This window comes from Amphiprion ocellaris, chromosome 5 (assembly GCF_022539595.1).
Source record: "Amphiprion ocellaris isolate individual 3 ecotype Okinawa chromosome 5, ASM2253959v1, whole genome shotgun sequence".
NCBI lineage: Eukaryota > Metazoa > Chordata > Actinopteri > Pomacentridae > Amphiprion > Amphiprion ocellaris.
The window spans coordinates 16,736,528-16,876,611 of NC_072770.1; the positions used below are offsets into that span (position 1 = coordinate 16,736,528).

At 40.3% G+C, this 140,084-nt stretch overlaps 1 protein-coding gene across 4 annotated transcripts; it reads left to right on the forward strand.

Annotated features, from left to right (window-relative positions):
- Window positions 1–57,763: 57,763 nt before the first annotated feature.
- On the forward strand, window positions 57,764–121,676 carry sema3fb (sema domain, immunoglobulin domain (Ig), short basic domain, secreted, (semaphorin) 3Fb). 4 transcript variants are annotated; one of them, XM_055010450.1, is made up of 19 exons: window positions 57,764–58,204; window positions 59,982–60,146; window positions 96,603–96,763; window positions 97,126–97,188; window positions 97,704–97,823; window positions 99,141–99,230; window positions 101,131–101,224; window positions 104,393–104,512; window positions 104,761–104,900; window positions 106,005–106,119; window positions 111,952–112,021; window positions 112,124–112,268; window positions 112,492–112,714; window positions 113,796–113,884; window positions 114,032–114,073; window positions 115,112–115,269; window positions 115,630–115,697; window positions 115,926–116,059; window positions 118,889–121,676. In XM_055010450.1, the coding sequence occupies exons 2-19, from the start codon at window positions 60,035–60,037 to the stop codon at window positions 119,339–119,341; spliced, it is 2,397 nt and encodes a 798-aa protein (XP_054866425.1). In that variant the 5' UTR covers window positions 57,764–58,204; window positions 59,982–60,034; the 3' UTR covers window positions 119,342–121,676. The 4 variants fall into 4 exon arrangements, with proteins under 4 accessions (XP_054866425.1, XP_023127694.2, XP_054866426.1 ...); XM_055010449.1 differs by having other exon boundaries at window positions 57,765–58,204; window positions 115,112–115,268; window positions 115,614–115,697; XM_023271926.3 differs by lacking the exon at window positions 99,141–99,230.
- Window positions 121,677–140,084: the final 18,408 nt, after the last annotated feature.

A 140,084-nucleotide genomic window follows, 5' to 3' on the forward strand; every position in this document is an offset into this window, starting at 1 on the left:
CCTAATATCAACAAAGGATGGGTTTAAGACTTGATTCAGCTCTTTGATTTGGTCTTTTGTGATAGTAGATTTTTGTTTGCCTTTCAAAGCTGCTTGAAGAATGTTTGTGGGGACGAGAAATTAAATTTCCAGAAATTTAAACCAACCCTTCCCCTCCCAGCCCCCTGCTGGTCAGCTAATAGGCTCGGAGTGATTGACAGGACGGAGTCACGCCTTCTGCCCTCCAAACTTCTCCTTGTTAGGATACATGGCTTTCTGCACACTTCAGTTTTAAATAAGGAGAGCAGTGGAATGTGGCTAGCTCTTTTTCCAGGACATATAATCCTGTTTATCTTTGGTGACCAACCTCTGGATCTTATTCTGAGATTAGCCATGAAAAGATCCATTCTTGAGATCCACCCAAAGTGTTAAACATCAGATTTTTCCCCGTCTTTCTACCACTACCCTTCCTGTTTAGCATGTTTTCTATCCCGTATTTCCTTTTGTTTCATTGCCCACTGCAGTCCGTCCTCCAGATGTCGGTCCCAGAAGGTTTCGGGGCTCCACACTCTGTTACCTGCTGACACTAATCTACCCTGAAAGTCTCCAGCTGCTCCGAGACCCAACAGCTAGCTGCAAAAAGCTTTTCAGGTCCCTCTGTACGTTCATTTCCGTTCGAATGAGTGGATTCACGCTGGACTAAGTGTTATATTCCTCCTGTAATGTAGCTTACATGTTTGCAAATATGTCCTTGACACTCTTGGAGATTCTCACTGTGTGCATGATTGAGTTGGAAACTTTTCCTTTTAGTTTCAGGTTCTTAGAGCACATGGGAGTCATTAGAAAAGCATTAGAAGCGCCTTTATTCAAACTGCATGTAAATTTGTTCCTACGAAGCAGTAAAATTGGAGGTCAGCCTTTGTAAGCGAACACAGTCCAACTGGAGTCAATATCAGCCGCCAACATGACACAAACTCTGTTGCATAACCGCTGAGCAGAATTCAACACGGGTCAAAGAGCGAAAGCTTGATTTGTGTTTCCTCTTGGGACAGCTGACAGCCAGCTATAAAGAGACTCCACCTTGTCCCAAAAAATCCTTCACTTTCAAACTTCCAAGATCAATTCAAACAACTTTTACCACAACAGCTGTAAATATGTCAGTGCACACAAGCATCAGGGAAGATCCGGCGCTCACTGAAGAGGAGAGAGCGCTGTTGTGAAAGAGGAGAGCTTGTGCATCAAACTGATGTTATGTCATTGATGTTTGGACTGACTTTCAAACTGTGTTTACAAAAACTGCCTCACAATTATCTGCATTTTGTAAAAGTTGGCTAGAAATCTGCCTTTCTGTCATCACTAAGTGAAACATCAGGTCAACAATGGAGATAAACGATGAGGAATATAGTCACACTGTATTTATCATTATTAAGTTGCAGCATGACCAAAAGTTCACCGAACATCTTTTTATTTGTTGTTGTACATGGCGAAATAAGGCTGATGTGATGTCAGTATGCAAACAATCCAGAGAAGAGAGGAGCTTAACCCTACATTGGCAATCATCAACAGTTTAAGCCATGGGAATTACAGAAATATTGCAAAGAGGACCATTGGATCCCTTGTTGGGTCAGTGTTAAGCTCTGAAATGATACTTCAGCAACACGGTTTAGCCATAATCTTTACATTGCAACTCATTTTCAACACACCATTTGCTTTATGGCACCATATTCAAGCTGTATACTCTGTAGTTGCTATTTTGCTGCCTCACTGCTCACATGAGAGCTCTGCTGCTACTTCTGCCACCATTGCTGTCCATTTAGTAGGCTATTTTAGAAAAAAATTCAACACCTAATTCCAAACTCCCACCTGTAGGAGTCTACATTCTCCATGGGGGAAGGTTATTACAGTCACTCCTAAGTCTCTACTGTGCTGAGGTTGGTGTTTCTATTTGGAGAGAGATGAGGATGGAGCCAAAATAGCGAACACCAGTGATGTACATAGGTAAAATTCAGGGCAGGTGGCTGATTGAATTAGAGTTTTTAGTTAAAATTAATGATCCAAATGCACCCAATTCTTGACATATAAAGGTGCTGATCAAGATAAAGAAGTAAAAGTATCTGAAATAAATAAAACAATAAATAAATAAACACCTCAATTTCTGATCAAACTCTACTGTTTGACCACGTCTCATGGAAAACTGTTATTTGAATTGCTGAAAATTTTACTCAAACACCACTATTTGTTGGGCTGTAATCGGAAGAAATGCAGTCCTGGTAAAAGATAAATAAATCTGACTCATATTGATTGTGTGAAAGTGGAATTTGGGCGACTAAACACCACCAAGTAAGAGATTATGTGGGGAAGTGGCTCACCATATGTTGGCAGATTGCTCTGATTTTAGTGATCCCTGCTTGAAATTAAGTTCAGATCAGCACTGAGACATGAGGATTTATTGAGATTTATTAAAGTAAAATGTATATATCATGGAGCAGGGGCTTGGAGCAGTTTCCTGTTGGAGCTGCTGATAACATCACAGAACCTAAAAGACATCTGACATCTGATATCACCATATGTATTTAGTAGAAAAGATTACATTTTTTAGATTATAGTCTTTATTTGGATGCCAAATAATACATAAAGGGTTACTAGTGAGGCGCCACTGCTGTAATGGAGGCGGTACTTAGAATCTAGATGTCTATGCTGAACTTTATCAGCCCATTTTTCTGCTTGTTGCTCTAAAAACCACAGAGCAGTAAACTCATTGCTTCACTATGATCTGTTCCCCATTAATTTGAGAATAAAACATTGAAACATCACTTTACTGATGAATGGCACAGCTTTAATCCAAAACACTGTCAAATTCACATGACCCTTTTTACGACATTCATTACCGCAGTATGTCTCCTGAGATTGGATTACTGTTTTTCTCTCCTATACATCAGATTCCAGAGCATTTCTACAGCACATATATGCCCCATGAGTCAAACAAATATATCGTAGAGCAAAATAGATTTACTATAATGATTTACCTGGTTTGAGCAAGTTGCACGCCTCCGCAAGTTGATTTCCTCGGTGTAATCAAATAACAAAAAGAGTCTGCTTTGAAGAGCAAAAAACACATTAAGCGGTTTGAAACTATATTTTATGATTTAGAAAATAAATGCAAATGTAAACAATTTATGATCTATTATTGAAACAAGCAGGAACAAGCCGCGATACAGGGGCTTTCCAATAGAACTTATGTTCTTCTCTGTTCCCAGTACAAATCGTAATCACTAAACCCATTTGGAAAATTTGTATTAAACGCATTATTTGTCCTTTGCAAAACAAGGTGTTTGGATTTCTGCAAATGTGTTGGCTGTTCGGAAATTGGCTGCATACTGTGGCTGCAATTAGAGCCTGATTTATTGAAGCAGAGCTCAATCAAGTCATGGCAGAGGTAATGTAATGTACCCCCTGCTACCAACTAAATTCTCCACCTCTCTGTTCCGCCAGAATGACTTCATTATGATGAGGAAAATGTGGGGAAGGAACTCACATCAATAGGCAGTCCCGGTAATTAAAAAAGATCGACAGGCAGCCAGGTTAATCCAGCACGGCCAGCTTTGCATAAAATGTCCCCCGTAGCTGTTTTGGGTCCTGGCTCCGGTCCACCCGGGTCCTGAACACATGTGGCTTCCAGATGTGGCTCCTGGGATGGATGCGATCGGGCACGTGGATGAAACATAAACCACACTGCCTTTAGGGACGCACTCATCCCTCATGTGTCTAATATTAATGCCAAGACAGAGCGTTTAAGAGGAGCAGCAGCTGTGATTAATGTTTTTATGAAGAAAAGATCAGCTAAATCTGCATCCCCTTGATTTTATGGAGTCTTATCGTGAGTTTAAGCTCTTTGTTAAGCTGGTCATCTGCGACTGGTGAACTGTTTTGGCTCGTTTTCACCACTGAACTCTACCTGTTCAGCACCAAGCAGCAATTAGTGACAAGCTATTGAGCAAATTTGAGCATCTAGCAGCTAAACAGGCAGACTTTTCCCTTAGAAGCTGAAAAAGACCAAAACGTATGACACCCATTTCAGATTTAAAGTTCCCATTTCAGTTTCCTCTTTAGAAAATATCCTTAATGTCACGAAATCCAGGATTGAAGGAATCTCTTGTGTTTAATTCAATTCAATTCAATTCAATTCAATTCAATTTAATTTTATTTATATAGTTAAAATTATATGTCAGATTGTCTCAAGACACTTGACAGAACCCATATGCCTGAACACTTACACTGTAACCATCAGTTTTAATAGTTTTATGTTAATTTAATGCTAAATCATATTCAGTCCATCATTTTGGCTCTTCTAACAAATTTAAATACTCCAACATGAATGACCGTTGACTGCTGTTGTCCCAGCAGTTGTTAATCAAACTTTGCACCATAATTATTGTACTCAACTGAAGCTGAAACAGAATTTAAAAGGCATAGGTCAAAGCTCCCATGACAGATGGTTAGTGATTGGATGTTTCTTGAGTAATGTGTCTTGGAAGTTGTAGTTAATTTTAAACTTAAAGTTTCATGTCCAACATCTTGTGTTTTGGATTTTTTTTTATATTAGAGAATCTGATATTTCATTCGGTTGCTGTGTAACCGGGAGAGTTTTAATACTGAGTGATCCAACTGTGAGTCATCAAATATTTTCCATGAGAAAAATGAATGGAATTTTTACTTCCGGAACTTGGACTTCCATTTTTTGTGTGTGAGTAAGGTTTTATGTTGGCTATTTTAGAGGTTAGTGGCCAATCATCATCAGCATCCAAGTTCCTCACATTTTTATGGGGAAACAAAATAAGATGATTCAGGAGCCAAAACCTCTGAATTGGAAAAGTATAGGATACACTCAGGATATTTACCTGTGGTCTGCCACAAGAAATTCTCTGCCACCATGAGGGTTTGTGGATTGAGGGTGACAGAATATACTACGGTTAAATCTTGCCAGACAGAGTGGTTAGAAGGAAGCAGAGAAGATTCCTTTTAGCCCAAGATGAAGGACGCTTGAGGCACAGAAAACTTGGCTGGCCTTTATTTTTAGGATGAGAGCATAAAAAGCTAAAACTCTTTTCCTCACAGTCAGACTTTTGAATTTGGACAACTGGACAGCCCTCTCTCGAGTCAAAGTTTGCAGCTCTGTTTGATCATTTCATGCAGTTTTTGCTAACCCCAGCAAGACTCAGAGACATCCTCACCACGTGGCTGCATCTTGGTTTCAGAGAAAGGAGCGCACATATCTCTGATCTCGAGTGAAATCCCCAGAGAACCAGGTTTTCATCTCTATTCCTGATAAATCTCTGAACAAAAACAAGAGATTCGGATATTCTTCAAAGGAGACTGAGAAAATCTATAACCCGTCTGGGCGGAGCCTTTCATCAATATCACATGAGGATCTCACAGCGTTCTCATGTGAAGCTGGCGAGGGGGTTTTGTTTTTCCACTGAAGCTCTGACCGCAGAAGGCTGAGTTTTTTGTGCGGAGCTGTGGGAATGTGGCAGCAGAAGACATGGTGTGGACACTGAAAACAAAGTAGGTCTTGACAGGTTGAAGGTCCTGCACAACGAAAGGATTGTAAAGGGTTGCCCTCAGCTCTGGCTGTTTTAATTGGCTGGAAGCTGGATGGCAGGAGAAGGCCTCCCGTTAGATTGTCACAAGTTCTCCCTCAGAGAGACAGATCAAAGTTTTTAACATACCTGCCGGATGGATGGATGGATGGATGGATGGATGGATGAGTCTCCTCCTCCAGATCTCTCAGGGTCATTTTGAACATTTCTGCCCAACACTTTGATCAGCATCAGTCTTGTACACACATATAGTTAAAAAAGTTGCTGTTCAGTGAACTGAAATTTCAAAATGAACTAAGCCTGATCAATTTGATTCTTTTGATATTTTAACTTTTCTTTTTACTAATATTATTACTGATGCTGTAGCAGGAAGAATTTTGTCGAATCTGTAGTCGACCAGCCTCTGCAGTGTGTTAACAATGGAAAGCAGAAGAAACCAAATAATCATTAAATAGAACAGAAATTTAATCAAAGTAAGTTAAATGTGTTGGAACTGTTGAAGTTCATGATTGGGAACAGAGAATTACTCCTTTCTCAGTTTGACTAAGGTGGTTTGATGCTGTTTTTTTAAAAATCTAAATTAATAGACTTTGTTGGCCACCTTGAGGAAGTGAAACAAGTTATGAACTCAACACTAACATTATCACATTATAAGATTGGTTATATCCTCTGCACACAGTCATTTTTCACATCCAAGAATATTTTTCTGGCCACCTGTTGAAGCTCAGTTTTGCTTTCCATCAACTCTTTAGCTTTTTGTTTTTGCAACATTCTCCATTATTTTTTGCCATCAGTCTGTCTGCTGTCCAGTGCTGTGCAGGTAACTTATTATGGGGTTTTAGAGCTGCGTGTTGTGTCTGAAATCGAGGTTGATAACAACGATTAGAGTGAATGAGTGTGAGGTTGCAGGCTGTGAAGCAAAACATTGAGCTGGACAGTTGAACTGATGCAAACTACCAGTTTGGTTGATATCAGCTAATGAATAAATATCTTTCTGTGCAATATGCAGCCTAAATGTAGGTTTTAAGTAAGCGCCTTCTTTTTCACATCAAGTAATCCTTTACATACACCCTTTAAAGCAGGATTCTTGTCTACTCATACAACTGTTCCACTAGATTTAAAACTTGCCATTTCACTGTAAATATCCTGTGATTGTTATTCTGTAAACATTACATTGTCTTGCTGTAATATGGAAATAACTGATAGATGCAGGTTTATTTGTTTTTTTGTTTGGAAAAGAGTACATTTTCAGTAAGTTATGTGTACCTGTAGGCTACTCGAGTAGATGTTTACATAAGGGGCCAGATGCATAGATCTACAGACAGGTGACAAATTAAAGGAAAAAGTTGAACTCTTGACCCTACAGTAAAGGGATCTGGTGACTCTTAAACGCTGTGAGAGGCATTTTGCTGTCAGGGTTTGGATCCATTTAGTCCATTAGAGGGAAGGTTCACTGCAAATCAGTGTTGACCTGAGTGGCCAGCTTTATGCTGTGATGAACCATCCTGGAGGAAGCGGTCTTTTCCAGGATGACAACGCTCCCATCCTCAGGGCACGAGGGGTCACTTAATGGTTTGATGAATATGATGTGAATCATATTGAAGCCACACTTTATTAGAGCAGTTAATGGCGGTTTTTTCTTAAATTTGTCACCTGTCTCTATTTGTAGCCTGGTTCTCTCTGAAAAATCTCAATGACTGGAATCATTGTAATTGGGCTTCATTTCCACTCCCACTCCTGTAGAAATCTAAAAATTGAAAAGTAAACACCTTTAAATGTCCATCTGCAATCATGGCATGTGCCTGCTCCATCTATTATCCCATCTTTTGTGGAGAAAAAAGGTCAAAATATGCAGTTCTGCAGGTTGTGTCCTCCAACAACAGTCAACAACTGTCTTTATCATGTTACATGTGCCTCTTTATAGCACCTGAACCACTAATTTATCACACAAAGATCATCAGCAGGGACATTTATGATATCTCAGTTATTCTTAAATGTCATGAAGATGATCAACTATTAAGAACATTATTCTTTTACAAACAACGCTAATGGAAATTGTTTTTGCATGGCTTTTGTGTGTACTCATGCTTAATATATCCCTTCAAAGTTGTTACTGCAGGCTGTAAAACTGTGAAAAACAAATGTTTCACAAGTACATATAATATTTTAGAACATTTATTCTATAATTTGCCTGCATGCACACAAAAGTACACATCACAAACTGCAGAATTTATCTGACTGTCTCTTCCTTTACTTTCTTCCTCCTCCCAGTTAGCCCTGTGGAGGTCAAATATTATCTCTCTTTTCAGACTTGGCAGCACTGCTCATCAACAGCGGCCACACCTGTGTATCTGTCAGTGTTCTGACCTCTCCACAGCCCTTCACATTACACACAAAGACATGCAGTGTATGACCCGGCACTCACAGAACAAACAACTTTATTCATCTACACTCACTCTCCGCCGTTTTGTTCTCCTTGTGCTCCTTCAACGCGGCTTGCAAGACACCAAAAAAAGGTCATTATGTGGTGGAGGGCCAAATGAACCATTGCTGACAATAACAAAAATCACATCAAATCTGCCATTACAGGAAGCAACAGTCCAGTGGACCAGTTTGGCGCCCACAGTCAGGACATTCTGGTTGGTTGACCTGGAACTGATACTGTTCAGGGGACAACATGGAAGGAAATCCTTAAGTCTTCCAGAAACAAAGTGAGGGAGAGAAGCGTAAAGACCTCTTCTGTCAGATTTGCACCATTTATGTTGCAGGAGATCCTTAAGTCTTCCTGCTTCAGAACACTTCCTGGCATAATCTTTACGCTCCGGCACGCACATTGTCGTCTTGTAGATTAAGCCTGGAAAGAAAAACACTACCTGCCCACACATTGCGTACTGTATCACTTTCTTGTTTCCATTATTGCTTCCTCACTGGTGTGTCACAGCAGAGAGGGGACCGAGTGCATTGGTCCTGTTGTGGGTGCACTGAGTTTGGTATGTGCAGAATTCTTCTACAGAGGTTTCTATGTCTGCGCTGTGGCTTGACCTCTCTCTGGGTCTCATCAGGGGTCTCTCGGCCTGAGACGAGGAGGCAGGAGGGAACTCGCGCTTCACCCCAGAGGAAATGAAAGAGGCAAAGGTAGCCGGTCCCCGCTGACCTCCACCCTTTTACGTTGTCACTCAGAGTGACCTCAGAGAACCTGACTACAACTTATATGTCTGTCAAAGGGGCCCCCTCTGCATGTTTGAAATACTTAACAGTCGCTCATTTAAAAATGCATACTGTGGCGCTTTCAGATGAATTGGATGCTGGGAACGAGCCTGCTGTCTCTCAAAATAAACATTTCCTCTCTTGATTTGACACATGACAAAGTAACACCTGTGTGACACAAAGCAGACCTCACAACCTTTTCAATTCATCAAACATTTAAGTTGTTTGGGTTTGCAAGTCATGGACAAAAGCACCTCCTGTGGCACATGTGCACACATCATGACATTTAAACTGGCCTTTCTAATCTAGCACAGAGCATAATGCAGGTTAATACAACAGAGGCAGATTTACTTCTCTGAACTTATGGTAATTAAAGAAAGAATGACTCCCTGGTTTCAGATATGAGAGGACAAAAGTGGGCTTCTGAGGTTACAAGTATGGCTGCCAGATCTGATCAACTGTGCCTAGCTAACTAATTAACACAAACTGAATGAGAATCATCTGTTTGATTTCAAGTCAAAAACCATTTAATTTCTGCATAATATGATGGCTAACACTACAAGCTGTAGGCAAAAAGGCATCATCCTCACCACTTGATTCCTCTGTGTAGCAGACCAGGACGTATAGTCAAAGTATCACTGCCATCTTTAATGCTGCAAAAGTTTTCCATAGATTTCATTTCAGGATTTTTAAAAGTGACAAGTCCTTCTAATGTCTCTGGTAAAGCTGAATAGTTAGACATAGCAAAGATATAGAGAGCCAAAGTAAAACCAGTACCACTCAGATATCCACTGACATTCGTACGGCTGTAATAATCAAAATACAGCAGTCTTTTTCAACGTGGCTCACTTGCTATATTAGCTAAAAACAGCTTTAGTGGTTTACCCTTTCCCAAACCCCCTGTGTGTTCTCATCTTGAGTGAGTACAGGTAACAAATGGAAAGATTTCCGTGTTTACAACTTTGCGAGCATTCACATCATATTTTACAACTCAAGCTGACAGCTGTGTCTTCTTGCGCTTCTGCTTCGCACTTATTCCTTATTGCTAGAGATTCCAACTATCTGAATCAATAAACACTAACAAAACAGAAAGACACACACAACATCAGTTCTTCAAGGGAATTTTATACTACTGCACAGGCAAAAAACATTATTATTCACTGCTCACGAGCATAATTTGAGCAGTTTGTCTTCTTGTAGTTCTAAGGGTTAAAATGTCATATCTGATCAACATAGAACAGCATCCATACAATGTATGTGTTTAACACATAATATTACAATCGACTTTGAATTCTGTCTGTGTTTTCTGGCTTTTGATGGCACTTTTGTCCCTTTTAGCACCAAGTCAGATCTGAGATTTTAGAAAATATTAACTTTCCCAGTAGTCACAGCGATTTAGATATTGAATAGTACAGCATTTGTAGCCTTTCATGGTAGCTGTAGTTCTTTTTCTGCTCCCCAAGTAATCATTGTTTGGGTTGGCTGAAATCACAAAGGGCTCATTTTCTTATAGCAATAGCTGTGGTGAATATCAGTGTGTCCTATGTGGACCTATGGAATAACTGTATGGTAAACCAACTCAAGGAACACACTTTTTTTTCTTCTGAAAGCTAGGTTAATCAAATGTCATATTGCTCGAGTAACAAGTTTAGCTGGGGTTTCAGAACTGTGAGCATCCTCAAATCAGATAGTTGCAGCTCCTACATAAACTAATCATGAAATAAATAAAGGAATACTTCTACAACATTCTTCCAACATCATTCCTCATTTTGTTCATGTGTTTTTGTTTTGGAAAGGTTATAAAAAAACCTTTTTTTCTCGACAGGCTACATTTAGACGAAGTTTTCGACAGATGGTCAGTTATTGTTTAGAGGTACAATGCTGACCAAAGACTACAAAATGAATTATTGAGGGTCTTGACTGTGATGGAAGAGCAGTTATCAGCACATTGCATGAGCAACATAGTGAGTCAGGTTAAGTAAATATGCTATAAATGGTTCCTGCTAGATGCCATAGGGTTTGGGTGGGGCAAAGAGGGTATGAGTGCCGCCAATAGTATTGGTGTGTGTGTCCCTGAGTAAACATGCAGTCATTAGCCACTTCCTCCTGTGACTCCTCTGCACAGCCACGGCCACTTGACCCTCATAAAAGTGATGAACTGTGTGTCTAGAGATGCTTACTTGTGTTAACACTCAAAAAGCTGGAGAGGTTAGACTTTCACCCTATAGGGCACCTATTACTGTGGGCTCACCTCAGATTGACAAAGACATACAATAACTTCTCCAACTCACATGACCTTGTCTCCCTGTGCCTCATCAAATCAGCGTTTAAAAGTTCTCCCACTGTCTTCCCGTCATGAAGCAGTTTTAAGACGTTTCGGGACAGAACAGCCCATCGCTCAGCAAACATATGACATTGGTTAATGCGCAGCCAGCGTGGTTTCATGGGGTTCACTGTAACGCTACACCACAAGTTGGAGGGCATTCACTCTGCTTGTGTGACTTTAATGGAAACGAGGGAGAGCGGAGCCTCCACGTCGAGCCTCGAGTCGTCCAGTGTGTTGGCTAACAAGTCTGTTCAAACATTTTCCTTCCTTCGTCACTGAAGACATATACATTTCCCCTTGGTGTCTGCTAACAATGACTTTTATAGATTATAGTTGTCAGGCAGCTCACTGGTTTATATATCGTGCTGCCTCATTTTTCATGCTTTAAAGCCAGTCGTGTATTAAGGAGGGATGTGGTTAATGTATACCATATAGCCATGCATAGATATATAAGCAATACTATATGGCCATACTGTATGATGTATATTTAAAAAGAGTTTGAGTCACTCTCACTTCGACCCAACACCTTATTTTTCTGTGCACATTTTGCACACTTGGTGTTTCACTGTTATTTTAGAAAAACAACAGCACAAGTCACCTTTTAAACAGTTTATTATGACCCACAGTTAAATGTTATTGTGACAGAGGCCTCTCTTGGCCACAATAATTTTGACTAGAACAAAGGAGGGAGTGAGAAAATATAGTTATATAGCCCAGTAGGCCTTTTTTGGAAGGGAAGAGGCTTGGGTCAGTGAACGGGTCAATAAAACACTGGGCTTTAACTTGGAAGACCACTGTTTGTTTTCCATTTTAAACTGATAGTCAAAACTTCTTTTAGCTATGGCTACTTCCATAATTTCAACTTCTTGTTTATTATTTTAACAGTGACAGAGTACCTCTATTGCAATCCAAACTCTCTCTCTCTTTCCTGAACCTGACCAAGTTGTTTTTGTGCATAAACCAACTCAAACAGATGGAAAACAAATGCATCAGTGCTTATAATAGACTCCTGTATGTTGCATTCAGTGATCAGGGACAAACAGTCTATATGACATCTCAATTTGCTGCCTACACACATGGCAACATGCTAAAAGACTGATGCTAAAGCTACGTGCTAACGCTAGTGTCATGGTGCAGTATCATTAACACAAAATATACCCAAAATCTCTATTGATTTTATATTAGATGCACCGTATAATAAATTAAGTGTTAGTTGTCCCAACCGAAGTCCCAGGAAGAGTCAACATCCATAGATGTGGAAGACATGCTAATTGAGAAGAAGCACTATTGAGGCTAGAAGTTGATGATCCATGTCCAGTTGTTGGTGCATGGTAGGTCCACTGATGTTTCTAAATTGGCTGTAGATGGTAGTGTGAGAGTGCATTGTTGTCTGTCTGTGTGCGTCTGACTGGTGATCTGTAAATGGTGCACCCAGCCTTTCACGTGAAATCAACCAAAACAATTAAATCTTTTGGTTCTGCTTCTTCACTGATTGATTTACTGAAAAAATGGACAATATACAGCAGTGGAAAGTGCAGTGTAGTGCTCCTGGACTGCTGCATGAGCCACATACGGACTTGATTTTACACCTTTTTGCAGCCAAAGTTCAACTAAATTGAACTTTGAACCAAAATAGTCTGACCTCCACCAACACTGACAAGTTAGGATGGTGCTAAATTCAAGCCAGACATAAAATATTAGAGACGGTGGGGAGACAAGAGGACTGTACCATGAAGCAAGTTTGACATAGCTGGGCTTTCTTTGCATAAGCTGGCTTGACAAAAAAAAAAAACAACCCCAGTCAGAGTTAAAGGGTATCATGAAGGTGGTTATCAATTTTCTTTGTTAACGCAGGTTTTCTCCTTCAAACTCGATGCGCGTTCACACAAAGCGGGCATTTATCGCATCATGCGACTCTTCTTCTGCACAAAATGAAACATTTGTGTGCAGCTGGTTCAGTCCACAGGTTGTCAACAAGAATATAAAAATGTATGACGGTAAAAAAGCTGCTACTGCAAATGATGCAAGACAGGAACCTTGGTAGAAATGTATGTTCATATATTTGTTTTACTGATCAATGGAGCTCAATATTTCTGACAACTGCACAATAAAGGTATTAAACTTTAGACTTCATGTGTTTAAACATGATATTGTATTGAAGTACATTTAGGTCTGAGACTGTCCCATAATGCAGGATATCATTTTAATTTGTTGCCAAATCACAGTGAAATCAATGATACTGATTGAATATTCTCTGTAATAAAACCAGTAGTAGTAAAACCAGTTTTCTAATCTGTGTTTTATCGGCTGCAGTACCAGCAGTGAAACGGACTTGGCAGCAAATCAGGATCAAATTTAACATATTTATATGATTTCTGCATCACCAACTAAGTACATGTCGGGTTCCAATGGCATCCTGATGCATACAGTGTGTGATACTGTAACTGCTTCATTCAGTGGTTTTACTAATATACAGCTCAAGGTGCAGATGAAACATTTTCCCTCAGCTGATAATCTGTGTCGCTTATGAATAATCAACAGGAAATGCTTTGTTTGAAAGGAGACCCTTCTTCCAGTCAATTTAAAGCAGAAACTCTGAACACAACCTGCTCGCAACCAAGTTAGTACCACAGCACATGTAAACATGGAGATCTAACCAGGTTAAAAGAGAACCACCTTCGTGATACTGAAAACTCTGACTTTCGGCTCAGCATACCTCGCTAACCCCACTAATCTCACTTTGTAGTACAGCTCTCAGATCAGAGAAATAATATTATGATTGCTTACATGTCTTAAATAGCATTCAAATCTGCTCAGTATGTCAGAGAATGGGGTAATGGAGAGGTAAAATGTTCACCTTTCACTTTTCCAGTGCTCTACTCTTTTCAGCTTTTGCTAAATTTGTTGTTATTATCCGGCAATCCAGTCGTCATCCTGCCTTGTACATCGAAACAATTTTCCGTCTGACACTTAAAGTTTGATCAGCGGAGAGCCAGCACAGTTGTCGACAGCCTGCACCATCCACACCTTAATTGCCATCTTTCACTTTAATGGCAGAGTAACTCGACACTAAGCAGCATACCCAATAAAGACAAAGTATTCCCACCCTTACCTGATCCAACAAGCCAGCAGTGGTAGGAGGGCTCATTACAGCTCACACGGGGCACAATGTCATACCACGACTCATAAAAAAACATGGCCACGGCAGCTGTGGGGGCAACACAGCTCACTTACACAGGCATTATTTATGCTGGGGGTGTGCAGGGGAAGTGGTAGGAGCAGTTTGATGCCCTGTCTGTCACGCTGCTTGAGGGGTCCAACCTGGGCTTCATTTTATAAGCCCTCGGTGCCAGGGGCCCCGGCTCACCCTGGCGTGGGAAAGAAGCCCAACCATAAGGTTATGTGGAGGATTTTACAGTGTATTGTCCAAAGGAGGTGAAGGCGGGAGCACCAGGGAGCACAACCTTTATAACCCCTGTAGACACATAAAAAATATGCCCACATCCACATAATGCTCATGACCACAAACTCAAATAGTCCTCCTCTTCATAGTGGTGGTAACATAAGCAGAGATGGAATTTATGTGCATGACGGATCTCTTGATAGGAAGCTTTTGTTGCTCATCTCTCTCCTGTATTGCATGTATTCAGTCAGGATGAATGTGTGTTTGTAATGTGAGCAATGCATCGACTTGGCAAATCCACATCTTAGAGCTTCAGTTTAATTTGCTGCAGTCCAACGCTGAATCATCTGCTCTTGGTGAATGAATCAGCTGTGACCAGAACTGAGGCATGAGTATTAATGTCACATCCACATTTTCACTGAAGGAGTCATTAGATATCATTAGCAAGAGGTCTGTTCTTGCTCTTTTTTTATATAAATTTGGACAATGTTCCTTTCTGCAGATTACGACTGCAATTAATTTACAGCTTTAACAGTCTGGCCCTTCCCACATTGGAAAATACGGAATAGTTATAAAAAAATGATGATACAAAGGTAGAACAAGTTTAAACAAATGAGAAACTTCTTAGATTACCTACAGACTGTATCTATTTGAAGTAATATTTCAACAGAATTTCACCATCACTCCATTTGACAAAGGTTCATTGAAGAACATTAACATGTTTAGATCTTCAGATCACAAAAGTGACTTTTTTAGGGCAAGAAGGAATTATTTTTCTGGAAAAAAAAGATGTAAACATGTAGTTTTTATACACAGAGGCAATTTTTTGGAGGTTTAATCAGTGATTAGAGAGATACTTTAATATTGATGTCCATATGAATGTTCACCCAATGATTGGCACATTTTCCTGTTTTTTGATAAAAACTTATTATGCTTATTATGCTATAGTGCTTCATTGTTCCCGTAGACACAATGGTAGTGTTGCATTATAATAGTTTGTAGACAATGTTCATCATGCTTGCTAGAATGATAGCAAGTTAATCAATGTTAATTATAGTAAAACAAACATAATATACAGTTCAAGCTGATTGTAATGTTACAACCAAAATATTAGACATAGTTAATCCTGTCAAAATTTGAGCTAATCTGGCTTGTAAGATGTAGACTACAATCCAGTAGTGGCAGTGAAAGAAAATCAAAGGGATAGCCAAAGTAATTGCAATCCATCCAGTAGCTGTTCAGACATTATAATAAATAACAGAGGTCAAACTTATTGCAGAAAACTCAGAGGATCATCAAAGTCACTGGGATTCATCCTCTTGGGGTCATGCATGTACACATTTGGAAATATGTGCCAATCCATTCAGTTGTTGCCAATTTCATGTTTAAATCTGGACCAAAGTGGTGGATTAACCAACAGAGAGACCAGACCGACACTCATCAGCGGCAATAATGTTCTCAGATGGACACACATTGATTTATACACAATGTAAACATTATATCAAAGTAGGGCTTTTTGTAAGTGACAAAGAAGAAGTAGAAAGAAGTATGCTCTGTTTATCAATCACATCTGGGATGTTTTAGAGCTGTGGACTCCCCACCACCACCCCATCCTACCCCACCCAGCACCCCAAAAGAGCCATTTTTCTGCTTACTCTCTTAATCCCTACTCTTAGTCTTCTTCCTGTTGCAGTGACTCAGAATGTCATGCTTCATGCCATGTCATGGAAGGTTTTACATAAATGGAAATGAAAAGAAAGATCCAAAGACATTCAGTCATGTACATATCAAAACAATCTGTTTTACATTGGAGTTCAAAAACAAGTTAGAGAAGCCGGCACCGAAACAACAAAATGCAACTACAACCACATTTATTCTATTAGTAGAGGCATCTGTTACTATTTTGCATATTTAAGTTTGTTGGGAATGTATAATGTGATTTAAGCATTGCAGAACCTTGATGTGTAAATCAATACCTCATATTTACTCATGAATGTACATAACACTTAAGCCGTGCCCTATTTTTAAGGAATGATTTATTGGAGGAAACAAGAATTTTTACCGGCTTCGCTTGTGTCGTAGCAGGTGTCTCTTCTTCCTTATGTCCCATATGTCCGATACTCCATCAGTGGTTAACATTTGACTGACATCCCTGTGCTCATGGCAGCACATACAGTGAGATTCCCAGGGTAGGGCATGATAAAGCCTTTGGCGGGGTGTGTTCATGCACCTGTCGGGGGTTTGCTGGACTGTTTGTGTTCGTCCTGTCAAGTGTGTGTATGTGTCCACTGATAGAGTTCGCTAAATGTGCAGACTGAAGACAGGTTGAAGACTGATGTTGGGAGACATTTGTTGCAGGATTTGTATGTTTTTGCACCTGCTTTAAACACTACCAGTGTCACAACAATTTGCATTAGAAAGCAGATTTTTAGATATACTGGAGTTATATTTTTTTCATAAATTCTAAGTATCCACGCAATCCTCTTGCTTCAGTTATGAAAAACACATTTACATTCCTTTCCAAGAGGGCTTTTACTTCGACAGTTTAACATCTTGGGTAATATTTATTGTGTGGCATACTCTTTGTTATTTAGCCAAACGGGTTTATGTTTTGTTTTTTTTTTTAAATGTTGACTTGTTCTCTTAGAATTCTTTTTTTTTTTTTTTTATAATATGATGTTTTTCAGACGGGCTGCACAGTGGCGTAGTGGTTAGCACTTTCGCCTTGCAGCAAGAAGATCCCTGGTTCGCGTCCCGGCTTTCCCGGGATCTTTCTGCATGGAGTTTGCATGTTCTCCCTGTGCATGCGTGGGTTCTCTCCGGGTACTCCGGCTTCCTCCCACAGTCCAAAAATATGCTGAGGTTAATTGATTATTCTAAAGTGCCCGTAGGTGTGAATGTGAGAGTGCTTGTTTGTCTTTGTATGTAGCCCTGCGACAGACTGGCGACCTGTCCAGGGTGTCCCCTGCCTTCGCCCGAGTCAGCTGGGATAGGCTCCAGCCCCCCCCGCGACCCTAGTGAGGATTAAGCGGTGTATAGATAATGGATGGATGGATGGATGTTTTTCAGACTTTGTTTTGCTCATTTTTTTTATGAAGTTGCCACACATAGGGAGATGCCTTTGTTTCCACAGATGTTTCACAAAGTCCCATTTGCTGATCTATATTACACTGTGATAATCCTGCCAACTGCCGTTTATCTATTCTTTATGCTAAACAATCAAAGATATCCCCTGAGCTTTTAACTCATCTGCGTTGCATCATGGCATACATCTGGGACCAGTTGTTTGTGGCATTTGAAGCCTCCCGATGAGCGGATGGAACCTGAAACCGCGTACGTTCCCATGAGTTCACGGCGAGCTTCATCTCCCCCATGTTCCACCGTCAAGCCTGAGCCCAAACCACAGCAGATGTTACTGAGCGCACATTTGTAAATATTTACCCTGCTGAGGAGCCTACGAAACCCAGGGAGGTGCACATTCGACGGCGATGCTGACAGAGCTGCAGTCATTGGCCTCAGAATTAGCCCCGTGTTTTCAATCTGAGAGGTTGTGTTGAAAAGATGCTGCAGTTGTACAGCACATTCCAATTTCACAGAAAAGGCTTGGAGGAAGTTTAAACCCAAACTATGGGCGGCGGCCATTAGGCTTGGTTTCCGAACTGGCAGTAATATGCTCTGAACTGCAGCCCGTAGCCAGAGGGGCTTAAATGGAAGTAGTAATAACCATCAGATAAGTACTTTCATAGTGCCCCCCCCCCCCCCCCCCCCCCCCCCCCCCCCCCGCAATGATTTCACATTACAAAGCTCCCCGCTGACCTTTGAGTGGCTGAAATATACCGATAGACACTTCATAGTATAAATCTTGCAGCTGATTAGGCTGATTTGAACAGCTAATATTGTGTTTACAACTTTCTGCTAAATGAATGGAAGGAAAACCTTTGAGAAGTTAAGGGGAAAATCTTTATTTAACTTCTCCCGAGAGAGTTTCCAAGAAGCATGTGCTCTAAGAACAAGAAAAGGAAAAAGGAAGGAAAAAAGACAGAATTACTTTTAGTCTGATAGGAAGTCTGACCTGCTGCCAAGTGATATCCCAGGAGAGAGGGGTAAAAATGTGCCTCGCTACTCTTAGCCTCCTTCTTTCTAATGAAGATAAAACAGGCAGGCTGCACCGCACTCTGCCTGGATGCAAGCCATTACCGCAGCTAATTGGTAATTACTAGATTAATCAGCAAAAGAGGTACCTTTCAAGGAGTCACTCAAAGGCAGGGTTTCCAACTTGTGGAAGTTTAGTATTGAATGCTTACTGTGTCTCAACTCCCATTACCTGCTGCTGGCAAGCACAATATCATGCAAATTTAAGTATAAAACAAGAAAAATATGCTTTTTAGTCCATGTAGAATCTTTCTTGAAAGCATTTGTGTACGCAAACATGGGCTTACATGTATGTAGTTTCTGAGAAGGGTGTTCTGCATGCCTGAAGAATGTTCAGAGCATTTCTGAAGTGCCTACATGGTGTCAGACATGATCTTGCATGTTGCGTCCATGTAGCTGGCAGAGATTCCTTTGCTTGCCAACATGAAGCTCCGGAAGGGAATAAAAACATTAATTATGTATTATTTGAATGATTATACAAGCATACGAGATTAGGAAGCGCAGTGATCTTCCATGTTGCAATAACAGCCTGTCTATGTTGGTACAGCGCGTCTCATTAGCACCATTCCCACCGCTGGATGTGGGCTAACAAGATAGCCGGCATTCACTCTCTAATTAGCTCCTCTGGTACTCCACATTCCCCTCTCAGAGCACAGCACCGGGCTTCGCTATCGGAGCTTTGCTTTGCTTTGCCGTGCAGGGGGTGAAAGATATTGATTGCTTCTTTAATGATAAATTCCCTTTGTGCTATGGAAGCCAGTTAGTGAGGTCTGTAGGACTGGGCAGGCCTCTTCTCTGTGAAATGGTTTTGGTAAAGCATAAGAAAAATATCCTTGGTGCTCTGAATCAGGAGCGTCTGAGGCTCGTCTCTATGTGTTGTCTGGAGCTGGCCTTGAGTCTTGAAGCAGAGCAGCTCTGAAGGGAGGAGGGTCAATAGTTTACTCATGCACAGCAGGCAGAAAATTTGCAGTAAATTCTCTAAAAGTATTGGATTTTAACGGTTGGTGTATTTTTTCAACAAATCTGAGAACTCTGCATTGCTGAACTGCATCCTTTTTAACAAGCAACCGAGCTGCACCAGTTAGTAAAGCGATTGTTGGTGGGTCAGACATGACAGGAGCAGTAGTGGGCAGGAGAGGAGTGATAGATCGCAAAGAGGACAGGGAATGAAGGGGTTAAGAGGGCACAGGGAGAGTTAGAAATTGGGTGCTGTGAACAAGTCTGGGTGAGCAACCCTTTCAGCCAGGGTGTAGGGTGTCTCCACACAACATGCCAGCGTTTATTTAGCACCAGGCAACAAGTTGTAGGGAAACCCAATCTCCTTGCCGGCAGCCGGCCGCTCCTCCTTCAGAAACGGCCGCCCTGATCTTCATGGCGTCTCCTCGCTCTCTTGTCTGTCTTTCCCTGCATGAAGTCCCCCGTTGGATGACGTTTGAAGCCTCTTATAGCCCACCACTCAGGCTTTTCTACTGCGGCCAAGTCGCCACCTCTCGTGTTACACTGGATGGTGGGCACCCTGTCAATGATGGCCCAAGGGCAGATGCAAAGCTCTGCCTGAAGTTGGGGAGGGTTCATCAGTTACTTTCCAAGTATGGCAGTTTGAAAATACTCCAAAAGAAAGCAGAGCTGCTGGTGAACCCTCCTGTTCTATGTACTTTCTGGACCAGTTTCAACAAATGCAACCAGATCACGTACATGCGACCACAAAATCAACACTTATAAGAGTAATAGTCTGGCTCACCAAACACGCTAATCGTAGAGATGTAATATAATTTCCAAATGATCTCTGTGTCCTATTTTAGAGGCTGGTAGCTGACCTTTAACTGTATATTCAATATGAAAGCTGTTAACATAGCTAACATTGATGTGGCATGACATAACCGATTTAAAAAACAAAGCAACTCATCATAAAAGAGAAAAGTGAAGAGAAGAAGCATGCAAATTTTCCATCACACAGCATGAATCATAAGTGGTAACAGAAAATGTGTTAGGCAGCCGTCACCCAGAACGTGGACAGGAATGACCTTTTGGCTTCCCTTTTTATCTCATTAGCATGCTAACATTGATTAGAAATTATCTGTGTAGTATTTGAAGGCTTAACTGTAGCATGGTGTTGTTTGGGGCGGCATGTCAGGCACACGCATAGTCATGCCTGGCCTGATTGATTAATGATGGGAAAGGTCAGCCAAACAAGCTCCCCGGCTCTCCATTTCCAGACAACAACCAGAGGTGTAGGGTTCACTGTTTTCAATCAGTGGTGGATTTATCAGGACCATGTTATCACCGCCGCCTGTTGCAAGTCTCAGACGCAATGATGTTTCTACACATGGTACCCCTAAATGGATTTTTTTATGTGAAAGTTGATGACTAGAATGAAACTTGGATGACCTATTTTCAGACAATCAGGTCTAGATAGTATGTGATGTGTTGTTCTTGAATAACACATAAGTTATTATTTAGTGTTGGTCAAATAATGACGTGAGAGCAGAGTTACTATCTGCCTTTGAAGTTATGTAAACAATGACTATGATTTTGAAATGTGCGGTGTGGTGGTAACAGTGAAACAGTCAAAATGGATCTATTGAAGTCAGGAAAACAAATAAAATCAGGGAAAATCCTTTCCAGACATATTAAGGATGTGGCTAGTAAAATGTCAGTTTTATTTGGTGCAGTAGTTTGGTTCAGACTAAACTGTTACAGACAAAAGTTTTGCTCAGATATTCAAATGTTATTCCCCTGACATTTTCTCAAAGACATACTGTGACAACATTTTGGGGTGTGTGTGAAATGTATTGTCTCAGCACTTGTTGGAGAGATTGTGGCATGCAATAAACTTACAAAACGGTTATAGTACCAACTGTGTACAAGAAAAAAAAAGAAGGCAATGCTAAAGTGCTAAAAACTGCAGTTCCTTGAATGTCCACTTGAAGCTGATTCCAAAAGTGAGTCAATCTCCATAGACCCCCATGCTGAAATGTACAACTTTCTAATAGAAATGAACATTTTTTGAGTTTAATACAAAAAATTATATTGATGTCTATGCCTAATGTCTCTGTTCATGATAACTGTATCGGGCATGATTTTAAATTTTTTTTTTTTAAAGAACTAACCTGTTTAAATTGTGTTAAGGCTTAAAGTTGTGCATACTTAAAGGTGTGGCTGTTTTGAGTGCCGTCACTTGACAGCTCATGGTCAAGAGATGCGCCCCCAGCTTCACTAATCCTCCACCTCTTTGCTTATTTTTGAATTAGCTGGGAATTAGGTGGCATTAGGCACTGCCAAATTGGGACATTCAGTCTCAAAACCTTGGAGGTGCAGATCAGCATTTGAGGGTAATTGCTTCCCCAAGTGAAGGAGTTCAAGTATCTCGTAATCTTGTTCACGAGTGATGGGAAAATGGACAGGCGGATTGGTGTGGTGGCACCAGTAATGTGGGCATTGTATCAAACCGTTGTGAGTGGACTGGTACCAATTTACCAGTACATCTACGTTCCAACCCTCACCTATGGTCATGAGCTCTGGGTAGTGACCGAAAGAACACGATCGCTGATACAAGTGGCTGAAATGAGCTTCCTCTGCAGGATGGCTGGGCTCAGCCTTAGAGATAGGATGAGGAGCTCGGAGTAGAGTCGCTGCTCCTTCGCGTCCAAAGGAGCCAGTTGAAGTGGTTTGCCTATCTGATTCGGATGCCTCCGGGGAGACTTCCTTTGGAGGGTTTCTGAACATGTCCACCTAAGAGGAGACCCCGGGGTAGACCCAGGAAGAGCTGGAAAGTATTGCTGGGGGGAGGGACATCTGGAGTGACCTGCTTTGTCTGCTGCCTCCACGACCCGGCCTTGGATAAGCGGAAGACAATGGATGGATGGACGTTCAAAACCGCACTTCAGAAAACCTATGGATGATGCTACATACGATTTATCCATCTCGATAAGCAGTCCAGGGTTATTTAATATAATAAGCAACACCATAAATCTAAGCTCATTGGCTATATTTTGATTAAAATATTGTTAATTTTACAAACAAAAAAATATACACATAATTAATGCTATGTTGTAAATGAGGTGATGAGTGTAACTCTACTTCCCAGTGCTGGGTTGCAGAACAATAAGCTTATCAACATGTGTATGTGTATGTATTAACAACAAATAAGAAGCAGATATCTTACTTCCTCTCAGCTTTACGTGCTGCACTGGAGGTATTCAGGAGTGCCATTTTCCAGATTTTTTTTTTCTTGCTTAGAAGCAATACCTCATCAGCAGTTTGCAATGAACTGCACATTTTCAATCACGAACCCCATATGAATTCTATTTTCACCTGATAATCTGTTAAGCGACGAGCCATTTGCGGATTTTGAGTGGAGACCTGATACTGTGAAAGTCTGTGAAAAATCATGCGCAAACACTTATCTGATGAAAGGCAGATGTGCAGAAACAAAACAAAAAGTAAGCTGTAAAGATGATGTACTATGTGGCAAAACCCTCGTGGTCAGATGACCCATCTGACTGACACACTGTTAGCTTCTGAGGCGGATAACCGAGAGGCTGTGAGGTTACCGCACTCCTGAAACCTGTGCGTGAGTGCTTGGGTCAGACAGGCTCCATGTGCAAGTGATAAAAGCGTAAAATCATCCAAACAAAAGGCATATGAGATGACATCTATATCTGGGAGAACCTCAACATTCTCATAATAATGATAAGACCTGGTCCCCTGTGTGTGTGCATCAGTCTAACAAACTGGGTTCAGCTCTAGTACATAAGCACAGTTACTCACCGCAGAATACACAAACACACAATATGCATTTTTAATAAAAAAGGGCGCATTAACAAGAGTGAAGATTAGTAAATATCACCATGTTCTCATGTTATACTGTATGTTTTGCAGAGAAATTATTAATGCACATGCTGAAAGCAATGGTGGTGCGTGCATTCCACCGAAGAAAGCAATTGAGAAGTGCAGCAAATGGTGTGTAGCCACAGCCTACAAGCAATCACAGAGATCTAAGTCAAATACCCCTATTCCCCGTCATGGCACAACAAAGGTTTTCCCAGCAGCCACTTGGTATTCCGTGCGGAGAACTTGCGTGAAGAAGCCTCGACCCACAGCAGGGGTGAAGCCTCCCCTCTTTTATATCAGGCATTGTTTTACATATGTCTGTCTTTTGTTTTGAAGTCCAGAGATTAAGGCTCGCTGTGAACAAGGCCGGTAATCCTCAAAGCAATACAGGCAATTAAGGCGATTAGGTGATAAGATCAATTTATGAAATATGGTTGTTTAATGCCAGTTATCACGTGGGACAAAAACCGAAGGCCCCGCAGACATGCAGGTAATTAACAGGGCATGATGGGTGTAAACAGCAGGCGGTCACACGGGAGACACGCTCGGATGGAGACGTATTTTGTTCATTCACACACGCGAGCTCAGTGTTTTGACATTGTGCAGACCTTAGACATACAGTAGATTGCTTATTTGCTTTAACCAGACGTTGTACAAACATTCACATTTGGTGGTGCTTAACTGCCAGGAGGGACTGCTCTTGGTAAAGTCTGTTTTCAGTCTCCTGAAGCAGGGAAGCAGCGGCAGTAAATGCACCACAAGTTAGATTCTTTGCAGTCTGGCATGTGAGAGAATGACATCTATATCAGGCAAATTTATACGTCACAATTAATATCTAATGGCATTATTCATTTACACCCTGTGCAGTGAGTACTACGAGGTGAAAACTTATCATCGACCCCTTTCTCCTCTTCTTTTTTTTTGCTAAATCTTGGAAAAAAACTTGTTCATTACACTCTTCAAGTGAATATAATGTGCACTACATTCAACAAGTATGTGCCTACAGATGACAGGAAAGGTAATAAATCAAGATTTTGTTGTGTGTACACCTGTATTACAAAGTAAAGCACTGTTGTTACTGGTGTGGGTATTATCAGATAATCAATAATTACTTTTTTATTTAAATAAACATATATATATATATATATATATATATATATAGTTTTTTCAGTTTAAGGTGTCAGATTAAAAAACTGATGTGATTTTTTTTTAGTCTGGAAACCAAAAATGTGATAATTTGTGGTTTAGTTTTTAACCAAAAACGCAGAATAAACTCAAATGGTCCATCTGTTTTACTGTGTCTACACACAAAATACAAAAAACTTAAACTCAGAATTGCTAAGGAATGTTAAGGAGTTAAATTACTGTATAGGATACTGTATATAGTAGGTTACACAAAAAAGTCCCGTTCACAGCTAGCACATCTACTATGTCATATTTTCCCTGTTAAGTTCAGACTGGATCCAGATATAGTCAGAGTAATTAAATTTAGTTTAGAACGTTTGCAGCTATTGCAATTTTGGATTTGGCAAAGTTTACACTCAATGCCTCCAACCTATGTTAGCTGATTTTACTTTTAATAAAAGGTTTAAAAACACACACACAAAAAAAATACGTACGGTGAGCAGTCAGACAGGGTCAACTCAGAGTCTGACCGTATGTTTTTCTAATCTAATTTCAAGAATAATCTTACTACTGAATGAAGGAATCTCTGTCAGTGTGTCTGTCTGTTCTATGCATATCTCAAAAACCATTCTGCTGCTCTACTTTAAACTTGCCGGTTGTTACGCCAAGGACAAAAGGAAGTGCAGTATATTTACAATTTCCAGTGGTAAATCTACTGTCATTATCAGTCTAAACTGCATATTCATGTGAAAGAATAGAAAGTTTGACATGCGTAGCAACATTACTTTTGCATTTTTTATTAGCTGTAACACTAATCTGTCACTACCTTTAATGTGGTATTTTAGTTGCCTACCCGACCTGTAACCACATTTAATTGGCCAAAACCACAAACTTTCCCAAACTGTATAGTTCACAGCCACATGTCTGCTTAAAAAAGTCTTCATAATGGTGTAATGCCAGTTTGAGCCAATTATAGACAGAATTAGACACGGTTAACCTGATTTAAGTTACAGTTCTGGTAATATGGTGGTGCTCCCAGTAATAAAACCTGCAGGGTCTGTTGACCTTTTCAAACACTGTACTGAGAGCAGAAATCAATGTTCTAGGTCATGAGCCTATTAGGAGTTCCTGCATCACAAGAACACCAACTGGTTTTAATAAAGTTCAAGATGAAGCCAGATTCATTCAGTGTGAGCTGAAAAAAGTTCAAGATCCCAGATTGCACGTCTCCCCCACTGTTAGCGATTAGCATTTTTAAAGTGAAGCTTTGGAAAACAATCCGAGTTTGTTCATGGTACACAATCTCTCATGTTTTCTGGTGAAAATATGTGGATATGGAAGCAGACGATACAAAACAGATGTATCAAGGTATTGCTTTTGCATAACATATGCATAATGTTGCAGTGCAGATGCTGTATATATGGTCTCCTGCTGTCTCATTGATAATGAATGCATGAATTAAACCGGCTGTAACGATGAAGCGTAAATGTACACTGATGTCTTTTCTTCTGGTGATCTAGCCAGTCAGCCTTCTACTCTTTCATTTTATTTTTAATCTCTTTTAAGGATCTTGGTGAGAGAACTTTCTGTCCCTCTAGAGGCCACACACACTGACATGATTTTAAACAGTCATCATAAAGAAATCACAAGCAATATAAAAGCTACATTAAATTTAGTCAGTGTTTCTCTGGAACCTTTAACACATGTCGGAATGACGGAGTCAGCGAGTCTGCACATCGAACCTCAGTCGGTTATTTGTAATCTTTCCAAACTCTAATAGAATTACCTATTTGTCAGCATCAACTGATATTTTAATGCTACATTGTTTAATAAAAATACCCAGGCCTGATGCCAGAGTCTGTATAAATATGAACCAGTGGAGGTAAGTGAACTTTGCATGCCGAGCATCATAAATAGACTAGCGTGCCTCGGATTCAGTCTTGAGTTGTTTTGCCTTCAGAGCACGCCTGACTGATAAGAATGGTGAGATGACAGCTGTGATAGGTGACGTCTTTTACTCCCAGTTTAGAGTTTGGCAGCTTCACCTGAGTCATGGAGGCTTATCTGGGCAGACTGGGAGCATTCACTGACTTTATAGCCTGTTGGAATTCTCATCATTCATCAGTGAATAAAGAGGCTACAGGATTACTTTAAAAAGCTTTTAATTATAAATTTAAGGGATCTTGACCATAATTAACCACAATCTCAGTGTTATAGTAGCACTGAGCTGATGCCAAATGCTTTAGCTACTGTACATTCTGAAATACTTTAAGATGGACTGTTTTCCACTGCAGGAACTTGAGGACTGTTGTAGGGTGACCCAGCATATTCCGACAGCAGGGATTGTCCCTGTAGAGCTTCTTTCAGGGCCGTTTTTGGGAAAAAGTAGTTGCTGAGGCCCTGACAAACTACTGGGTGGAACTTTATGCTGATTGGTTAAACTCACCAGGGAGAAAAAAATGCATTTTTTTTTTTTACTGCCCTCTTGATATCTTTGTCGAATAGCAGTCCTCTCCTCTGCAAAATCAACATGCAGAATGTAAAATTAACCATATAGGCTAAGATGACAAACACTCCATAGCTCTACTCCTTTGCTCATAGAACTGGTCATCCACTAACTACTTTTTGCTGCTGTTTTGGTGCCTTCTGAGTTAATAAATTCTGAGATTTATGTTATCCAGTAGTATTGTTTATATTTTTGAGGGCATTTCTTCAATTTGCAGGTTAATTAACAGAATACTTGCAAATCTGGGCTCAAATTGTGAATGTAGACAACTTTAAGTATTTCTTTTCAGGTTTATTTTTTGGCAATATCAGTGTTATTCTTTGTATTACCATTGACTCTCATGTTCGATATAGTAAGAAAATAATGTTTTTTCTTGTCTCTTTTTTTTCTCTTTTGGCATTTCATACCTCCAAAGGGTATGTGCAGTTTGTTCATTGGTGGTACAGTCAGAGCCACTCCTTATTTAAGATGGCTTCTGTCTTTGCACCAAACTATTTGTCTGATTAAGGTCATTAGACAGTGTGTGGGAGTCCGTTTCACCTTGTTAGATGCATTCTGAGTTAATGTTGTAGTTGCAGCTATCAGATCCAACACTGCAATGGAAACTGTACATTTACACAGCCTTCTGCCAGCTCAGAGTTCCTCCATTATTATTACAAAATAAAGAAATGATGGGCAAACCAATAAACATAAGACCCAAAGTGAGATAAACAGAAATAACCCTTTAAAGTTTTGTTGAAGTTTGAGCAAGAATCCAATAAGGCACCAACTTCACATGATTGTGGACAAACTCTCAGCTCAAATTTGTTCTGTGAATATCATTACTTCATCCATGATTGAAACATGCATTATTTAGTAGAACAGCTCACATGTAATCCTTGGCAAATACTCCTACGGTTGTATAGAAGACTTGGAGATTTGTTTAGCTCCACAAAGACGGTAAATGATTTCCACGGAGAGAATGAAAAGGTCTTTGTGTGTTTTCTGTGTGTATTGGTGTGATTGGGTGAGGGTGCATTAACCAGACCCTCAGGTCTGACAAGCCTCCAGAAGGACGAGAGAACGGGACCGAGGCCTGTCACAGTGCATTCAGCTGCCACCAGCTTACACTAAAATCAGCTCTGCTCTGCTCTACATCCACTGAGTTTAACCGAACAGGCTACAGCCAAAGGTCAGCATCTAAAAGACAGATATCCGCCTCACTGTAATATGATGAACCTAAGAGAATGCAGCCACCTTTTCTGTGAACATAAAACATCAGAGAACTGCTCTGGCTCCTCTTTCCAGTCACACCGTGAGGAATTCATGTTCACTCCTTAATGAAAGTAGGATATAGAGGCTAGCTCATCTAAATGCTGGGTCAGGCCTTCACCGTCAGGGTTGTTTTTCCACCCGTCCCCTCATTATGACCTGGCTCTTTCTCAGAGTTCACCTCTTTAAAAAGCCCCATTGAGCCTCTGCTGGCGTGGAACCGTTGGACCTCTGCTGCAGATCGCACAGTGTTGCCTGTCCTTCATCGTTTATTTCATTCATCAGTGACTCTGAATGCAAAGTGTCCATTTATAGGTTTCTGCAACTCCTTATCTTGCCATTCATCCCTTATTTTCCTCATCACACTAAACTGTTAAGCCAACGATAATGTTTCCCTACATCTGTTTCTAATTCCTTGGGGGGAAGTAGAATAATAAATGCATCTCTATCAGTAAAGATTTAGAGGGAAAGGGTAATTGGGATATGGGGATTTGGGTATCATATTTCTCCTGTAAAAGCATTTATTTCAAGAAAGAATAATGGCTCACTTCAACTCATTTACTCCTAATTTTGATGTATGTATGATGTTTAAATTATTTAGTTTCAGTTGCTTGTCACAACAGTTTACACACTCTAGAAATGCTGTTTAAACAGTAATTTCTCCCATTTCATTTTCTACATTTTATAGTGCAGCATGTTGAGAAATCACAAATAAATATCATATTGATCAGCAACATTAGTCCTTTTTGCATTTGCAGAGTAAATTAAAAGTCCTATATTAACTGTACCTCTATCCCTGTTTTGGTTTTCTCCAGCACATATGACAGGCTATATAACTGATTACTAAATTTTTCATTATTTTCACCAGCTAGTTGTGGGGTTCTGCAGGATTTTTTTTGCTTTGCTTTGCTTGTAAGACTGAACCAAAACAAATATAATGCTCCTTAGAATTAAGTGGCAATGCAGAGTTGTATGTAAATTCACTTTGAATCTGTTTCTCTTTTTACAAAACACTGGGCTTTATATTATTTCTTTTATGTGAAGCTGTAAAAATGTAAAATAACAACTTATATGATAATGAAACATAAATTGATCAAGCTTGGTATATTAGTAGTTAAATATTTCATCAATGGATGCAGCTAACAATACTCCAAACTAATGGACTAATCCATTTCTCAGTATTTACCATCTTCCCTGCACCTTCATATCATCCAACTCTAAGTCCATTGCTTCTTGCTTAAGACATAAATCTATAAAAATGCACCACAAATAGATGCTGCCATATGTTTAAAAAGCTCAATAATTTCCTAAAACAGCTACACATTGCAGTTTTTAACAAACATAGCAAAAAAGCAGCTTACATATGTACTGTAAAGACTTTTTTTGTTGTGCTACAGCAGCAGAACAGTGCATGTGGGACTTAAAATTAAAAAACAGCTTCCGTGTTCACTGTAATGAAAGGATGTGACACTACAGTGTGTGTCACTGCTGTGTTTCAATGAGTTTCTGGACAACTATCTGATTTATCATTCTACACAGACATTATTTGTTTCTCTTCAAGACACTTGAAAAATCAAAGTTTTCATAAATCTACATTATCACCAAATTGTATCCTTTAACATTTACCCCAATAAAACACGAATTATCACATCACATTTTTTCAAAACACTAGCTTTGATAATATCCCAACTTTATTTGCTTCCTCGGTTATGTTAAGTACCGCTCCCAGTGAGATGAAGTCCTCTACACGCTTCTCCTTTTCAAATGACTCACTAATGTGGGTGGGCAGAGCTGATGGAGGTCAAGGTTGCTGTATTACGCTCGTCGGGAGGGTGACGGGGGATACAGTGAGTTCTTCCTGCAGGACTCACCGTGCGTCAGCGATGGTGAAAAGTTGCCACACACTGAAAACAAGGCACTTCCCTTCACCGCTCTTGTTTGATTCCATTCATCTCCTCTCCAGTCACTGACCTTTAACTTGACAAGAACTCCGACCTTATTCCTATTTATTAATTCATTTTGGTGCCATTGTTGATAGTGTGGTAATTTTTGTCGACCCGCAAAGCGTGCACATCTGTATTTGATGATGCTTTCAAGCTGAGTTCAAAGTAAGGTCACTACAAATTACAGGAAAGGTCAGCACAGTGTTTCTTACAGAGTGACACCTGGTATTTTAACAGGAGACACTGACTTACAGCCACAGAGGGAAGGATAGCATTCCTGTACTGAGATACTGCCTTTGATTGGGCATTAAATACTTTACCCTGCAACCAAACACAAACTACTCTGCCCGCATTATTTCAGCAGAGGATGGGAAGTATTACTGCACAGGGACTGCAGCCAGTCACCACAGCATCCTGTGCGACTTCCCTTGTGGAAGAAGTGTAGTTCTTAATTGCACACAGGAATATGGGCGAACGAGGGGATTCAATGGAGCAGTGTTAGTCGGCGCCCTTCGCCAAACAAGCAAATTTAAATGATGTCAGTTTGCTCCTTTGAATTAATTATCCTCCAATCCTCTCTGCTTTAAGCAAGGCTCATACTAAGCCTGGCGGTAATGGGCTGTCATAAGTGGACATAGACAAGGTTTGGGCTTGTGCGGATAATCAACAAGCAGACGAAGACTGGAAAAATGGAAAGGAGGAAGAGGGTGGGTTCATCTTCTTGTCAGCTCCCACAGCGTCCTGCACAGTCAGCAGTTCTGAGCTTCTTCATTGAGCAAAAGTCCTGTCGAAATCAGTTGTTTAATCCTATATGAATCATAATGGTGGTATTAAATTATATTTAAAAAATGAAAAAGTAAAAATGCCACAATACCAGCATTGTGCAGTTTATCAGTAGATAGCAGTCTGTATATGTGTTAGTGGTATTGTGTATGCATGAGTGACGTATTTATGCTTTGTCAGATATATTTTACTATAGAGATAGATGTATTTTATGCGTCTAAGACAAATTTCCCTCAGCATAATAAAGTTTATCTTATCTTTTATGTTCTGTCAACAACAAAAAGTGGTTTGGATGGGAAATAAGTAAAGAATTTCTCCTAATTACTTTTTTATTTGATCCAATACGATTTTAAGTACCAACACAAGATTAATTTGACTTGTTAAATGCTCTTAAAGACATAATCCTTCAAATTTCTATCTTCTGCATTGAGAACACGCTTTGAGCAGCTTCTCTGTCTGAAATACTGAACTGAGATGAGTTTACATTGCACTTCAACAGACCCCCATATATATAATTAAGACTAAAGTAAACAGTCAGCAGAGCCCAACAATATGTACATTGCAAATTGCTATACTTGTCTTTTGAATTTCGTCCAGAAACTTGCACGCATCGTTTCCTGTGAATCCCTTGTGCATATGAACACAATCTGAATCCAGTGTGGGAACAACTCCACCACTGACAATGTAAACTACTACTTAGAGAGACCACTAATGAGTGTAAATACAATTAATGGATACAGCAAAATAAATAACAGGATTTAATACAGTAATTAAGAACTCAAAGATCATAAAAGTTATCAACAACAGAAGGCCAGTTTGAGGTCTTCATAATTTAATGTCAGCTTGGTAATTACCTGCATTTTAGGCTTTAAATTGAGTCATAACAGCCACATAAACAGCAGAATTGTAGTAACTGAATCAGATATTATCTCTAAGGACACGCTCACATTCAGGCTGATGAAAAATACTTTCTTTTGCATAAAGCTATCTTTTAGTATGTAAATTATCCATTATTTTTTTAAACATGCACACGGTTTTAATAGGTTTAACCACTGAGGCTTGTTCAAATACTTATTATAATATATACTAGAACAAATGTGCATAATGAGCTACACTGCATTAGAAATGAGGTAATAAATGCAAAACACATTTAAAACGTGTTGCTCCCATGCAGCTGTGCATATAGAAAATAAAATAGGAACACTGCTGCACACTGTTAAGAGTCTGGCAGCTTTAATAGGTAATGGAAGAATTGGCTTTAATGCAGCATGTTGTGACCTGCTTCTGTGGCTGATGTATAGTTTTACACTGCCAAGACGTTTGTACATTCTGCAGCAGGTACTATGGTTGAGAATGTAAAAGCTCTCAGGAATAAGCTGCAGGTTAATAAACTCTGGTATCTCCATGTTTGTTATCATTTCAGTTCAGGATTGAGTGTTCTGTTTTCCAAAAGATTTAAGATTTTTTACACGAGTCAGTCTTTTCATCAGCTGTGCTCCTCTGCACACTGTGTCTTTAACCTGAGACATGAATAATGACCAAAAAAATTAAATACTGAACAGACAGAAAAAGCACAAAGTCCAGTAGAAAGTAGGAATTTGACCTTTTGGAAGTGTTCACCTCAGATGATATCGTAACAGCTGTATTCATGTTTTGAGTGGACGTGTTTCTGATGCTCTCTTTTGAAGTGTGAAGGGTAGAGCCAGTCAGCCTCGGCAGGTCAAAGTAATTACAGAGCGGCTTTAAGAGAAAAGGCCACAGAGGTCAGTGAGAAGTACCTGGTCTGGCCTCAGATTACTACCTGCTACACCCTGACCGCCCTCCAAAGGTTACTGTTAATACTGGAAGCAGCTCAAAGCCTGTTGGAAAACAATATGACTTACAAGACATTCGGCGTTTGTGAGAAATCCTCTCTCCTGTGAACCGAGCCAGGATCACCTCAAGTGTCAGCTGCCAGTGTAACTTACTCATGACTTTGAGTGCCTCTATTAAAACAAAGCTCACACCGTAACCTTGCAGAGCTGCTCTCGTACGCTGACTCAGTCTGCTTTTGTAGTAGATTGTCTACAGACCTGGTCTGCTGACTCTGTGAGGCTGATTAAAATGAACATTGTTCCACAGCAGCACAATCTGTTTCAGAGAGCAGATGGAGAATTCTGCCTTTTGATTAAGTTGGACTGAGCCCAAAACTCACCAGTGTTACAAAATATTAAAGTTTTATTTGCGACCAATTTCATATTTTACTGTTGCACATCAAAGTTTGGTTCTTATTCTTATCTTCTCTGATGACCTGAAGTGGGGTTTCACAGCAGAAACCAGGCAGATTTATTCTTCTGTTGTGGATTTTGAAGACTTTTATATCTTGAAAACCTCTCTCTCAGACATCCCTGCTGCTTTTTATTTTTGACTAGCATCACCAAAAACATTGTGAAGCTTTAGCTGATGATCGCACAACTACAAGTGAATAGCTCTTTGCTGGTCATAACTAACTGTAAGCCACTTAACTTTTTTTTCCCAAAAGAGGTTCAAAGCCACAATCGATCAGAGGTAATGTATAGCTTTTTTTCTAATAGGATTCTTGATTTACAATACAAAATAGAATAAAACAGACATCCAAGCGCATAAATAACAGTATTATTATTAGTAGTAATTAATTAAAGCAGATACATTTTCATTTAGATCCATTCATTCATACAATTGTTGTACAGTTTCCTTGTTTTTATATAGATGTATAACCAGACTGTTATTTGCACTCAAGGAGAGAAATCATGTGCAATTTCATTATGCGTTATACAATGACAATAAAAGAGATTCTGATTAATGGAGGTCACTGTTCACTGGGAGGACTGCATTAAGGAATCCAACCACAGGAGGAGGGAAGATGATTCTAAAAAACAAAAATCAGAAAGCAGATTTTAAAGAAAGATTTTTAGATTTTCAGTGTTCAACAGAAGAAAAAAATCTACCTTGTATTTCTGATTCTTCATTCTGCTGTGAAACTCCACTTCATATCATTAAAAAAGACAATACGAAGAACCAAAATCTGATGTGCAGTAAAATGTGAACCTGGCACACAGAGCTAATGTAAGAATGCCAAAGCAAAGGGTGGTAAGTGAGGTGTGAGCCCATTGAAGGCAGATTCAGAGGTTTCACAGACAAATATCCTGACTAAGCTGCTTGGGTGACTGACCCAAAAGACCTAAAACACCAGATGACCCCAGGAATCATCACTGATAATGTGTCCATGGGCTAAGTGATAAGTGTTAGAGTGAAATACATGTAATATAGCTGATGACTGCTGGGTTATGTGTCCAGTTTTTTTATTATCTAGTCAGGTATAGTTCAAAGATACTTCATCCAAAAAACATTTATAAATATCCAAGGGGATTTGATATATATGTAGTCCAGTATATATCCTATACAAACAATAAATTCAAAATGTTTCAATCATGCTTGAAAAGAACACATTTTATGCCATTTTTATAACTAAATTTAATAAGTTCATGTGTTCTTCTGAGGTATGAACACTTAAACAAATGTGATTGTGTGGCCGTACTTGTCAGTTGTCCATGTCAGCGTCCCGCTGAGCGTGACGGAGCTGCTGCTGGTCCACAGCTGTCTTCAGGCTCGAAGACATTATGATAAAACACTGTAACATGCAACATGTGTGCCAACCGCCAGGTCAGTGTGTGGGAAAGCATGTCAGCCTGTGTGCGAATGTGCGCGATGGGTCGCGACCCCGACAAGAAAAATTTTAGCACAGCAATAAATCACTGTAAGATCAATGTTTTCTGATGCATGTACAGAGTTTCTCAGTCAAAGTGTTACATGATGAAAACATTCTGTGCATACCTCTCATGCTTACACAAATGGTGATTGTAAAAGAAAGCAGCTTTTACTAAACTACATTGTTGGACGTTTGTCACCAATGATTCTCAGTCTTTTTTTCTGTGTGTGTGTGAGGCTGAGAGCCATGAAAGAAAGAGCCTGAGATAAAAGGAGATGTCATTCAGCATCTGCACCAAGGCTGCCCACCTGCTCCAAATACCACACAGCTAATGAGATACCTGGCTGGATTAGCAGAGGGATGCTGGAATACAGTATTTCATTATGGGTCATTGCCGGTTGGCTGCTTCCAGTGCAGCTCTGGTATTGAGCTGTGGCAGGACATGGCTGCAGGACAATGAGGTGATTATCTGTCACTTGATAACGCTGCCAAATACCAGCAATGCCATGTTGATTGAGCTGCTATCAAATGCCAGGATCTGAGGCTCTGGGGAACAGGTGGGAAATGCTTCTGCGAGCCTCCGGAGACCTCCCCCCACCTCCAGTCCCCTCCGCAGCTTTACATTAACATTGCAATAGAGCAGCGGGTTTAGAAACAGGTCTGCAGGGTCTTTTCAGTTCTCAGGTAATTCATGTTCAAAGATAATACTTCACTAAATGACTCCGAGCTTCAGCTAACGGTTTTAATGGCCGTGAAATAAAAATTCAACTCCCATGCTGTGTCTTGGATCCAACTATGTTCTTTTAAACTACATCACCTTCAGTAATTCTTGCAGCTTGTTCAAAGTTAATTAATGTATAATTCATGCATAATTTCTTTGACATATATGCTGGAAACAGTTTCCAAATCATGCAATGAGAAGTTGGTGAGTCCTATAGCATGTTGTAATGTCATTTAGTGACATTTTTACCAGATTCAAGTTTACGCCGGCTGTTTAATTAGCGTGAAAGAGCACAAACAATGTTGTAATTATGCCTCAACTGAAGAAAATGTGTCTAAATCCAACTCTGAGGAACTTATTTTGCAGTTAGCTTGCAGATGTTATGAAATCATGTCGTAATTAGTTTAGTGATTTAAAGCAACATTCTGCTCTTATTTCTTTCAGCATGAGGGCGCTTACTGCTGTGAATATTGATTTAATTTCAAGGAAAAAAAAAAGAGTTTCACCCCTTGGAAGCTAAATAGGTGACAACACACTGCTGACACAGCAACGACTTGAGTTGACAAGAGATGAGTGGCGGAGCCTGCAGGCTTGAACAGGTGCTACGTGCTGCTCAGACTTGGACATGGCCCTTTAACCTGCCGTCTCATCCACCCCCGGAGGGAGTCGTAACTTACAGTTTGTTTCATGGGATAAGGAGCAGTTGTCTTCTGTCAGTTTTCCTGGAACCACAACAGTCGTGTTCATTTGGACTGAAAAATTAAGCAACTGGAACCAAACAGACCGTGTTTTATTGTGCGAGTGTTGTTGCCAAGATGATGTTGTTTTAAACTCTATGACCCATTGCTGCCCTGGGAGACAAAAAAAAAAAAAAAAAAATCTATATTAATTCCCTACTTATGAAGAAGAAGAAGAAGAGGAAGAAAAAGAAAAAGAAGAAGGCTAAAATTAAAACAATAGTAGTAATAGTAAAAAAAAATGAAAAAAAACGTAAATAAGCAAATAAAGGGTAAAAGAGAATAAAATGAACAATAAAATAAACAAAGATCAAAAAATCAATTAGATAAAATAATAATAATAATAATAATAATAATAATAATAATAATAATAATAATAATAATAATGGATAAAAAATAGAATAGTTTGTATTGAATCAGTTAAAATGCCCATAGGTGCAAAATATATTTAGATACTTTAATAAAAATAGACATTTTTTAAATGTGTGTGCTTACCTCAAATTTAAATGCTGGCTCAAATCAGTTAGTTTGTAAAATATCTAAGGAGACTTTGTACGTGGTGACATGGATAAAAGTTCAGTACAGAAGTATTTTATGTGTACTTTGTTGTAGCAGTTGTTTCCTTTTGGTTCTTAACTTTTAAAAAATATAGCTGCTACACAAATATATCATATTTCAGCACCTTATACTGTGCCCACAAATAAAGCGAAATCTCTTTATCTCAGTGACAAACACTCTGAAGTGCCCCTGGACGTGTTGGCTCACGGTCAGGACATGACAGTGGTTGAATAATAGCTGTTTATGAGGAGACAAATCAGCTCTACAAGACACAAGCTGTAAATTCTTATTGTTATTAGGAGGCTATAAAGTGTTCATGATCTCAAGCCAGCTGAAGAGTCAAAAGCACAACCTTTCCTCAGTTAGGTAAAGAACTTTAAGCCTACACATGATTTACTGAGCAGGTCAAATCAAGCATCTTCATGAGGACATTTATAAATACCCATAAACCCTCTGTGATCGCCCTTCATGCCAACACAGAGGCACAACTTATTTATGGGAGCGGTTCCTTGTTACGACTGAAAGTTTGATTTCTCTTTTAAAGGTGGAATTTTTTTGAATCTGTCTTCACAGGATTAACACGTTTCAGTTTGTTATTAATAATTCAGATCCAGCAAAAAAAGGGCCAAAATTCCTTGAATCACTGCAGAAAATGGAGAAGCCATTCAAAATGAATGCATTACTTAAAAATCACACACTGCAGCTTCTCACTCACAAACATAAATAATTTAAAATAAGACCTTAGACTCACACTGGTTGTCAGATAAACAGTTTTAAATTATTCACTTCCGATTTCTAAATTTGGTTCTGAAAACCGTGCTTTTAAAAGAAAGTTTAAAAAAGGGTGCAGGTTTAGCGGCCTGCTGATTTTGGCATCGCTGTCGCCAAACAAATAAAAAGCCAACTGTGTTATTCACAATCACCGGTTGCTATGGGCACATCACAATCAAACGGAGGATGAGCTGAGTGCTGCTAATGCTGCTGAAAGTAGCATTAGCATGGCTCTGATGTAGCACATGAAAGCGAGACACGCCAGACTTGCACGGTCTAGACACACAATGCTGGCAGAAAATCCCTCCCTTTAACTATGGGGTGGTCACCATGGATACCACATACTCAGTTTCTATTACTCTCCACATGGCACTGTGTGAAGGCCACGCCAGCTCAGAAATCCAACTCAAAGCATCAGAAATGAAAGCTTTGACTCCTCTTGCCTGGTGAACTATCACAGGATGGAGGTCACCATCAAACCGGCTGTTATTACCTTCATCTGGTCATGCATGAGCAGCACGTACGGCTTCCAATGTGGTGAAAAATTGAAGGTATAACTGGGTTGTGAGGGAATTGGATTTGACTTAATCAGACATATTGTTAACTCAGACTCCATGTGTTACTACACATGCTCGCATACGCATTCATTCATGAGGTCTGTGTGCATAATCTACTGTATGCACACTACAACCTCAGGATACCTCAATAATTCAGAACCAAAAGTTTCTCTGCCTGTTTCTCCTCTCTGTTTTTATCAGATATTCCTTTTGCTTGGTTGCTCTCCTGGGAGTAAGAGTGCAAGGCTGGAGAATTTCAGTCTGGCTTATGCATTTTCCTCCCCTTCCATCTCCACGTCAGGCTGGATCAAACAGTGGCATCTCGTCAGCTACAACCCACCTAACATGATATAAACCATTTTTTTGGGGCTCGATCGTTTTCAAAAGTGTCAGATATGGCAATTCTCCAAACTTTTTTGTGTTGTTTTGGTCATGAACAAGTGTCACTCCTAACTATATCTGCAATTCACTACCTCCCTGTGAGCTTTAATTGTTGCTCGAGATCCTCTGGTTTTGTCAGTGAACGTTTCTGGCCGTTTGATTCTTTGGCTTCTGGGCTGTGGGACTTTCTGCCCTGAGATTTCAGGGGTAGATAAACTTAATATTCCATCTTAAATTTTTTTAACTGATGTTAATTGTGATTATTTCAGTTATCTATAGTTGCAGTGCCTTTTTTGGCTGACTGTAGAGCCAGTCAGGTATTTCTTTCTCTTGATTCCCAGAGGAAAAAAACAGCCATCCATTCAGAATTCCAGTTAGGAAAATTGGGATATCATGCTTGGAAGATGGGGATGCTAATCCAAACACTGTGGGGTAGGAATGGATCAGCTTACAATTTGGAAAAGGACATGACTTGTGGGGCGCAATTGGATATATTCTGTATATATTATTATATCTTTTAATTGGAAAGCACTTTCTTAACTTTGTCTTTGAGAAGCGCCATATAGATAAAGGTTATTTTTATTATCATCATTAATATACAAGTTTCACACACATTGGTCAACATTGTGGTGGTGCAAGAGGGTCACAAGCTATGTTTCTATCTAATTGTCAAGTAAATTTGAAGAAAACCTTTGAATTGTTGAAATAGAAAATAATAATAATGTGAATTAGGCCCATGTTCATTAATTGCTTGGAGGCGAATAAACTATGTCTTCAGAAGGTGGCGCTATACGCTACATCGCATGTGGTTTTAATTAACAGACTAGAAGAAGCCAGAAACTAAACTAACCTGCATTGTAAATTGGACAGTTTTTCATTGTCATTTCAGTAGGTATTTTACTTGCCATTACAAAATATGTACCATTGCATGCAGTATGCATACAATTCAGACATCATACTTTGTCATAATATCAGTCCCAGCTGTATGTGGCGGATCTTTTGTGTTGGATTTTGGGCTTGCATATATTTTAAATACAACCAGATGTAATCGGACGTGCTGGTATTTCAGGCATACTGCATTTGGTATACCATGTTTGGGGACATTCTAAATCTTCTTCTGGCAAACTATGTAATATGGTAGTATGGTTAGTGGACCTAACTTGTTTGCAAGGAACCAAAAAGCCTTAAAGATGAAGATACAAACTATTCTTTCATGTTTCATGCTTCCTAAAGGTAATAGCAATGAAGGAAATGGAATAAGGTGGTCATGTGAGTTAGAAGTTCACTGTGTCAGAACCTATTTGAAAAGCTGCTTGTATCATTTTTTATTTGCAGAAAGTCTTTTTCAAAAAAGTCAAAAACCACTTTGAGCAAGAATAAACATTTATTGCAAAATGGAAGATTTTTCAAATTTGGCCATAACCATGATTTTTTTCTGATGCAATGCATCAGAGTGGGTATAAAAATATGTTATGAATACATGGTTACAAAAACATTCAGATCCGTTGTCTGGGAACCATACATTTCTGCACCAAATTTGTGCCCATCTATTATGTTTTTTGTATATTTTACTGGTTATTTGAAACCCTTGACATGCTGGGGAGGCTGGATAAAAAGTCAGAGAATCAGCACAGTCAGTGAGCTCTACCATCTGGAGACCATGAACATCTGTGCAAAATACACAACAAAATACATCAATCAAAACAACAAAGCCATCCCTAAAGCCTATAAATAGAAAATGAGCGTCTTATAATGAGAATTTGTGCTAAACGCGTGTCAGACCGTGACATCATCATGTAACATCATATGTTTGTCTTTGGTTTGGTCATTTGCTCCGTCAATACAGTGAAGTCTGCAGTGTGGGAAGACTGGAAATCCACAGAAAGGATTGCTGCTGACTTTAAGAACTCCGGATTTCACCAGCTCTTTGCTCACAGTCTTCATGGATGGATCCTCTGTGACTGCAGGACATTTGGATTCAGGCTGTGGTGTATGGCTGCTCAAACAGAACATTAGATGACATCTCACCAGTTATGTGTCCAAGCTAAAGGTCAGAGTCAGAAGCTGATAAGAAGAACATCCACTCATGGGTTTAACATAACTGTCTGGCCTTTCAAATGAAACCCACCAAGCAGCTGCAGGAAAAAAACAATAACAACAAAGAACGCGATTTTGGCACAAATTGGCAGGAGGAAGTCACCAGCATCTGTACAGGTAAATATATATAAAAAAAAAAAAGAAGTCCCTCATGCCTCAGTTAGCATTCGCTCCTGGAAAGACTCTTTAAGTGTTCTCTGTGTGTTGCTGTAAATAATACACTATTTCCTAGTGACAGGCGCATTTCCCTGTCAATGGATCACTCGTGTCCTGCAGCTTGTGATGTAAATACCACAGCGGGAAACCCCACAGGGCGGGTTGCAGGTACAAGAGTGTGGATGCATGTTTGTATGCAGTGGAGGGGCTCTGGGGTTGTGAGTGTGCGTTGTTTGCATAAATGTGCATAAGAAAGAGAGCAGAAGAAACAAAGAGAGAGACAGAACAAGGTTCTGTGAGGCAGGCTGGGTCAGAGTTCACTGAGCAGCTCGCTTACTACAACCTCTGAGGATGTTTCAAAGTGTTTGTTTGCTCAGGCTGAAAATGGACGGATGAGTTTGTTTCTGTAAAGCGAAGGCAATTTTCCTTCGCTGACTGGCAGCAGTAAATGTTTTACGTGTAACAGACCTTAAGTAAATGATCATTCAGCTCATAATATGCATGTTTGAAATGTTTTCAGTTTGATTTGTGACATTTTATGTAATTTGCCACAAATACTTTTAAATTTATATAAATAGGCAGCATTTTTAGAGAGAAATTTGGTGGAATCAAGTAATCATCGACTCACAAGATAATTTTAAAAATTATTTTCAAGTAATTCACTTTAGAAAATTGTGGTTGTCAGTTTCAGACAGCTTCAGAACCTATAAATATGAATTGTACTGAACTGAAGTCGTGTGACTTGAAAGAGCAAGTTTACACTGAACTCAGCTCATTAAGTGTCTAAAAAACATAACTACTATAATAGCATCAAGGCCTTACAACTCTGACAAGTAAACATATCATTTATATATTTTAGAATTGTATTTATTTCAGTTTTTTGTTTAGAAATGTACAATACAAAACATCTGTTGTCTCTCTTTTGTCGTAACACATTGTGTTCAATCCACTCTCCGCCTATCTCTCCTCTCGCATCGCTGATCTGTGTGTCACAATCCAGACCTCCATCAGAGAGCTGCCTGCTAATACTTGAGTGTGCTGTCGGGTTGCCTGCTGAGATACGGGGATTATCTGATCACCTGCTCCATGCTGCACTCCCTCACCGTCTATCTACAGGTTTTAGTCGCAGGTGGTGTTTTCCCTCCTCGGCCCTCCCTTTTCTTACATTTTCTCCTCCACACCTTTTCTCACCTGCTTGAGAAAACGATCCTCCAGTTGCTCACCATTGAGGGTAGCTATTGACACCATAAATTTCAATGCATCCCTGCAGGTATTTCTCACGAGAAACTTCCAGCGTGAAGTGAAGAAGTCACTCCATGGCCGGTTACCTTAGAGGCCAACAAAAGATCCTTTCATCCCTTTCTTATTCAAGAGGAAAATAGTCCATGTGCCCTGGAGATATTTGCTAACATGTTGGGTCATTTCTCTCTGTAGTATTTCCAAAAAAGACCATCTAGTGGTATAAACATTTAAGCCAAATGGCAGGCTGTTAGATTGGAGCCAGAACGATAGCGACGTCTTTAAGTCATATATCTCAAACTTCGGTACATTGCTGTCCAAGCTGGGACTGATCTCTTGAAGTCACACCCCTAGACATGCAAACGCTGATCGCCTTCCTTCAATGAGAACCAGGCCGGCATGCTCAGCCACTGGCTCCAGTCTGTGCCGTTTGTGAGCTGCTCATCCATCACATAATGATTTAAATATGGAATCAGAACAGCCTCTTTACACAGTGGATTTATTTTTTTCCCCTTTGTTTTGCTTCTTACTAAGCATTTATGAAGCTTGCTTACCCTGTCATCAATAACGCCTGGAGAAAACCAACAGCAGCGGATCCACCCTCTGGAAATAAATAGTGTTTTTGAGGCCTGTTTTAATGACCTGGCACCAGTGCAACTGGGTGGCATGCATATATTGTCCTCCCTTCACACTGCATAGCATAATTAGATAGAAAATCCTGAGGCTGTTGCACAAATATGTTTTTATTTTTTTTAATGCAAAACCACAGAGACAGCTTTGAAGTTACTCACTATTTTCTAACTGTGGGTGAAAGGCTGCTTCTTGTTTCAAGTGTGAGTCATGCTAACGTGCCAAAAGTGAGTTTCGTGCTAATGTTTGATGCCAGGGAGCAGATCTGTGCTGGAAAATCCTCTGGAGGTGACACTGCCAATAGGTCGTATAAGGAGAGCACAAAGGCTTTCAGGGAAGGACAGAAATCCAGCCAGGCCTAGCAACCAAAACAGTTTGTGGTTCAAAAGGTTCATGCAGAGGACTGTTTGATGAAGTCTCCTGCTCGTATTTGAAAGGAAGGAAAGCCAGCAGCATTTCCAACAGCGGGTTACTGACAGGATTGCTCTGCTAATGCTAAATTGAAAACTATTAAAGGACATGACAGATGGTATTTAGGAGAGAATGGGGGGGGGGCTTTTTAGCACAGGCCTTCATGTAACCTGCTCATACATCATCTCGGTAGAGTGCAATCCACTGCTGCTCTCAACGCTATCAATAATTAGAAGTGCATAAAACCTAATGACTTTGTCACCTGGAGCCCTGCGTAAAAACATCTGTAACGTATGAGCATGAGATGACATCTGAGCATGATGTCTTCCACAGCTGTCCGGTGGATCCTACACTCACATCTGAACAAACTTCCAGTGGCTCTTTGTTATTGTTACTGGTGGAAAAGAACGATTTCTGATGGGAAAAGTCTGGTTGTACTCGGCTGGTTCACTCATTTTCAGTTTTCATCTCTGAGATTTCTACTGTCACCCCAATACAATAGATGTGAATTGAATTTTGCTTGTGGGGACTTGAAAAATGTAAAATAAATTAAATAAAAACAACAGCATATCTTTACAGAGTCAGCAGTTATCCAAATCATTAAGTAGTTATTAATGGTGAGATAAAAATCTTTGGACTAATTGGTTTTAAACAGATGTCATTTACAGGAGAGCATTAGAACAGTTATACATCATACAGAAGCTTTGACAGTTTGGAGTTGATCAACTGGTTTTTTCAACTGCATTTTTTTGGTCTTAATTGCTGGTGAGGCGCTTTGTTGTTTAATGTCTCTCCTTAATTTTAGCGTCTTTTCAGTTGTGGTCGAATTTGTCAGACAGTGGCCACAGACAAAAAGAGAATTATTGAAAGGGTGATAAATGAAACTAGATAAACCACAGCAGCTGTAGTTTATCTTGAAAAGAATTCTGAATCATAAAGGGACAAAGGAAAACTAAAAAAAAACAACGTCAAACTATCGTGACATACGAGTACAATTACAGAGAATGCAAAACTAAGTCTATTATGTATGGAAGTGATACATTAAATCAACCTGTCGGTCCAGAATTACAGCCCTATATAACTAAACTGCATTCACGTTTTGAAAGAAACATTTTTTCTCACTGAAAAGTAAGATTGTGACAGAAATGTTTATAGAACCCAATAAGCCAACAAGTCAGTGACAAGACTGTAACCATGGAGACCAGGGTTCGCGTCCCATTTGGGGTAAATATTGTCAGACTTAGTTCTGATTCTGATTCATGTTTGGTTTGGGCGACACCAAAACTACATGGTTAAGTTTATAATTAGCACAGTTCAGGTTAAAAATATGGCGTTTTCACAATATGTTTGAAGCTTTTTTTTTCTTGGTGATGAGAAATGCAAACAATGAAGCAGATCACAGAAACATGTTGATTTGAAACATTTGTGATTTTTCACAAGCTTACATATCCAGTAGATGATGTTTCCCTCAAAACATAATTGAAAATGCATGTTTAACAGCACAAAAATCAGACTTTTGTAAGATTAATGTAGGCATAAGTGCACACTCTTAATAGATTACAAAATGATTGTCACAGTGATAAGTCTATAAAATTTAAAAGTCTTGTCCAAAAAACCCTTCAGGTTGTTTAAACCATACTCCCTTGATTGAGCAAGGCACGTCTAAGCCTGGCAGCTATGTTACCCACAATGCAATTCATTAACCAACAGTTCAGCTGGAGATTCAGCTGCTATCAGTGGCTAAAACAAGCAGACATGAGGAGCCACACATTCAGAGTTTTATTCTTTTTTTTTCCCACACGTGTGGCCTTCAGTCCCAACCAGTAGTTTAACTATCCTTTAAGAAAATGTATCATATTCCATGCAGGTCCTTCTCGAGCTTGTTCACAGCTTTGAGAAATAGACTTTAAAGAGTAACATCTCTGGAGGTTCCCTTTAAATCTATTTCATTTAACTAATCATTATGGATTGTATTTCTACATAAATTTGTATTTTGATAGAAATATCCTATTAATATAATGAATATTATTCACACTTCCAAGTTTAAATGTGAGAGCTCCTTATTTACAGCTTGTAGACCTGTATAGTAGAACATGCAGCTCCACTGCTGTTTTGTTCTGCTACAGCGTTTAATTTGGTCATCGCCATGATGATACACTTCTGTGGTATACTTTGGTTTTACTATGGAATCATTTTATTGTAGTAGTGATGTTTTAACTTGTAGATCTGTGACTTAAACTGGACTTCCTGCAGCTCCCTGATTTACTTTAAACTCAGTCTGAGCGCCTGATAACTCTTTGACAGCTGCCACATCACTACATGTTTGTAGAAAAGTTGAGGAAGTGTTACTGAGGGCATCCAGGGGTACACAGTGTTCAGCCCAGCAGCCACTCCCATGACATCATACAGTCCCACTGGGTGTAGTTCACACCCAAACACAGTGGAGGATTAATGTATAAAAAAAAAAAAATAATGGTCCTGTGTTTGTGTAAAGTTTGCTAAAGTCTGTTTCACTGATTAAGGCTAAATCCAAACTTTAACCTTTTAATGCACGTGTGTCATTTAGTGATGTTGACAGTGTTGCTCAGTTCCCAAAGAAATTAATTCAATCCAGGCTTTGGCCCTCAGTGCTGCTGGCGCTGTGTAGTCTACAAAGTGAGGAGCTGAGCAGCCCAGACATGCAGGGCCCACAGCCCCTCCAGCACTATGGCAGACAACACAAGCACCTCACATAGAGAGCGGCAGTTTTAACAGTACTTAAAACATAATGTTACTGAGTCTCCTGTCAGCCTCAGAACTCCCGTGCGGGCAGCTATCTAAGCTTTCTTATACACTTTAGGCAATGAGGGGTTATTGTGATTGAGATGAAGGACATCAAAGTGTCCGCGAACGCTACAGCTGCAGATGGTTTCCAGATAATTTCGAGCGTGGCTGTGTACATCCGTTCCTGTCAGTCTTTATTGGAAGCCTGCTGAGATATTTATGGCCGATCCTGAAGCGTCAATATGTGTGTTTTTGTTGTTTCCTGAGGCTCACCTCTACAGTATACCAGCCACAGTAGCACAGCAACAGAGAGATAACATGAGTAAGCACATGTGGATTTGGCACAGAGGAGAACAATTGGTTTTGGGATGCCATGTCAAAACAGGTTATCCCCTTTGTAATAAGAGCCAAATTTCCATTATTGCTGGTTGGTGTGCATGAAAGTATACCCACTAATGTGTGGAGGGCACACCCTTGGATATTAAAGCTGTATCCATGGCAGTGGAATCCTGTGAGCTGGTAGAGGAAAGAGACAGATGTCAGCAGGGAGGAGGGAAACTAGGAGGGTGTCTCAGCATCCTTCCTCTGTGTCTACACAGACTCAACATCGTTTCAGAACAGTTTAACTTATTTGCGTCATTTTGTCTCTAACCAGATGCAGCCCATTAACAGCATACTATGTCCTCCATGTTAAAGCTAAATTAAAATCTAAATTAATTCATGCTAAGACATTCATATATAAATGGGGTTGATTCGGACTTAAATCACCAAAATAGCAAAAGTAGTTTCAGCTGTATTGTTGTTTTTTTTTTTTTTTGCAGTTCAGTCTTGTTAAACTCATTGTATTTTGCTGTATGACTCAGATGCTAGAAAAACATCCATCCTACCCATCTGTGCCTGACCTTTCTTCCAGCTGGATGCAGGGTCTTCGTTAGTTGGAAACAGAAAAATGAACTCTCTGAAACTCAAAACATGCCTGCAGATCTGAAAGGATGACCAGTTCTCTGCCGGTCTTCATGAACAAATCATGTGAAATGTGTCGTTCCATCAGAAAAAATTATTAAATCTAAGCTTAAAATTATGATATTTCATCAAAATCACTTTATTGTACACATCCTATTTATGGAAATGCCAGATTTAAAACTATTGTACTAACGAGATTCTTTAAAATAAAAAAAATTCTGTAGTTCTCGACACAACTGCAAATGCAGGAGTGACTCAGCTCTAGCTAACAGTCATGCAACAAGAATTCATGGACTTTTTTGCTGAACTGCCAACTGTATTTATACAGAGCCGATTAGAGACAAGTAGGGAAACAAATGAAACATGTACGCAGTAAGACATCTATGGTCTGTAAACCACCATTTTTTCCTCCAGTGTTGAGCTGTGAGCAATTTTTCATTTTCATAGAATAATCAAATAATTTCAACAATATTTTTTTCTCTCTACTTCTTGCCATTGTTGTGCTGTTTCTATTGAAGTACAGGACTTTATTTTGCAGTGAAAATTAGCCAACAGTGAGTTAAAAATGTGACAGAAGCAAAAAAAAAAAAAAAAAAAAGTCCAGAAGCTGCTCTGAGTGAAGAAGCTGATCACGTGACCTTTTGTATAGAGAGATAGACATGAACAACCCATCATTTTGTATTTCTGTTTGCTTTATTTTGTCCAGTGTCTAAAATTGCATTTTCTAAAATGAAGTTTACTGCTCTGATTAAAGCAAACAGCCTGTTAAAAAGACCTTAAGTTTGTAGAAGTCCTCACCTGAGTTTCTTCTTTGTGGAGGCCATCTTTTCCAGGAGGTTAAAGAGAGGTATGTCTTCAAAGCAGCTCTTTATAGGTTCACTGAGTAGGTGGGATCTCAGATATAGATATAGATAGATAGATATAAATATATAAATATATATATATAGATATATAAAATTGAGGGAATGATTTGTTCAGAAAACAGCACATTGCAGCACATTTTTTTTTTTTGTTCCTTTTGGAGATTTGCTGTTTGTTTAAAAACTACAATTAAACAGCATCAGATTTTCAAGCAGTAATTTTTTTGCCAGCATGATGTTTGTCCTCACAAGGCTCCCTTCAGCCCTGCTTGCAACAGAGGGGTAAGAGAAAGTGAGTCAGCTGTTTACCTGGTGAGAAACGTTTATCACTGCATCCGGGTGTGCTGAAGTTCAAGTACTGTAGGTCAGGAATTTTTTGTACTAGCCTGCTAAATATTTATTTGAAATTGTGACTAAAGAAAAATATGCTAAGATGTTTTTAAGCTGCATTTGTATTAATTTGGCCAACTCAGTTCAAGTCAAATGAATTGATCTGAGATGCCAGGAGCGTTTTTGAGTTCATGGGTGGGATGGGTGAGGGTGTGGGAGAGGAAGGGAGTATCCTGTCCCTGCAGAAACAATAGCTGTGCAGACCAGTATTGAGAATTTGCAGGATTAGTTCCCTTCGAGAATTGAAGATAACCTTCCAGCTCTGGCAGTGGCAACTCCCAACACTTCAACCAGCCTAGTTTACATGGTTGGCATGGAAATGTAGACACAGAAAGTATCAGCTCAGGAGAACAAAAGTGTCACCGCGTTTGTAGTTTCACTGGGTGGCTTCATTCTACTGGTGTTTGTTACCTTCAGTGTCACAGTTTTGCCTTTGCTGAGATTCCTCTAGGAGAATACTAATGGATGTAATCCTTGTAGAGCTGAAATCCACAGGAAAAACAGAGCTGAAATACTTGCTGCATTCAGGTCTGGGTCATTCTTCAGTCTCCTTTCAGACACTGTAATTATGCATGTTTAATCAGGCATTTTAGCATGGGAATGGTCCATTTAAGCAGTACACTGTCTGACTGTGTTTCTTTCACCATGCTAACAAACAATGTTGACATTCATGTGAACTCATCTGTCTTCGCTAATGATGTCTGCAATCAAATCATGACATGCAGCAAAGGCTGAGCAGGTTTAAAAGGTTATTTTTAGCCCACAATGCAAACATGACATAAGCTCAGGCAGATTAGTAGAACCTGACTATGAGTTCAGTAGCAGGGGTCGTGACCTCTGTGTCCCATCGAGAGGCAGGAAGTTAATGAGAGCTAACAGGAAGTGTTGTACTTTTACCCACCAGGGGTCCCATGACATCCTCAGGAAGCATCCATGTGCCAAGTCAACAGCGTAATAGATAGCAAGACGGTGGGAGAGAGTGCAGATTGTTCTTCATATCACTGGTCTCCACCTCTGTGTGCGTTCATGTTCTTCCACTGTTATCATCCATGCTGGGAACCAACAGCCACTGGTGTCATTTCAGGCAGACCTTTTAACTTTACAGAGCTTCTGACATTAAGTTAGTGCTTTTCTGTGAGCATTACTGTCAACCTGAAGAGGGCCATGCAGGCTGAAAGAGGCAGAAAAACTGGTAGTACTTAGTGAGATGATTGTGTAATGGATTGCTGGTAGGGCTTAAGAGCTATAGTAGTTGTAAGAATAATGTGGGTGTTAGGTGAGCTGCTTTCTTTTGAAAATTTCTTTTTATTTAAATCAAAAAAGCGAATTATTACAATTCCAAAGTGTATTGCGTTTACAACACTAAAGATTGTTGCTTCCCCAATATTTTCATTTTTTACGTCACTTTTTTGTTATTGAAAAAGAACAACAGTAGAGAACAGGGGAGCTCACTCTTTGTAATCTTCAAGTAGATAAAGAGAACCGGTTGTATCTAGTCAACTTTTCCATAATGTAAACCTCATGTACAATATTATTCAATTCCTCAATGATGGGTGGTTCCACTTTTAACCATTTGCTCAATGTTTTTTTACTTGCTGCCAATAAAACACCAAGTAACATCTTGCCATTCCCATTCCAGTTTTCCAACAATATGTTTCCCAAATACATAGTTTCACATTTAGGCAATGTTTTCACCACATATCGTTCATGGACTGGTTCCCAATAAGTTCTAATAGTCCAGCAATCCCAGAAGACATGAAAGTGATTAGCTCCATTGGCGTGAACTACTTTTTAATCAGTAGCAAAATATGAGACAGCACAACCTGACCATGGCCTAAATCTTGATTAGGGATCAATTAAAAGAAGAGATTAAAGATGCAACCTATAGCTACAGATAGAGTATATAAACAAAGTATTTATGCCCATTATTCATTCATTTATTTACATCTATATGGTAAATCAAAGTTGGAACCAGCAGCTTTGCTTTGAAAAAGACTTGAAGGCAGTGGGAGGAGCAAGCCTAGTCTGTCCTAAGGAAACAATATCAGCCTCCCGGCATCCCTTAAGCCCAGTAATTACCATTTTATATCTTGTTTGTTTAATACATACACAAGCCAAAGTTTAAAATGACATGTTGTGGTTTCACAGGGGTTATTTAGGAGACTATTTCTTGGCTGGAAGCACTTGTCAAGTAACTGAGACTCTCTGTCAGGAAACAGTTCAACACTTACAGTAACTGCTGTAAAATGACAAATTGAAATTCGTGTATGGATTAAATAAACAAGACAAAACATGTTAATTAGTGAGCTTTACAGACGTTGGTAGGGGGATTTTGTTACCTTCGGACAGAGCCAGGATTTCTGATTCCCCCTAAGCTAAGCTAACTGACTGCTGGCTCCAGTTCCATATTTATCATACAAACATGTGAGCGGTATCAAGCTTATCATCAAACTCTTGGCAAGAAAGTGAATAAGCAGATTTCTCCAAGTGTCAAACTGTATAGCTGGTAATGTATTACCATACTGGCCTGTATATATATATATATATATATATATATATATATATATATATATATATATATATATATATATATATATATATATATATATATATATATATATATATATATATATATATATATATATGTGTGTGTGTGTGTGTGTGTGTGTGTGTTTTCTAATATTTCTGATAACTTAAAGCTGTTTTATCAGATTAGAATTTTACATATGTGTATCTGGACAGTTAGATATATTATGTTTCCTTCATAAATTTATGATTTTTTAACATTTCTTTTAATTGAGCTGATTTATTATAGGCTTTCTTTTTTGGGGGATTTTATGGCTTGTGCAGTTATAAATCCACATGTGGGATGTTTGCCATCTGATGCTGTATATTCTGGCTTGTATTATAATTCAGTAATTGTATTTTGAACAATGAATAAAGTGACAGCTTGACAAACCCTAACCTCCTAAAATCTATCATGTAGCATTGTTCTGTAGGTAGCAGCCAATCTGTGTGGACTCTTCCCCTCTCTGTGAGTTTTATGGCTACACTGTCCTGGGATGGTAGCAGCACCTCCCAGGCAACTACTTTTGCAGATTCATATACATAATCATTCTACGTGCAAAAAATGATGATTACAACATGTGTATCTAAATACTTCAGTGGTCCAATGATGTAATCCAGTTTTTACCTCTCCCATGGGTCACAGCAGCACAACATCAACTCTGTCCAATTTCAGTACCTCCCAGAAAGTTGGTGTGAAGAGGAAGTATGACGCATATGAAGCATGAATCATATATGACCCACCTAAAGGACTTGGTAGTGTTTCTTTTTTATATATAATCAGACACAGTCCTCTACTGAATGAAATCACCATTCAGGCTTTGGTAGATGGATTATTTGTTCAAATTATGCCACTCAACTTCACAGTGACAGCCAAAAAAAGACCCCAGACAGCCGGTCCTGGAGAACAGAGGCGTATTGAGAATCTCAAAGTGGGTCGGCTATTTCTCCCCGGGCCGATGTCTCGGTTTGTAATTTTATTCAATTACACAGTATTTACCTTTCGCATAATGTCAACACTGATGTAGAGCAGTTGTGGGTAAAAATGAACTCACCTGTTCCCCAGCACACACATTATATTGTGTCCAATACACACAGATTTTAGGTGACAGAAATGCATGTGCACATACGCACTGTGGCGCAAATTTGTTTACGCAGCTCGGTCAGGACCAGCGCACGGTCCTCATTCCCTTCGCCCATTTGATGTGTGAAAAGTGGAAGGAAATCAAAGCCATTTCCTTCATTCTGGCCGCTGTGGGTTGTGGTTCCCTGGGGCAGGAGGGCTGAGACTGGCAGTAAAGTATCGTCAGGCCTGCGGAGTCTGGGAAGTGTATGGAGCTCTGTGTGCTGCCAAAAACAACAGAGGAAACTCTTGCTCAAAGGCACCAACCACAGGTAGGGGAAAAGGAAGGTGGTCCAAACACTGAACTGTAATCGTTGCTCCGAGGAGTCACATACTTTCATCCAGTGTGATCAGACAGCCTGAAATCCCCTTCAACCCTTCTTTCCTACCTAATTTGCTTGTTTAACAGACTCGCTAACACTCAGTCGCTCACCTCAGGAGATGAGAAAAGTTTGTCCTAAACACTCTTGAGTTGTTGAACAAGTTTACTGTTGAGAGTTTTTACTGTGATCAAGATGTGATACTTTTCTTTTCTCATTTAAATGCTAATAACTTTGAGGACATCATCTAGAGAAAGTGCTGGGAGCAAAGCTTTCCTCCTATCTGGTCGCAGCACAAGGTGAGCACCTGCCTGCTGAATTTGAAATATTACTAAATCTAGTTGTTGCAGAAACAAGGCAGTTGAAGCTTTGTTTGAGGACTCTGTGCATGTGTACGTGCACCAGCATGTGGGTGTGTTTGTGTGTGAGAGTGTGTTTTAGCTGCAGACCTTAATACTTTCAGGAATCAGTGTTAGGCCTGGCAGTGAGGCAGTAGTGGCCAAAATAAAACAAAGAGCGCATTGTGATTTCAATTCTCTGTGTCTACGCTAGAGCAGCACCTGAGGTTGTCAGAAAAGCTTTACTTTCTAACAAGTTTTAATGTGTAAAGAAGCAGTTTGAACAGAGACACTATTCCCAGTAATAATAAATGTCTTTGAAAATTTAAAGGGTCAGCTTGTTTGCTGTTTGATGGAGGGCTGATATAGATGTTTTTTTTTATTTTGCTGTGTTTTCAGACAGGAGCCACAAAGGAGCCAAAAAAGGAAAAATCAGTATCCATGCATAGAAGTCCAAAGTGTTAACTTTATAAAATGCGTTGGGGATTATAGCCCCTGTTTATGGGTCGCCAGCTCAACCTGGGCACCGCAAGCTTAACATTTTACATTTGACATTATCAAAAAAAGTGTAGTTATGAATTTAAAATCAGTTATGAAATGTGTATTGAAATAAAATGTGGCACCAAATGTAATTAGTATGAATATTTTTTACAAAAGGACATTTAAAAGAAAAAATTTCAAGAGATAAATATGAAGTCCTATAAAACTGTTATCATAAAAAAAAGAATAACAAAGTAGTGTTTGATAAAGCTTTGTTGAGTTTTAATCCTACCGTCAATTATTTAATCTTTTCAGTGCATATGTATTTAATACTGTAGCTTTGCCTACATTCAGTACGGTAGTGTCCAGCTGAAGACTACGGCTAAGCTAATGTCATTTTATACCATTCTATACTTAAAGAGAATTGCACTGCATTTCAGAAATAAATATTGTATTTTTAGCCCACTACATATAAAACATGATGTATTTTTGTAAATTGGGCAAATGTGTCAAAAGAAGCTAAAACTAGCAACACAAAAAGGCTACTTTATGCAATATATGCACATATTAATGCATCTTGTCTGCATAATGAGTCCTTTTACTTGTAAGTGAGTCATCTGTACATGCTTTCACACTTTCATGTAAGTGATTGAATTTGAATGCAAGAGCTTTACTTGAAATTCAGTAGTTTTACATTGTTGTTCTCTATGTTCACTTAAGTGAAGACTTCAACTGCTACAATGCAATCAGTTTTGGAGATTCTGGAAATGTCTTCAGGCACCTTTAACTGATTAAGATCTGCCTCTAGATCTATTAAGATCTAGTAATGTGATAATCAGTGAAGTGTCATTACTTTTTAATTGAATTTTCCCAAAACTGGTTTGTTACATATTTCAGTCAGTGACGAAAAGTGAGAAAGAAGGACAATAAGAGAGTTGTACAGTTGGCCAATGCAAAGCAAAAGCTACCAAAAAAAGAAAATATCTCGTCACTACATTTTTACCTCAGATAGAACCTGAAATCTTTTGCGGTTCAGTGCAGCACAAACCAAAACCACAAAGCCAATAGCATGCAGTGTGCCACATCTCTCCCCACACGTTGAAACTCAGACTGCGTTGCGGATGATCCCTTGAACTGTGTAAGAATCACAGATGCTGATATAACACCTGGCATCCGTTCACGCCCTGCAGGCAGAGCCACAGAAAGCTGGAATGCAGGTTCCTCTGCAGAACATTAAAACAACTTCATACACCACTTAGATAGATGTCAACAGCAGCTTGGAATCATGCACTGGCAGGATTTTTATCGCAAATATAACAGTTCAGGCCCACTTAGGAGCGAGAAGTCCTCCTCTGTAATGCACACTACTCACCTTGGATTCCCATCAAGCAGAAAAGCATATGCACACAAAATGCAATCAGAGCTGACAGCTGATTGTTTTGTTCCTTTCTGAGAAGTGGGGCTGGTGAGGAATGTATCACTGGAGAAGCTGCTTCTCAGAAAATCTGCCGTGTCGATGCTGAATAGATAAGTCGTCCTGAGGAGGAAGAAGTCTTGTTGGACTCATCAGACTGATATATTTCTATTTGACCTCTGCCAAGTCACTTTAAAAAAGAACCTTTATGTTGAGTCAGACTGCAGAGTGAAGGCTACAGAGCCACCGTCATGGCTTCGTATGAAAGGAAAGTGAAGCGGGACAGCTTCTTTTGACCCCATTGAGCCGACAGCTGAACACCTTACAAACTTTCCCTCTAACTCCCCGACAGGCTTAATGGTGAATCGCCATTAAAAGCTTCAGACTGAATGAAAGGCAGATAATGCAGGTGTGAAAGGACATTGAATGGAATATGATTAAAAATGAGAAAATGTTTAATTTTCTCAATGAGCTTTAGAAAATCTTCACAGGCGGCAACTCGGTGACTTTGAAGCGTCCAATCAGTGTTTGAATAGAGGAGCAAATTAAGTATTTTAAAGCCATTTTCCATGTACCATCAAATGAATTACATTTCTCACCCTTTTTTTCAAATCAATGGGTACATAACCAAGATAAGAGTTTTAATTTCTGATAAGTTGGGCCCCACAGTCTTTGCATTGTCTGTGCTCTAAGTCACTAAAATTGACTTGGCAGGTCAAATATTCAATAGAAAGAAGCCACTTTAATGCTGTCATAAACTTGTGTGCATGAAACTTTTGCCCTGTGAATGGTGAAGTGAATAGAAGTTGTTTTTATCTCTTAAAGTACAACTGAAGTGGTTAAAAAATGAATTTTTCTGCTTGTTAAATGGTATAAAGAGGATTTATTTTAAAGCTGCTCACTTGTTGAGAGTAAATGGACACATGTACACACCATTTAAGCCAATTCCTGTTGAAAATTTTCCCTCCACACCTCATATGTGGGTGGCAGATGGTGGCTCACTGGTTGTCACAGAGATAGAAGATGGAAGCGACTGATTTAAAGCAAGCAAACAAGTCTTCTATGAAAGACTGTTGGTTGTACTATAGCAGTTGCAGAAGGAAAAGGAGCTGCTAAATACATACATTCACACAGCAACAGATTGTCCCTCTCTGTTATTTGTTTGCATGAAAGCATGAGTTGTTAATGTCCTAATAATTATTAGCTTTTCACTACTTGCTAATCGCCCATATAGGCTACTATCTTTTAATGGCCACTCATTATCACACCATTAATGTTTACACTTTATAATTCAGTATACAAAATGACTGTGTATTGTATTGTATTGTGTATTGATTTCTCACCTTATTTCAGCTCGTTGATTTCATTTAATGGTCGACCGTAAGTTTTGCCAGATTTGATCAACAACAAGTAACAAGTCCAACCAGTTTCTCAGACCGGTTGTGGATCAGTTTTTAATTAGCAAATAGGGATAGCACACCTTTGATTGCCTGTTTGTGTAGTTTAATAGCCACAGATAAAGATCTAAATGAATCAAGTGTTGCGCCGCATCCCTTTGAAGTGTAAATGAGCAACTTTTTGCCAGCAAGGCCACAGATAATATGTCAGTGACTATGTTTACATGCACACTGATATTCTACTACTATTCAGAAGATTACAATATTCAGAATTTCAGGTAAGCATCATATTTAATTAGGATTTTCCAAAGTAGAACGTTTTTATCAGTTTAGCATAATCTGATTAGGACATATGGGACATTCTGCGCATTCAGAACATATATCTCTATCGGGTTTTTACTGCAGTTTGCAGCACAGGGCATCAACAGTTCACACAACTACCACAAACAAACTAGCTGACAGTGTGCAAGGCTGGGTTGGAAATGCAGCCCTCAAAGAAGTCACATTTTGGTTCAGACGCAGAAACGCTTTTAATGATCAATTTATTTCTGAATTTTAAGCATAATAGAAGACTTGAATATTAACAGGTTTTTGGTTATGAGCAAATATTGCAGTGCTGGTCATTTTAGAATGTGGTTGAAGGAATAATAGATGAAGGGTGCTATTGCCATAAAGGTCTGAATAAAACTAATTATAAATGACTGCATTTTAATGGAAATATTAGTAGAATGTTCAGTTTCATTAGTCATGTAAACGGTTAGGAAGGAATGTTGTCTTTTTAAAAAAAATCAAGACAGAAACCAGAATATTTTGTGCATGTAAACATAGTTGTTTTTACATCTTCTAACTAGACCCAAAAATCAGTTACTATAGGTTTATATGTCAGTAAACGTCATATAAATATGGATGTAGTGAATGTGACATCACCCATTGGTTTGGGGACTATCATTTTAAAGTTTCAAATTTAGTGTTTGAGAGCCATCTTGGTCTTTTGACACAAGCAAGCAGTGGATCTGACAGGACTGATCTATCTTCTATTTTCCTCTAAATCTGACTATAATTTACAAAATGAACATTTTGTTATATTGGAGAAGACATGGAACTACCGACTGACAGCATAAGCTTTGCAGGGAAATGTTTACAGCGATAACAGTTCAGTTGAGAAGCAGGATCATTTCCTCATCAACTTTTAAATACCTTGACTTCTTTTTGCTACCAGAGGAGTCGCCACCTGCTGGCTATTAGAAAGAATGCGGGTTTAAGGCGCTTCACTCAGTAGTCACAGAGGTTATGTTCAGCTTTTACTATACACTTGCATCCCATAATAGAACTTTAAAATGCGCTAAAACAAGGCAACATTTTTTGTCACCGGGTTGCAATAACAGTAAAACAGCTTTTGGTTTCCAGGTTGTAAAAAAATCCTGTGGAAGAGGTCATTGTTTGATCATTTATGTATAGAAAGTGATGGCCTATATTTAGTTTTACATTTAACATAAAATATTCAAAATTGTACTTTTAGGTTTGATTATCAGAAGTGTTAATTTAATTAATGACTTGTTGGCTATTTAAAGTTTAAAACCTACAGGGAAGTTCATTTTTTATTATTAAAAGCCTTCCTTTAATGAATTGTTGGCTATTAAAATTGTGAAACCCTCTATTGGCAAAGAGAAAAGATGAACAGCAGACAATGGGATTTTTAAAAACCTGGCAACCAGTATTGTGCCTCAACACTCTACAATGGAACAATTATTTATAAACCATTGATGAAACCGTCACATATATACCCATACGTCTGTCCTTTTCAAACTTGCTTCACTTTTCCTGCTCTGTGTACTAATTAATATGATTAAATGAGCAGAAAGACAAATGTGCTGTACCAGATGCAGACAACCTGCGCTCTCTTCGCTCTCTGCCAGTCTTCTGAGGTATAATACGGCAGTAAATCTCGGCTCCCCCCGGCCGGCTGGCTGATGGGCGGCTCGGCTCGTCGCTGCCCGCCCTGTGGGTGTGTTTAAGGCAAATGGGCCTCTGCATCCACCTGCTAGCGCCCTGCCTCCCTCCAGTCAGGAGCTCCCAACTTTCCAGCGGAGCACACGCTGCGCGCCCGGACCTCCTGGACACGGCGGGGACTTTTTGTTTCCAATTCCTTTTTTTGAAAAATTTATTCCCACGAGATGTTGAATGTAATCGAGCGAACACAGAATCTACTCGCCTCTCGGTGCCGCACAAGACTGAATTAGAGAAACATTTTTCTTCTTCTTTTCTTTTATTTTTTTTTTTTTGGTGTAGTTTTCTTATGCCAACTCCGGGGCCACGCAGTGCGCACAGGTACAGTCTCCCCTGATCCGCCCCTCAGCAGGGACTGTCCACCAGCCGCGTCGGGATTTTCTATTCTTATTATTGATTTCAACTTGGAGAGAGAGTGATCGATCTGTTGGAATTGGTTTGTTCAGTGACTTGCAAGGTTGGATCAGAACTTACATTCGGAAAGCTGTAAGGTAAGCCTCAATGTTTTATTCCCAAATTAACCTGCTCTATTATGAGTCTTACATAAAATCTTACCTGTCTGCAGCTGCGCGCTCTTTTAAAAATGTGATTTATTATTGGCACCATGCACCCCTGACTGCTTTAATCCCTGTTGCACGCCTTTAAATATTTAAATATCAATGTGTTGTTTAAATTTCGGATTGATCACAACCTGAATTCCCACATGAATTATTATTAGTGTTTATCTAATAGCTGTGCAGTTTAGCGTGCGCTCTAATACCACACCAGACTGTTTACAGTTCTGTCTTCCATGTGTAGCCAAGGCTGCCAGTCTGTTACGCACAGATTTCAGTCTAGAGCATGTTTCAGCAACATTCAGATCTTTTGCTTCCATTTTTAAAAATTCTTTGCTGCTGAAAAACATCGTGATAAATGTCTAAATGTGTGAAGTTTATACTGTATATTATTATTATTCTATGTTTATAACTCACTGAGGGTTTCTTAGGTTTCTTAATTGAGGTGAAATGTAAAAAATAAAATAAAATGAAATTAAAATGCAGAGTTTGCTGGAATTTATCTGTGTTGTAATAACTCCATCACATTGGTCCAACGTGTCACTTAATAACCTGCATTTAAAAAGACTTAAAGCATCAGTAGATGTGACTTATACGAATGTAATGGACTCATATGTTTCCATAAATGTTCCTTGTGCAAACTTGAGCTTAACGCGTTCAGATTTTCTCAGAGTATCTACAGTTTATGTGGCTTTGTGGGAATAATATGAGCCGGCTGTGAGTGTTTCACAATCCCCAGTGTCTTTTGTGAGCAGTGCCTTGTTTGATTTCATGTGCTTGTGTGAAGGACTTGGCCTCTGTCTCAGAATAAACAGCTGGATGGTTAACAAATTGTGAGTAAACAGCTGAGGTTTAAACAGCTGCTTTATGCTGATAAATCCGCTCCAGCCGACCCGTCTGTGGACTCTGAGGTCTCTGATGGTGCGTCTGAGATGGAGTCCAAAAGTCCAGAGTTTGGGGACTTTACAGACTGTGAAGGTCCAGTCAGAGAGGAAAGGATGCTTTATGGGAACCCAGAGTTGGAAAAAAGTTTCAATCGGGAAGAGGTGGCCTGTTAGACAAGTCTTTCTGATGATCCTGTGTGAATCACCGGTTGCTCCCTGGTGTTTATCATTCATTAACTCCAGACTTAATTGATGGGCACCGCTGCATTGTCAGGGAGGCTGGTTTAGCTGCCCCAGTGAGCGCCTGAGGCTGTCATCGTTTGTAACCCCTTCAGCAAGTCTTTAAGCAACAAGTAAGAATTGTAGTTTTAATTGCACCCAATCACAATGTTGTCTTTTTTTCCTATACCAAGCGAGAGAGACGAGGTAGAACCTGGTATTAGGTGCACCCATAATTACAGAGCAGCAGTGCACACGTGTGGCGTCATGAAGCAGGAATGTGTTGTCAGGAGAAAAGCTTCCCTCAGTCAGCGCGATCTTGCCATCAGTTTGTTGCACTCTGAAACACAAACATAATTTTTGCCAAATGGAAATGTGTGCACATCTCAAAAAAAAAAAAAAAAAAACTTGGCTCCTCTCCATCAGGACTTGTTGGGGTTATAAAGCTCCCAGAAATCTGGGCATAATCTCTTCACCTCAGTGCTTTATCGCCTAAAACTCACATGGATGGGGCCCCTGGGAGCCACTGATTTGACAAGTCACATAAATTAACAAACAGGACTTATTGTGGCAGATTCTGAGACACATTTTTTCTTTTTTTGTCCCTGCAGATTTTTTACAATTTAAAAACCGCTCTTTGGGTGCTATTGGAGGTTGGTGCACCATGCAGCTGGACGGTCTGTGCACGGTCCTCCTGGCACTGTCCAGCTTGGCTTTCGGGAACCAAGTGAGCAACGACCCACTGGCCGCTCCCCGAGTCTTCATCTCCTTCAAAGGTAGGAACCTGGACCTCCTCCTCCTCCTCTTCTTCCAATCTCCTCTTCCTTTTCGTGCCTCTCATTCTTGATTTGCTGCTGGTTCCCTAATATTTCCAGCTGTTTTGATTCAGTGTCGGTTTCTTAAACTCTGCCATGTGTTTGCTCAGTGAATGACTGATGACATGACAGTTGTAGAATTGGAGCGATTGTGGCTTTGATAAGTGCTGAAGGGTTTTGCAGAGGAAGAACTTAGAGCATCACTTGAGCCGTATTGAGCAGACCGCAAACAAATCATACAGCCCCCTCCTTTCCTGCCTTTCTCAGACCTGCAGGCCGTGTAATAACCACCAGATGCTTCCACTAGCCTATATTGCACAAACAGTTAAAAACACAAACAGTGATTGAGCACGATGCAAATGTAGAAGATTGTGTATGCCTTGTTCATTCTGAAACAATACACATGATTATTGTTTTAGTCAAGGAAAAGCAGCATCTTTATCTTCAATCATCTGTATTATAGAATCCCTAAATTGGAGCCACAAAAAAGAGATGGGATAATAAGCAGCATGTAATAACTCTATGGCCATTATGTGATTATTCCCCTGGTGAGGCTGACGTGTACTTTAGGGGTCTGCGTTTGTGCGTTTCAGCGGCCATGCAGATTAGGTGAGATGTGTTGCCGGGCTCTCCGGGGTGCAGAGGGAGAGAGAGGGTATTATCAAGAGCAAATTGCCAGGATCAGCCAAGCAGAGCGACGGTCCCCGGGGCCTGTCCTGCTCGGAGATCAAGCCTTTGATTAGCATCCAGAGAAAAGCTGAGGGAACCAGCAGCAGCAGCGCCCCTGTTTGCTTTGCTTTCCGTTTCCCAGCGCTCCCTGGTAGGACAAGTTGACTTAATTAAGTGGACTGGCACGGTTCATTGTTGAAGGCGTTTTCCTGCTTTAATCAAGTGGGATTTAACACATCAGTGAGCGCACATTCAGAGCTCAGCAGTTTTTTTTTCATTCTCCAGATATCATTTTAGTCCAAGGGCTGTGTTGTTTTTAGAGAGCTGTGTAAATTGTGTGTGTTTTCTTTCTTCACTCTAAAGGCTTTTTTACGAGCAGAGAAGCTTGTGCTTAGACGCATCTTTGGATGGCTGAACTCACCTCGAAATATATCTGAAAGCAGCGAACTACAGGCAGTGTTCTTTGGCTGACAGGGAAAAAAAGCTTGGCTCTGCTGCTTACCTGTGTGTGTTTGCCTCTCTAGTCAATATGAATTTCACAGTCTACTGCTGCTGCCTCTCTCAAAGGAATGCACCCCCCTCTCCATTCAATATTATGACTCTCTCTGCCTTAATTGCTTTTTGAGAGGCCCATGTAGTCCTTACCTTGGCAAGCCGGCTGCACTTCCCCTGATGCATCATGATGTGTTAAGTTTTTGCTTGAGCTGTTTGGGACGGCGGTCTGCCTCTGAGCAAGCAGCAGCTTTAATGGAACACAGTGTGAAGGCAAGTGTGGACGATATGCAGCTTTTTAACGCGCAACTGCAGGAAGGTTAATTATGAGGTCTCAGTTTATAATTATTGATCATTACGCCAGCGAGTCATACTGCGAAGAAAAACTTAAATAGCAGCTATAAACCTGCACGTCTCTCAGGGTGTTAAACTAAACACATGTTCCAAACTGATTAACTTGGTAGCTGAGGAGCGAGGTTAAGAACCATGACCTCCATCTGGGAGGCCCTCACTCTCCTATTAAAGCAGGTAGAGTAAATCATGGGACCTAATTGCTTTACTTTTGCTCCATGAAGTGTGTAGCGCTTTTATGAGGGGAAAACGCATTATGTGATATGGAGAAAAAACAGCCTCGAATCACTCAGAGGACACAGGAAGTTGAGCAATGTATCTGCTTGTACACATTTCAAAAAGATTAGCGTTTGTAAAGTCTCACGGATAAACCTTGGGAGTAGACTTTGTTCAGGCTTATCACGTCTTTTGCGCTTGTAAGCTGAGGAGAAAGGGCAGAGTGAGCAAAGCAAAAGGAGCCCGCCTCAGTTTAAACAGCAAGTGGTTGTAATCAGTGTCAGATGAGCAAAGTGAGTGTTTCAAACAATGAGGAGAGGAAGCAAAGCAAATCCTCCAAATATAATCACTTGACATTTTAGTGTTAGCTCAGACATGAGAGACTCATATCAGAGAGTTTCCCTGGAGGTGCTGAGAAGTTTATACACTTGATTTTAAAGCGAGACATTGGATTATAAAATAGTTCCTGTTTTTGAAAAATGGCAACATTTCAAAATAAAACACTTCACTTTTGCAGTAGGTGTGTGAAAGAACAGGGGAAAACATCCAAACTGTAATTTTACAACAGCGATTTAATGTGTGATTACATTTTCAACAACATTTACTGCATAGTAAATTTAAAATGTGATTGTGTGACCAAAGCAGGAAAGTTTAAACTCTGAGCCAGATGTGCTGCAAAATGTATGTGGTGTGGCTATTGAATAACAAATCTGGTTTTATGTTAGTTGGACTGCAGTGTGCATGCCTGAAACATGTAGTATATATTGATTAATGGGAAAACATTAACCCATGACGGTTTAAATATACTTTAATTAAATGAAGGTGAATTCCAGCATTAGTTTCATTATTTAACAGCCAAAACTCATATGTCTTACACTGTTGCTTTGCATTGTTTCAAATTGCGATTTGAATTTGAGGTGGAAACACAGAAACTGGAGTAGAAAAAAATAGAAAAGCAAGCAGCAATTTCTCTACACAAAGGTTCTATGCTTGACTGAAAAGGAAAAGTTGCTAAATGGGATGAAGTGCAATGAAAACAAACTGGGTGAATTAGCTGTGAAGCCTGAAATCTACACTCCCCTGTCCACTGAAACTTTCAATGAAGAAATGAAACACTGCTGCAGACCAAAACGTCACATCAGTGTTGATGTTTCCTCAAACGTATAGGTCACATTTTCATTATGTTTTCTGCACTTTTTTTCCCACTGGTGTTATTGTGATTACTTTGTTTTCTTCTGCAGTCAGTGGTCTAATGGCACATGAGAATTAGCACCATCAGCTGTTTACCGCAATGCGCTCAACTCCTGTAATTCATCGAAACCGTTTTTCACATTTACATGCCGAATGGAACTTTAGTCTCCCCCTTTTAGCAGTTAGAGTAATTATACAAACACTGTCTACTCATACTTATGCTTGGAGCTTCAAAGACTTTCCAGTTTCTTCTCAGTTCTTCCACAACAGGCTCCATGATTCTCTTCGTTGCTGGAGTCTTCTCCATCTCCGTTGCTACAGTTGCTCTTCTCTTTAGCTCTGGCGGAAATGTTGTTACAGCCGTCAGATTTAAAACTCCAGCATACTGTGAAATGTGGACAGATTTACCTGTCAGTGAGAGACTTAATCTGCACTGTGTGCACTTGAACATACTTTTAGCTTTAATGTTTTCTCATGTTTTGTCAAAATTTCTGAAAACTTGGTTCAAATTTGCTGTAAATTTAAATGAAAACTTAGTTGTCAAAACAATCACATTCTGGCATCTTTCTCATCTTGTCATTCCTAATTTAATTCTGGTCAAATGTAGTCACCACCAGATTGTCCCATTTTGCAAAGCTGCCGTCACTGAAGTGAAATGCTGAACGAACATGTCAAAGGATTGTGAGAGTGCTGCTTCGCCTCCCTGTGAGGCTCCTAACTCATTCAAGTGCTGCTGTAGCATGAGTCCATTAAGGGGTCAACTGATTTAGATTCTCATTCCTGTATCACACTGTGAGGTACAGAAAACACAACATTCTCTAAATGGACAAAAGACTCCTGGGGATTTTTTGGCGTGCCATGTTTTGTGATAAGTGTAACATTACTGCTGTTGGCCCACATACCCACTATGACATATTTCAGTTCATGCATTAAGCAGATCCAAACCTAAATCCATGCTTATGGCTCTGCTATTTCCAGCCCTATACCTCCCGTGAACCTCAGCCTCATCTGGACTGCCGTGACTTCATTCACTTAAAATAGTCACTGACCATCGCTTGTCCGGTCTATGCAGCTGTTTACATGGGTGTAACTGGTGACTAAAAACATTCCGTGTGGAGTTTTGCTTAGCAGATGAACAGGCAGCAGGGTTGGGAATCTCCATGATTGTAAATTTTCACCCTGAGCAGCCATGCAGACGTAACATGCTACTGAGGGTGGAGGCATGTCTAACACCACAGAGAGCGTGTGAGAATTAACACAGCACACCTTTTACCTTTTCCTCGTTTGGTGTTAATGAAATTTAAAACGGCTGCTCTCACAACTGCAGCAATGGAATTACGGTCTGTTCTACAAAGGAAAAGTCCTTTAAATGCCATAACATCATCAGGATTACAGCACGCTCCCTCCCTCCTCCCTCCTCCCTCCGAGTACCCGTAAGGCCAAATCCACTGGGATGACACCAGAATGTGGGTCAGCTTTGCAACAATACACTCGCTCAGTGCTGCCAGTGCAGGTGGCAGTAAAAGAAAGCTGCTCCGGCTCGTCATTATTCCGAATATTTCTCATCTGCACGCCCTCCAGTGAAAGGCTAACAGCAGGATACTATTTTTACTCCTCAGCAAAGTCTTTAGGCTATATCGGGTGTGAGCGCATGTGTGTGTTTGTGTGGGTGGGCGGCGGCATAGAGGGTTAGAAACTCCCCTTTGGGGTTGAATGCCATTCATTCTGGTATGTGTCGGCCCTTGTTGTGCGGTACATGTGTTTCTGAAGCGTGTGATTTGGCTTTTAATTCCCTGGAATAATAACAGATGAGGATTAAACTTGAAAATATGATCTAAAAAAGCAGTTTAGGAGTCTTGTTTTGATAAGTCAGCAGGTTGCTATCAGTTCAGCTCTGGGTTTGCCCTTTTACTGCCACCTTGTCACTTAGTCTAGTAAATGTTTAAACTGTTACTACTGTTGTTAATGCATTCAAGTGGTCACTTTCTTCTTTGAAGGAGGTATCGTGGTCAGAATTCTATTATGCTTTTATCACTGCTGATGTGATTAGGTATAACAGCATGCACATTAAAAAATGATTGCCTGTTTGAGCGACTTAATCGTGGTTTTCTTTAGACCAAGAATCTTTTACTGTTAAGTAAATACAGCATCACTTATTTACTCTGTGATCATTGCAGATAAACTCATTGCTCAGCCTCCTGTTTCCGTTTCATGTTGCAGGACTAATTTACCTCAAACACACTGGCAGACCTTCACTCTAACTGTAATGTTGCAGTTATTGTACGACCACATGTAGAAGCCACGAAACCGCTGCCCCAGTAGTCTGGCACTGCTGCTGATGTTTGGCTGTGATCTCTAATTACTGTTTGTGAGGGCCGTATATCCCCACAGTAGCAAAGTAATGACTGACAAAGCATTGAGAACCAGTATTACTTTGGCCATGTCCCAGACCTCAGCTTGTCTCCACAGCAGCAAAGCCCAGTTATATGTAGTGTAAAACTCTCTGCTCCCTCAGCAGGCACACAGAAGCCATTTGTAGCGCCGTGGTTAACCACCGAACGCAATCGGCGGGGTGGTGATGGTGGTTTAAGTGCAAACGCAGCTTGGTCCGGAGCAACTTGCACTCTGCTGTGATCCATCTGTCAAGACCGTCACTTAATTGTAAGGTCCTGGTTGGCATGAAGCTATTCTTAGTGGTGTAAAACATTTTAAATTCCATGAAATTGCTTAGTGAAGAGTGTTCATATTAGAGCAAAAACAAGGTCTACTCTTCTAGAAACAGTGTTAATCCTCCTCTCCTGTGAATATGATGTAAGAATTGTCCCTTTCACCTCTAGTTTGTGTTGATTTGTGCATTTGTTGTTTGTAACAGCAGCACTCCAAACTGTATGGAGACAGATTGTGTTGCATTTAAATCCACACATCACTATAGAAGATTATAAGATTGGTGCCTGGTACATGTGACTTTACTTGTGTATTAGATTACTGTAAAATGCCAAACCCTTTCTTACGTAGTTTTCATTTTGCTTCATATCTGTGCTGAAAAAACAATAAGTGCAAATGTCTTCAAAAAAATCAATATCAGAATAAGATGTGGCCCACCTTGAAATGCATTTATCTTGTTGTCAAAGTTAATTTCTGTGCATGTCGCGATATCTTTTCACTTCATTGAATTCCATTCAATTTTTGTAGCAATTGTGCATGAAATCAAACATGATTGCTGTCCGGTCACAGTCCTCATCCAACTTTAAGCATGAAAGATTATCTAGTCAGAGGTAATCACTGAGCACTGTATGTGTCCGATAGCTTCAGACTGACAGGTCAGGAATCGGAAATCGATTATCTGTCTGTTTCTGAGCCGTTGACACCTTAACTCTGCACCCTATTTGATGGATGACTGAAAGGACCATGATTACATTTTATTTCCAGACCAGTTACTACATTGTTTTGATTGGAATGCATTTAAGGCACCAATGAGGTTCAGTGCAGTGGATTTTATACATTTCAGCAAGCTTTATTCACAACAGTGCTATGTATGTGGTCCATGATTGCATTAAATATTGCACAAATTCATCTCAATAAAGTTTTGCAAATAAACGAAACTATATTTTAATCTGTCAGCTGTAAACAGCAGTATTACAGAAGACAGTAGCGCTGCCATTCTCAGCCCTCTGCTGTCAGGTATATGTGTGGGACAGACGTGTGATATTCCCTGAAAAAAAGATAAGTATGTTGGCACCTTTCAGCACATGGTCCCTGAATCCAGCAGTAATCTCATGTCCCATCTCTAATGGTGCCAATTTCCCTCTACAAATAAAAAATCGCGGTCATGGTGTCATCTCCAAGCTGCACCAGCCAACCATTAGCTCTGTCTGTGCCTCCCACCAGGCGCTGATGCTGCAGCTCCTGGAATATCTGTTTTATTCTCTCCTTGCCATGGCTGTTAAATGCACACAAGCCTTCCTTTATGACGATCCATGAATTGAGTCATTGTGTTTCAGCGTTTTAGAATATGGCGACTTGGCACCTTGCTCTACTTGATTCTCGTGCCATATGGCTGCAAGGTTGTAAAGTCTATCGTAGCTTGCTGCTTGGGTGGTCCTAAAGTTTGATAAAAGAGGAAGTCGTATCAGTGCTGGGATTATTTTTCCCCGACATATGGCCAGGGGTTTGCTGGGTATTTTTTGCGTGTGTGCAGAAGTGTTAGCAGATAACAAGGTCTTACTCTTCTCTGGGGGATTATAGAGAAGGTGACTGTCTAAATATAGTCAAACAAGGGCTGCAACTACAACTGTTTCATCATTAATTTGGCATTATTTTCTCAGTTAATGAGTGCATCACTTAATTGTTAAAAAGTCTCACAATTTCCAGGTACCCAAGGTGGCATCTTTAAATTGCTTGTTTTGACCACCCTTTAGGCCAGAGATATTCATTTTTCTGTCACACAGGACAAGGCAAGAGCTGCAACCATGAGATAAGTGGTACCTTTGCTGTCAAATTAGCTTCAGGTTCATTTTCTCATGAGCAGTTGAATGATTAATCAAACTAAACAGTGCAGCTCAGCTCAAGTCTAACATATCTTAGGATGTTTCCTACAGTTCTGTCTTCCCTCTACTACCCATTTTTCTTCCTTGGCATGGGAACAGAGAGTAAATGCACAGGGACCAGGCTGTTTGGAATTCCTTGCATGGCAGCGTCGCTCTCTTTTAGCATCTGCGGAAAGAAGGATATGTTGTGTTGAGAGCGTGGAGTCCCCTCTTTGGTCAGGGTTTCACCTGTGGAACAGCTTCCTGAGTCGGGTTACGGGCTCCGCCAGTGGATCGCCAGTGAAACTGAGAGTGTCTCTCAAAGACTGAGGACCCAGTGTTGTCTGTCCGTCTTGTCTTTCATGGCCGTGTTGTTGCATCTGTTGCCCCCCACCCTGAAACCTCCTCCTCACCAGACTGGAAAATACCAGCCAAATAGTCCAGATACTGTGAATCACTTTCTCTTAGCATAGCATCTTTTCCACATATGTTTTTATTTATGGAGCTACTATTGTACTATATCCGGCTTTACATGAAATGGCCAGAAACAGGGAGTTGGAGCATCACAAATCAAAAACAGAGCAGAGCTGATGCAGCAATGCCTTTTATGCTTATACGGAATATGGACCGAGATGTTAGAGCTCTAAACGTTTCCATATGTTACAACCAAGCACTAAGACAGCACTTGGGTATTTTCTGTAATCACAAAAGCTGCCAGGGGAAGCTTTTTCTCTCAGTGTGGTAGCTGGAGACCATGTCAGTCACATCTTGGGAGCCCTGTCAGGTGCGATTAAACTTTATGAAACTTCTCAGTGATGCAGAGAAACCCGCCAGTCACCATCTCTTGTTATGATACAGCCCTTGCCCTTTGTTCAGGAAATCGTTAATAGACAAAGATGTTTTCAGGTTTGACATATTGGTGATCTAATATGTTTGCCAAGCTTCAAGGTTGGTCTTTATTCTAGGTGGCATAATTACAACTTCCTGAGGGACTTCAAGTCTTTTCTCACCTGTGAAAACAGGGCATTGTTAGAGACTGGATGGACAGGTTGAGGATTCAGACTAGCTTTGTCTCTGCACCGCCGCTGTGGTTGAACATTGTGTATTCTTAGCGCTAGTGTTTCTCTTGTGGCAGATTAAGGTGTCAGGTAGAATAATGGTCTAGACAGATTAGACGGGTTCTTGGATTCAACTCAAACCTGCACCCAAGTTTTACAAAAGGGTCTATGCTTTAGAATGTGATGCTGTGTGATTTCTTTTACACAAGTGCTACTCAAGGGAAACACAGTGAATTAGTGGAAAAGATGGGAAGCAGTCTATAGAGGTGGGGGTAAGAATATGTGAGGGGAAAATGAATTCTGTTGCCAACTAGGTGAATGTCTCTGAGCCTCGCTATGAAGCGCTTCTTTGTGTTGTCATCTGGACAGAGGGATCTAAGACATTGTCCTGTCTTAGATTGTTAGACAAGAAATTACCTTTGTTTTTGATGCATGAAAAAGTGGACAATATTCAACTTTTAGTCATCTCCTATCAGTTCTACAGTACACCCCTTGAAGCCAACTTGTCAAAGCAACCCTTTGCAACTCATCGACAATGCTGCAAACCGACTCGTCTTCAACCTCCGCGAATTCTCCAGTTTCACCTCCCTCCACTGGTTGTCAGTAGCAGCTCGTATCACATTCAGAGCCCAATGCTGCCAGATTTTGAAGGTAGCTTCCCTCCTCCTCTCCTGCCCTGTACCTCCAGGCCTGTGGCTCCAGCCCTGCACACCACACCAGCCCCTCCCTGCTCTGCGTTGAGGTGCAGGAAGGCACTTGGCTCACTTGTTTGCTCTTGTTCCTTCCTTCCGGCTCCTGATTAGTTACCTCGCTCCAGCCCGAACAGTACAGTCACTCCCTTTCTGTGGTCGTAGGCTCATCTGTTTTAAAAGTATCACCTTCATACCTCTGAATCATATCCAGTCTTAACACTTTGGCTCACACTACCTGCTCAGGAAAGGCTTTTCTTTGTGTCTTTAGATTGGATTTTATTCATCTTGCATCACACTTTCTCCTTACATGGCCACTTAAAGGCTCACACCATTAGATCCACACTCTCCTCACCACTTGTTGGATGTAATTCTTTGGATTTTGGAATTAAAGTTGCCCTGTAGCTATTGTTATTCAATTTAACGTCTCCACCAAGCATTCAAGATTAAAGCTGTATCACTACTAAACAGGCATGTTCTAATGGATGAGGCACCTTCAATACAAGTGCACGTGGACGGTTGTTCATAGCCTGTCTCCAGGCTGCATGTGCCCATCCCTGAAGACGTTAAGTATATGGGAGTTTCTTCGAAAGGTCAAGTGGGAGAGCATGACCCTGACTGGGAAGGTCAAGGCAACTGCACCTCTCTGATCTACAACCTCTACATAATTTCTCACCCTCTGTCAGTGGGGGATTGAGTTTCAGATGCAGTTTGCTGCTCAGACTTGGGCCCACTAACATGACCTCTTTAAGTCCTACAGTAAATACACCAAGGCTCAGATGGTGCAATGAACTGTAAGGTCAGAATGAGGCAGGGAAAGATAAAATAAATGAAAAGTAGCGCAGGACAATCAGCTTGTCTGTCTCTGAGGCAGACATATCACATATCTCAATGAAAGTTGAGGCCCCAAAAAACACAGTAAGTATTTGAGTTTAACAATATTTGAACAATTTTTATACTTTTGCTGTGTTAAAATATCAAATATAACTAATGTCTTGGTCCACTGGGGCCCAAGATTGTTCACCATAGTCCGGCTACTACCTTGTGTGGTAATTTGCTGGTCTCTGTGTGTGAATGAGTGGCAAATGGTTAAGTGTTTTGGAATAAACACAATATAAATGCAACAGTTTGTGATTTGGGGAGGTTTTTTTTTTTGGCTCTTTTCTACTGTCGCAAAGTGTTTGCTCAAAGGAAATCCAAAAGGAATTTTGGATTGTTGAGTTTTCTGTTTAAAATGTGTCAGGCCTTCACCTTTGTTAAGTGCTATGAGGCAACTTATGATGTAAATTGGTGCCATATAAATAGAAATGAATTAAAATTAATGTTGATATAGTTTGCAAAAATACTGATTACACAAATGTCATGTCACTCCAGTGATGGCGAAGTAATTTGCTGACATGTGGCCTAAGTCCCTAATGGAAAGGCTGAGTGTGTTCAAAACATGAATGTGTAGTGTTCAAGAATAGAAACAACGCCTAAAAACACTCTTCAGCTGCAAGTTGTGCTCTACGTATGATGTGCCTGCTGTTAATCAGTGGTTAATCAGTGCAGTCAGTTGCATTGATTGGACTGGATTACGTATTAGATCAAAAGCTGAAACATCAGACTGATCGGAGCCAGACTTGGTATAATTTGGCTTCGTGTTACAGTTCCATAAAGTTCCCACCTTTATGATCGAATGCAGACACGGAGCAGCATTTGACCCTCTTTGCACAGGAAAACACAAAGAATCTATGTTCAAGTTTTCATTTGGTGAATTAGATCAGCAAAGCTTGGTATCCAGCCATGTGGTTTTGTTTGAGAGTCGGAGGGAAAGTAGTTTAGAGAGCTGAAACTGCATGCTGCACAGATCATTGTTTCAGAGTTCACTCGAGCATCTAAGGAGTAAATTGCAGTCAGCATTTCACCTCCCATCCAAACCTTTCAGCATGTTTGCTCCCTGCTTCCCACCTCCTCATCTGGTCACTGATGAGGTCATACACTATTCCACTTTGGTAAGGGGAAATGAGGCTGTTTGGAAGACACACTGAAGAGTTTAGCACATAAGAGTACTCAGGCATAATACAATGCATGCACTTTGATGCCTTTGTAGTGGCGTGGTTTTTGAAATGCTGATTTGGAGATTTCTCTCTCGCTGCCTCTTGCGTGTTGGTTGAGTAGGTGTTAATTGCAGTATGTGGGGATGGACTCTCGATCACGCCCATTGAGTCCGAGTCGGGGCCAGCGGTGACCCCCCGACAGGCTGTTTTTGTCATCCTTTCAGGCCCCCTCCTGCATCGGTGCCTCCTCTTGATTGGTGAAGGAGTGGAAAAAAGGGGGAACCCTGGCATGCAGTTCCCCTTGTTGTTGTTGTTGTTTGGCGTCGCCCACACACTCTACCCTCTGTGAAGGTCCTATAGCTGCAGGGGCGTTTGTGTAGGTTTGCCTCTTATTCACAGAAGTTCATTCACATTCTGGGAGACCTGGGGGTGGGCGTCAAACTGGCATCAGGCCTTTTTTTTGTCTATGAATGCGGCGGACAGCATCCCGCAGGCCTTTCTCTGTGCTGCCTATAGATTCCTCAGTCCAGGTCCAAGGAGCACCACTGAGGAGCTGCAAAGAGAGGACAGGGGTTTAGAGCGGAGGTGAAAAATGAGATCCTGGGATGGAGGGAAATAAAAGTCAGGAGGAGTAAAAAGGACTGTTTACATCTTCCACTCCAGTGTGGCGTGTTGCCAAACCAACACTGGGTGATGTGTTGCAATATGAAAGCACGGAGGATTATGAGCATCAGGGGGATTGTTTGTGAAACTATTTGGTAATGCCCTAATGTTGCTCACTTTGCTCAGTCACTCACATCCCCTTCTTTGATTCTCTGATCTCCCTGCTTGTCTGAGCGAGATGTACATGCTCTTGAGCTCTCCGAGTCTCTCATTGTTTTGTTAATCTTAAGATGGGGTGGTGTTACTGTGTGTCTAAGTCCCTGTTTGACTTCTTAACTCAGTTGCTTGTTTTCCCGCTTAGCTCTTCAATGGAGGGTTAATGAATACTTTATTGCCACTTTACTGTCTGGATCTTAGTGGCCGTATTTAATTTCCCCCCTAGGGACATCCTGTGGCGTTTCCCAGAGTTTTCGGTGCAGCCTACTTTGCATTTTCTTTCTGTGAGAAGACAAACGGGCCTAGAGTCCAAGACGAAGCGCTCTGACGGAGGGAGGGCAAGACAGAGAAAGGGGACAGCGAGAGGAAGGCAAAACGAGGGCTAGGATTTCACTCCTACTTCTTTCCCTCCGAGCTCTGAATCAGTCCAAAGTCTCTCTCATGGGCTACAGTGTGGATCAGGTTTTACCCCCACTCATCTTCTCCCACCTTCCAAAGTTCTGGCATGTGTATGTTTTATCTTCCAGGGTGGAAATAAAAGACAGACAGCCAGGGTGCACAGTGAGGAATAGAGTTGCAGGAAGTGTAAAAGTTTGCTGGATGAGCTTTCCAGGTTAGAAAGTAAAGTTGCACGCACAGAAAGCCCCGTCGGTAACGGTACACTGTTGGACGTGTCCATATTCTGTCACTTAGCCGGAGTTCGGCTCCACTGGTGTGCAATCAGGCAGCCCTCCATACATTTGTCACCATTGTGGTTGTATTTCTGCTCCAACAAACTCCCAACTCCACCTCAGGTTGCTAATGACTGATATCGTCACCCACCTTTGAAAGTGTTTCTGCTCATAACTCTGTCAGACGGAGCTCTGTAACGCAGCTCAACTGTGACGAGTGTTTGCTGTTTTAAAGCCTGTAATTAAGTCAGTTAAACTCCCCTTTTTCCATCACAGCGCTCAACCACAGAAAGGGGTTCTAGGGGGTCCCAGTGCCCACCTCAGTCTCGCACTGGACCCCGTGGTGAGCGATGGCTTTTTAATGGAGGCCTCCCAGCCGCCAAAAAAGAAAGCTAGTGGAACCAACCCGAGGGGAATATTTGAAAGTTTGGCGAAAAGAGCAGTAGTGAATAAGCAGCCCTTCCTGTTTTCTTAAATGTGGAAGTCGCATTGAGCAAAGGTAATTGATCGGAACTAATTAGCGGCTCAGAGATAAACGATGGTTAGGTGAGATGCTGCGCTTTTAATGGCACACTGTAGGGACTGAGCACTCAGTGGAATTAACTCTTTACTAGCCGTGTCGAGGCTCATGGTGAAGCTCAGCCGTGTGTTTGTGTTTGTAGGATCAACTCCAAGGTGCCTCAGTACTCACCAGGAGTGCTGGAGTGTGTGGAAATTGTTCGTAAATCTAAGTAAAGCAATTACTTTCCAACATATTTTTTATACGGAATGTATTGCATTAGGATTAAAACTTACAGTTGGGCAATGCTTGGACTTGTGCAGTGATGCAGCAGGTGCTTTCAATTCAAACACTTGTCGCATGTGACAGTGTAAGTTCCTGCTGGATGTGGCCGTTTGACCCAGGGTTCCATACATGGACTCTCATTAGAAACAGCACATATATTGTATGTTCTTCCACAACAGAATCAAAGAGCCAAAGCACAGCCAGAAGTAAATATATGGTTTGCAGGGCTGAAGGAAGAGCAGGAGTAACTTTTGGCAGGAGCTATAGCAAGAGTGCAGTAAAATCAACATGGAAGCAGAAAACCATGTAAAATTTCGAATTATACCCAGGTTAAGTTGCATAATATTAACTTGCTATTTTCACCCTGTCAAAACACGACAGAAAGAAAAGAATCCAACTAGCAAGTTGTGTCAAGTTCTGAAATAGTTTTAGTGCGCAAACACCACAGTCGCTGATAAATGCAGCGATGAATCTTTTCACAGCCGGGGCCGCCCTCTGCTCCTTTATGCTCCCAGGTTTAACACATCACATCCCCACGTCTCCGTCTTAGAAACGAGCTCCAGCTGCTTGGCAAAGGCTGCCTCTTGAGACGTCAAGAAAATTCACTTTCATGCGTTAATCCGAGGGGAAGCGTGAGCAGGCTCTGAAAAGAGCTGTCATGACCCCAGACAATCACCGACTCACCTGATATTTTAAACGTCAAAGAGTTTCCTCTCCTTTTTAATTCTCCTTTATAGTTTTTGAGTTCATTGTGACAGATGCTCTCATGTGATATTAAATGTTTGTTGACGCGCCTGCGGACATTACCATTCTTTGTGGTTTGGGTGTCACACAAACTCCGCTGTGAGCAATCTAGCAAATAAATGCTTTTAATTAAATGCTATTTCAACAAGAGATGTAAGATATAAAACCATGCCAGTGTGCTTTTATATCCCTCCTCTCTTTAATGTGGTACATAATAGATTTAATCAGAAATCGGGATTGGAAAGTGATGGATGTGTTGAAGGTAAGCGTTCCTGTTAAATGCTCCATTTCAGTGGATCTTGAATCTGCAGCCTTGGTTCAGACTCCATCTCTCTCATGCTTGTTAGGAAATAAAAAGACCTTGAGGTTGATTGTGATAAATATCATCTGAAAAAACGAGCCCTTGCCAGCAGTACGTCATTGTTAACCTCACTGGGCTGTGGAGTGAGCAGATATTTATGGTTTATCTCTCTGTTGTGTCAGGAGAAGCACCTGTGAAAAACTAATGCCAAAAACAATCTATGGTATGTGTTGTCTTGGGACTACATAATAAGATGAAGATGTGACAATTTGCACGTGTAGAATCGTTTTTTAACTCATTGTCTGCGTCATGATACAGTGATAAGTGTTCCCAGAGCTGCTCTGTAGTACATAGCAGCTCACCCACATGGTGTTGCTGCCAAACCAAGTGTGGTTTATGCAAACAATGAAGTCCGTAATATGCAGCATGTGTTAAAAGGACCATTCAAATACTGCATGTCTGAGTCCATTAGTTACAAATTGCATGCACTTTGCTGTACATCACAATTCTAACGATGCAGATTGTTAATTGTGCTCGTCATATTGTACTTGTCAGACATTTGCCAACATTAGTGGGGTCTGAAATTGAACTTGCATGGACATGAAAGTTGTTTGAGATCATATCAGTTTCAATTATTGTTGCAGGTAGAAACAAAGTCAGGAACTGACTCACGATTAACAACTTTTTAAAAACTTTTTTTCCAGTTGTGAGCTTTCTAATTTGCATCTTATTGAAAATCTTCTGGTGAGGTAAAAAAATTAAATCTGTTTGCAGTTTTGTAGAAAAGCGTATCTGTCAGCTATCTGACGTACACAATTTGTTTTCAGTGGGCTAAAATACGGCATGACCCTCTAATGGTGATGCACACTGATTAATCTCCCACTATTCCCAGCGGTGATATATGCAGCAGTTAATCACACATTATTCCCAAATATTTTCTCTGCAGTGAACTCTCTGGCTGAGATACAAGCCATACATCTCAGATGAATACTCCACATTCTCAAGATAAACTTGCCTGGGGAGGAAGATTACTCTCTCCTCACATGGAGGTTCCAGAGGAGCTCTGTTTTGACTTGTCTGGCTTAATTGCTGTGTCAATTAAAATGTTTTTCTGCAACATCATGCAGGCGAGGCAGTGGCCGCGAGAATCACGAGAGGCTCCGGCTTGTTCACAGCTGCTGCTGTGTTGATGAAGAGACAGTGAGAGAAAGTGAGCTTTGGCTTGCAGGGGAGCAGAGCTGCTCTATTAATCGATTTCAAATCAAAATTGCAGTTTGAACCATTACAGTCTGCACATTGCAAGGGGGCAGTTTACTTTATGCAGAATAAACTGTGAAAGAATTAATAGCAGTGTCCTTTTTAAAAAATGACACTTTTGGTGCCTCATATGGTAGCGCTTCATCACATGTTTTAAATCCATCACATAGTGAATACTTAACTGAAGCTTAACTTAAAAAAATGTAATCACTATATCTGACTGAAAAATGCCATTTAGATATTTTCCTCAAATTGTTCAAACTGACCAAGGAGCTAAAGTAGTAAACAGCCAAACAAAAAGCATGAGTTGTGTGTTCTTATCCACTCTGTGACAGCAGTAAACAACGAGAATCAAGATGTAAATACAAAGTCTATACAAGTCTATATAGAGTGGATTTGTCCTCAAGGAAAATGACTGTTTTGGGAAACTGTCACAGACAAGGCAATTTTTAAGAGTATAATGAAATGAAGTCACTTAAACAGAAGGAAATCAACTATTAGGTGCCTTTACCATCTAAATTAGTGCCTTCTGATTGGAAATGATGTGAATTTATGTTAATGTTATCACCGTGACCCTCTGCAAATCTGTTCTACATCATCACAGAGCCAAAGATAACATGTCAGATAACAGCTTCCACATTGGAGCAGAGTTTTGTTCTCTTTGGCGATATGTAATCTATTAATGTGGTCCCCCTTTGGGACACGAAGGACTCGACCCGTGATGGGTTTCATACTAAATTGGCGGTTAATTGCTGGTTGCTGCAGGGCCACAGAAGAGTGTGAGAACAAGGCAATTCTGTCCAAAGAAGAATTTACTTAAACTGTCCTCACTAAAAGAACAACAGTCCCTCAAATAAAATAAAGCCCTCTAGTGGTCATGTTGGAGCAAAGCAGATCAGGTTGTTACTAAAGAGCTGTAAATTTATGTAGGGAGGAGGTCAGGGTGGATGGATGGGCCACATTAAAGTGGTGGTCCAACCTTTCAAGACTTGTTTATTTCCCATTTCCTACTACAAGTAAACTTTATTTTTATATAGCTTGACCGAGATAATTTCTTAACCTTAAACACAGGTTCATTTTGATGACAAAGGTCCCCAAACCTTTAAGCAGCAGTCACTGACATCCAAGGCAGGATGTTTACCTAACCAAGACAAAATGCACGCTACCTTTGGTGATAATGTTCATGAATTCTCTCTTATAAGATTCTTACTTTTCTAAACCCGTGTGTCGTGTTCTACCACTGATAATCTTTTCAACTCAAAGATCCATCACTCAAACCAAATCCTGGATCATATGAAATCTTGTTCATACCTGTAACCACCACCAAGTCAGGCATTTTTTTTAACACCTTGCTATTTTTGGTCTGAACATGTACTAATGTCTTTGCTCCAAAGTGGAGCCCTCAGGCTCTGACAAAGTAGAACATTTCCTCAAACCGGGATAAACTGGAGCTAACTGCAATTATCTTAGTTACATGGGGTCCCCAAAAGGCTGTCCTTCACCTGTACATTTTGTCATTTCGCTCTTCCGGTCCTTCTTTGTTATTTGTGTCAGAAGATTAACTGATTATTTTCAAAGTTGTACTGTCTCCAGTCTATTTGCAGAGAAAAAGCAAATACCTTCTCACTGAAAAAAACAAACCTTTAGGCCCGGGGTGCCTCCTCCCCTCTGGTTTCTTGTCTTTACCATCTAGGAATTCACTGTGAACAAAAGCTGTATTTTAGCCACTTTGCAATCCATACTTCCGACCTCTCCTGTAGCTCATTACCTACTGCCAGAACTACTCCAGAGGAGGGCTGCAGGGTCACAGTGTAGGATATCCTGACTGTCAGTCAAATGTCAAGGCTGTCAGGTGTGTCGGATTTTAAATCCAAGTGGGGAAAAACAGACCGGTCATTAAAATCTCTCAGGGAGGCCGAGTTTTGATTTTTGCCAAAGCTGCGCATATTTCCATAGCTGTCAAGGTGTCTGTATGTCTGCTGTCATGTGAGGATGTCACCTCAGGCACGATGGAGTCGAAAAAGACAAGTTTCCTCTGGATTAATGAGGAAGGGAGATGATGATGGGGGGGCAGATGAGGAGTTAAGTTGGAATCGGATCTTGTTTTCAGTGCGTCTTCTTTTAGTAGACTTTAGTGGACTCTTCAGCCTTGTGCCCTATTGCTGATTCCAGGTCATATGGGACTGATATTGTGACCTGTGGATGGATGCTGTGAAATGTGATTAAATGCTGAGCAGTTTGCCCCCTCGGAGTAGATGCACCACAGGATTTAGAGTGGTTGTAAAGGAAATGCATTTTGGGTTGTACCACTTTTTCTCTCAGTCAAGCGACCCTGAAGGAATATCAGAGGGAAAATGAAAGAGTCAAGTAAATGGACAGGGATTTAAGTGACATTTAACCACATTTCATTGAGTCCATAGTGTTTGTTGTTGTGGTTGTCTGATAAAAAATTTAATCTCAGTAGCACTGGCCTATAGGGAAAGCAGTCAGAGTGTATTGTAGTACAGTAAAGTTGTTTGGTCCGTTTAGACCTTTCACTTACCCTCCTGCTCCCCTCCCACCTACTCCCTGCTGTGTTCTGCTGTCATGCCAGCCTCAAATGTTATAAATCACAGTGGATTTCGAAGCCTTTTCAGGGGTTTGTGTAGGGGAGTCCTTTTGTAAGCTTCAAATGTTTGGGGTCAAAGCCGGGCTATCATGCACCCAGAAGAATTATGGATGTGTGAAGTACGAGTTTGTTATTGAAATGATAAAAGGAAGTCCTGTAGGGATAGTATATCATACCACTTCACAAAAAAACACCAGAAAGGTTGTTGGAGGGAGTGTGGACTTGTCAAATAAGGAGGGTGAGTGTTCAGAAGGATGCAAAAAGCTTTTTTTTTTTTTTTCTCCACCTGGTTGTAGCGCCACACTTCTGGAGAGCAACAATGTTGACCTCTAAGTGCACTCAGTCTCTTAGAGAGATTGCAGCCTGTGACGGACCACGATGCCGCCCCATTAGCTGAGATAAGGCGGGAAGGGATTGAGAAGCTCAGATCAATGAGTCATTATGGGGAGTGCAAAGCGTTTGCGGCCCGAGCGAGATGCTTACAGTAGTGGCTTAGCGGCAACGCAGCCCAGCAATCCCTCGGTCGCTTCCCACCAACCCACAGTGAGGCCGTCCTGATGGAAAAAGCCGACAGGATTTTCTCCAGATTTACAGATGATTCCATGTCAAATATGCTATCCAGGAATAATGAGACAAGGCATCAACCTTTTCACCTCACGCTTTTCAGCTTTCCAGAGAGAGACTGTAGTTTTATTATCTTGCCGTGGTTTACCTTTATTTCCCGTTAATGGAGTCTGCTTTTCTGTGGAATGTAGTAGTAACACATACGGATTGGCTGCATTCCTTGTACCGTTGTATCCTGTGTTTTTTCACGTGAAGAGGATTTAGCTTTGATTGAAAAGAAAACTGGCCTTTTCACCTGGGTGAGAACAATGTTAAAAGATTTTATAAGATAGTTACCATTTACCACAACTTAGATCTAACTTCTGTACTTGTAGCCATCACTCATTTAAGCTAAAGTGACGTATTGAAAAAAGTCATTGCTGAGCTCTGAAGCCGTCACTTTATTTGAATGTAAAACGTAAAGCATGAACACCTACATTACTGCAGAGGAAATGATGTTTTTTCACAACTACAGAACTGCAGCTGGTCACAAATTGGCGGTTTGGGTAATAATTTTACACCTGTAAAGGTTTGGCTTACCTGGTCACATGTATGATTAGTTGAGTTTGTTTACTCTTTCTGACTTCTTTTTAACAAAATTTACTTAGTGCAGTTTGGCTACCATCTGGAAACTTTCAGGCATTACAGTTTAGAGTAAATAAAAAATCTGAGGTGCAACAAGTGAGCAGTAATCTTGTGTAATCAACAATATTATCATTCCGTGCTAGGGCTGCCACTAATGTTTTTCTGTTGATTTATCTCGAAACTATTTTATCGATTAGTCAATTAATCTGAAAGATCAATTTTCCTTCAAAAATCTAAATGACCATTTCGTTTAAGGGAATTTCCACAGTTTAACAAAAAGAAAAGGTGTTTATTTAAGTCAGTAGCGGAAATCTAGAAGAAACCCAAGTTTCTTTCAAACCCCTTAAAGTGAAAAGGTTCAGTCTGTTTATTAAGCAAAGTGCAACATGGACATGGTAGATATTTTTTATTATGTATTTTTTCACTGATGATTTTAGTAGCTATGAATTCTATGAAATTATAGCCAAATTTACAGTGAGTGATGAATTTGCCAGACAACATTATGGTTAGAAAATCAGGATTTTAGTGGTGCAGACAAGCAGCCTGGAAGTGACTACAGGTTAACAGGTAGTCTTAAAATGGCATAATTCTCTATTTTTTTCTTTATCAGAAACAGAAACAGAAGAATATATAAATGACACCAATTTTATTGGAAATTCAGCTGTACAAAAACACAGTATATGTAAGCATGGAGAGGATGAGAGAAGCAAACAAATATGGTGCTTTTGTGCTTCCTGTGTGTTTTGTGTTACATTACTGAAACTCTGCATGATGTACAAAGCGCCTTTTGTTGTGTAATAATTTGAAGTACTCACATACTTAAAAAGCCTTTTGTGTTGAGTAAACTTTTACACTAAACCAAGTTGGACTTTGACTTTGCTTTTCTTTAATACTGAAGTGCCAACTGCAAATGAACAATAACTGGAGCCAAAAATGACATCATGACACAGCAATTATTGTAATAATGAAGAAAAACATTTGTCATAATTAACTGCAGTAAAACGCATGCATTCAGTGTTTTCTGTGCTGGACTGATGTGCTTTTGTGTTGGCAGATGACAGCAAGATACATGCTGGAAACAGATACTGGAAACAGATGCTGGAACCTCCCATTTGTTTAGTTTTTTTCTGTTGGTGCAGTTTGGTGTGTTGTGTGCTGAGACAATGCTCTCCTTGCTGGACTACCAATTTAAATGCCCCATCTTTCCTGAGGCACACTGCTCCCCTAATAGCCACCTCTCTGTGTTACTCCCTGACTACATTTTGGCTGATATTGATCCAACTTGAAAGGTGAGCCCTTAAGTGAATGTGTAAAAAGTCCTGGTAATCAATGATTGACAGTTGGTATTTCCCTCATCAAGGTCACCTTGCCAATTTCAGCGTGCAGAAGAGCTGCAGGGCAATGGAGTGATGAGTGGGAAAGAGGGTTTGTTTTGTCTCTTCAGATTTTTCTGTACCAGAGGGAGGTCGAGCTGAGAGAACGACTTTCAATCACAGCAGTGCTTCAGCTCCAGGACTATGATAGAACACGGCTGAGAGGAGAGAAAGGGAAATCGATCTTTGTGCCACTAGCATGTCTGCACCCAGCTAGACAAAAAGCTGCTGGGTGCTTTTTCACTCTGCAATTACAGCTACAGTTAATTGAAGTTCAACAGCACTGTTTGCAGTTAAATTCAGTTAGAATCACTTTTTCTCAGCCTATTGATTCTTGTAATAAACACTCAGTTTTGAAAAGAAGATGTATCGCCATGTGGTTGTTCAGGACAACCTGTGGATTTCAGTTTCACTCCTGAAGTTCCTACAGTACATGTCACCATTTAACCTGCTTGCACCTGAAGTCGCTTAATAGATTTTGACAGCTACATTTCCTTCTAACATGTTTAAATAAAAGCTAGTCCCTAAATGAGGTCTTGCTGGGCTGTGAGTGAAATCTAAAACCCATCAACATCACGACATACAAGCTCCTTACTCGGGGTGACATGCCAGCAGAGTTTTGTTTCTAAACATCTCACCTATTAAGAATAATTCTGTTTGGCTGTGAATGTGAGAAAAACAGGAGAAGCCTCCCCTGATTTAGAAAACATATTTCCTGAATTGGGAAAGAAATTAAGTGTTTATGATGGGGCACAAAGAGACCAGACTGAGGGGCTGATGGAGGAAGAGAACGAGGATGCTTTGGCTGCATGTCGCCCTTTTTTCCCTCTGAGGGCTGAGGTTTTGGTTTAACGCAGCCAAAGCAAACACCTCCATATTCCACCTCAGAGGAACCAATGTGAACCTTTCACACGCTTCTTGCTTTCGACTATTCCGTACCTTCCATCTGGAGTTACCTCATTTCTGCTTGGTGGTTTTGCATGTGTGGAGGAGCTGCAGTAATGGACACTTTTTCAGAATTGCTGCATCTCATGATTGCATTGTGAGCTGCAGCTTCTGAACCTTCGCTGGTCACACTTGTTGTGTGCGAGGTGCTTCACTCGCATGTGTATATCTGCATGCTATGCATTTTATCTCTTCTTATGTGTGAGAGAGGCTGAGGGATGAGGTCTAAGAAGTCATGCACACAAACACATCTCTCTCTCACCCACTCTGTCTGCCTCTCTCGCTCTACCCGTCTCGGTTATCAGGCTGATTTTATCACCCTGTTAGCTGCCGGGAGATTACCAGTGACAAACTGGGATGGCTAAATCGGCTTGGTAAACTCGCTGACCCTGCAAACCACCACCCAACCTCTGAGCCACTATCTTCTTAACACCACCTTACATGGGCATAGAACGTGGTCTGCCAAAATAATAGTCTTAACAGAGATAAAGCTTCCAGGAACTATCTAGGTAAAGACTGCTTAGGAGCAATCAACCCCAAAACACCAGCATACTGTTTAAACTGATCAGCTAAATAGAGGAAATAAAATAGGTTTTGTTGCATTTCTAAACACAGTCAAGAAATAGTTTTATGGAGAACATGCAAGTAATTATAATTTAATGTTCCTAATCTTTTGTTTTTTTTCTTTCATTTTTGAAATTTTGAAATATATTTTTACACCCACTGAACAGTAACGTCAACCATAAATTGGTCAACTGGGGACAACCCATCCCACCAGATTGATCCCTAAGTTCTTAAGGGAACCTATTATCTTGTTCGGACTCAGAAAGAGGATAAGATCGCAGAGTCTTAGAAGGCCTTTTAAAACGACCACGGTTTACGAACAGCAGGCTTACAACATCAGAGAGCACAACTGAATCAGTGACTTTTGCCCTTTTGCTGTCTTGTAGCTTCCAGTTGGGTTTCCTGTAGTAGCTGTGTTAGATCTGTTCAGAAGGAGTCAGCCCTGTGGCCCTTGGTTCCCATGGGTGCATGTGTTAGGGGTGCAGCGACAGCCGAAAGCACAAAGCTGTTTACAAAAGGCTAATCGCCTTCATTTCAGATGAGCTCCCTTTGAATGGAGAAAGTAAGTGATGAGGCAAAACCGCAATGAAGCTGTTGACATACGCGTGGAAAAATGGGATTTGTTCTCTAATCCCACTTCCCGTCCACAACGGCTGGGAATGAGGGGCACATCGGAACTCAGCTGATCGTCTGCCTCTGTTCATAGAGGAGATAGAGAGATAGAGGGGGGGGATGTAACATCAGCCTCCCGCTTCTGTCAACTTCATCTGCCTCATGTCAAGTGTGACTGATGACCACAGAAGCTCCACACGGCAAATAAAACAGTAACAGACCTTCCTGCCCACTTAAACCTGCCCACCCAAGAAACAGGAAGGCGAGCGCTGAGGTGGCACCGTGTGCACATACCCAGGATGAGGGAACAGTGGGAGACTGGTGGGAGGAAGAGACCTGGAGCAGAGCCACAATGGCTGCTGTCACAAGCTGTCGTGCCTCCGTGTCATTCTCAGGAAGGGGCTGGAACAACTGGCCTCCCACGCTGTGACCCCACACTGGCTTAACAAATAAGGCATTCATAACCGTGGGGCATGATAGTGGCCCACTGGTGTCAGATCCATGACGTTGCCGTATCCTGTGTCTGTTCGACTGTAAATCTTCCACTGGCCTGTCAGGATGCACCTGAGAGACGCACAGATGCATTGTCGCACTGAGACATTTTCCTGACAGAGTTTCTCAGTGGTGGATTCACGCTGCCAAGAAAGTCCTTTTCAATAAATTCACGGTTTTTAAAAGACATGTTGCTCTGTTGATGCAAATAAAATATTCAAGTATTTCCCTTCATTCGATGGAAACTACTTGGAAATACTTAATTGCAGCACTGCAGAGGATAAAGAGTCGCTTTGCCAAAACACAGCAAGGAAAACAGTCAACATTAAGTTACTAACTAATAAAAGAAAACAGAAACTCTCAGCTGGAAGTCAGCCTATGGCATCTTAAACCTGCCTTTTTGATGCCCTTTGATGTGGCTGTTTGTGTCTATCATACCAGAAGTATCACAAAGATAAACATTTAAGAATATTTATGAGATATTGTGTCACTCGTGATGAAAAGTAAATATTTTTCATTTGAACCCGTCAGCAGATTCTTACAAAAATGACAGATCCACTGTATTTCAGCTGTTAAAAAATCACTTTGTTCCTGATACTTGACAACAGCTTGCACTGAGTTTCAATATAAGTGAACTTAGAGGCTAAATTTGTGGTATTTAGTGTCATGAGACTCATTTTTGGTTTTATTGGGACACTGGACCTTTAATCCCATGAGACCGAAACCCCTCTGTCATGTTGTGTTTGAAAAATCACCAAAATTGCCCCATTTATCATAGACAGAAAGTGTAAAAACAGAAAGAATAATCAGGTTTTTTATCTTTCTGACAAGCTCTTTAACTACTCATCTGTGGCATGTTGTTCAGTTGGAAAACTTGACCAAATATAGGCTTAAGATTGTGATATCTTTTCAAATCATTTTATTCTATATATCTTGTTTAAAAATCTGCCAAACATTAACCCGTTGCAGTGAACAGATTTGGTAAAAAAGTAAAAATTCTGCCCTACTTAGCACAATCATGAAGACATTCGTGACTCATCCATAACCAACAGTCATGCAACAAAAATTTAGAGGCTTTAGAGACTTTTCAGGTGAACTGCAAGCTATGTTTACACAGAGCAGACAGGAGATAAAGATGAAAACAAATTAAAAATGTCGGTTGTGAAATCCATTATTTTTTCCAGTATTGGTAAAAACCAAAGATTACACAGATTTTTAAAAAAAATAACCAAAGAAATGTAACTTTTATCTCTATTTTTTATCATTTATAGTATTGTAGCTTTGTTATACTGCAGAGAAAACATGTTGGAATTCTCTCTACTTTTAGCCGTGGTTGTGCTACTTCTATAGAGGTGCAGGACTTTATTGCTGTGAAAATTGAGCCCGCAGCGAGTAAAAAAGTGACAGGAGCAAAAACCATCAAGAAACTATTCAGGGTTCAGAAGGTTAACAATTTGTGTGTCTGTGTCTCATCCTGCTTTTGGTGAAGTGTAGAACGGTTTCAGTAAATATTCTTTCTTTTCTCACGGAGCGTTTCTCCAGTACTTAACAGAGTGTGAGAATGAGAGCGATCTATCTTCATAACATTAAGGCTGTTCTGGTCTCCTGGCCAGGTGCACAAACCCTTTGGACTCAGATGGCAGAACCAGAGCTGGTAAAGTGTGCCTCTGCCTCTGAGTGTGTTCAATATGTGAGGGATTATAGTCTGACATGAAGCTGAGGCATGCCAGGTTAAGATAAGGGAGGCTAAAGGTAACAGGGCTCTTTTGACCAGAGCTTAATGTTGAGTCTTTGTGGCTGTTGTTCCTCAACGTTCCTCTGCTAATTCTGCAGTGCTCTGTCTTTGTTGTTCTAATATAAATGTGTCTTCTGCTGCTCTGGCCTCTGTATGAAATTAGCATTAAAATGAATTTACCATGCTAAATGCGCTCAGGAAACCAGAAGGTATGCACATAACTGTGGCGAGACAGATACCATATACCAGTGATTCATTGGTTCTCGGGGTGTAGTAATTCATAGTCGTAGTTCATGTGGATGTCCACTGAGCTGGAACTCTGGGCTGGGAAATGTTAGAGTGATGGCGGAGAGGTTACAACCCTGAGCCCAGTGAGCCATGCTCAACATACACTCTCGCTCTTTTCTTTAACCTCGCTGAACACAGGCTCATTGCGATGCTGGACAGGCTATCCAGTAATGCCACTTTACCCCAGGCAATCCCTGTTTCCTGATTCCACTCAGGCTGAGGAGAGATAACCCTGACCCTGAGCTAATCCCAGATTAAACCAGAACATAAAGCACTGCCACTGCTGTCCGGTGAACTCTGACCCCCTCGTGTCTCCTGGCTCAGGCTCCAGCAACACTGCTGACCGGCACTTGCCAAAACAGGTTTTATCCAAGTGTCGTTCAGAGATGATAACGCCGTCTGTGCCGTTTAAAACCACCCCAAGAGCTCAGGTTGCTTCAAACGAAGGCAGCGACTAGTAACTTTTTAGCTTAGTTTCTTGTGCACGAGCATGTAGCTTAACAGTTGGTATGAATAGGCTGCCAAAACATTGCAGGAATTGACTTGTGCAATGAAAGCAGGGTGAAACATGTCACTGTTCAGGTGGAGACTGTTAATAAAACACATGTCCGTTAAAACGGAGCCATGTTTTTGCAGATGTGTGTGATTAGATCAAGACTCTCAAGGGAGGATCTCTTTCCCTACTAGTTCTCCACGTTTCACATCCTCCTCAGCTGGACCTCTGCTTTAATATGTTTCTACTAGACTGAGAGAAGGATGTTCATTTGTTTGGAGAGAGAACGCAGGTCCAGCGGGGCAGGTTATTGGCTTAAAATGCTCAGAGTGATGCACTTTTGGGTTTTGGTCCTATCTTATTCTTTGCCCCTTGTACCGGAGCACATCTGTCTGCTGTTACAGGAGTTTACATGAAAACGGAGACAAGCCTCCTCCCCGTCACCCGCCTCACCCTCACTGCTTGTCCATCAGCATGCTGGACTTGGCAGGCAACAGGAGAGGAGCTTAGGTGATGGGAGCCAGAGGCCCTGTGATAAGGCCATCTCTCCGCATGAGAGCTCATCAGAGGTGACAGTGAATACAAATTGGTGCCATTAGCAAAGAGGGGGAGTGGATGCAGGAGGGGTGGGGCACTACAGTGGCTCCTAATTATAGAGCGGGTAAACCCCCCAGGTCGGCCGGGGGAGTGGAAGGGCGCGGGGTGCAGTAGTAACGAGGTGGCGACGGTGGTAAAAAGGAAGGTGTCACACTGACATGAAGCATTGTGGTGCAGCTTCTAGACACTGTGAGGACAGACGCGCTGGTTAATGATGTGTGATATGGGCGAGCTTTTAGTGCATATCCATTATGACGGATCGCATTCAACATGTGTTGAGACAAGAGAGGGTCACACCTTTTCCCTAGTGAGGGAACTCACAGCAACACAACACAAACAGCATGCCATGAATAGCAAAGTAGATTCTCTTTATTGAGGGTTAATGGTTGGTAAAGCCTGGCAGGGAATCGTATCAAAGTCACACACACTTGTGTGAGTGTTGTAATTTTTTTTACAATGATGATTTAATATAATGTTGGATTTCTTTTTCGTGTTTTCAGGATTCATTTTACGCTATTGAAGTGCAACGTCCAAATATGGTTTCCTGTGTGATTAACGAATCACATCCTTTATATTCACAAAAACGCACCATAAACCAGATCACAAAGCAGAAAACTTTCAAAGCTTTCGTCTGCCAACTCGACTACCACAGACAGTGATGGAGTCTATGGATTGTTTGCTTCAGTATGCTTCTGTGGTTAAACAGTATCGTCTCATTTTTGGCAATTTTTGTAAGCTGCAGTGATTAGCCAGGGGTGTGGAGATTTGAACTTCGCTCTCAAAGCCTTCTTTTTCTTTGTACTGCTCATGCTTGTGTGCACAAGTCGATGCAACACTAAAAATACCTTTGAGGAAAAGTTTACATAAGTTGGCGCAACTTCAACATTTATTCCAAATCACCCATCTGAATGAACGTACCCCAGAACTTAATGTTATAACTGAACTCAACTTACATATACTGGATTTTAAAAATGTGTTTTCCCTACAGAATTTATGATAAAAGACAGATGATTGTTGCTGGTAATGAAGGAGTTTTGCACCAGCTGTAATCTTGTTCTTGGTGTCATGCCTTGTTATTTTCACCAAGTCTGACGTAAGATTGCAACTTCCAAAGTCGCTTGTGTGGATGCTTTGTGCATTTGGGGCAGGTGTTTGTACAGGCATGCTGTTATGTCTGTGTTTTCTTTCAAAGCAAAAAGCTGCAGAGCCTGACTCTCCACCAAACTGCAGACACAAACACACAGAGGATGCGGCGAAGCTCAGAGCACATCACAATAGATTACCATTCCTCTGTGGGTCAGGATCTTTGGCATTACCGCTGGGTTAGATCATATCTCTGGATGCGGTGCCCTAGCTTATTTGTTATCTGCTGAATGACGCGTCCTATCTGATGTGACACAGTGGCCGAGCCCGTGACCACTTTTATTATCCTCCGCCCCACAGAGTGACTAAGCCGAGGCAAGCAGCTGCTGCGTTCTCATGCTGTTATCGTTCCTTTTCATTTAGCAGCACAGCTAACCTCATACCAACTCTCCAGTAATCACACAGGCATTCTTTTACAACTGTGTCACTTGTCTACTGGCTTTGAAGCGTGCAGCTTACACAAACCTAAATAACTCATGTAAATGTTTGACATGAAGACAAGTTGTGTTGAAAGAAGCCGTTGAAGGAGGGTGAAGGAAGGATCTGTGGGCCCCCGAAAGTGGTTGATTAGAAGTGGCTCTGCCAACAAGATAGGAGTGCAGGTGGCAGTTCAGGCCTCCAGCGGGCATACACTTGTCCAAAAGCAGAAGAGGGTTCTTTAATCTCCATGTTGGTGTGCTCAGTGATTGCCCCTATATTTGGTGCTTCCTTATCATGCAGATACCGGAAATCGCTGTGAGAAAGTTGTGCTAGATTGAGATAAGTGAGAGAGCACAGCCGCTCTCAGATAGAGGCATCTGGATACGAGCCAACCCCACTACTACTGTATAAACTCAGTAATATCTTGATGGACTCATCTGACACAAATATTGTGAAAGATGCAAACAAAAAAAGCTGACGTAGTGTACAAGAAGTTGCATGTGTTTTTTGTCAGGATACTTTGTAGGAAGTTGAAAATTTACATCCAACTAGAAACTTTCATGATTAATTGTTAATAACTTAATTGATGTTAATAATTTAATTGATATTAATAATTTAACCATTAAAAACATATTACCCGATAAGGCAGAAGGTTGTGCCTTAGCTGTAGTACGTGTTGCTCCAGATGCTGGAGCCTCTTACGGATAAATGAGATGGGAAGCTACAGCTACAGCTTGCTGTGTTTAATACTGTAGCAACCTGAGGAGGTGAATCGGACGAGGCACTAAGCTGCAAATTGTTGAATGAGTAGTTTTGTGTTATTTCACTTTTGTCATGTGTAAATATTGGTTGTTGTTGATAGGTAAAGGGGTTCTTGATGTGTGTGTGGCTGAGAACATTTCGAGGGTTTAGCTAGCAATGAGCCACCATGACAGAGACTTCCGTGGTGGTTAATGACCTCCAGTCAGTATTCTTGTATGGAAAATAAGCTCAAGTTTACCAGGACAGAATTCGTGCAGGATGATGAGAGTAGTTAATGAGGACAAGCCAATTTTGTGGTACACATCAAGAGGTTGTTGTTAAAACTGGCTTCATCAGCACAAGAAATAAATGACAACTGTACTACATTCACTGAACAGTTAAGCAACTATTGATTGATTATGTGGCTAAATATGGGTTAAGACAATTGTTAAATTGTTAAAATTTGCATCCCTGTATCCAACAGGTAAATATAACTTAGAGTTGATTGTGCAAATAAATTGTAATTTGCTGTAATTACGTAGTAATGTTCGGTAGTGATTTGCAATTAGACCAAAGCTAAGAATATTCTCTGACCGAGAAGGATCGGGACATTTGCTGCATGTAAGCAAATCTGCTGAAGCAACATTAGAAGGTCATATTAGAGTAGGATGAAGACAGATAGACACCATCCTACCAGATCACACAGGAGATAGTAGCTGTCTGTGTGCTCAGTCTCAAGTCATTATTCCTAGGTTCATCTCCAGTTTTTTGGCAAACGTAGCAACTGTGCCCAAGAGAATTAATGTACCTTTCCACAGGTCCACAGGCAGGAGACACGTATGAATATTTCAGTGACTAAGACACACGCAATTTAATGTGAACTGTGTCATGTCGAGTGAGTCTCTTAAACCTGTGGCACTGTCGCCTGTGGCATCTCAACTCATTACTGCACCTTGTTAAAAGTTGACCCCGCTTCCATCCAGGCAACCATGCAGTTTCCCCCAAAAAAGAACCTGAATATTTTATAATTATTTAGTGCAGTTTCATTGTTGCAGTTGCAATGGAGCTTGCCTTCTGAGGAGTAATGAGACTGTCTTAACTGGAGTTTTCCTCCCCTGCATTGACAGCATTCAAAATATTTGGCCAGGATTCCTGACAAGCGCAGGCTTTGATGTGTGAGAGCACGCCACCTCTCCCGCCCCCCTCTTAAACACCCTAATTATCACTCCTGCCACTCTGGCGTGTGTGAACTAACGCACCTCTTTCTGACGGGTTGGAAACTGCCTCAGGACACTGCTCAGGTAGTGCAGCTTGTTTGTGATGTGCCCGCAGCTAACAGGATATTTCTGTCACTTTATTACACCACTTGAAAACACTGAATCAAACCCTATTTAAGACTACACTTTATAATTTACAGTTGTTTCACTTAAATACATCATAGTTTGTGTTCTAATGTTTCATGTAAGTCTTGCAGTGATCCTTGGAGAGAAGCTCAGGTCAATGCAGCAGATACAGTTTCTATTATCAAGCACACGTTCCACTGCTGAAAAGCACAGAGGTGTGAACTGAGCAGATCATTGCTACACACTCTCATCCACGTTGCTCATCGCTTCTTTCCTGTTAGCAAACCGCAAACTTTTGTCTCTTCCCATTACCGCCCCCATTCTCCTTACCTTCCGCACTTCTCTACAGGGAGTACTGAAGGTTTCAAGCAGCGACATGCTCTGCACTGATACTGGCAGTGGCCTGCACTTTTAATTTACCCAATTTGAAACCAGAGAAATATGCAGCGGGGTGGAACACCCATATCAGTGTCATGTAGCGAGTGTGCACCATGCTGTCAAGTGCCAGGATGTGTATTTACCTCCGCTTAATTCTCTCTCTCGCTCTGTCAGTGTTTTGTTTAAACACACAGTCTGAAGTTTTCCATGATCCAATCACTTGCCCGATGCTTCTTGTGAATTTGCCAGGAAAGTTATGAGTGGGATGGGCTGTGTACTGTTAAGCCATGCTGGATGCAGTAATCGTTCCTTAATGAGAGGAAGTTCTAATGTTACCGCAGCGCACCGCGGGGTAGGACGCATTAACAGCTGAATATGATACATAAAATCCAGCCTCCTCGTTCCCTTGTGTGACAGCGTGGTGGGAAATCATTTCATCGAAGACAACATTGACCAGTGCGCTTTCTTGTTTCTGGAGATGTGATCTTGAGAGTGCGCTCCATGCCAGTGAACTTTTCCTGTCCAAACATATTTCCAAAGTAAACTCGGCCCGCTAGCTATTAATTTAAGATGGAGAGATATGCTACAACATGCAGGCCTGCAGCCCCGGAGATCACCGTCAGCAGCCAACTATTCTCTCAGGAGCAGGAGGGCTGGCTCAATTTGACAGTGAGGCATGTTTCTCCCCTACGTTTCTATACCTCATTTAACCAGGCGAGCTTATGAAAATACATTTGCACTTGTAATGGTTTAGGTTTTAGTCGGATTTTTCCAGACCAACACTTGCACAGACCACAGCCTGCTGACCGTCTCCACTGCAGACGTACTCTTGCACCAATCTTTGAACATGCATGTGCAGCATTAATTTGGTGGATGGTTGAGCATATACAGGTCCAGTCTGCTTCAGTGAATGAAGTACTCAGTCACAGCAACCTCTGTTTAATGTCAGGAAGCAAAACTAATGAATGCAAAGAAATTGTAATAACCAGAAAAAAAAACAGCCATCTGTGTTGTTTTAGTGCTGGCCCAGCTTCACTGCTACTGGACACACTTCTCTGCTCACCTCTTCTTTCATGCGAAGACCCTATTTGTAGTTAACAGTGGTGAATACAGGCAAAGAAATAACAGAAGCCACCTTCTAGTGTTGCACTGGTGAAGCAGGTAGTGATGGTGTGTGTAAGGAATAAGTGCTTTTTAAAGGTTAAAGTCTGCAGAGAGTCTCATGAGGATTCCCTGGAACATGTTCCTACAGGTATGGAAAAGGTCACGAAAAGACCTCAAACCCCCAAAGACTTGTTGCTTCTTTCTATAAATATTGAACAATGAGCATGTTGTGGGTCTGTGGATCTGACTTTGACATTGAATAAGCTGGAATTGGCTCAAATTGACATTACTTGAGGTACTTCTGTTCAAGTCAGAGCACCAATACCACAAGGTAAATATACTGCACGTGCTGCATTTTAAATACCACTTAAGTAAAAGTAAAGGCAGCTTATTATTATGTATCAGGCGCTTTAGTCGAATGGTTCCCAACCCCAGGGATCAGGCCTCCCACAAGATAAATATGACGGAGGATAATTTAATGGGGTTGGAGTGAAGAAGAAAATAAAGTTTCTTACACAGATTTTTTTTCTTCTTCTAATCTTTATTCATTTTTTCAAACCGTTGGATAACTTTAATAACTGTAATAGTGGTTAATGATCCAGGAGGTTTGGTGAAACTGCTACCAACTCAACTTAGACATATGAAACCTTACATTATTAAACTGGGTCAGCCGGTGATCAAAAACCACTGGTTCAGTCATTATAGTGGCATTGTGTTTCAACTCATCACACACATTTTTGCTGCCAAATAAATGTAGGGTAGCGTTCATTTGCTTTTGTAATAGAGTTGAAGTGTGAAGTAGAAAAAATGGAAGTAAACTACAAGTAAGACAAAACTGTAGGTAAGTAGAGCAATTTTAATTAGATTTCAGCAACTGTATTGTTACTGGATCTTTTTTTTTGGTCAATTTTCTGAAAAGTTAATTCATATATAAATGTGCTACATTTGGTTCTGATGCAGTCACTTCTCTTTGTCTGTAGTCACCGCTCTGTGTTCACAAGCTGTATAGCTGCACACCACATAAACAAACAAAGGCACTTCACTATAGTCTTGTGTTGGAGTTTGGGTTACTCTAAATTTCTAAGTTTTCAAACCGTATTTTGAGCCAATGCATGGATAATCAACCTCCTTCGTCGATATTGGCACTGAAGAAACCAAATCAGTCGATTCCTACCTATACAGTATAATCTCTCACAACTTGTGTGATCTGTGGCTCTGCATAACATTTAGCAGGCGTCTCTAAAGCTTCCATTAAACTACATTTTCTGCAGGCCTCGTCCAGGTCAGTACTCAAACACCACTGAAGATCTTTCTTGCAGCCAGAGTGGAGTGTTGAGTTGTGGGAACAGGCAGCGAGCTGTGTCAGCCAACAGCGCCTCGAGATGCTGGGAGAGAGGAGAGGATTGTCTGTGTTCAGCAGACGGAGGACAGTGGACTCATGAGTAGACTATGAGATCTCGACACACTCTTGTGTGATCGTTTAACTTTCTGAGCAGTGCTGCATTAAAGCACTGAAAATGAGAGACATTTTAAAAAGCGACCTCTTCCTATTGGCGTGCAGGTGCAGGAGTGCTACTGTAAAAACTTAAGTGAATGAGGAAAGGGAACGACATTGAGCGTGAGGATCAGGTTCCCTCACCGGCTTACTTTCACCTCTAATAGAGCCATTGCCATTCCACTGGGGGGAAGCGGTGTGTTCCTGAAACAAAGCCCCCGCTGTGTGTGTGTGCAGACCCCCCAGAGTGAACCTAAGCCATACGCGCAGTAATGGGCTACTTTAAGAGTTTATCTGGCTCTAATAGACACACTCATACTCTGCTCCCAGCCTTTAAATCTCAGGGATAAGTCCGTGTGTGGAAAATGCTGTCATGCTCTAATGTGGCTGACAAAGTGCACAGCAGTTCAATCTCTCTGAGTTTTCCTGTTTGAAATTGTAATCTCATGCTGCAAATTTGTAGTTGAGCCTGGGAAACAGTGGATTTAGTGTGCTGTCTAATACACCTGTGACCGGTTCAATATATCAGGGGTCATTTGCAAACTGGATTTACTTTTGTTTTTGCTTCGAAACCTAGCTTCAAATTATCCAAATAGCACAAACGTGCTTCTGATACCCTCTGGGAATTGCATTGCACTTAAACACAGCCTCACCATTTCTCCTTTATGTTTTCAATGTGGCCATCAAAAGAGCCACTCCACTGTGTCATTCTTGAGCACTACAGCCTCTCTGTGACTGGGTGTTTGCTTTGCACCGGTGTCATTCCAGGGACCCGCTGGGCAGTCTGGCCTCCAGAGCAGAGCTGCCGCCGAGCTCAGTCTGCTGCCATTATACGTCCTCGATCAACATTTCAAACAAGCACAATGCCATGTGGCCCTGCCTGAGGCGAAGGCTGACTTTGGGACTGAGCTGAGAAAGGCTGACAGAATAAGGAATGATGTCTAGTAGCTGGAATGACTTCACACTTCTTGTCCCAGATTTCTTACCTCTTAAAGGTCCCAACGGCTTTATTCTCACAGCAAAAGAAAGCCCAACGGCATGTAGGCTTTGGCATGAGTCCTGTGTGTGAATCCTACAGCAGCAGAACCACCGCTAGTTCTGGTTCAGTCTTAATGAACAAGCCACGGGGTTAGATTTCATCGACAACACCATCAACTAACACTCTGTGGTGTGGTCTACATTACAAGTGGATGTGGAGGATAACGTGTGAGGAAAGACATTCCATTAGAGTTCATTATTCATGTTTTAGCCGTGACATAGAGTTCAGACACGCTGCAGAGTACATTTAGACCAGGCTGCTATCTGTGTATTATCAGATGACTGTGAGATTAGATTACATGTGTGTTGTTTCCTAATGTGCAGCTCTCTATAGGGCGTGCTGTTGCTTTGCACTGTTCACATTCCCTCCTCAGCTGACAGATGGTCCTATCCAGCTTCTCTCTGACAACAAACACACACTGAGGAGTCGCTGACAACCTGCGTCAGGAAGAGCTTCGACTGGCCTTTCGGAATTTGTGCATGTGTGTGTGTGTGTGTGTGTACAATGCATTCTTATCCTGTGTGTTTCACTTTATCTGCACACAGACACACATTCAGAGTGTATGGGGACTCATCATTCAACTTAAGACTCAAACACAAATAATCACAGGGTCCGACCACATGTTGCAGCTCCTCTGTGCAGAACTCTGACAGCTGCCAATCACTCTGCTGACCTGTAAACATTCCTTCGGTGGGCACAGTTATTAAATCAAACTATACAAATATAGCCAATCTAATGCTATTAATCTTCGCTTATTGACGTAACCCCGTGTTAAATTTAGATCTGGCTGGAAAGACTGGTAATATCAGATTCCATAGGGAGTCTGTTTAAAAGGGTCTCTAGATGGTGTTTATTTTAAGGCCCAATGGTGGACATGTTGATGGCTTTGCATGCTTGGGTGTCCAGACCTTTTCCTCAGAAACACCGAACAGCCTCACAGGAATGTTTCTCTGCAACTTCAAACACACGGGACATGACTGTGCATACAGACCTTAGCAGAAAATACTGCCCTGAAAACACGTTCAAATCTGGAAATGACCCCTATATTTAAAAGTCTTAGCTGTTGCCTTAAGGGTCTGACACCCCACGTCGACTTCATTTCATGTTTCACTCCTTTAATTACACACTGGCACACGTCTGTTCTGATATGTCACATGTAAACAGTCAAACACAGCTAACTGTATTTGACAGTTTATCCTCTGGTTTCCCTTCACCACATTTTGGCCACTATATCAACACAGAAGAACTCGGGTTAACCTCAGACGTGTGGTTCTCCGTCTCTGCTTTCTGCGGTCTGTTGGTTGTAGAATAAAGCTAAACAGAGAAATGGGACTTTCCTGCTGTTAGAGTGAAACTTCTGTGTTTGTCCAACAATATGTGAATGCCACCCTCTAATGCCTCTCCCCTATAGATGGCGAAGGAGTGTGTTTGTCTATGGTGGGGCATGGGGCCTTTGCTGTCTTTGCAGTGGCCTCTCTGCTCTGCCTGTACGTAGCTGCTGAACCAAGAAGAACATATCAAACAAACACTCCAACACAGAGCTGTAGGGAGATTGGGTTACTCTCGACATGTGAGGGCATGTTGACTGAATTGTGGTACCTAAGGCACGCACTCCTCTGACCTTTAGAGAGTGGCGTCCAAGCAGGGATGGAAGAGCTTAAACTCATCGAAATCCTGTATACGCAACTTACTGTGCTCTGTGTGTGGTACGAATTTCTAGTAAACATCATATCCAAGTGTCAAACTACCGTATCTATTTCCTGACTTCCCACTCTGAGTCACAGACTGCCACTGATGAGAGACTTCCTCGATCTTTTGATCCACTCAGGCGGTATTAAGCCATCAACACAGTGTGACAGACACTCAGTAGCGCTTGTCTCTAATGTGTGGTGTTAAGTTACGGCAGTGTTGCTGGAAAACCATCAGATAAGTCCGCGTGGGTATGCAGGAGTGGCATGAGGAATGTGTCAGTTGTGCATGCATGTGTGCATGTGAATATGTGCACATGTGAGAGCAGCTGCCATTAAAGGGCATGTTTCTGTCTCCACTCAGAGCTGAGGTCTACCGGTACCGCTCATCACTTCGCCTACCTCCTCAACACATCCGACTACCGGATCCTTCGTATGGACGAGGACCATGATCGCATGTACGTTGGCAGCAAGGACCACATCCTGTCCCTGGACCTGCATGACATCAACAAGGACCCACATATCGTAAGACCTTTCCCATGCTCCACCTTCTCTCACCCCAACCCTGAAAATGGGCTGTTAGAATGGGATGAAGCAAGCGCCTTTACCTCAGCGCTCACAGCAGCGGCCCCCAGAGCAAAATGTTCTGTTCTATTGCCCCAGCAGCAACCATTTTGGTTAGTTCACATCTAGTTTTTGTTGGAGTGTACTTTTTCTGGTGTCGGTTCATTAAAACGCTGTAACTGGGTTATGACAATCCCAACAGGACTAATATTAGCCAGGGTGGATATCCCTTCTGCAATTTTAGCCCACAAATCCAATAAATGCCAGTGATGTATAACGGGCTGGATTGTAGCTATAAAATGTTCTCTGTTCCCCCCTTGCAGATCCACTGGCCAGTATCCGAACGAAGAAGGATGGAGTGCCTTGTGAGTGGGAAAGACGCCAATGTAAGTACACGTGCTGACAATGCTCATAACCACAGCGGGGTCGTTCAGCTGAGGTGATCTCCATCAACTTGATGGCCTAAAAAAGAAAATATATCGTTCTTTAAATGCATTGCATTAAAAGTATACAACTCCCTCCATTGTTCCCACCGGTTTTAATGTGGGGAACCTGTTAAAATGGCACTCACCTGTCGGTTCAGTCTTGGCCCAGTAAAACACTGGTTCCCTCTTGTCTAGCCAAGGAGACAGGAGTGGATTGGAGCACAGAAGCTCGGTCAATCTCACCATCCTCCTGTCTGCCAGGTCTGGGTGGGGAGCACAATGCCACTGACTGATAGGTTAATATGTTGCCCAAATATATGTATAGGAGCACAGTATTACTGGCATATTTTAAATTAGACTCCATCAACATTCGGTAAATCAGCAGGAGGTGCACCAGTAAAATAAGCCTGTGAATTGCTATTCATTTTTCTTCATGTTTATTGCAGTTTAATTTACTCCAGTCTTTGTGTTTCTAGGAGGAATGTGCAAACTTCATCCGTCTGATCGAGCCATGGAACCGCACTCAGCTGTACGTCTGTGGGACGGGAGCTTACAATCCAGTCTGTACTTTCGTCAATCGTGGACGCAAACCTCAGGTAGGATTAAGGAATGGAGGATTGCTGATGCTGAGAAGGTGACCATAGCAGACATAAACAGCTTTCTCCATCTGCATCATGAATGGCACAGCTTGCCTCCTTTTTCTTTCTCTTACCCGCGTTCTTACTCTCCATCCACCTTACACGAGTGTCACTTTCTGTATGAGGATTTTCCTGCGTCATTAAGCCTGCCTGTGGTACCATGCGTCCCCATATGGCAAAGCACACCAACCTCACCAACACACAGCTGTTGTCCCCAGTGAGCTGTTAAAGCTGCTCTGTTTAGTCTCAGCTTTTAATGGGACCCCTTGAATTTCCTAAACCAAGCCAGGCATCACTACCTCGTCATACTCCCCTTTAACACCTCACTCTTCTTTAAATATCACACTTGTTCACTAATGATGAACAGGGGACTTTTATAAAAAGCAATAAATAAAAAGTAAATTTCCCATTGGACTCTCCCTCGAGATCACAGAGAACTTGCAACAGCAAGCACAGCTTGCATGAGTCCCTTATTGCATACGGTTCCTACGTGACCCTTTACTAACAAAGGGCCTCCATCCAGTCACTCACCTATCCATCCACCCCGTCATGCATCCACGCAGGCCACCCGCCAGCCTCTACCATGTGAGACGTTGGGTAATTGGAAGTGGGAGCTCCCATTATGGGGTGCAAGTGGAATGTTCCAGTTCTAGTCCATTAATGAGACGGCTGTTATTTTCTCCGTCACACTGAACAGACAGGTTCGAGTCGTCCCCCCGTGAGCACGTTACTCAGTCACACTGGGGGAGTTGACCATGATTGCAAAAACATGAAATGACACATGCCATACACACAAAACGCACGAAAAAGTCCTTTTTTCTCATTATTAATTCAGACAGATTGCTGTCATTTGATTACACCACTGCAGGATATGTTCCTAAGATGCCTCATGCTGAAAATATGAGCCTTGTAGGTTTTGTAAACTGCAATAGCTAAATGTTTTGCTTTGGCAGCAGCTTTTAGCGGTATGTATGTAGCATACTGTGACAGCCTTTATTGACTCAACCACAGGACAGAGAACTATCATTGTTGCCTTTTCCACCATCTGTTCAAATATAGCTACACACATTCCCTGCACCGTCGTGCACACATACATATATATTTCCCTCATGCTCTTGCATTTTATTGACTTGCAATAGTCTTGGTTTGAGGAGTTTCTCATCATGACTGGGAGTCAGGGCAGGCTCAAGCAATCTGAAACAGGGTCAGGAAGGGCCTTGGTCCTTCTTCATCAGTGGCGTAACATCCAGACTGTATTGCTGTTTCCTGTTTTAGACATCCATGTATCTGCAGATGGCCCAGGCCAGAGGAAGGGCTAGCCGCTCAGCTGAACCCAGCGCGGTGCACGAGACACTTGGACTAAAGGTGCGATGTGGGCCCTGTCTGCACCGCAGCCCTGCATACTGCCTGGGCTGGCGGTCACCAGCAGCATGCTCCTTCTCTTTGTGTCTGAGCACATTTCGTCAACACCATCTTTAACTCGGTCATCGTTTGTTTATCTCTGTAACATTTGGCATGCATCTTTTTCGGCCCATGCACTATCTTAACGTTTTGTGTAATTTGGAAATGCATTTTATTTCATGACATTCTGTTTCCCTCATGTTTCATTCATATTTTCTTTGTGTAAGCCTCATTGTCTGAGCATCCTTTTCTTTTTTGTCATTGTCCTTTTGATGCTTTGCATCAGCGCTAAATGCCACATTTTGCATGTGAGCTGGGTTATTAAGTGAAAATGGCTTATCAGGCTGCTTAAAAAACACAGTAGGCACAAATTTAATTAAACAGGCTTTTGCTGCTGTTCAATGCATGGCATGTTCATTTTTATTTAGCTTCTATTTAGCTGTGCCTGTAAACGGCAGATATAAATCATTCATGTTGCTTGTTGCTTATCAGTCCTTCACCCCACAGAGCCCCCACCATCTTTCTTTAAAGACTTATTTTTGCACATTTTCATTGGCTTTATTAGACAGAACATATGGAAGAGAGAGCAGAAAAGTGACATGAAGAGCCCAGCTGGTCAGGAATCTAACCAGGGACTCACTGCTTAACAGCATTTGCGCCCATGTGGTATGTGCCATAACCACTTGGCTTTTGGGTCGCCCGCCCTGCACCTACTGTAGGAATGTGCTACAGGCTCTCCCACAGAGGCGGCAGGACTAGTCAGCGTCTGACCCACTCCCACAGCAGGCTCTGTTAGCCCAGAGCAAACACCAGCCATCTGTAGCCAACTAGCTATGCAGCAAAGGAAATAAAAGAGCCACATACTTGAACATGTCTTCACTGTTTGAGCTCTCCAAGCACTTTAAACCTCAGAGAGGGGCTTTTGAAGGACGTTGGGGCTTTAGGTGAAGTGGGACACTTTGAAAATGTTTCAATTTTTTTTTCTAGTGTGATTTTTTTCTACATACAGTGTGTTGCATTTTCTCTGAAGGGTCATATTTTATGGCAGGGTCGTAAAAACACATTCAGGGCACAGTTTCCCTCCGGTACACATAAATATTTGTGACCTTTTTTTACACGTCACTGTCTGGCATTGCGTTGAGCGAGCTGCCAGCACCTTCTTATTTGCACAAGTGGTGATTTTAATCAAAGATGAGTAGGGAATTGCAAAGGGTTGCGTGTAGGCTACAATGAAGTGAGTTTGGCACATTGCCACCGTCTCTCTCCTACTTCAGTGCTGATGGACAGTGACAGAGATGTCTCCATCTCTGTCCTCGCTCAGAGTGAAAAATGGGGATTGGGCATGCTCCCATCTTTGAGGCGGAGCTACAGGACATGTCATCGCATGCCACTGTTTCATTTTCCCCACGCTCATACGCAAATTCCTGCCAATCACCTTTCAGTGCTTGCGTGTTACGATACCACGAGTAGTGAGCATCAGTCATCCAGCCTCCATCCCAGGCTTGTTTTCACTGTGCTGGATTACAGGTGTCAGCAGTCGACCTGCCCACCCAAAGGCTCCAAGAAGCTGAGAGATATTTGGCATGCAGCTTATTATGCCGAAAGAAGCAGCCCACGACACATTGTTTTCCGCAGTAGAGTGGCATGGAGATGGATTAGAAATTCCTCGCTTTCCCTGCATGTATTTTTCTGTATGAACATACGCTCATTATTATAATACTTCATCCTCCATCCGGCCCTATAGGTCCCACAGGAGTCAGAGGCAGCACATACGCTGCCTCATTTTCCCTACTCAAGGGAATCACAGTGACAAGATGAAGAGTGCTGAATTTATTGCCATCTCCATATTATTTTTCCATTCCAGGAAGAAATCTTCCATTTGGAGCCGGGGAAAGTGGAATCTGGGAAGGGGAAGTGCTCCTACGACCCGAAGCTCAACAGCGTGTCAGCTTTGATCAGTAAGTACCATGTGGGTTCGGTCACATACTGACCCGGGTACAGTTCAGTCTAGCTCTACAGCGGTCTCATCCCGTATGGGTTCTTCATCTTTTGTCTCCTCCTTCTTTATATGGCCTTCTTTCTCCTCACAATTCATATTTTTGTTAAAATTATTTATTGTCAGCCAGTGGTGCTCAAGGGTCAGGTCAAGTCCTTTCCATTCTGTGCCTGTTTCCCACAGTGAGCAGCTTAGCATAATGATCCTAATCATTATGACCTAAGGAATTTCTCCTTGTTTGGGGGGAGATGGGCACAATAATAGGGCCTATTAATATAGGAATCCTCCTCTGGGGAATTAGTGGCTTCTTATCCAAAGGCTTATGACATGTTGCAAAACTTTTTAGTGCTTGTATCACCATACAAACATGACAACGTGGTAAACATGAGAATAACAATGTTTAATCATGAGGGATGGCTCAAAGAACACTAGTGGACCAAAATATCAATAAAGTGATTGTCTGTTTTTGCTTAATTCAGTATCCAGTCATCAGGTTATAGTCATTTTGTGACAGGGTTCATTCTGGATCTCTCATGTTGTAGCTCTCATGAAAGCAGCGTCCTCTGTCCCTTTGCCCAAGGTCACTAGTCAGATCCAGACTACACAGTTGCCACCAGTGAAAGGCGATCTTCTCTCTGCGGGGCAAGACAGCGGGTGTAAATCACTGCCACTGCTTTCCCACATTAGCGCAGTGCCAGCTGACCAGTATGGAACCAGTACTGTCATCCAAGATGGATTTACCTCCCACCTTCACCAGTTAGCATCGTACAAGGGACGCTGTTGTTAGTGTTGATAAGGATTAAGAACCCTGTACCACAACAATAGATTTACCACTGACTGCTTGACTCTCCGCCACATTAGACGTCTTTTCATCCGTGAACATTTTAATGATATAGCATCAATCTCCCTGTAGCACTTCTGGGTACCATGACATTGACTGTAATGGTGGTAGAACAATGTTTCTTGTTCGTGCTGCCACCATATTCCATCTCCTGAGAGCTCTGAGTGTCACACCTGCTCTCCAGTGGGGCCCATGCAGCAGCTGGAAGACCAACACCTTGCCTTCCCGTGGTTTAACGAGCCTGTTGTGTACATTTGTCAGTCTGCACACATGGACGTGCTCATATTTTATGTCTTTATGAAGTGCGGGAGAATGCTTTTTCAGGAAGTTTATTGCTGTTGTTGATATTTTATGTGGTCTGCACTTAATGATTTCACAAGACGTTTCTTGGTAAATTGGTATTAATTACATGAAAATAAGATCAATGTTCAGAAACAATAGACAGAACAGATTTATGTGAGGTTTTAAAAACTAATTGGAAAACAATGTAATAGTTTTACAGATGGGTAGTAGTTTTGCAGCTGCTGACACAGAGAAGAATTTATTTGGACTTCTGACATCTTGATGCAAAAGATCCGTACATTGATCCAATAAAATCAAGTAAATACTGATTTATTACTGAAAACTTAATTCTCCACACTTGTTTAAATTTACGCTTCCTAGCTACATAGAAAAAAACATAATTTTTCATGTGGCTAAAAGAAAAAACTAACTGGAATAAATTTGGTGATAGAAAGATATGCTACGAGTTAGTTGGCATGCAAAAATATAACAGATTTAACATGTCTAGTTTATTATCATGTGCACATAATTATGTAGTTGTCTCCTCTTAAAACATAAGAATCGCAATATTTGATGTCGGAGATCTCTTTGCATGGATAAAACATGTTCTCAGCATCAAGAATTAAAATGCAACTTTCATACAAAAACAATCCAGGGCACACTACAGTTTGTCCAATACATTGTGACCAACAGAGATCTTCATCGTGGTCTTTGTCAGCTGTAACTTATTCGTCCATGCGTGTTAATGAGTTGCATGAGACGATGATACTCTATCAATGCATATTGTTCAAGAAACAAGGAAATTATATGTCATAAAAATAATGAGGGAATCGGAAAAATTAAAAAAGGAGATAAAACTTTTTACATTCAAAAATCACCCAGTCCTTAGCTAGTTACATATATTTAAATACAAAATTAGTATATTTTGCATGTAATTTTTTATGTTATAATCGATCTCATCTTTGAGATCGATTATAAGTGGGTGGTTTCAGTTGTATGTTGGAGTCTTCCTAATCCTCTATTGTTCTTTTCAACAACCACCAGGCCCATGACTTTGACTATATTTGGGTCGCCAATTGCACTTGACCTACTTGCATGTAGTGTAATGTGATAGCATACATTAGCAAACATTATCCAATAGTCACTTTACATTACTGTCCAGAAATCCAGTGAAAAGAAACAAGGCAACAGCAAATGAATCCCTATCACCAAATATGCCTGAAAATGCAAAACCCACTAGTGGACTACATGCTTGCACTGAGTGATATGTTTTTCATTACAATGAACATGAACACTGTCGTTAATTTGGCCAAATCCCACGTGCGTGCCCTTCTTTACCCACTAGATCGCCAAATGCGTAACAGCTGAAAATAGCCACCTACAAATACACCGATAATTCTTGTTTAAATATTTGCGAAAAGTCACAACAGCCATTTTAGCAAATAAATGAGCCTTTTCTGAAAATGGAAATGTATATTTCTCACCTAGATCTTCTGTAGTGGACTTGGGTCTGAGAACCACATGCAGACAAACTGAAAGCATTGTTGGTTCAGGCTGTTGATTTGTTTTGTTGTCAGTGAGAGAAATAAGGGAGAACTACAGCAGCCTTTTGTGATCATATCTTTATTTCTTTACTCTGTCATTTTAAAAAAAAAGTGCAACAGAACAATATAAAAGTATTATACAACAGTGCTATTGTATTTCAAATTGACAGTAAATTACTGTTAGGAAAATAAGGGACCAGTAAATTACAGTATTACCTTGTTTTCGAGCCATTCAAATGTCAATTACTGGCACCTTTAGTTCCAATCTTGTTCTGACTACTTGAATAAATGAAGACAAATGTGCGGCTGATGACTTGCTGCTATGTTGTGAAACGAAGAACCCTGAGATGGTTATAAATATACTTTTTGAAATAAAAGCCTGTGTTATGTGCCAAGGGTGGTGCTGGAATAATGTCAGAGTCAAGGAATTTTGCTAAACTGAGCTGTTTTTTCTCTTTCTCAGATGGTGAACTGTATGCTGGGGTCTATGTTGACTTTATGGGAACAGACTCTGCCATTTTCCGTACTTTGGGGACAAAGACTGCCATGCGAACAGATCAGTACAACTCCAGATGGTTGAATGGTAACGGCCCTATATAGCCTATAAATGATACTTAAGGCTTTCATCCAGATTATACAGCTTTCATGCATGACTTTTCAATATACAGTCCCGAGAGAGTTGCTAATGTATAATATAGGTGAAATGTAAAGAATCTGGGGTTTGCATATGTTTAGAATCAGTTAGCAGCTGACAAACAGGAAACACTGAAAGGTTATGAAAAATTTCAGCCAGATGCTTTCCCATCACCTAAACATCTCTTCTCCCTACAGACCCCACTTTCATCCATGTCCACCTCATCCCTGACAGCGCGGAGAGAAATGACGACAAGCTGTACTTCTTCTTCCGGGAGAAGTCCTCGGAGATGGGCCAGAGTCCTGTGACCCAGTCCCGCATCGGACGCATCTGCCTGGTGTGTAAACAGTGAGCAGCGTGTTTGTTTTGGGGTGCGATTATAATGAAAAGAAAACCCGCAGCATTGATATGAAAAGGCTGGAGTCTCCCGAGGCGAGTCGCCCACTGTGTTTGAATGTTTACGGGCTCAGGACCAGTATTTGGCTAACGCTAACGTGCTGGAATCCACATGTGTCTTTAACCTTCCTGTCTACAATGCATCCTTCTGTCTGTGGGATTGCCCTCTGACCTCTGACCCTGCGACCTCCTGGTCTCTTCTCCCTGGTCGTCCTAAAACTTCTGGTGCAGCAAAAAATAACTATTTTGTTGTTTTGTTTTTAAAGTCTTCTCAGTTAAACTAGACCTCTTGCACAAGTGCCTGCATGTCCTAGAAACACAAAGTGAGCTGAGCCAGAACAACAAATAACAACAAATGTCTCCAGAAAGCTTGCTGTGCATCTTTCTGAGCCGATCGTGTTTATACTTTGAGCGTTTCCCTTACAGGTTTGCGTGCATGTGCGAGCATAACAGCGGGGATATGAGAATGGGCATAAGTGAGAAAATGTGGCGTACGTGTGCTCGTTGCCTCAGCTGTTCGCCGTTGTATTTATTTTTTAAGGGGTCAGGCGCTGACCCGGCACACAAACACTCATCCCCCTCTCAGTGGGCTCAGCCTCGGCCTCCCTGTCATTCTTACTTCTTACCACACATCTGGATACTCTTACTGCCATTCTTTGCAACCAGAATAAGAACCAAGAATACACTCTTACTGTAATTACACTGGGAATTATGAAAACATTTTAACTCACCAAACTGGGGTTGTATGGAGAAATAATAAATGAATACGAATGATTTCTCAGCGATTCTCTAAAGCACATACTGGTCTCAGCTCTTGCTCACTGGGATGGATTCTGGCCTCGCTCCACCACAGATGGAAGAGGAGGAAACAGTGTTTACCAACCCCATCCCCACCCCCCCCCCACTCCTTGTAGCTTCCTGGCTTTGCAAACCAACATGTACTGTATAGTGTTTGTGTGGGTGGCTCCACCTGGGTTTGTTTTCAGAAGGGAGGATGCAGTTGATGGAGTAACTGTGTTTCGTGCCCCCACCCTGTCCAAAACAGAACGATGACGGAGGTCACTGCTGCCTGGTCAACAAGTGGAGCACCTTCCTGAAGGCCAGGCTCATCTGCTCGGTGCCCGGTGCCGACGGCATGGAGACGCACTTCGACGAGCTCCGTGAGTACAAAGGCCTTTTACACCTGCGAACTGAGATCATGCTGAGGTTCCTTCCACTGTTTTCCGCTGACGTGGTGATGTGTAGGTTACTTGGCGGGGGTGGGGTGGTGCTGTATAGACTTTCGTGTCAATCAGAGAGGATGCCAGCACTGGGATGTCTTTTCTGTAGGTGGTGCATCACTGCTTTTTTGCCAGATATCATCCTACACATGTAGGGGATGCAGTTTACAGTTTTTTTTTTATTAATGATTAATCTGCAGAGTAGGAAATATCATCATTTTATCAATAAAATTTCAATAAAATACTCCAGGTGACTTCTTCAAATTGACAGTTTTACCTGACAAAGGAAAGATAGTTACTTTCTGTCACATATGAAGAAGATCATCAAACCCTCACATCACATCTTTAGTATTTTCGCTGGTAAAACAGTCAAACAATCACCAAAATGGATGCATTTTCCAACAGTTAATCAGTTTTCTGACTTATAGTTTCAGCTCTATGTGATATTTTTTGAGAATGTTGAGGACAACGTACGTAAAAGCTTATATGTTTATAACATATGTGTATATATTGAAACATTATAGCGTCAATCAGTGACACAGAGTTGTAAAATCTATGTTTTTCACATAAAAATACCACTATTTCCGAGAGATTACATCCTCAGACAAGAACTTTTGTTACATCCCATTTTTTGACTGACACTTTATCTCTTTTTCATGTAGTTAATCATTTTGACAGTGTGTATCGAGTGGCACAACGAACAAAAATGACATGTCTGGATTTATTTTAGACGTATTCATTTTCAAGTATCTGTCATGTATGATCACATCTGAAATATTAAGTGGAGAACAGACGACTGCAGGGTTTGTTTCTACTGCAGCACCTGCCAAGATTGCAAACACACCGACACACACACACACACATACCAAAGCTTAGTCCTGAACACATATGGCAGCCCACTCCCATCAAATGGCCCAGTCACCATGCTGTAATGTGAAAAACATATATAATCCCACCACCGTAGTTGTCATTTTATTTCAAGATGTCTTAAACGAAAGTGTCTGGGTTTTTTTCTTTTCTGTGTGTGTGGAAGGAGGCAGCCCGATGGGGAGCAGATCAGATCACCAAGCAGGAATGTCTGTGACTGTGAGACTATTAGGCTCTCTGGGGGAAGCTCTTTCTCTGTCTGTCTGTCTCCACTGGTTTAAAATAGAGCCAAAGAGTGATAGGGGACTGATGCGAGAGGCTACTGTTGCTCTTGAACTAATCTCAAGAATGAAAAGTGCCATGCCACTATCATTTTAATTAATTTATTTTTTGGTCTTTTTATCTCACTGACAGATTCCCTACTTTTATCTCCACCTGCCCTAAGTTCGAAAAGCACCACTTTGTTTTTGTAGGACGCATTTTTTTTCATTCCTACAACTGTGACATACACTTGAAAACCACTTCACACAAATGACAAGAGAGCGTTTCTGAGCTGGAATGGGCTGGCTTTGCCTTTACAAATGAAGGTTCTGTCTTTACTGGTTAGGTCAGTGTTGACACAGACACAGCGTGCAGAGTGGTTCTGTGTTGGAGAGTCAGTGTTTGGCAATGATGATGAATTTTAGGATATTGCTTGAATAAGGCTGTAAATGTGTAGTGGAACAAGTTGGTGAATGAACAAAGGCAGGCATGCCAGGGTAGACATGCCCAGAGAGAGGGAAAGACTACACATGCAGCCATCCCTGCCAAGGACTCCTAGAGGGGACAGTAAATTGGATATGATTGGGTTTCATGCTAATGGCCTTGCATTTACTGTCTAGTTTGAATGTTTATAAAACTCTCCCACTGGAGAGTATGTCTTTACGGAGGAAAGTGGAGATTTTAGGATTTCACAAGGGCGAATGCCTCTTAAACTACTGCACACTCACTGAATGTAGGTAATTTGGGAAATACTCTAATTAGATCTCTTGCTGAGAGTTGGATGAGAAAATTGATACCACTCTTGTGTCTGTCCATCAAATATAAAGTTATAGCCAGCAGCTGGTTAGCTTAAATACTTATACAAAGGAGAAAACTGCTAGCCTGGCAACTGTCCAAAGATAACAAAATGTACCTACTAAACCTCACTGTCAAACACAATAAAACAAGCAAAAAACAATGTGCAAACATGACTGATTTTGCTTGGTAATTATCAAATTATGTGTTAATTTTAAAGGTGCTGGGAGGCATTTTTCAACCTTTGTACAGATATAGACAGGCCTTTTTTGTGTTTCGCAGTATTTATGCTAAGCTAAGCTAACTAGCTGCAGGGTGACGGCTTCATATTTATCATACAGTTTCAAAGATGGTATTGATTTTCTCATTGAAATCAAGAAAAGCAATGTTCATATTATCCAAAATTTCAAATGACTTCTTTAGGAGTCAAAATATGTATAGTAAGGAGGCGCTTTAGATGCATTACGCTGACAACAGACTGCACATGAGAAATGGACATAGATACCATGACGTCACCCATCGGACAGTAGACTACCATTTTGAAGCGTTGGGTTTGTAATTTGGCAGGCACCATTGTGTTTTTTTGTAACCCGACATAATGAGCAAGGGGTGGATCTGAATAAGGACACTATGCATGCCACTAGAGTAGTGCTGTCCTAAAACATACCCTGTTTTATTGTTTATTTTTCTCTAAGTGGTATGCTATTTTAAAAGACACTTGAAACTCATGTTTGAGCTCATGAATGCATTAGCAAGAAGTTTATTCAGATAACAAATCAAGTTAAAAGTAAGGTCCTTTTTCCTTAGATGTCTGTACAATCTTGCCTCTTTTTGCAGCCAGAGGAGGCACCCCCTGCTGACCATTTCAAAAAATGCAGTCACTGAAACTGGCCATTAAGGCCACAAACTCTTTCTTTAGTTCACTAAGGTAACAAATCAATGGCTTCACTTTTCAGACCCGGATGCATCATTTATTTACAGTCTATGATTACATTGCACAGTTGAAGACTAAGCAATTATTTAGCTATCTGTTGAGCTGCTTAGCTACCCGACTCAGTTCACTTTATATTTACCATAAAGATTTGAGAATCTTGTGTTTAGCTAAGCTTACTGACTGCTGGCTGAAGCCTCATATTTACTGTACACTTTTGAGGATGGTGTCTTTCAGTCTATTTCTTGGCAAGAAATCCAATAACAGATTTTCTAAAATGTACATACATACATTAATACTTTGCCATATATTTGAGAAGCACTGGAAATGCTTTACACTGCAAAGCTGAGGATTGTTTCAAGCCCAGGCATGTTTTCAGAGCCACGCTTGACTGAAAAAACTCTTGAACTTCCCCCCATTCTGTAAAAGTTATTAAAAATGACTATAAAAGTCATTACTGAGAAGTTTGTTGAAATCTCCAGACCAGCTGTTGTCTTGTGTGGAAGTCTTGTGTAGAAAAACATTTTGACAAAGCACGCCTGAGACCTGGAGAGTTTTTACAGTTGGAATATGTGACATTATTGGCTCTACCTGACAACTTGTACCTACATGACCCACAGTGATTTAAAACTGTTAAAATACTTTCTTATTCAAGTAGCTCCTACATTTTATATGATGGATGCTTTAAAACACAGATCTGATCAAAAGCCAGGGGGGATTGAAAAGACAGCGAATACAAGGAAAAGCTCAACGGAGTAAGAGTGGGTGATAGTAAGAGACGAATCCAAAACCCAAAGGCTGATCAAGCAGAAAATGAAATCTTTTTTGAGGAAATGGGATGTATGGTGGCCAAGATTTTATTGCCATAGGAAAAACGGTTGTGGAATCTGGATTCTTTCCTAGCTGTTATTAACACGCAAGATCCCCCGGAGCGAAGTCATCACTGCCCTGTCAGGATAGCTTTTATTGCACATCACGCAGCATTTTCTGTCCTGAAGCTGAGATCCTGTTTTTACTGACTCTAGCCTATATAAGCTGTGATCGCTCTATCTTGGCAATAGAGGTATCTAGTCTGCTTATGCACGCCGTTGTGTTTTTCTCGCGTGCAAATCAGCCATTTCTGAAGCACAACAGCTGTATGTCATGACAAGGATCGTGTGTTGTGTGACACCCATTACAAGCTATCGTGCCGCTGCCATGCTAACCCGTGACCGTTCCACCGCTCTGGCTTTGGCAGCTGTGGAAGATGGCTTGGTGGTGCGTGAGTGTGGATGGGTGTGAATCTGGTAGCCAGTCAAGAATAAGGTCGAACTGTATCGTTTTCTCCAGGAATAAGCTCACTGCTGCAGTCAGTCCCCAGAGACAGGGTTGACTGTATAGCCTCACTAATGTGGACAGAACCCAGCAGTGTAGATTCAAAGACAATGTTCAGCCCATCCATGTATCATTCTATCTACATAGCCGCCTGACAGCTAATTTCTCATGCTGGTCTATGTGGGACTGTGAGCACATAAATCTTGGTATACTTACTCTTTTCCAGCAGCTACTCAGTTCACCTTCTGTTTTCACGCTTTCCAGACTCTAATAGTCATATTTTTAGCTTTTCTACCTTCATCTTCCACTTTTTCACCATTTGCATTTTTACTCCAGGTCATTTCCCTGTACAGCAAGGTTGGGAACACATTCCCTGTTACATGCTGAAGGCCCTTGTCCTATTGTAGGCAGTGAACACACCTCCTGGGACTAGTATTTAGGTCAGGTACTGAACAGCAGAAAGACTTATCGCTCATCATGTGTTTAGCCCCTCTTTATTTGTTGCTGTGGACATTTACTGCATATCAACAAAAGGATAATCTAAATCAGGCAGCGTCCAATGTCAGAGCGCTGCAGGACAACTAATGTTTGTGATTTAAAGGCCTACAGAATTGGCATGAAAGTATATGATGCAGTTCTCCTTTGGGAGAGAAGAGATGTTTCCTTTCCCTGGAAGTAGAAGACGTGAACTATGGATGCAGGAAGAGGAGAATCCCTGCACATTGTGTTTGAATTTTCTGATGAATCTCAGGTGGTTTTAAAAGCATCTTTCTCTAGACTGCAGACAATCAGGCGATTTGCTTTTGTAGCTCCTGTTTATCTTGATGTTGGTGTTTGGTGCTTGGATTGCTTCTTTTAAGATGGTTAGGTGATGAGTTTGTACATCCATTTATGCTCTGCACATGTAAAGTGATTTATTATTAATAACTTTGAGGGTGCAGTTAATAAACAAGGAGCTAACTTGTTTTTTTTTGTTTTTTGAGTAAACTTGTTTGTCTTCATTTCTGACTATACTCACTTATTACAAAAAAAACTGCCACTATGGAATAAAAGAGGTATCATAGTATGTACACTGCTAACATGCAGTGTCACGTTTTATTACAGCTGTATGAGTCTACAAATGTATATCATAATGCGATTTTCTTGCATTAGAGTAAACTCTTAAGTGTCTTGTTATATAAGGAATGGTGAATGTGTGAATAATGGAGTAATGTGAACACAGCTTTAGTCCTATTGCAAACTATTATGGCCAAACTGAAGTTACTCTAATTCACACAAACATCAAACAATCACCCAAAGATTCTCACATGAACCCCAACCATTATTTTGGGGATATTATGAATATTTCTCCAATATAACACAACATCTCACTGTGCTCATTATCAAATCCAGGAGTAGGCACCGTGTGCTTTCAACAAAGATGAAAGTTTATCTTTTTGTGCATCACTTCTTCCAGGAAGTTGCAGCCTTTCTGGCCCAGAGTGGCTGGATTGAGTGAAACCTGTGTAAATATTAGTGAAGAAGAGTGCTTGTGTGGTGGAGCGTGATGTTTCTTTCAGCCATTTTCTTTACACTGACCCGACTTCTTTCTGTTTCTCTCACAGGGGATGTTTACATACAGCCAACACAGGATCTAAAAAATCCCGTGATATATGGAGTCTTCTCCGTCTCGGGGTTAGTGCACTTTAACAGATACTGTATCTGCTCTGTCTCTGTTACTTCGTGAGATAGATTTACCTTTTGTTTTCTTTCCCTTTTTTTCACTTTGCTCCACAGCTCTGTGTTCAAAGGCTCTGCGGTTTGTGTGTACTCCATGGCCGACATTCGCATGGTTTTCAATGGACCTTTTGCCCACAAGGAGGGTCCCAATTACCAGTGGGTGGCCTACACAGGGAAGATCCCCTACCCTCGGCCCGGCACGGTGAGCTTCACCCCACGCTGACCCCACACATGAATCCCACAGCAAGCTGGCATAACAGCAACTTCTCCCAGATATAGACCTCAAACAGAAACCACCTGAACAAGATGCAGGCATCAGCATAACCCAACTCCAAATATTACAGCAAGACAGGCCTTTTTATGTGATTATGTCCATTTAGTTTTGTTTGGTTTTGGTACCAAGACTGTTAATGTTTCTCTCCCAGTGCCCCGGAGGTACGTTCACTCCCAACATGAAATCCACTAAGGACTATCCAGATGAAGTGATTAACTTTATGAGGAATCACCCTGCCATGCACAATGCGGTGTACCCAATACACAAGCGCCCCCTGGTGGTTCGGACTAACGTGGACTATGAGTTCACCACTATCACAGTGGACCAGGTGACAGCTGCAGATGGCAACTATGAAGTGCTCTTCTTAGGAACTGGTGAGTCATTTGTCATCTTTAAATGTGATTTCATTTGATTGAAATGACGCCCAGGGCCAATTTAGTTCTTCTTTTGTCTGCATCTGAAATCGTAGCATTGTAAGGGGTTATTTTTTAACTGACTAACTTGTGCACATGAACCCTTTGATCAGAGCCAGAATGCTGAATGACAGTGTCAGTGGGAAGCTGAATAATGAAGAGCAGAATCCCCCCCTGGAAATAAATCCCGTGTAAGTGGAGGGCTTGTCTCCACTGCAATCATTTATCATTAAGAGAAAAGCATTCTTGCCTTTTGTGCTCGAGTGGAAATTTAACCAATCAAAGGGTTGGTACCTCGCTCTGTTCACATGAAGTAAACAACAGGAGATTTGTACCTGGAGGGCAGGGGTGGATCAGCAGCAGGGGGGAGAGACGAAGAACAGAGGAGGAGGAAGGAGGGGTATAGTTAGCATATCCATCACCCTAATCTTGCCCACTGGTGTAAGAGAGATTATCTGTTTGTGTGCATGTCTAGAACCTTTAATAAGGCCCCTGCGTGACAACCGCCGCTACACAGTATGCTGCCCTCACATGTTGCATATGACGCCTCTAAACTGGCTCCTTTGTTCATCTGTGCATTACGAGGAGGAGACAAATGGGTTTGTGTGCAATGGCGGCCACTGTGGAGGAATGTGTGTCCTTTCAGTCGCTGTCAGAGGCAGCCATTCAGCCGCAATCATAATAAATCTCAGGTATCCCGCTCTCGGGAACTTTTTTTTTGCAGAAATCACACGTAGCGGGGAAACGCCAAAGAATGTTGTACGGCATCCAAATGAATAGGTCAAAACGAGAATGACAGAAAAGGTTTGTCACGGTGGCGGCACTTAGCACATTGAGTGGAACAGAGCCTCATGTCATTGAGGAAAGGTTAACCTGAAGAGAACCATGTGATGAGGAGTACAGTGCAGCCTGTTGATATGAGGATTATCCCTCGTTGGAGGCTGCTGAGAGAATAAAATGGGAATCCGAGGGGCTGTTGACAGGCGGAGGGGTGTGAGGTTGCAGGTGTGTAGCTGATGGGTGTGTGTTTTGTGGTCCGCAGACAAGGGGACGGTTCAGAAAGTCATTGTGCTGCCCAGAGATGACCTGCAGACCGAGGAGCTGGTGCTGGAAGAGGTGGAGGTTTTCAAGGTCAGCTTTGATTACACTCTCTGCCTTTCCTGCACCTCCACCCCGCTATAATACATTTCTTGTCCTCCTTCTTTTTCTGCTTTGCTAGTGGTTCATCAACTATAAAGATAACACACTGTGCTCACTATTATTATTCCCTCCATCAAGGTCCCTACTCCCATAACAACGATGAAGATCTCCTCCAAAAGGGTAAGCGTGTCTGGGCAACAGATTTTCTTAACCTTGACTCACATAAAGAGAAAAGAAACCTTCCTTCAAAGAAATTAATGACATTATCTGAAAAGGTCACAAGCTACATCTGTACAGCTGTACATCCTCGTTGCTTCCTTTCTCATAATTCATAGAAAAGCCATAAGTCTGGGAGACAATGAAGAAAGAAATATGGGAAAGGCATTAAAAGTTCAGTGTTGTCTTTCAAAGTGATTCAAATACTTGGCCTCTTCTGCATGTCATGACATCATCCTGCAGACAGAGAGTTAGGATTACACACAGCCTGCCATTTTGATGAATTTTAAACAGCTGATCATAAAATTGTGATGGCAGCTTGATAGAGATGAGCTCAGAATTGTCCCACATGATTCAGAGCCTGTTGCTGTTCCAGTGCAGGACTAGGTTTTCTATTTGTATCATTACATATGTCTGGGTTTGTGGAGTCTTTGTATGGAAGCAAAAAATGACCATGAAAATGGATTTTTACAAGCTACTGGTTATTTAAATGTGAAGTTTTATCACCACTGAATACTTAATATTGAACTGAAACCACTGAACAACTAACTTGGAAAACCATTTATCTAAATTTATGTGATCAGAATTCCCATCTGATTTTTTTTTTACAATCAGGTTCAGAATTTCAAATTTGTCCTTTTGAAAACTTTTTTTTAGTTTTGGGGTCTTTCACAAATTCAGACAGAAATTTTTAATACTCAGTTGCTCAGGTCTGAATACTATATCTTCAATTTTAGTGTCTGATTTTGTTCCAATGCAATTTGAACTAATTTCAGATCCAAGCAATGAAATTAAGCAATTTCGGTGTGATTATTGAATATCAGACAATGATATTTTTTTATCTGAATTCTAAAAGTTTCTAATTTTTGAAATATAAGAATGCCCAATAATGACCAGTACTTGCCCCCAGATAATGAAAAAACTCTCTTTTCTTTACTTCAGATTCTGTATCATGTCTAAAAGTGTGTTAACACCACTTTCTGTGCTCTTTTCTCTCAACAGCAACAGCTGTACGTGTCGTCTGTGGTCGGACTGACCCAGTTGGCTCTTCACCGGTGCGACGTGTACGGTGAAGCCTGCGCTGACTGCTGTCTGGCCAGAGATCCTTACTGCGCATGGGATGGCAAATCCTGCTCCCGTTACTCGGCCTCGCAGAAGAGGTGAGCTCCAACAGCATTGTTGTTAGCATGAGCTGACTTCATAACTAACCGACTGACCTCGTTGTTGTGTTTTAATGATGCTCAGATCAAACTGCCTGGATGGCTGAATGGCATCTTTATCAGTTCGATTCATTGTGGTCTTTTTAGTAAACGCTGGTTTATGACACTAATAAATTCTATACTTGTAAAAGCCCATAATGCAATGATATGGTAGTATAGCAAGGTCTTGGTTTGTGGTTAAATCCATTTATACTGAGTATGTTGATGGCTTTATGTATTGTTGAATGGCTTTGAATGGCTTGCGGTTGCTTTATGATTTTTTTCTCTCCTTATTCGGCAATACTGGTCTGACCCCTTTAGACGTAGCCGGAGGCAGGACGTTAAGTACGGGAACCCCATCCGTCAGTGCCGAGGCTTTAACTCCAACGGTAAGATTAATAAACTCAGAAAGTTGACATGATTCATTGTTGCTGCTACAAACAGTTCAAGGTGCTCATTTTTTACCAGCTGTAGTGACTGTATTCTGGCAGTTTTGTGGTAATCCATGAAAGCCATAAGGACTTTGATTTTCCACAACTGAGATTTTGGTTCTCAGGAGCTCAGTGAATCAAGTGTTTTGGTTGCCATGGAAATATCTCTCTTTCTCTGCCCTGCAGCCAATAAGAACACTCTGGAGATGGTGCAGTATGGGGTGGAGGGAAGCAGCACCTTCTTGGAGTGTCAGGCCCGATCTCCACATGCTGTCATCAAATGGCATCTGCAAAGAGATAACAGTGACCGTAGAAAAGAGGTGAGCTGTCCAGAAGTGTTTTTCTCAAAGTTTCTGGCTACATAAACACATTAATTTATTGCTCAAATGCATAATTATCTAGAATAAAATGTACAAACTTCCTAAAGTACTAAGTTTGCTTGGATTTCTCTGACAGATTAGCGATAGATGAGCGTTTCAACAGATGATCATGAAGAATTTCTTTTGGACATACCCTCCACAGTATTTCATTTCATTTTTGTTACTTTGTTGTCATGGAGATGGAGATTTTTGTGTGCGTGCAGTATGACACATTTGAAAAATAGCTCCAATGTAATTTCTTCTTGATTATCTGTTAACATGATTAAGTGATTCAGGCTCTGATTGAATGAGGCCTGATTTCTCACACAGACCTCCGACTGTCCTCGGGCCCACGGGAAGGACACATAAAGGAGAGCTGTGAAAAAGTCCTCGGCTATGATATATAACCCTGAGGCACTAGTTAAACTTTTATTGTGAAGCTGTGCAATGTTGCTGCCTCTCTTTTATTGACTATTCTGTTGGATGGTCTCTGCTCCCATGGGCAGAGCTGACTTTGCTGCTGCCTGGCGCTTCTGATTCGAAACCAAAAAAAAAACCGAGCTGTCAACACCTCATCAGATTTCTGGGTGTAGATAGGCAGGAAAAGATGAAATGATAGAATTACATCAGTTATAGCTGATAACATATTGGATTGCATGTGCACTTAGCGAAGTTCGCTTGTAGTAACTTTTTAAAAAAAATTTTGGTGGAGTTTAGATTAAGATTTTTACCTCATGATCACACTTAGCAGTATACAGTAAGCCAAGGCTCTGTCTGAACCCTCATGTCATCCTGCGGGTCAGAATTGACCCGTTTTAAAATTTGAAAATGTGGAAAAAAAAGAAAAAAAAATTTCACAGTGAAACTTCTGATGTCCACATTTTCAACATTTTTGGGAAATCTTTGAACATTTTTTTGGTGGAAAAAAAAGAAATGTTAAAAATGTTTCTTAAGAACATTCACAAAAAAAATCAACCAAAATCCAGTGAAATTTGCTGGATTTTGCTTGATTTTTTTTGTGAATGTGCTTAAGAGAATATTGGAAGTTTTACTGATACATATGTAATCACTTTAGATATTTTTAGGATTTTTTTGGAAGATTTTTACTCATTTTTTTGAAAATATTTACAAGAATTTTCTTGCCAAATGTTTGAGTTTTTTTTTTTTTTTTTTTAAATAAAACTTTGAAGGGAAACTTTTGAGGAATTATTGGAATTTTCTTCCTGAAGGTTTTGCAAATTTTCAGAAATTTGGGGATTTTTTTTGCTGAATTTTTGGATTTTTTTCAGACAAGGAAACAATATTTTTTTGGTGCCTTAAATGAAGACAACAGGAGGGTTAATATCCACGTTTATTTAGCGCCTATTAGCAGGTATCCAAGTGTGTAAAGTATTTTCTAATCGACAACACTTGATTAATAAGGACATCCTGTTTCTAATGAAAATGCAGCACATGGCACATTTATGATGCCACTTACATTAACGGTGATGGGCTGAGAAATGTTTGAAGCAATTCATTTAAGATTTGGAGGTAGATTCAAAATGAGTTGTAAGTCTACTGTTCACACAAGAGATGTAACATTGTTCTGTTCAATGGTTTCTGCCAATGGTTTCTTTCTTGTCTACAAAAAAGGAATATATTTCTTAAAGTTTTGATACAAGCATATATTGAATATTGAAAGCTAACAGCTCCACTGCGTCATGAACTTCTCCATGACTGCTGGTTACTGTCGACTCTAAAACCAGTCACACTACCAACAACTGCCAGGCTGGTGTGGGACATTGGAGCAAGGTGAGCTCTGGGACGAACGCTTTGAAGTGGTGTTAGGAAAAGTGTGCATCAAGTGGGAGTTAAGTGTAATGTGTGTTGGGATTTTTATTCCAATTTGGGACATACTTGCCAACTACCTGCCATCACATGAACATGCACTCAAGTCCTCGAGGCTGCAGGTGTTGGTACTGGGACCCTAAGAAGCCACGTTTTCTCTCCAAAGTGCAAAATGTGCCAAAAGAGCTTTTCAGATATTTGTTTAAAAGCTTCTGATTTTTTACAACAGACACTTCAGATCATCTTTGAGTTTATATCTGCTCCTCATGCTCCTATACACAGCTTCCTGAAAAGTTTTTACAGTATCTTGCAATGTAGTTCTGACTATTCCTGCCTGGTTCGCGTTCATTTTGACTTTGATTTACATGCGGTTTATGTATAAATTACCCTAAAGATTTTTAAAATATTGCTTTTTTGTATTTATATTCACAGCAAACAAAAGCACTGAAAATCAAAAACTTGGTGATTTTAATGTATGCTACATACACTTCCAAAATCACTACACTTATAGATACAATAGAAAGATGATTTATTCATTCCCTTGGGAAAATTCAATAATGCACTCTGCATTGGTCCAGAATCGAACCAGGATCAACAGTTTTTAAGGCAGCTTCATAACATATAGATATTAAAACAAGTATTTATAAGATAAACATACAGGTTGTCACACCGCAACATATTTGCCCTACCTAGTTAACTGTTGGGACTTTGAAGTTAACTGCACCGGTATGATGTCGGATTTAAATGTGGGTTTAAATGTGCATTTTACCCTTGACAGAATTGTGTCCATTTTTAAATTATTAATTTCTCCATTTACTTAATTGTTTTGTGAACCCTGAGAAATCTGGTGCCAAAGAAACGTCTCCAAGCATGAAAACATTTCAGTGCATTCCTGCAGAAACTCTGAGGAATTATTATTATCATTTTGAGTTGGGTCCATGAGCTGTTTCTCTGTCTCTGCAGATGCGTTCTGATGGTCGGATTTTGAAGACAGAACAAGGTCTGCTCCTGCGGTCTCTGCAGCCCTCAGACTCTGGCATGTATCAGTGCACGGCCACAGAGAAGAACTTCAAACACACGCTGGTGAAGCTGCAGCTGGTGGTGCTGTCGAGTCGGGCCGTCAACAACGCGTTGGTGGAGGGTGGCGGAGGCTTGGTGCCATCTTCTCTCCACTCCAGCAGCACCCAGTGGACCCCGAGCGCAGGCCAGTACAAGGACCTGCTGACCATCCTGAGCCAGCCGGAGATGAGCCTGATCAATCAGTACTGCCAAGACTACTGGCAGTTCGGAGACCCGCTGCTGGGGACCCTCAAGGCCAAAGACTTGAAGGAGCTCAAGGAGCAGAAGAAGCCCCGCAACCGCCGGCATCACGGGGACGGGAAGGAGGAAGAGGAGCAGGAGGAAGTAGAGACATGAGGAGCCTGAGTTTGTGTCTGAAACACCCTCAACACATCCCACCCAACCCTCCCCCACCCTCTGTCAAAACTGGGAGAGACTCGATGAGAGTAGCAGCGTGAAAAAAAATCCACAAACCGGAAAAAAGCGAACTGAGAAAAAAAGAGGCTTACAAACACAACCCCCACATACATCCACTCAACCAGTAAGATATATGATACACAGTATTTATTGTAGGTTGTATATAGTATCATTCTGTGGAATTCTTTGTACTTACAGAAAAAAAAACATGCTCTTTGTGTATAGGTACCTTTGGGGCAAATATTGTTATTATTGATGTTGTTAATTTTATTGTTGCTGTTACTGTCATTACAAAACACATCTGCCAGCATCATATGACTTTGGCAACTGATTGGAATGTGTTATCAGGCGTGTAAGCTGTTGGGAGCGAGCCGCGAGAAGCTCTGTGTGACGGGGAAATGAGTTGTTGATAAGAGGTGACGGGATCTCTGTTGTTTCTTGCTTGCTTTGACTCGATGCCAAGACTCTTATTTCTGGACACTCCAGGAAGGCCTGCGATGCAACCTCCTGGTGGCTGCATGCAGACAGAGACTTCATATTGCGAGGGGACCATTGACACATGGCCCCGGTTATTATGGAGAAACAGTCCTTTCTCCATGGGAACCCAGACGTACAGAAGATTGTTCGAATATTCTCACTGTTGTATTAGGGCCCCTTAACAGAAAACTGGTGCTTTCCCTTTGGGTTTTTTCTATTTCTTTCTTGATTGGAGGACTGATTGTAAAATCCAGCAGCACCATTGCTACCCACAAGCGCAGACACTAGAGATGTACGAGCGCGTACCAGAAGAACGACTAGATTTTCAGTTGTACCCTATTGTGAGCAACCTGCAGCTTCTTCTGGCCATGAACTCAAGTTAAAAAGTGAGACACAGACGAACGAAGCAGGCATCAGATCAGTTACTAAAAAATCCATTAGGAAATATAAAGGTGGGCTCTTTTCAAATGCAAACATCCTTTGAACTGAGATTGAGGTACAATAAGGGTCAATGTTTTGCACAAAGGGCATTATTCTTTTACTTTCAAGGGACATTGGCTGGGGCCAAATGCAACAAAGCACACTCGGGCAGGTATTCTGTGAAGACACAAGTTTACGATGAAAGAGATGCCTGGATCAGGCAGCCGTCGTTAGCAGTTAGCAGTCCTGAGCGCACAGGACATCTTTTCTTGTTCCCTCTTTGACATTCATGTGTGGAAAAAAAACTGCCCATATACACAACAGAGCATTGTAACAATGTTGTGACACTAACCAAAATATTGAATATTGGGAAGCTGGCTTTCATTGTGTGCATGAACCTGTATTTGTACTGTAATTCTGATAAGATAGTGCGTGGTTGTTTGTTTTTTTCTTCTGTTTTTCATCTCTGTGGGTGTACAGTACTGCCTGAGGGACATTCTCAGTACAACGAAACGGGGAAAACAAATGCTTTAAAGATGCCGTTATTCAAATATCCCCTGTGTAAAGCATGACACATCTTTTTATTGACAAATATAAATTTTAACTTTAGGTATGAAGTGAAAATACGTAGTTTATACATTTGGAAAACCAGTGGCATTGTAATTCCATAGACAAAAAGAGGGTGGTTATTAAAAATATTGGAATTCTCACCCTTCAGTACTTCATGCTATTAAAATGGTATTTCATCAGATCTCCACAAAGAAAAAAATTAATAGAGGGGAAATTGTAACAAGGTCTAAATTTATTTTCATATCATTTTGACACTGAGGAGCTTTTCCTACAGCTTGTCTAGCTTGTATTCAGACTGTATGAAAGTCAGCATGGACGCCTCCCTGGAAAATGCATCCATAATTCATACAGGGGTGTGTCCACTCCTTCAGTTTGGGCTTTGTCTCCATTCAAAGAATCAGTCGATGCTTCTGATCGTCTCGTCCAAATGAGACTGGGGTCCTACAGCAAGATTTGAAGAAAAAAAAACATGCAAAGAAAGGTTGTACAATTTGTTGGTATTTTTTTTTTAAACGTGTCTTTAGTTTTTGAGTGTTTTGTTTGTTTTGTATTTTTTTCTTTTGCATCATCAGATTTTATGAAAAAAGAAGAAAGCAAAATGCACAGAGGTGATGTTATTGTAATGACTTGTGTAAATTACTCTATCTTCCCTTTCCATTGTTGTTGCTGACTAATAAATTAAAGCTCTATATTTTATAAGAATGGAATGCTCCCCCCCGTCATTGTGATTCGCTTGATGCTGGATGTTTTCCATGTTCTGCCCAGAACCCTCTGGATCCTTGGAATAAAGTTGTACCTGTTAAAGAGATATGTATGCACATTTGTATAAAATACACCTACTGTATTTGACTTTGCAACAAAACTAGAGGAAGGTTAAACACCTCCAATGAAAGGATGCTGGAGGAGATCTGTTCTTCATTAACCCTTTAGAACCCAGCGTAGCGCCGACGCTACGTTTTGCATATTGATTTTTGATTGGCTGTAGATTTTAAACCAGATAAGATAGATCGATAATTCTTTTTGCATATAAAATCTGGGGACTTACACTAACATTTCACACATTCACCAGGTCTCAGGGTGCTTTTTCGTTGCAGTGATGGGTTTGTAAAAATACACAATAAAGCGCACACAACAAAACTCTTTATAAACCAGACCACCGGTATTTGCAGGACTTCTTACGTTGAAATAAGCGTGATCACGTTGTGGCCATGACCTGTCACATGATACTTATGTGTCCATACGAGAGGCTCCCGTCCCCATCAACAGGAAGTGACGTTGTTGCCGGGAGTTGTAGTTTTTCAGCCGACAACTACAACTGTAGTTTTCGGCTGTAGCCTGCACAGATACGAGCTCTCACTCGTTTCAGTCCCACTTTTTTTTTTTTTTTTTTAACAAAAGCATTCAGACACACAGCCCACACACACACCAGACATCCACCACGGTCCGTGTACGGATCTGGTAACTGGATTTTCCGTTCTGAAACGGGTATTGAAAAACAAAAAACGAGTGGTTATTTGATTTTCGTTTTAAAATACAAAAATTAAAATTGAAATACAAGGCGTTTTTCCTTTTCATGATCAAAAAGGGATATACGATTTTTTTTTAAATGCTTTGATTTTCGTTTTATATTTAGAATAACAAGAAAGTAAAATCAGTAAGAGACAGAAACGAGAAAAGGTCCGTTTTTTCATTTTCTGAGACCGGAAGTGGTCATCAGAAAGTGTGGAGCCAAACTGAGTACGGTGCATAGACTGTACATACATTTTTTTCGTTAGTTTTCATGGTCAAAATGAGAGATCCGGTGTCCGATCTTAAAATAAATCAACAGTGATTTTTTTTTATAGAGCGTTAAAGTTTTGCGAAGCCAGGGGGCGGGACTACTTGATTGACAGTCCGGTCTGGAATGATTGACAGGTCCTATGGAGGAGGCAGCAGAGACTCTGTTCTCCTCGTTTGGATTAATTCTGATATAATAACTGTTGGTTTATTTATTGGTGGAGCAGCAGAACATTTTCCACAGACAGTTTTCCTGCACGTTGGCTTGTTTTAACCAGTTTTGTACCTTCGGCTGATTCTACCAGCAGACACTGAAAGGACTCTAATAGTTCGGTAAGTAAATCTTTATTTTCGTATCGGTGCCGCTTTTAATGCACTTTATATGCAGCTTTAGTGTCAGATATAATGTGTGCCATGCACTCTAGATGTTGGTGGAGTTTGTTTCAGTGTGTGTTGACCAGAGAAGAAAGTTAGCATAGTAAATATTAGCTTTATTGTTAGCGATGCTAACTGAGCTAGCTGCTCAGTCGTAGCCTGATTAAAGCTAACGTAGCATCAAGCTAATGTGTTGAGTTTCATGTAGACAGCTGAAGTGTGTTGTGTTCCTGTAATGTGGTTCATTAAGTTCATACAACTGTGGCTGGTTGACATTAATGTAATGTTCGGGAAACTTAAATGTGATTAAAACAGTAACGTTAATGTTCTAGTTGTCAGTAATCAGCTTTAATTTGACAAAACATCATGGTATGGCATGTCGCTCTAAAAACATTATAGTATAGCATGTCGCTCTAAAAAAGTCATAGTATAGCATGTCACCCAAAAAACGTCATTGTATAGCATGTCACTCTAAAATTGTCTTAGTATAGCATGTCACTCTATAAACGTCATAGTATAGCCTTTCGTCTAAAAACGTCATAGTATAGCATGTCGCTTTAAAAATGTCATCGATAGCATGTCTCTCAAAAAATGTCATAGTATAGCTTTTGGTCCAACAAACGTCATAGTTTAGCATGTCACTCTAAAAACTTCATAATATAGCATGTCGCCCAAAAAACGTCATAGTATAGCATGTCGATCTAAAAACGTCATAGTATAGCATGTCGCCCAAAAAAAGTCATAGTATAGCCTTTGGTCCAAAAAAACGTCATAGTATAGCATGTTGCTTTAAAAACGTCATAGCATAGCCTTTGGTCTAAAAACGTCATAGTATAGCATGTGGCTCAAAAAACGTCATAGTATAGCATGTCGCTCTAAAAATGTCATAGTATAGCATGTTGCTCAACAAACATCATTGTGTAGCATGTCGTCCAAAAAACGTCATCGTATAGCATGTCGCTCTTGAAACATCATAGTATAGCATGTCGCTCTAAAAACGTCATAGTATAGCACGTTGCTCTAAAAACGTCATAGTATAGCATGTTGCTCTAAAAACGTCATAGTATAACATGTCACTCTAAAAACGTCATAGTATAGCATGTCGCTCTAAAAATGTCATAGTGTAGCATGTCGCTCTAAAAACGTCATAGTTTAGCATGTTGCTCAACAAACATCATTGTGTAGCATGTCGTCCAAAAAACGTCATCGTATAGCATGTCGCTCTTGAAACATCATAGTATAGCATGTCGCTCTAAAAACGTCATAGTATAGCACGTTGCTCTAAAAACGTCATAGTATAGCATGTTGCTCTAAAAACGTCATAGTATAACATGTCACTCTAAAAACGTCATAGTATAGCATGTCGCTCTAAAAATGTCATAGTGTAGCATGTCGCTCTAAAAACGTCATAGTTTAGCATGTTGCTCTAAAAACGTCATAATATAGCATGTTGCTCTAAAAACGTCATAGTATAACATGTCACTCTAAAAACGTCATAGTATAGCATGTCGCTCTAAAAATGTCATAGTGTAGCATGTCGCTCTAAAAACGTCATAGTTTAGCATGTTGCTCTAAAAACGTCATAATATAGCATGTCGCCCAAAAAACGTCATGGTATAGCATGTGGCTCAAAAAACATCATAGTTTATCATGTTGTCTAAAGAACATCATAGTATAGCATGTGGCCCAAAAAACGTCATAGTTTAGCATGTCGCCCAAAAAACGTCATAGTATAGCATGTCGCTCTAAAAACGTCATAGTATAGCATGTCGCTCTAAAAACGTCATAGTATAGCATGTCGCCCCAAAAAACGTCATAGTATAGCCTTTGGTCCAAGAAAAGGTCATAGTATAGCATGTTGCTCAAAAAACGTCATAGTATCGCATGTTGCTCTAAAAACGTCAGAGTATAGCACGTCGCTCTAAAAATGTCATAGTATAACATGTGGCTCAAAAAACGTCATAATTTAGTATGTCGTGCAAAATGTCACTAAAACGTCATAGTTTAGTATGTCGTCCAAAATGTGACAAAAACGTCATAGTTTAGTATGTTGTCCAAAATGTGAGAAAAACGGCATAGTTTAGTATGTCGTCCAAAATGTGAGAAAAATGTCATAGTTTAGTAAGGATACTATGGCGTTTTTTTTTGCGCCAAAATTCATGATGATTTTTTTTTCAAAGAAAACCTTTCTGGATTGTTTTTCACGGCCTCCTTTACATTATTTCATCATATGGCACGTTTTTACAACATGTTGAAAAATCACATTTTTCGACATAGTATACTATGGCGTTTTTTTTTGCGCCAAAATTCATGATGATTTTATTTCACAGAAAACCTTACCATAGTGTTTTTCACGGCCTCCTTTACATTATTTCATCGTATGGCACGTTTTTACAACATGCTGAAAAATCGCATTTTTTTTCGACATAGTAAACTATGGCGTTCTTTTGCGCCAAAATTCATGATGTTTTTTTTTTCAAAGAAAGCCTTTCTTGAGTGTTTTTCACGGCCTCCTTTACATTATTTCATCATATGGCACGTTTTTACAACATGTTGAAAAATCACATTTTTCGACATGGTATACTATGGCGTTTTCTTTTGCGCCAAAATTCATGATGATTTTTTTTTTCAAAGAAAGCCTTTCTTGAGTGTTTTTCACGGCCTCCTTTACATTATTTCATCATATGGCACGTTTTTACAACATGTTGAAAAATCAAATTTTTCGACATGGTATACTATGGCTTTTTTTTGCGCCAAAATTTGTGATGATTTTTTTTTCAATCAAAACCTTTCTGGAGTGTTTTTCACGGCCTCCTTTACATTATTTCATCATATGGCACGTTTTTACAACATGTTGAAAAATGACATTTTTCGACATAGTATACTATGGCTTTTTTTGCGCCGAAATTCATGATGATTTTTTTTTTCAAAGAAAACCTTTCTGGAGTGTTTTTCACGGCCTCCTTTAAATTATTTCATCATATGGCACGTTTTTACAACATGTTGAAAAATCACATTTTTTGTTCGACATAGTATGCTATGGCATTTTTTTGCGTAAAATTCATGAATTCAAGAAAACCTTTCTGGAGTGTTTTTCACGGCCTCCTTTACATTATTTCATCATATGGCACATTTTTACAACATGTTGAAAAATGACATTTTTCGACATAGTATTCTATGGCATTTTTTTTTTGTACCAAAATTTATGATGATTTTTTTTTCAAAGAAAACCTTTCTGGAGTGTTTTTCACGGCATCCTTTACATTATTTCATCATATGGCACATTTTTACAACATGTTGAAAAATCACATTTTTCGACATAGTATACTATGGCTTTTTTTTGCGCCGAAATTCATGATGATTTTTTTTTTCAAAGAAAACCGTCTGGAGTGTTTTTCATGTCCTCCTTTAAATTATTTCATCATATGGCACGTTTTTACAACATGTTGAAAAATCACATTTTTTGTTCGACATAGTATGCAATGGCATTTTTTTTGCGTAAAATTCCTGATTTTTTTTGCAAAGAAAACCTTTCTGGCGTGTTTTTCACGGCCTCCTTTACATTATTTCATCATATGGCACATTTTTACAACATGTTGAAAAATGACATTTTTCGACATAGTATACTATGGCGTTTTTTTTGTGCCAAAATTTATGATGATTTTTTTTTCAAAGAAAACCTTTCTGGAGTGTTTTTCACGGCCTCTTTTACATTATTTCATCGTATGGCAAGTTTTTACAACATGTTGAAAAATGACATTTTTCGACATAGTATACTATGGCGTTTTTTTTGCGCCGAAATTCATGATGATTTTTCTTTCAAAGAAAACCTTTCTGGAGTGTTTTTCACGGCCTCCTTTAAATTATTTCATCATATGGCACGTTTTTACAACATGTTGAAAAATCACATTTTTTGTTCGCCATAGTATGCTATGGCATTTTTTTTTGCGTAAAATTCATGAATTCAAGAAAACCTTTCTGGAGTGTTTTTCACGGCCTCCTTTACATTATTTCATCATATGGCACATTTTTACAACATGTTGAAAAATGACATTTTTCGACATAGTATACTATGGCATTTTTTTTTTGTGCCAAAATTTATGATGATTTTTTTTTCAAAGAAAACCTTTCTGGAGTGTTTTTCACGGCATCCTTTACATTATTTCATCATATGGCACATTTTTACAACATGTTGAAAAATCACATTTTTCGACATAGTATACTATGGCTTTTTTTTGCGCCGAAATTCATGATGATTTTTTTTTCAAAGAAAACCGTCTGGAGTGTTTTTCATGTCCTCCTTTAAATTATTTCATCATATGGCACGTTTTTACAACATGTTGAAAAATCACATTTTTTGTTCGACATAGTATGCAATGGCATTTTTTTTGCGTAAAATTCCTGATTTTTTTTGCAAAGAAAACCTTTCTGGCGTGTTTTTCACGGCCTCCTTTACATTATTTCATCATATGGCACATTTTTACAACATGTTGAAAAATGACATTTTTCGACATAGTATACTATGGCGTTTTTTTTGTGCCAAAATTTATGATGATTTTTTTTTCAAAGAAAACCTTTCTGGAGTGTTTTTCACGGCCTCTTTTACATTATTTCATCGTATGGCAAGTTTTTACAACATGTTGAAAAATGACATTTTTCGACATAGTATACTATGGCGTTTTTTTTGCGCCGAAATTCATGATGATTTTTTTTTTCAAAGAAAACCTTTCTGGAGTGTTTTTCACGGCCTCTTTTAGATTATTTCATCATATGGCACGTTTTCACAACATGTTGAAAAATCACATTTTTTTTCGACATAGTATGCTATGGCGTTTTTTTTGCGCCAAAATTCATGATGATTTTTTTTTCAAAGAAAACCTTTCTGGAGTGTTTTTCACGGCCTCCTTTACATTATTTCATCATATGGCACATTTTTACAACATGTTGAAAAATCGCATTTTTTTTCGACATAGTATACTATGGCGTTTTTTTTTAGCCAAAATTCATGATGATTTTTTTTCACAGAAAACCTTACAATAGTGTTTTTCATGGCCTCCTTTACATTATTTCATCGTATGGCAAGTTTTTACAACATGTTGAAAAATGACATTTTTTTTCGACATAGTATACTATGGCGTTTTTTTGCGCCAAAATTCATGATTGTTTTTTCAAAGAAAACCTTTCTGGAGTGTTTTTCACGGCCTCCTTTACATTATTTCATCATATGGCATGTTTTCACAACATGCTGAAAAATCGCATTTTTTTTCAACAGTATACTATGGCGTTTTTTTGCGCCAAAATTCATGATTTTTTTTTTCACAGAAAACCTTACCATAGTGTTTTTCACGGCATCCTTTACCTTATTTCATCATATTGCACGTTTTTACAACATGTTGAAAAATCGCATTTTTTTTTCGACATAGTATACTATGGCGTTTTTTTGCGCCAAAATTCCTGATGACTTTTTTTTTCAAAGAGAACCTTTCTGGCGTGTTTTTCACGGCCTCCTTTACATTATTTCATCATATGACACGTTTTCACAACATGTTGAAAAATCACATTTTTTGTTCGACATAGTATATATGGCGTTTTTTTGTGTAAAATTCATGATGATTTTTTTTTTCAAAGAGAACCTTTCTGGCGTGTTTTTCACGGCCTCCTTTACATTATTTCATCATATGGCACATTTTTACAACATGTTGAAAAATGACATTTTTCGACATAGTATAATATGGCGTTGTTTTGCGCCAAAATTCATGATGTTTTTTTTTCAAAGAAAACCTTACCATAGTGTTTTTCACGGGCTCCTTTACATTATTTCATCATATGGCACGTTTTTACTGCATGTTGAAAAATCACATTTTTTTTTCGACATAGTGTTGAGACTTGAGAATCAGTTGAGAAAACTGTAAATACTTTCATTTACTGCAAATGAATATCTACTCCAAATGTCTCACTAATAATCATTATCAGCCTTAAAAACCCCCAAAACACCCCTCTATACCGGACCACACTTAGTACAGTCCGGTTCCCCCTTCTATAAATCTGCTTGAAATCGTCCACTTCCTGTTTGTCAAAGTGGCCTTCTACCTGGACAGGTTTTGTTGGAGCTCATGCAACAAACATTTTGGGTAAGTGCACTTTAACATGGATGGATGACACTGAATTAGAGTCTGTTTTAATGAGACTGAGTTAAGATGTGTAGCTCTGTCATTAAATAGGAAATTATTTCTCAGAATTCACAGAGAAAAGTCTGAAATGTTTGCTAGGTTAGGTCCCACATGTTCTTTGGCTCAGCTAAAGCTAACTCTCTCCAACTTCTGGATCTCTTGAGTTGCTTGTTGTTAAAATATCTTGCTGTAGGTGCTGAAGCTCAGAAAGTCTGAGATGTTTGTTCAAAATAAGCTAATTCTCAAGTCTTATCTGAACTGTCCTCTTTAGTTTGAACTTTCCCTAAACTTAGGAGTTAATGTCAGAGCAGCACATCCAGACTCAGTCTCATTTATGTAGAGATTAAACTTCAGTGTCATTCATTGATGTTAAAGTGCAGTTTTTCAAATGTTTGTTGCACATGCTCCGACCAAACCAGTCCAGGTGGAAGACGATGTGAAGAGAAAGCTCCAGAGGATGAATATCACACATGTACGTTGGAAATAAATGTCCTTTAATTAGACATTGTCATGCAAAAGTTGGATTTCCCTTTAATGATGTTCAAATCTTTGTTGAGTGTTTTGTTGATGTTGGTTTCGAAATGTTTTCTGACACTCGGCCCCAAAGATTAAAACCTTTTACGGCTCACAAGCTGCAACAATTCACACATTATCAACTATCTTTCTGACTAAACTAAGATAAAAAGTGAAAAACTGCCTGATTCCTGCGTCATGAATGTAAATCTTTTTGGTTTTTATGACAATAAAGTGAATATATTTGGGTTTGACATTTTATAAACCAAATCAAGAAATGAATCAGTGGAGAAAACAAACAACAGATTAATGGACAAAGAAAATGTGTTTTCCAACATATATGGCTGAATTACTCCAACATTACAAGATACATACAATTTTAATTCAATTTTATTTATATAACGACAAATTACAGGTCAAATTGTCTCGACACTTTATTTTTATATTTTTTGTCATATTTAAAATATGACAAAGTAAGAAATTTTAACCTCTTGACTAATCCAATTTATTATTTGGTTTTTAAGAGACTAATCGACAACTAAAATAACTTTCTCCACTAAAACTAATAAACATGAGGTCAAATCGAAGGAACAGTTTTAAATACTGCAGTCCCACGACGACAGGAATGAAGTTTGTCAACAAAAACTAAATCTGCTGGTGGATTCCGTTAAAGTCCTAATAAAGGATAATAAAGTGTGATACTAAAGGTTTGTGGTGCTAAAAATGTCCAAGTAAAGATATCAAGTTGAACATCTGGATGGAGGTTGATAAAAGTTGACCTTTCATTTCTCTGGAGCCGACTCCATGGATTTTATAGATGGTGGTTAAAGACCTGCTCTTCTAGTTGTCTTCCTTCTAGTCGCTGTAAAAAGTCAGTCCATCCTGGACGACTTCAACACCTCTTCATGACAACTTGTTCTGCCTCCGACCTCTTGGAAACTCCAGAAACTCGGGAAAGCCTGTCAAGACTCGAAGAGCTCGTGGAGACTCGAAGAACTCGTGGGGCGGGGGAAGGTGTGGTGGGTGGTGGTGGGAGGTGGGGGAGTAGAGGGGGGAGGCCGCCACCCACCTCCCCGCCTACTCTCCGCCCCGACTCCACCCAGACTCCGCCTTGGCTCCACCCATGTGATCACTTCAGGAACTACGATGTCAAAGGGACGACGAATTTATTTCTTTTTATCTGATCTGTAGCTCAGTGAGTTAAGGATTTGTCTATGGAGCTGCAGGTCGCTGGTTCAAGACCAGACCCTTCTTAAATTTTTCTCAAAATCCTGACAAAGACAAAGAAAGAAAAGTGCCAGTGGTGGGTCTTGAACCTGCGACCTTCCGCTTGGTAGTCTCTCTTCTTATCCCCCTGAGCTACACACTCAGATACTAATTCTTCTTTTTTTTGCGCATTTATCATCTATTTTTTGCCATTTTCGAGTTTTTTTTTTAACTTGAGTCTCGACTCGACCGTTTTTCTCAGGAGGTTGGACTTAGGCCTTTGAGCTGGAGGGTTGAACCCTCAGTTCCAAGACTTTCCAAGCCTCCAGACCTCCTGAGTCCTCAGGACCTGAGCTTTCACACAGTCTGAGGGCTGAAATTTTCTCAGTCCCACAGTAGTTCTCTGTTAGACTGAACTTTCAGACAGTCCAAGGACTGATATCTTCTAAGTTCCTGAGTAGTTCTCTGTTAGTCTGAACCTTTCCACAGTCTGAGGACTGAAATTTGAAAAGATTCTCAGTACTTCTCTGTTAGTTTGAACCTTTAGACAGTCTGAGGACTGAAATCCTAAAAGTTCTTGAGTGAGATGAAGTTTAGGTTGTTTTAAAGGAATATTCCACCTTAAATCTTTGAATGTTGACCTAAAAGGTTGTAGAGTATAGCATGTCGTCCATAAAACGTCATAGTTTAGTATGTGGTCCAAAATGTGAGAAAAACGTCATAGTTTAGTATGGATACTATGGCGTTTTTTTTTGCGCCAAAATTCATGATGATTTTTTTTTCAAAGAAAACCTTTCTGGAGTGTTTTTCACGGCCTCCTTTACATTATTTCATCATATGACACGTTTTCACAACATGTTGAAAAATCACATTTTTTGTTCGACATAGTATATATGGCGTTTTTTTGTGTAAAATTCATGATGATTTTTTTTTTCAAAGAGAACCTTTCTGGCGTGTTTTTCACGGCCTCCTTTACATTATTTCATCATATGGCACATTTTTACAACATGTTGAAAAATGACATTTTTCGACATAGTATAATATGGCGTTGTTTTGCGCCAAAATTCATGATGTTTTTTTTTCAAAGAAAACCTTACCATAGTGTTTTTCACGGGCTCCTTTACATTATTTCATCATATGGCACGTTTTTACTGCATGTTGAAAAATCACATTTTTTTTTCGACATAGTGTTGAGACTTGAGAATCAGTTGAGAAAACTGTAAATACTTTCATTTACTGCAAATGAATATCTACTCCAAATGTCTCACTAATAATCATTATCAGCCTTAAAAACCCCCAAAACACCCCTCTATACCGGACCACACTTAGTACAGTCCGGTTCCCCCTTCTATAAATCTGCTTGAAATCGTCCACTTCCTGTTTGTCAAAGTGGCCTTCTACCTGGACAGGTTTTGTTGGAGCTCATGCAACAAACATTTTGGGTAAGTGCACTTTAACATGGATGGATGACACTGAATTAGAGTCTGTTTTAATGAGACTGAGTTAAGATGTGTAGCTCTGTCATTAAATAGGAAATTATTTCTCAGAATTCACAGAGAAAAGTCTGAAATGTTTGCTAGGTTAGGTCCCACATGTTCTTTGGCTCAGCTAAAGCTAACTCTCTCCAACTTCTGGATCTCTTGAGTTGCTTGTTGTTAAAATATCTTGCTGTAGGTGCTGAAGCTCAGAAAGTCTGAGATGTTTGTTCAAAATAAGCTAATTCTCAAGTCTTATCTGAACTGTCCTCTTTAGTTTGAACTTTCCCTAAACTTAGGAGTTAATGTCAGAGCAGCACATCCAGACTCAGTCTCATTTATGTAGAGATTAAACTTCAGTGTCATTCATTGATGTTAAAGTGCAGTTTTTCAAATGTTTGTTGCACATGCTCCGACCAAACCAGTCCAGGTGGAAGACGATGTGAAGAGAAAGCTCCAGAGGATGAATATCACACATGTACGTTGGAAATAAATGTCCTTTAATTAGACATTGTCATGCAAAAGTTGGATTTCCCTTTAATGATGTTCAAATCTTTGTTGAGTGTTTTGTTGATGTTGGTTTCGAAATGTTTTCTGACACTCGGCCCCAAAGATTAAAACCTTTTACGGCTCACAAGCTGCAACAATTCACACATTATCAACTATCTTTCTGACTAAACTAAGATAAAAAGTGAAAAACTGCCTGATTCCTGCGTCATGAATGTAAATCTTTTTGGTTTTTATGACAATAAAGTGAATATATTTGGGTTTGACATTTTATAAACCAAATCAAGAAATGAATCAGTGGAGAAAACAAACAACAGATTAATGGACAAAGAAAATGTGTTTTCCAACATATATGGCTGAATTACTCCAACATTACAAGATACATACAATTTTAATTCAATTTTATTTATATAACGACAAATTACAGGTCAAATTGTCTCGACACTTTATTTTTATATTTTTTGTCATATTTAAAATATGACAAAGTAAGAAATTTTAACCTCTTGACTAATCCAATTTATTATTTGGTTTTTAAGAGACTAATCGACAACTAAAATAACTTTCTCCACTAAAACTAATAAACATGAGGTCAAATCGAAGGAACAGTTTTAAATACTGCAGTCCCACGACGACAGGAATGAAGTTTGTCAACAAAAACTAAATCTGCTGGTGGATTCCGTTAAAGTCCTAATAAAGGATAATAAAGTGTGATACTAAAGGTTTGTGGTGCTAAAAATGTCCAAGTAAAGATATCAAGTTGAACATCTGGATGGAGGTTGATAAAAGTTGACCTTTCATTTCTCTGGAGCCGACTCCATGGATTTTATAGATGGTGGTTAAAGACCTGCTCTTCTAGTTGTCTTCCTTCTAGTCGCTGTAAAAAGTCAGTCCATCCTGGACGACTTCAACACCTCTTCATGACAACTTGTTCTGCCTCCGACCTCTTGGAAACTCCAGAAACTCGGGAAAGCCTGTCAAGACTCGAAGAGCTCGTGGAGACTCGAAGAACTCGTGGGGCGGGGGAAGGTGTGGTGGGTGGTGGTGGGAGGTGGGGGAGTAGAGGGGGGAGGCCGCCACCCACCTCCCCGCCTACTCTCCGCCCCGACTCCACCCAGACTCCGCCTTGGCTCCACCCATGTGATCACGTCAGGAACTACGATGTCAAAGGGACGACGAATTTATTTCTTTTTATCTGATCTGTAGCTCAGTGAGTTAAGGATTTGTCTATGGAGCTGCAGGTCGCTGGTTCAAGACCAGACCCTTCTTAAATTTTTCTCAAAATCCTGACAAAGACAAAGAAAGAAAAGTGCCGGTGGTGGGTCTTGAACCTGCGACCTTCCGCTTGGTAGTCTCTCTTCTTATCCCCCTGAGCTACACGCTCAGATACTAATTCTTCTTTTTTTTGCGCATTTATCATCTATTTTTTGCCATTTTCGAGTTTTTTTTTTAACTTGAGTCTCGACTCGACCGTTTTTCTCAGGAGGTTGGACTTAGGCCTTTGAGCTGGAGGGTTGAACCCTCAGTTCCAAGACTTTCCAAGCCTCCAGACCTCCTGAGTCCTCAGGACCTGAGCTTTCACACAGTCTGAGGGCTGAAATTTTCTCAGTCCCACAGTAGTTCTCTGTTAGACTGAACTTTCAGACAGTCCAAGGACTGATATCTTCTAAGTTCCTGAGTAGTTCTCTGTTAGTCTGAACCTTTCCACAGTCTGAGGACTGAAATTTTAAAAGTTTCTCAGTACTTCTCTGTTAGTTTGAACTTTCTGGTTAACAGAAGCCTTAAAACTTGTGACCATGAGTCTTGATTTCACATTTAGACCATCAATCTGAGTTCTTCTCAGACCTTCACCTGTGGGTTTTTTAGAAGTCCTCAACAAACTTTGATTCTCTTAACTGAACAGTAAAGTTTGTGGAGATCAGAAGGTAACATTAGTTTGATAAATGCCTTCAACTACTAGTAGACTTTATCTGGAAAGCAGTTTTCTGAAATGAGTTCTTAGTAAATCTGTCCACAATCAAACCAAGAACATAGAAAGAGGAAATGTTTGAAGAAACAACTTGATGTTTTCGTTTCAGACTAGAAAACACTTTAAGACTTTTATCTGTTTTTGCTCTTTTTGATCGTTTTATTGTCTCTTCTGTTTAATTTGATCTTCTAAAGTCTAACTGGTGTCTTTTCAAATGTTTTGTCTTTAGTTTGATTCTTAAACGTTTAGTTTTGCTCTTTTCTCACCTTTTATTCTTTTCTAATGTCTGATTTGATTTCGAAATGTTTTGTCTTTTTAATGTTTAATTGTTTTTTCAAATGTTTTATCGGCTTGTTTGAAAAATTTCCTTTTCTTTCCCAATGTTTAATTTTTTGATTAAATCTTTAAGGTTTTTCTTTTTAAATGTTTTACCACCTTTTAACATTTAATTTTCTTTTTAAATGCTTCATTGTATTTTCTGTTTAATTCCTATTTAAAGTTTTATTGTCTTTAACATTTAATTTTCTAATTAAACATTTAATTTTTTAATTAAATGTTTTGTATTTTTTAAATGTTTAATGTTCTTGTTTAATTGTATTCTTTAAATGTTTAATTATCTAAAATATTTCATCTTTAATGTTTAATATTTTTGTTCAAAAAAATTGGTTTATTTTCATAATTACATATTTTGTAGCTTCTGTTTATCTAATTCAATATTTTGCCTGTTTAATATCATTTAATTGTATTTAATGTTTAATTTTTTTAAGTTGTATTAAATGCTTTTTTCCTTCGATTGCTTTTTTAATGTAGTATATTTCTTTAATCTTTTTTCTGTCAAGATTTTAACTCCAACCTTGAAAATGAAACAAACCCTTAAATCACAATGAAAATACTTCTGTTGTCACAATCATGAGTTAGTCAATTATTCACTTTATCAATTCAACTTTATTTGTTTAGCACCTTTCACACAGATGACAAAACTAAACAAGCAAAGAGAAAAAACTATGATTAAAACTATGATTAAACATCAAAAACATATATTTTTAAAAAATATTAAACATGGTAATAAAATATGTTGTGTCCAGGGGATGGAGGGAGTTTATTGAAGTCTTCTTGGGCTCACATGGTAAATCATTTAAAATATAAACTTGATATTCAGTCTAAGGAAACTGCAGAATGACAGAAGAACCAACAATATCTCCTGTTTTCTCCTTTAATGAGTAGATTCTTCTTGTGCTTTCAGACCAAAGAACTACAGACTCTTCATAACCTGCTCAAACTCTTGGTACAGGACCTCACCACACGGGTCAAGAAGGTTTCTGTTTCATTTCTACTCTGAAGCTCACCTTCTCCTGCTCAAACTGCTGACAAATGTTTCTGCTGCTCTAAAGTCTGGTCTCCAGAACTTCCTAAAAACTCTCAAAATCTCTTCTGCTGCAGGTTGCTTTGTAGAACTGTTGCAGAAAACCTCACTAAACCACATGGAGGGGCCTCAAAATAGTCGTCCAAATGAAACCGTACAAAAACCAAACTAGCACAAGCCAAAGGCTAAAGTCTCCTACAGCCTACCAGAGAACCTCTGAGGACAGAGAATCAGGACAGGAACTCTTACCTTCTGGACAACCAACATTGGTTCTCAAACAAGAATACAGAATGTGTCTGACCAAAAACCTCTAAAGACTCACTACAGCCAAGATAAAGACACAACTCAGCTGCACCAAATCCACTAATCACTGTACACATTAGCACCATGTGCTAACTGTGGCTAAAGCACCACATTTACCAAGACAACTATCCAGTACAAAGCCCTAAAACACACCAAGAAACACATTAAAGACAATTTTACTGCTGGAAGCTGCAAGCCAACGCCTAAAGAACAAACTGAAGCAATGGAGCCAAACCCAGTTCAGTGCTGAAGGGAAGCAGAAGAAATGTTTGTCTGCAGCCACATAAAGCAGGAAGATAGTGAGCTGCTCAGGTGTTCCTGATAACACCAAGCAGCCACCTGGACAGCCAATAGGAACACGGCTTACTGGAAGTCCAGAGGGTTGGGTTAGTGAAGGAAATTTAGTTTAAAGTTGAGGCAGAAAGTTAACAAAGAAAGTTGAAAACCACCTTCTGATACCTGAAATCTCTGAGTTTTCACACAAAGAACACCTGAACATGTCAAACTGGTTCCATAGTAGAACCATCATTGTAAAAACGTCATAGTATGGTGTGTTGCTCAAAAAACATTACGACCCGGCTGTCTAGGGTCGCCGAGGAGCAACACAAAAACAGGACAAACGCTGGTTTCCAGGAGGTTAGGCGGCTATTTATTTGAAAGAGTATGTTTACAACAACACAACATGTGAGCAGAAAAATCACAAAGTCTGTCTTTAGTTCAGCTGAAAATACTAGTTTTTGTCTTTTTTATTGACCAAACTTTTCAGGAAGTAGATGAAGAATAATTAAAGCTCTCATGTAGAAGTCCAACTTAGTTTGGATCCTTGTGGAGAGTTTAATCTTAGAGTTTGTAAACCTGTTGAGTTTTTAGAGTCACATGGATTGTTTTGACATTAAATAACCGAGTCCTGAAATAAAATTACAGTTGTGGATTTCTGTCATTTAGTCTGGACTAAACAAATAACAGCAGCATAAATCTCAAACGTCATTACGAGGAGTCTGGATTGAGGTTTCTCACTTGATAATGATCAAAACATGAAATTTAGGTTGGTTTAAAGGAATATTCCGCCTTAAATCTTTGAATGTTTACCTAAAAGGTTGGTTTCAGGAAGTATTCCACCTACAAGGTCCTCAAACATCCACCTTAAAGGAACATTCCACCAAAAATCTTTGGACATGCACCTAAAATGTTGGTTTAACCAAGTATCCCATCCAAAATCCTCAAAGAGACCTGAGGGGCTGGTTAAAAGTAATGTTCCACCTAAAACCTCAAATATAGACCCGAAAGGGTGGTTTAGAAAAAACCCTTCAATGTAGACCAAAAAAGTTAGTATGGAGGAATATTCCACCTGAAATGTAGACCTGAGAAGTTGATTCGGAAGAATATACCATCCTAAACATCCTTAAATGTAGACTAAAAGACGGTTTGGAAGAAAATTCCACCTAAAATCCTCCAATGTAGACCTAAAAGGTGAGTTTAATGGTATATTCCACCTAAAATTCACTACTGTAGACCTTGGAGGTTGGTCTGATGGTATATTCCACCCAAAATCCTTTAACATAATTTTAAAAAGTTCGTTCAAAGGAATATTCCACCTAAAATCCTTCAATGTAGACCAGAAAATCTTGGTGTAAAGGAGTATTCCACCTTAAATGTAGACCTAAAGGATGGTTTGGAGTAATATTCTACTCTAAAATCTTCCAATGTAGACCTAAAAGGTTGATCTGATGGTATATTCTACCCAACATCCTGGAACATTTACCTAAAAGGTTGGTTTAATGGTATATTCCCAGAAGAACCCTTGAACATTGGGCTTAATGGTATATTCCACCCAAAATACTTGTACATATACCAAGAAGTCAGTGTAAAGGAAATGTAGACCTAAAAGGATTGTTTAAAGGAATATTTAAATGATTATTTTCATTATTTAATAATCTGTTATCAGTCAGAACCCTGGCAAACTTATTTTCATCAGTTTTTTAGTGGAAGTCACAAATAAAGGAGCTCTTGGTTTTTCCCGGCGTTACTGAGTCAAAAGCTGCTGTTTCAACACAGACACGTTCACATGCATCCACAAACCTCTCAGCACTCAAACACCCACAGACAGGAGGCCGGCTGGACCGAGGCTCAGCGGCGTCCTCAGACCCACGAGTCGTGGAGTCGCTGAACTTGTTGGTCTGGTTTGAAGGCCTCCGTGTGGTCCAGTAGAAGTCCACGTAGTCGGTGTTGCCTTTGAACACAGCGACTGGCCACCATCAGGTGGACTGGCTCGTCCTCGTAGGGCTCCTCCTGTAGCCTTGAGGGAACCACAGGAACATTCAGTAGCTGTTGGAGTTCTTCCTGTCAGGCTTGTGGTAGAACGGCTCTGAAGTATCTTTTACTTGTCTTATCTGGAACAATCTAACAGCCTAAACTGTTAACAGCGGTGTAAAGAAGCAATCACACAGGCATAGATTAGGACTCAAACTAGATTTATTTAAAAAAAAAAATCAACTTAGAGGCATTTGTTCACACATGTGGCTGAATAGGAGGCCGTCCAATCAGATTTGAGGTCTTCACTCTGTAGGTTGTTTGTTTGGTGAGACTCTTGGACCTCCATCAGCTGACATGGATGTTTGATGGTCTTCCTCTCTAGTGCCAGATGATTCATCCATGAATTCAGCAGCTACAGACTGAAATGAAGCTCATGCTGCCGTTATTGAATTCCTGTTCCAGATCAAATGTTCAGAGCTCACCTTGAATGCAGCCGTCTGCTGTCTGATAGTTTTTCTCATTGTAGTCTTCAATAAAGTCTTTTTCCTCATGTCAGGATGTGGTGAGACTCTTTCTCAGTCTCTGCAGACGTCCCTCATTGTGCATCTCCAGAGAAGAAACAGAAAAACTGGTCACTGCTTCAGCATCACAAACGCTCTCCAGCATTGAGAGTGTTTTAGGAATTCATTCATTGTGTTGTGAACTTTGAAGGAGCAGAAACTTTACAGCTGCCAAAGATATGAGCTCCAATTCTGGATGTTTTAGGAAATGAAGTTCATCAAATGAACACTTGATTATTGCTGATAACGCTCATTAAATTACTGAAGAAATCCAACATAAAAACCTGTAAACTCTCAGGCAGCTTTTGTTGAAGTTTGTCTATAATTCTATCATCATGTTCTGGAACCAGGACTCTACAGAAGTTCCTTCAATCAGATACTTGTGTGTTTCTATTTAAGGCCTCAGGTTTGAATGTACAGCAGAGGATTAGAAAGGAGTGATTTTAATATTTAAATCAGTCCAGTAAATGTTTGGCGTGAAAATTATTAAAATTTTGATTTAGATAGATTTGTGTCAAATAATATTGTAGAGTCTCACTTAAATATATCCAAATGAGTTCAGTGTATTTACATTTTATAGAATATTTGATTTCTTAATCTCAATACTGTAGGGTCTGACCCTGAATATTATAATAATGATGTCAATTTAAATAATATTTTAGTGCAGAGTCATAAACTTTAATCAGCTAAACTTGCATAATAAATATCACTGTACAATCTTAACCTGAACATTCATATTATTGAGGTAA

Coding starts and splice junctions, on each gene's coding strand:
- sema3fb (XM_055010449.1), top strand. CDS start 60,035: ATGCAGCTGGACGGTCTGTGCACGGTCCTCCTGGCACTGTCCAGCTTG. Junction 106,120..111,951: donor GACGCACTTCGACGAGCTCC/GTGAGTACAAAG, acceptor TTTCTCTCACAG/GGGATGTTTACATACAGCCA. Junction 115,698..115,925: donor CCGAGGCTTTAACTCCAACG/GTAAGATTAATA, acceptor TCTGCCCTGCAG/CCAATAAGAACACTCTGGAG.